This window comes from Uloborus diversus, chromosome 5 (genome assembly GCF_026930045.1).
Source record: "Uloborus diversus isolate 005 chromosome 5, Udiv.v.3.1, whole genome shotgun sequence".
NCBI classification, from domain to species: Eukaryota; Metazoa; Arthropoda; class Arachnida; order Araneae; family Uloboridae; genus Uloborus; species Uloborus diversus.
Genome location: NC_072735.1, coordinates 126,045,711 through 126,180,372, shown reverse-complemented (window position 1 = coordinate 126,180,372; position 134,662 = coordinate 126,045,711). Strand labels below are relative to the sequence as shown.

The 134,662-nt window shown below is 31.9% G+C and overlaps 1 protein-coding gene across 2 annotated transcripts; it reads left to right on the top strand.

Moving 5' to 3' along the window:
• Nucleotides 1-21,271: 21,271 nt before the first annotated feature.
• LOC129221930 (ATP-dependent RNA helicase A-like) lies at nucleotides 21,272-120,522 on the top strand. 2 transcript variants are annotated; one of them, XM_054856311.1, is made up of 28 exons: nucleotides 21,272-21,293; nucleotides 25,830-25,952; nucleotides 29,692-29,835; nucleotides 30,082-30,261; nucleotides 33,032-33,171; nucleotides 53,185-53,231; nucleotides 53,316-53,452; nucleotides 54,721-54,816; nucleotides 55,462-55,623; nucleotides 56,193-56,270; nucleotides 58,952-59,071; nucleotides 59,339-59,410; nucleotides 61,311-61,452; nucleotides 78,379-78,461; nucleotides 78,567-78,723; nucleotides 78,806-78,909; nucleotides 86,881-86,979; nucleotides 89,528-89,737; nucleotides 92,839-92,912; nucleotides 93,001-93,153; nucleotides 93,458-93,618; nucleotides 98,434-98,545; nucleotides 105,047-105,299; nucleotides 107,394-107,492; nucleotides 108,848-109,015; nucleotides 109,113-109,228; nucleotides 110,621-110,842; nucleotides 119,988-120,522. In XM_054856311.1, the coding sequence occupies exons 2-28, from the start codon at nucleotides 25,839-25,841 to the stop codon at nucleotides 120,334-120,336; spliced, it is 3,792 nt and encodes a 1,263-aa protein (XP_054712286.1). In that variant the 5' UTR covers nucleotides 21,272-21,293; nucleotides 25,830-25,838; the 3' UTR covers nucleotides 120,337-120,522. The 2 variants fall into 2 exon arrangements, with proteins under 2 accessions (XP_054712286.1, XP_054712287.1); XM_054856312.1 differs by lacking the exons at nucleotides 21,272-21,293; nucleotides 25,830-25,952; nucleotides 29,692-29,835; nucleotides 30,082-30,261; nucleotides 33,032-33,171 and adding an exon at nucleotides 43,582-43,596.
• The last annotated feature ends 14,140 nt before the right edge of the window (nucleotides 120,523-134,662 follow it).

Below are 134,662 nucleotides of genomic sequence, written 5' to 3'. Positions count from 1 at the left end.
CCCGAGTTATTTCTGAAAAATCATAAGTGAGAGATTATTCAGGATTGTGCGGTTAAATCTCTCCACCATGCCGTCCGATTGTGTGTGTAGTGGTGCTGTCCTAGTTTCTCAATTCCGAAAGTTTAACATAGGCCCTTAAATACAGCACAGATGAAATTCCTCCCTTGATCGGAATGAGTCTGCAAAGGTGTTCCATATCTCGAGATCCAATGTAGGACGAGAGTATCTGCCAGTGGCGGATCCAGCCGATTGTTTTGGGAGGGACCATCCGAAATTTTTGAACAAACTCCCCAGGGCCAAATTTAGCTCCATGATGCCCCTAGGCAAATTTGAAATCTTCCGCCCCCTCCCCCCCCCCCATAAAAGAAGCAAAATATCCTTGACTCAAAAAAACGTAAAAAACTGTTAACCGGATTCAAACTGTCAAACTTATGATGAAATGATGGCGTTTCACATTCTGAGGCGCCCCGACGAAATGATCACAGTGATCTCCCCAAAAAATTTTTATTCGGCAAATACCATGATTGAAAAACTTTTGACTTTCATAAGATGTGTGAAAGTAATCATTATTAAATTACAAGAAAAATTGTCTCTGTGGAAAATGAAAGAATGCTAACATTTTACTTTCAAGAATAACAATTTAATTCAAAAAATGTTTTATAATAGAAAAGTTGCCACCCCTGAAAAGTTTGCCGCCCTAGGCAGCTGCCTACTCTGCCTATTGGGAAATTGGGTCCTGATAACTCCCCAGATATTTTATTAAAATGAAGTTTTAAAAACTCAATTTGCAGGGTATCGAGACATTAGGTGAGGGGGGTGGATTTAGGAATCTCCCTCGAAAATATTTCAAAATTTAAATTTCCGAGTAATTTTTGAAAATTAGGAAACTTAAAACGCATTTTGTCTATTTTTGATGATGTACGTTTTTTGGACGCTGGCCGCAAAATACTTTTTGAAAATAAAGCTTAGAAACCAAAATATTCTGTCATTATACATTGAGAAGTTAGAAGAGGAGGGGTGCTCTTCTAGCTCTTCAGCTGTCCAGTCTAAAAATGCACCTTTAGGTAATGTTTGCTTGCATTAAAGGAAGTGCTTAGAATCCTTCCTTCCTGGAAATATTTTTCCTTTGAGGCTCTAAAAAAATTCGACTTTTAACTATATTTATACATATTTTAGAAAGGGATGGAAGATTCGTGAGCTCCTCTAAAAAACCTCCTTTTAAAGTTTTCTTCATCACGATATAAAATAGGGAGGGAGGGGGTACTATCAAAACTCGTTTGTAATTGAAGTCCCAGAAAAATTCATTGAAGTTGCTTTTAAACAAGTTAAGTGATAAGGGCTGGATAAGCTAGTTTCCGTTGACATTTTTTCCAAATAAAAGACTTAAGATGCAATTTTTTGCTACGCATCAAGGCATTTGTGAAAGGGCATGGGAAAGGGGGGTTCTCCTTCTAGTTTCGGAATTAAAAACATAAAACGAAAATTTAGGCTTTTCTGAGAACTGCAGCATTTAGAGTTCGTCCAAGTTTCTGTAGTTGGAATCAAGAAATAATGTAAAAGATGGAGAAAAATGTTGGTAATAAAAGTTTTCTTTTGAGGATAGGGATATAATTTATCTCCCAATTAAGGCCTATACTCCTTTTTCAGTAAAATACATGTATTAAATTTTGTTATCTTCTCATAATATTTTTTCCCTTAAAAACATTCCTATAATCACAAGGCTTTGGGAGGGGCTATGGCCCCCATGGCCCCCCTCTAGATCCGCCGCTGGTATCTGCTACGGTGGTAGCTTCTTGATCTGGAATTTGATATTCTTAGGACCATTCGGAGAAATAGACAATGGAAACAAGGATGTATTTGGGCCCGTAAGCCAAAATACATCCTTGGTAGAGGACCCAGGACGTCGATCCCGATTCGTTCGAAAGGAGCTCCAACGTTGTGCAGATGTAGCTTCCCTCTGCTTCTTTTCTTCGGTCCTTTCCAGACAGCACAGGAGTCACAAGAATGGCACCACTTCTCCACGTCATCCTTCGCTTTGCTCCAGAAGCCGCGCTCTCGAACTTTATTGAGGGTTTTCAAGACACCAAAATGTCCTCCAGTCGCACTACTATATAGTTCCTTCAGAACATCTGAAATCGTAGATCGGGGAAGTAGTAACTGCCACCTAGATGTTTTGCCGTCGTCAGATTCCCATTTTCGGTACAGTACGCCGTTTCGTAAATGGAGTGAGTTCCATAAAGCCCAGTATCTTTTTATTGCAGGACTGAAGAATGAAACGTCCTGCCAGCTAGGTCGCCCACTGTCACTTTTCATGAACTCCAAAATTGATTTTATGTCTGGGTCTTCAATTTGATCTTTTAGAACTTGATCGTCACTCCATGGATCAGGTTCTGATGATGTTGAAATCACTGTCACCTTATAGGCAGTAGATCTAGTAGTTCCATACTGTTTCTCGCTTCGGGAACAATAGTGGCAGTTCTCAGGACAGGGTCTCCTTGATAAAGCGTCTGCATTACCGTGAGACAACCCTTTTCGGTGTTTGATCTCCATGCCACATTCCTGGAGCCGCTGTATCCACCTGGCTATATGGCCTTCCGGATTTTTGAAGTTCAAAAGCCAAGTCAACGAGGCATGATCTGTCTGAAGCAGAAATTTTCGGCCGTGGAGGTAATGGTGGAAGTGTCCTACAGCTTTAACTATGGCTAGCAACTCCTTTCTGCTGACGCAGTAATTTTGCTCCGACTTTGATAAGCATTTGCTCCAGTAAGCGATGATATGTTCGTTGCCGTCAATTTCTTGAGATAAAAGAGCTCCGATGTCCTCGTGGCTCGCATCAGTATCGGGGATAAAGGATTTTCCTTTCTGAGGATATGAGAGAATAGGTGTTGATGTTAAAGCTTCCTTCAGTCGTAAAAATGCATCTTCGCATTCTTTGAACCATTCAAACTTTTGCTTGCTCTCCGTCAGTTTATACAAAGGTCGTGCAATGTTGGAAAAACCCTTCACAAGCTTCCTATAGTACGTGCAGAGCACCAGGAAACTTCGCAGCTGATGGACGTTTTCAGGACGACTCCAACTCTTGACCGCAGACACCTTTTCTGGATTGGATTGTACGCCCTTAGAGGAGATGATGTGACTAAGGTAGTTCACTTCTCAGCGGAACAAATTACACTTTGACGAGCTTAACTTCAGATTGGCTTCTTTATCTTTTGCAGCACCTTCCTAAGATTAGCCAGATGTTCTTCGAAACTGCGTCCCGCGATGATGATATCGTCTAAATAGACCAGACAGGATTCGTAGGAGAGTCCTCTTAACACTGTCTCCATAAGACGCTCGAACGTAGCTGGTGCATTGCAGAGGCCGAAGGGCATCACTTTAAACTGCCATAAGCCTTGTCCAGTTGTAAACGCTGTCTTCTCTCGGTCATCAGGGTGTATCTCAACCTGCCAGTAGCCGCTCTTCAAGTCCAAAGTCGAAAACCACTTGTGTCCGGAAAGAGTGTCCAAGGTGTCGTCTATCCGTGGAAGAGGGTAACTGTCTTTCTTGGTGATTTCATTCAGCCGTCGGTAATCGACACAAAATCTGGTGGAGCCATCTTTCTTTCGGACCAAGACGATGGGAGAGGCCCAAGGACTGGATGAGGGTTCGATTATATCATTCTCCTTCATCTCTTTCAGGAGGGTCTCAACCTCTTCCTTCTTGGCGAACGGTAGACGTCTTGGATGCTGCTTAATAGGGGGATGTCCTCCAGTGTAGACCTTATGCTATGTTAAATTCGTACAGCCAACATCCTCCGATGTAGATGAAAACAGATGCTTGAAGTCGTCCTCCAACTGTTCCGCAGCAGTTCTTTTATCTTTCGATAATGGCGCACTCCCAATTAACTTCGATGTCAAGGATTCAGAAGACACAGTCTCAGGGGAATTGATTCTTCTAATGATGCAGTTTACTGGAGTACAAGTTGCCAACACTTTACCTTTCCAGATATTCCTTGGCCTTTCACTCACGTTGAGAGACTCTCACAGAAATTACATCCTTAGAAAGGTCCTCAAGCGTAGATGCTACCAGCACTCCTTTTGGGTTATTGCTTTGGTTAGGGTATTCGATGAGGCCAAATCGAAAACTATTGCTTTCTTCAATGGAGCCAGGTATTAATGATTCTGATCTTGAGGGAATCGATAAATCTGTTTGGACTATTATTTGATGAGCGGATTTTACATCACTTTCTGCGTGGAAAACGGCTATGTCTTCTCTCATCGAGTGCAGCTCATTAGTCCTAAAGTCGAGGTTGAAGTCATATTTCTGTAAAAAGTGGTAAGTGGCATTTCCAAACACAATTTCTAAGTTCACTTTACCTGCAATATCGATCTTGTCACCTGTCGCAGTTTGGAGGGTAACGCAGGGCGGCGTCCATAGAATGTTCAGTCCAAATTGACGAGTCACATCTGTTCTAATGATGGTAGCATTGGCTCTAGTGTCAATAATCAGCTCGCAGGGAAACCTGTTTACATATGCGTAAACGAACAGTCGATTACTGCCGCCACCCGACGATGAAATCTGGAAAACTTTAAGATGGGGTTCATTCCAATTTGGCGACCTCCGCCCCGCGAGATTGTCATGGCTTAGTTTTCCGGAACCTGAGAGGGAGAGGTGCTCATTAGGGTGGTCGATTTTGACATTTTTTTGAAATCGAAAACGGCTGTGGTGGGAAAAGTTGTGTATTGGCATCAAATGGTCGCATAAAAATTTTTTTGGAAATCAAAATATATTTAGATCCCCCCCCCCCAACCGCTTAAAGTTTGGCCAAATATGTAAAAATTGACATTTTTTAATTTAAAAAAAAAAATCTTATGTATAATATTTTTAATCGCATGTGGTGGGAAAAGTTGTGTATTGACATCTAATGCTCATATAAATTTTTTTTTTTTTTGGTAATCAAGTAGATTTAGATCCCTCACCAGCCCTTTGAAATTTCACCAAATATGGAAAAATTGACATTTATTTGTTATTTTTTAAATTTCTCATGTTTGATTTTTTTAATCACCCGTAGTGAAAATAATTGCCTAGTAAGATTCTTCACACATAAGTAATAATGATAATAATATTCAAACTCCGCTCAACCGGTGAAATTTGGAATATTTTCATAATTTTTAAAATCTTGACTTTAATGCAAAAATTTTATCCAACACTTTTTTGTTTTTAAATTTAAGCATTTTTTATACTTTATTTTTAGGTGTAAAAGATAAAAGTACCAAAAGTCCATCGTCGCAGTTTTACAGCAGCTCTTCGCTCATTTTCCCGAAGTATTAGGGAAAAATGACAAAGAATTCACCTTAGAGTTTTTTGTAATAAAGAAGTTTTACACCTTATACATTGCTTTGTTCTCAAATTTTGGCATTTATTTTCGGGAAGCCAATGTTGTACGTATAAAGTCATCATAGGGGTGTTGCTCCACAAACAGATAAAGATGCTTCTGTCACCAAACTAACTGCTCTTTCCACCGCTTGTGTATGACATGGTAAACTCACAACTCACTTCCAATAACGTCACCCGTTTCAGCTACTTTCTCAAGTTCCGCATTGGGTATATGTTTGGTGAGTGGAGGATCTGTAGTGACACAATTTTGCCAATTTATCAATTCTGTATAGTCTTTTGCTTGAAAATTTAGAGGTGGAATGACAAAATCACGAATAGTTTCATTAGTAAGAGTTCGTGACTTCAGGATTGTTCTGTAGCCTAATTTCCTTACTGAGGATCGCGTGCCGCATTTACATACATAATTATTTACTTTAGTGCAATCTTATAAAGAAAAGAGAAAAAGAATGTATTATTTTTGGTTACACTTGGTAAACATGATAAAATTCTAATTTCCTATAATTGTTAGTAATAATAAAATTATTCAAAGGGACAGGAATAAAGTAGTATTATTAAACGTTTTTTTCATTTGGTTTATTGTGAATAAATACATTGTGCATTTGCATGAAATAGACTTATGATTAAGAGCTACGATTCATAAAATGAGTAATTTAAAATTGAACGACAAACATTGGACGTTCTTGGGAATTGGTATTTGTTACATTTGGGGGATGTAAAATTAAACCTCTGAACAAAAAAATTAATGTAACCTCAACTGATGAAAGTACTCAATAAACTTCGGTAAAAAAATATTTTTGAAATGAATAAAAAAAGTATTGATGGAATTATTTTCTTCCTATTCATTTACTTTTTACACTTATAGTATTCATTATTAATTAATGTTAGGTGAAAAATAACTATGTACAATAGAATAAAAGTTATTAAACTAGTTTTTTGATAATCATATCTTTAAAAAGTGAAAAGGGTGCTGAAAAAATGTCAGTCAATTAAAAGTGAGCTACGAAAATTTTTAATTAGAAAAAAAAAATCAAATTCGTTTACAACAAATTTAATGATGAACATATCAGTTTAAAATAGGAGTTTCAGTTTTACATCAAATACAAAAAAAAAAAAGCCCTCAAACATTTTAGTCTGCAAGACGCTCATATGTAAAACATTTTCTATGTTAAAATTCTATGAAAATAGTTTTATTGTAATAATGATAAAGGTTATTCGAAATGACTACTTAACATCAGAGTTTGTGATTTTTTAATTTTCTTTTTAAATAAAAAAACTCGGATTTTTTCATTCAGATTTTTTTAAATCTTGAAACATTTGTATATTAGGGTTGGTTGGGGGACGTGGGTCACTGCGGTAAGTGGGGTCAGCCTTCTAAAACTGAAATAGGGATAAACAACTCTTCAAACTCTCTTCAACTCTTTCAAACTCTTTTGTAGAGATCATGTTAAATTTCGTCACAGTAATTGGTTCAGCACATATTTGGGACTCGTGAAATTTTTCTAAGTCATAGCACTTAGTCAAAAAAAAAAAAGATCTGGAAAAAAAAATTTTTGCGAGTTCAAGCAACATTTTTCAAAGAAGTGTTTCCAGGTTAGTTTTTTATTACTTTTATGATAATTAAATTTTTCACCTATAGTATAACTTAAAGTTTCATACAGCAACAAGAATTTTTGAATAAAATATTATTAATAAGTGTTTAAGAGGAGGGGTCCCACTTACCCCGTACATTTTTTGCTATACGTGGTAAGTGGATATTATACCCATCTACTAAGTAAGTGTGTATTATACTTACCCCCCTCACTATGGGGTAGGGGTAGGGGTCCCCTATAATAATGGAAATTTCAAAATAAAGAGAAACTCTGATTAAGTATTTGTATTGGCGAAATACAAGACAACTATGACGACTTAGTATAGGAATTGATAGCTGAGCTAAAAGCTGTTAAAGGCTGGTGATTATGTATTTTGTGAAACGATCGATTTAAGTAGGTCTAATGTTGGAAGTTGATGTTACAAAGTAAAAATAATGTTGAATTTTCAAGAACGAATAGAAATAGTGACACTTTTTTATTGGCATTGTGCAGAAGATGTTGGGAAAATTACTGAAGATGAAACGATAATGGTTCTTTTTTACAAAGACGCAGTCATTTGGAAATCCAATTATTTTTTTAAACTTATGATTTTGGCAAATTTACTCAAATTGATCTTAATCAACTGTATTATGTTCATTAAACACACCTTTATATGAAAAAGTAAAACATATGTCCCTATAGATTTTCAATGAATTTCACAAATAAAATTGCTTTGTTTTTCGTTTTAATATTTTCCGTGATACGGATTTAAAAGAGAGTAAATATCTTATAAATGTCAAAAAAATAATTCACACTAAAAATGTACTGCACCGCATTTTTAGATATGCTTTATTTAAATTTAAAATAAAGGGTGGAACCCACTTTCCCCTTACTCACGCCCGGCTCCTGGGGTAGGCGGCCGCCTAGGGTGGCAGATTTTAGGGGCGGCAAATTTCAAAATATGAAAATCTGTTCCAGCGCCATAAGATTCACGGCTTCAAGGGTAAAAGTACAAATAATTAAGAGTGTGTATCAGTGCTTGGACATGCAAAGCATAGTTCGGAATATAACTAAAAATTCAATTTAGTTTTAGAGGCGGCAAATTGCGTGGTTTAAAAGTCTTTTGAAAATATTAACATCCGTTTCAGTGATATAAGATGCACTATTTTATAAATGAAAAAGACAACTTAATGTGTGTACCACAGCTTGGATATGCAAAACCCATATTATTATTTTATATTATGATTATTATTATTCAATGGGGGTGATTGGGGTGCGGCACTAGTCAATGTCGCCTGGGGCGGCAGAACTACTAGAGTCGGCCCTGCCCTTACTATGGGGTAAGTGGAAGTCCCATCCGATTTTTTAAAAAATATAATCGTTAAGAATATTTAAAGCATTATTTTAGAAAATAATGAAGAACTTTTGTTTATTAATAATATATAAGATAAAAAGAGACAATAAGTTTTAAAAAAATTTCTTCGAAACTTATGCATAAGGTTTCAAAAACGAACTATTCTCAAAAGGAGTCCCACTTACCCCATCAAACCCTACTTTACATTTAAAAACATAATATATTTCCCACACAATAAATGAAACAGCAACTTTTTAGCTATTTTCATTTCATGGCAGTAGCTATGTTTGAATAATAGGTATAAGTAGACCAGTTTTAACACAAATAATGTATGATTCAAAATTAATTTAGCGTTTAAAATTTAAAAAAAGGTTCATAGAATTTTTATTTTGATCTTTTGGTGCAAGTCTAGAGGCATAGTCCATAATAAATTTTTATCATAAAATGTTTGTACATGTAAATTGTGCATAGTAATCTGCAATTTCTCCCCCAGTCTCTTCTCCTCCTTTTTTCAAGCAGTTTTCAAGTATAATTTTCTCTTTTTTAAAACTGAAAACTGTCACACATGATGATAGAAGTTTTACAATGACAATTAGAAAACCTTCAGAACAAATTTAGACTGTCAACCACTAGGTTTCAAATCTAGCTGCTCTGCCCCCCCCCCCCCTTCCCCCAGCTACTACCACCAATCCTTCAACTATATACTTCTAGGAAACAGTGGTACCCCTTTTGCCTATTATTATCTGTTTCATATCTTTTAGAAGAAAAGATCTTAAAATTTGGCAGTTTTCTATCTTTATCAGCTTTTATAGTCGACAAAAGTTCTGAAATAGATTTAATTGGGGTGAATAAGGCAATTGTTAAAACTTGATTATAAACCAGTCTGAACTGATGAACCTTTCAGCTTTACTCTTAAAATTAGCATTAGTTCTCTAAATATTCAATAAATTCTTAAGATTCATAAATGGGTTATAACGTTTAGATAAGATGCGATTTTGTTTGACATTTTGCTTAATCAGGGGTGTCTCTCATCCTAAAGGGAAAGAGCACCCTTCCCCCCCCTAAATGTCATGAAGTGTTTCCCCCACCCCTTATCAAGAGCTCCCCAAAATTGAGAAAAATACTCCTAAAAACAACCCCCATACAAATTTCAATGGATCAGTCCTGCGGCATGATCCTCCCCCCCCCTGGTGGGCACTCCTGGCTTAATGATAAGGTTTCCATCATCATGTACATTTTCAGTGTAAAATAATGTGTTAAACAATTACTTTACTTAATAAGTTTACTTATTTACTTTACTTAAAGTCATAGTGTATAAGAAAAAACGCAATTTTTTATATATACTTTTTTCCGAATTGTAATTTTGGAATAAAAGCAACATTGCAAGAATAATCTATGTAGTTTAGCCAGTTAAAGTTAAGATCGCATAATGCAGTGCAGTTAAATTTAGAGCAATACATTCTAAAAATTCAAATTTAATTAATAAAAATAAAATCAACTGATTTTAATGAATGATTTTTGTTAAAACAATTTCTTGATTCAAATCAACGGGTTTTTTATTTATTTTTTTCTAAATTACTTAATTTAAATCATGATTTTAATCATAACTTAAATCAAGCTGATTTAAATCAACGAACACCATAGACTAATAATAAGAGTAGACCGAGCTATGGCAACCCTTTTGCTGCTCATAAACCAAACCATGTGACTGGTGGATATCCTAGCAACAGCGGGCGTTAATCGTAGCAGACGATCAACGCCAACGCGAAATAAAATAAATAGAATTTATGGAACACGGAAGAATGATCTTTTATGGAGTTCTATTTGTAAATTTGTTATTCAAAGTTTTAAATATTTTGTTAATATAGTGAGTTTTTCGTTTAGATAGTATTGTGCATTTTCTTTAGTCAATTTCAATAACTCTCTAAGCAATAAAAGATGCAAGCGACCAAGAAGAATCAGCAAACGGTAAGATTTTTACCTACAGTTTCAATTTAAGATACCGATTAGTACATTTTTGCGTTAACACCATAGACTAATAATAAGAGTAGACCGAGCTATGGCAACCCTTTTGCTGCTCATAAACCAAACCATGTGACTGGTGGATATCCTAGCAACAGCGGGCGTTGATCGAAGCAGACGATCTCAACGCGAGCGAGAAATAAAATAAATAGAATTGATGGAACGCGGAATATTTATGGAGTCCAATTTGTAAATTTGTTATTCTAAGCTGTAAATATTTTGTTAATATAGTGAGTTTTTCGTTTAGATGGTACTGTGCATTTTCTTTAGTCAATTTTTCAATAACTCTCTTAGCAATTAAAGATGCAAACGCCCAAAAAGAATCGGCAAATGGTAAGATTCTTACATACAATTTCAATTTAAGATACCGATTAGTACATTTTTGCGTTAACGCAAAACGTTTACACCATTCCGTTCACGCCAACGCTGACGTAAGATTTCCAAATGAAATAAAAGTTACTGAAAACTGTGATAAAAAACTAAATACGAATGTCAAAATAATACATAACTAAAAGAAAAACAGTTCAATCTCTGCACCTGGAAAAAAAATTATAATGAAAACACATTACGTCTTAAAATACATGTCGAGTGCCAAACTATAGATAATGTTGCCATCTAGCAACCATGCTGCCAAAGTTTTCGCCAAGCCTTTCCACTAGTCACGTGATGTATCCATGAACCAATTTTTTTCATCAGCAAGTCTGAGAAAGCTCGGTCTACTCTTATTATTAGTCTATGGTTAACACAAAACGTTTACGCCATTTCGTTCACGCCAAGCTGACAGCTCCAAATGAAATAAAAGTTACCGAAAACTGATCAAAAACTATTACTAATGTCAAAATAATGCATAACTAAAAGAAAAACAGTTCAATCTCTGCACCTGGAAGTTTTTTTTAATGAAAATACATTGTCGTAAAATACATGTCGAGTGCCAAACTGTAGATAATGCTGCCATCTAGCAACCATGCTGCCAAAGTCTTCGCCGAGCCCTTCCACTAGTCACATGATACATCTATGAACCAATTTTCTTCATCAGCAAGAATGAGAAAGCTCGGTCTACTCTTATTACTAGTCTATGACGAACACCGATTAACATTAAGTAAGATTATCAAACAGTTAACAATAAGTATTAACAAAATCGAAAGCGTTGTACGGTTCCAAATTATGAACACATTGAGCATTAAAAAGTGATAACAATTAGAATTATAAAAAATGGTGCTCATATTTTAATATTTTGTTGTCAGTCAAGAACTTTTTTTTTTTTAACGTTTTCTTAAATTAGTCAAGTGCAGGCTGGGCAAAGTGACATAGTTCAATTCGTTTGCTTATTCAATCATTTTAAATATTAATTCATTAATTAACTAACAATTGCCTTATTCACCCCAATTGGATTTATTTCAGAACTTTAGTCGACTCTGAGCTGATTAGCATAGAAAATTGTCAAATTTTAAGAATTTATCTTAGAAAAAGTATAAAAATTATAATTCTAGGAAATATAGTAGCACCAATGTTTCCTAGAAGTATAAAGGAATGCTTGGTGGTAGTAGCTGGGGAAGGGGGGGGGGCAGACCAGCTAGAGTTGAAACCTAGTAGTAACGAAATTTGTACGAAAGGATTTCTAATTGTCATTGTAAAACTTCTATTATCATGTGTGACAGTTTTTTTTTTTTTTTTTATAAAAAGAAAAAATTCTGTTTGAAAACTGCGTGAAAAAGGGGAGAGAAGGGAAAAAAATTCTAGATTGCTATGTACAATGTACAAACATTTTATGATAAAAATTTACTATGAACTATGCGTCTGGACTTGCACTAAAAGATCAATAATGATAATTGATATCTACAAATGTTTCAAGACTAAAAAAAAATCTTAATAAAAAAATCCGAATTTTTTGATGTAAAAAAAATTAAAAAATCACAATCCCTGATGTTAAGTAGTCATTTCTAACCTTTATCATTATCACAAACTATTTGCATATAGAATTTCAACATAGAAAATGTGTTTCACATATGAGAGTCTTGCACAGTTAAATATTTGAGTGCTTTTGTCTGTAGTTGATGTAAAACTGAAACTCATATTTTTAACTGATATGTTCATCATTAAATTTGCTGCAAACGAATTTGAATTGTTTTTTTTTTTTCATTCAAAAATTTTCGTTGTTCACTTTTAATTAACAGACATTTTTCAGCACCATTTTCATTTTTTAAAAATATGATTATCAACAAACTAATTTAATAAATTTTATTCTATTGTAAGAAGTTATTTTTCACCTAGCATTAATTCATATGAATGCTAATTGTAAAAAGTAAATGAATAGAATGAAAATAATTCTCTTAATGCTTTTTTTCTTCATTTCTAAAATACTTTTTAGCGAAGTTGACTGAATATTTCATCAGTTGAGGTTACATGAACTTTTTTGTTCATAAGATTAATTTTACATCCTTCAAATGTATCAAATACCAATTCCCAAGAACGTTCAATGTTTGCAATTTTTTCGTCCAATTTTAAATTACTGCTTTCATGAATCGTAGCTATTACATACATTAAGTCTATTTCATGTGAATGCGCAATATACTTACTTATACAGAATAACGCAAATGAAAAAAAAAAAACCTTTAATAATGTTCTACCTTATTCTTGTCTATTCGCAACTCCAACGAACTATAGGGGTCACTGCAGTCACTGTCTAATGGCGGACGAAAAAACTAAAACAAACGCACGCGGTAGCGTAGAAAATGCTAATAAGCCTAGTAATTTTTGTTTGTATGCATTGCTTTTTTGTTTTTTCTTTTTAAATCAATTTTCAAAGTCTTACGGATATTCTGGCCCATGTAAAAAAAAAAATTAGAATTCAAGAAGCATTACTAAACATTCGAAATTAATGCAAATTTCGTAGTTCGTAGTTGTAAGCAGCCATTTCCACGATGTCGATTTCAAAATTTATCAATTCTTGATGAAACTACATTTTTATTGTAGCCATATGAACACTATAAATATTTCATGTAAATAAACCTTTGTTTATCAGTGTTATCTTATGATTTAAGTCTGTCATGCATCATCAATAAAATTCTCACGGATACATGGCGGTAGTTTTCTTTTCAATTGATCTTCCATTATTTCTTTAAATTTATCGAATTCTGTTATCTTTCTGCCATTTTAATCCAAACATGATAAAAAATAAAAATGGTTTACAACTGACATGCAAAATCTCGCCAAGCACGTGTTCTTTGCTCGCACAATACTAAAACTATAACCCTAAAATATAATCGCTCTATTTTGGCGATGAAAATTCTCAGCGTTAAACATTTTTCATTCCGTTCTACGATAATACTGCATACAATCCTTCTTTTGAGCTTAAGATAAAAAATAGAATCATATTCTTACAAATTCAACCAAAACAATAAAAAAATTTACCTTGAATAAAGTTATCCTCTTCCAAAAAAAAAAAAAAATGCTTCGAATAGAAAATGCGAAGTTTGTTAATCCAGAGTTTTTCTTTGTTTAGGATTTTACGTCATTTACGACAGTCAACTCACTTTTTAGAAGGAAATAATATAAAGACTAACATTATTTTGAGGAGCTCGAGAATAATATTAAGGGGAAAAACACTTTCTATTGCTGAAAGCAATCCAAGACACATCGAATGCGTTAATAAATACTCATAACAAACTGCCTATGTTTACTCAACAGACATACGTGGAACGCAATGTTTTAGTTTTTTCGGCAGTTATGTAAATTACCGCAAGGTAGCGTGTTCGAGCGCTGGAGTTCCGAATTTGAATAATTTTACTATTACTAACAATTGCAGGCGATTTGAATTTTATCATGTTGAAATATTACTGAATTTGAAAATTTATTTATTCACCCATTTATACCAAGAGTAGCCAAAAATAATGCATTCTTCTTCTCTTTCCTTTATAAGATTGCACTATTTAATGTAAATAATCATGCATGTATATGAAAAAGTATTTTTTCATTTTTTCCACCCTAAACAAAATTATTAGCTTTTCTAATTATTCGAATATTTATATTTTTGCTAATTATAAAGAATAAATGAATACTAAAAGAAAAGAAAGAAGAAGGACCTCCATTAATAGGGCTTTGTAACCTTATTTTTATAATAATTATTGATCGATATTCATACATTTATCCACTAGATGGCAGCATGAACGATAAGAAAATCATACAGAAAATCGAAAATATTGCACTGCTTTTTTTTAATTATTTCATTAATATTTCTAAGCACGTGTTATCTTGCACGTTCAAACCCGATCTTAACTGGTCCTTAAAACCCAATTTTTTTTAAAAAATAATTAATTATTTCATTACATTTATGTTCTCCCATGTTCTTTCGCACCGAATTTTTATTATTTTGTTACTTTTTGGTTGATTTTAGTGTCCATACTTATTTGTATTTGATGGCTTTACATCGAACGTCAGTTTTTTAGGCTTATAGCATTCATTTACCGATTCTTAAGGCTGCTCTTCAGTTGGGAAGAAAAACGATCTCGCTTGAAAATGGGCCTTTTCTTTAAACGAAAACAGTGTACATCAGTGAAGTGATTGACACTTCAACAACCAATAGAACGAACGGTGACCGATGAAAGTGTGGATCATGTGACCTGTCTGTCACATTTTGCAGGGGGACAGACCGGACGCTCCCCCTGCTGTGCAAGTCAAGGGAGGTATAGCTGTCGGCGAAATGAAACCGCAGCTTTTTACAGACCCTTCCAAGGAAATTCTAGTTCTTTCCCTCTTGAGTCTTGACTACATAGGTAAAAGAAAAATAACTCAATGTAAAAGGCGCGGCATTTTACATTGCCGCGCATTTTGCAATCCTACTTGTGACATTAATTTATTTGTATTCGCACTAAAATTAATTTTGAAACGAAGATTTTTTCCCCCATTAATACGGTTTCAGATCTCATCTAGGAAACATTAACGAATGAATGAATATTTGCAATAAATAAATTCATAAATTCGTTTTATTTTTAGAAAAATGTTCGTTATTGAAAATTGATGATTTCAAAAAAAGGAAGGAAAAAAAAGATAGCCTGCATGACCACACTGAATTTTAACGAAATGAACTCTAAATTCTAACCAAAAAATTTTCTTTAAAAACGGATGATCCTATTTAATATATTAGAAAAATCAAGTGCCGAATAAAAGTGGGGATCAAAAATACCAGTTATCGGTTGGCGAAATTGTTTCGCTTCCGCTGCCTGTTTGCCACTCTCCCCAACCCCATCCGAGTTGTCAGAAAACATTCTTCTTAAAAATGAAACTAGATCCTCTTTGCATAGTTAATACTTGATTGTACAATTAACCAGGGCCGATCCTAGAGTGTCGGCCGCCCGTGTGCATAAACCTAATGTGCCGCCCCTCAAGAGTAACCCCAGCAGCACAGCAGTATCGGCCAATGTCATAACCACGGTGTTTGGTAGATTGGCCAATATCGGGTAAAGTTGGGTCGGCCAGCGTAAAACGGCTAACTTTTTTACAGTATTGGGCAATACTCGTTGCCAGTATTGGCCAATACTGGCAAATCAAAATTCGCTAATGTTGGCCGGTAATTTTTCCCCAGTATTGGCAGATACTCGGAGCGAGTTTTGGCCAATATCGGTTAAAGTTGGGTTGGTCAGCGTCGAGCGGTTGACTTTTTAACAATATTGGGCAATACTTGATGCCAGCATTGGCCAGTACCGGCCGAACTAAATTGGCCAATACCGGGTAGCAATCTCTATTGCAGCATTGGCTGATACTCGAGCCAGTACTGGTCAATGGGGCCAGGTGACACTGGCCGATCATATATGTAGCTATTAGCCAGTGTTGGGCAATACTGCTAAAACAGAATTCAGTCTTTAAAAAAAATCGGCATACAGACTTCCATCCTTCCAGTTTTATGGTTTTGTTTTACCTCTTTTAATTGAAGGATGGAAATCTGTGTGACGATTTTTTTTCAAAAAACGGAATTCGTCTTTACTGAGAAGTGGTACGCCATAGTTATGAAGCTTTGACACTGCACTAGAGGTATAAAGCCCAGAACTGTGCGTTTGTGTTTTATTCCTAGCGCACTGGTCATAGGTCCCTCGACCTTTCCGTCTTAAAACGATATAATTTACGGCTACAATAACTAGACTAGAGGAAAATTGACGGTTTATCATTTATTTTATAATTAGATTACTGACAGTAATATCTTTCATTTTTTATGATTTTTATTGAGCAGCAAATTACTTTTTTTACGCCAAATGTTAAGATTGTGGGAAATTAAGATTCATTATTGTTAAGAATAAGGATCAGATTTAAGCATGATAGTTCTTCCCACTGACAGTACTTCTATCATAAATGTTTTTGTTCCCTCATTCGTTCATATAAATGATATAATCAAAATCCTTATTTTTTTTCTTAAATTAATATTTTGGAACAATTTATATATTTACAAGTTCATTGGGAAATTGTTTTTTATTCAATTTTTTTTAAAATATTATCAGCTAGGTAACATGTAAAAAACATACATATTATTTATAACATAAATATGTTTCATTAAAACATACATATATATTGTGTTTACATATTATCAGCTTTTTTGTCTTCGTTTCGACCATTCAGTGTCCTTTATTTGATACTGTGAGACCGATGATCCCAATCTACAGCTCCAGCAAGTATCTGCCGATTCTGCGGCTGATAGCATTTGTATTCGCAGCATCCCACTTAATTTTTACACTTGCTAAAGAGAGAGAGAAAAAAAGCAGTCACTTAAAATATAATTACACTTTTTTTTAAACTCTGCAATGTGCAAAGCAAACACATAGTAAGGATTACTACTTATAACCAACATGTAAATTGTAAACTACATACAATGGACTCTCGTTTTTTGCAGGGGTTACATTCCACAGAAACGTAAATGAAGACTGTAATGTTAAAATAGGTTATGTTATGTTCCATTGATAAAAAATATGTACTAATTCCAATACAAATACACAATGGATATGAAGAAAATATGAATTAACTTAGGGAATATGAATAAGAGCTGTTTATGATATTCCTTTGGCAGTCATTTTTCTATGCAGGGCTTTTCCTTTGTGGGGCATGAGTACATCCATGGTCACTTGCATCATTTCCATGATGGGATCTTCCTTTATAAACACAAACCAGAAAGATCTACTGTCAAAATATGGCTCAAAATTTAAATGTGGAAGCTTTCGATCGAGTATCATCAATGTTGGTATTGTTGTTGGTTTTGTTCTTATTTGTCACTTCTAAAAGCTTTTTTTCAAGTGAGCTATGAATTGTGTGAGTTTAATAACATTACCTCTGAAAAGAGCTCTAAAAATGTCTCCAGTGGCTCAAGCTCCCTTATTATATAAGGGAGCATGAGCCGCTGGAGACATTTTTAGCATGCCAAATATATATAAGCATGCCAAAATGCAGTTTTCATTTGTTATCTACAATCTTAGAAGTTTGAAATATGAAAATTTTGAAAAACTTTATGCATTTTAATGTTGCATCTGCATAAATCAAAACTCATCCATATATAATGAAATAACGGTGTCAAATCTTAAACTGTGTAATGAAATCCGTGTAAAATGAGGGTATTGCTAATTAATTGGTAGTTAATCTGACATAAGTAGTGGTGCAACAAGAATGGTTTGAAGGTCAAACTCTCCCCAGAGTTCTTAGCTTCAACATATACTGCTAATTCTATTACTGTAGAAACGGTAGAGTTAGCAATTTGCCACCAATTAGATAAAATTAAACACATCAAGACTATAGACCTCCCCTTCCATTCCGGTAAAAATTCTTGCTGCTCCAGTGGAGATGATTAAAGACTATAAAATTATTTCACTGCTGATTATAACAGTAACGAAACATTTTCCAAATCATGTCTTACTCTTTGATAAGACTCTTTACTTTGGCAAATTTATATTTTCAAAAAATTTCTCGCAGATTCCTACATTTTTTTTCTTTCTTTTCGGCTTGGGGGGAGGAAAAGTTCTCAACTTATACCCTTTCCCCAAAGGGTACAAGTTTAAATGGAGATTTTTTTTTACAACAATTATGTGTGATGAAATCATATGATTCCAAAAGTTTTCTTTGATAAATTTAATTTCAGCTACAAAAATGATGCTGTTCACCATCAACTAAAACGTTTACAGATCACATGAAGATTGCTCGTGAACCACTGTGGGCTTTTAGTGGTAGCCCCCATTTACCCTTGCAATTATTAGACACGGTAAAATAACTTATACAAATACATTATCCCTCATATTATTTTAGCAAGTATTTTTAAATTACAAAATGAAAAAAATACGCATAACTTGATTTGCGGATATAAATGATTTTCTTTAAATGGTTGTGTACTTCTGTTGTTGTAAACAGAAAGAGTGAAGACTTATAGGTTCAATATCAAACAAATTTATGTAGTACAAACCTAAGCTAGGTAATTACAGCAGAAAATTTACAGGCAATAGTAATTCAATACAGATTAAATGTATAAGAAAATCACTTTGAAAAATTTTTTATTTTAGATTTAGCTTACCACCATTAAATTTAGATTGAATTAAATAGAAAAAATCTATTTTATCATTAAGTAGTTTATTCTGCATAAATTGTTAATTTTATTTCTTTCAAAAATGATACTACTGTTCAGAGTATGGATTTTTGAGGATCAATACATTTCTTAAATTAAGATCAGATTCCATAAAACTTCTCATTTTTGCTCACAATTCTAATTGTTGTATTTTGCAAGCAAAAAGGAAAAGAAATTCTAGAGGCTATAGATGCTAATTCTTCTATTTTTTAAAAATAATTGTATTATTATTTTATAGAAATATTTTTTTATATTCTAAATAATATTTAGAATATAATAAATAGGGGGGAAGCGTGGGGGGAGGTGTCAGGGGTTCAGGGGAGGATGATTGCTCCAAGAAAATTATCGAATTTGGCGTGTGAAAAATATTTTTAGTTAATCTTTAGTTGTGTTTGGTTGCAAGAACAAAAGAGTCAAGTATATTCAAGGTGCATGGAGAAATTTTCGAAATCGACGTCACATGTCTCAATTTTAGGAACTTTTTCGAGACTTCAGGTGAAAGTAATGTTGCAGTTCTTTCCTAAAATTCTTTCAAAATTGAAATCAATTTGAAGCTATTTTTTAAGACCGTAGCTTAGGAAGGATCGGCGTTCTCCCCCTTTCAATAGTTTTCACTGCAATTCGCAACTCCAACAAACTATAGGGGGCGCTGCAGTCACTGTCTAATGGTGGACGAAAAAACTAAAACAAACGCACGCTGTAACGTATAAATTGCTTCTAAACTTAGGAAATGACAGAAATTTTTGTTCGCATGTATAATTTTTTGTTTTTTATTCATTTGAAAAGATTTTTCAAAGTATCTTGGTTATTCTGACCCATGTAGAAAGAGATTCGAAATCAAAAAGTATTACCAAAGTAAAAAATTAATGCAGAACACACAGTAAGTTGTTCTGAAGCAGCCATTTTCACGATGTTGAATTCAGAATTCATAAATTTTTGGTTTGCTTCGAACAGCATTTTCATTTTGTATCGTTTTTTTCTAAACATTAGTACATATTATGTCCAGTTTCGTGACATTTCCAGCATTTGTTGACATTTTTGTGACATTTCCAGCATTTGTTGACATTTTTGTGACATTTCCAGCATTTGTTGACATTTTTGTGACATTTCCGGCATTTGTTGACATTTTTGTCACATAGTGCACATACGTGACAGACTGTCAAGAGTAACATTTAACATTCTATGACTATATGATTGGATATCAAAAGAAATTATCATGCATTTAATTAATTCGTCATGGAAATGATTTAACTGATATGCGAAATCTTGTCAAGATACATTATTCTTTCACACTATTTTAAAACCATAACCCTATAAACAGATTTTTGGCGAAACTCTTTACACCGATAATGACAGCTTTTGCAGAGCAATAAAGTCAAGTTGGCGCGATATTTTAGCGATTAAAAATTCCAAACTTTTATTTTTTATTGTTCAAATTCTTAACGTTTTTTCTGGATTTTTCTATCCAGCGATAAATATTTTCAAGAAAATTTATTTGCATACTGTCCATTTCAGTTGGATGCTGTAGTAACAAAGGTTATTTAAATGGGATTAAAGGTTATTAATGTGGAATTAGGTTAAGGAAAAGAGTAATTTTTCAGCATGGCTTTAGTGTCCAGTCAATTATGTTATATTTTTGATGTTACGCTGTTGCGAATGACGATTCCAAATGATGAATTACGCAAATAAAAAAAAAATAAACATAACAAAATGTTTGTTTTGCCCAAAATAAACACGTGGAACGCAATGTTTTATTTCCGGCAGTTTTGTAAATATCCGCAAGGCAGCGTGGATTTAGGCTAAATGCATTGTTTTACACTGCCGATTTCTTTAAATTATCGGTTATTTATTTTATATTTCCTCTTGCTCCAAATTACTTGTTTTTAAGGCATTTATTTCATTTTTTTCCTTTCCCATTCTCGCTCCGGATGTACTTTCCCTTCTTTGTACTTTAAATTCTGTCTTGTGTTGTTTGAATGCATTCTGTTCCATATGGAATAAAATATATCATATGTACGAGAGGCAAAATGCTTAGATTGTCGTACTCGTCTTTAAAAAAAATGAATAAATAGAATAAGGGGCCGTGGTAGCCTTTTAGGGACTCTAGGTAGCCTGATCGGTAAGGCATTGGACTCGGGGCCGGAGGGTCTCGGGTTCGATCCTCGCTGGTCGAAGACCCACCGTCGGTATATAAAATAATGGAGGCAAGGCACTTAGTATGCAGTCCTCGACATAAATACAGTTGTAGTCAGTTGTGACTCTGAATACGAATACGAAATAGAATAAAATAAAAAAGGAAAACTACAACATGCACGAAGAAGGAGAAATATTTCCATTTAAATTTGGCAACGCCGGTTTGTAAGTTGAAGTTATTAATTTATTACAGGTGAGTGTGTGAGGTATAATATGTGTATTTTAGCATAGTAAATGGTTAAAAAATTAATCATCGATTGTTTGTTAGTGTTTGTATTGAACATTTTTGTTTCTTTTCATTTTTGTGCTCACAAAAAGATATTGTTTTGTTACACGTACGACATACTTTGTACCGTGTTCCAAGTTTCTAGCAAGATTCTTATTGTTAAGGTTATCTTTGGAGTGTTTCGATGTACAAATTTCCCTGGTTTGAATACATAGCTTGATTTTGTGAATATTTGTTTCGTTCAGTTCAATTTCGCATGAGTGTTCACTGAACAGATTGCTCTGTACTGAACTGTATTATTAAAAATGTAAATTACCAAAAGATTAGCAGCAGTTGAATCAATATGCTTGAATGCCGATTATGTGTACCATTACCTAAATATTCATCAAGTCATTTCCATCTTTCATGCCTGCTCCATATTTAATGGGAAGAGGGGTGGAGGGAAAAAATTACCTTCAAAGTGCTTCTGACATGATAATTGCTGATTCTTATATATTAGATGTAAAATGACCTCTTGAATCCAATTTTGTTATTCCCTGTAAAATGTATTAAACACAAGCCCTTCGCCCCCCCCCCCCCCTCCCTGAAATATTTCGAAATGACAGGTCTGGTGCATAATTCAAAAGCTTGAACTTTTGAAGACTAATGGGGGTATCCCTCCTAATTAGTGATGTAAAATACCTGGGAATTTATTTTTAGGGGTATATACCCGGATATTTATTTCAAAAATTTATATTCAACTAAAATACTTTTCTGTGTGTATTCCACCATGTAGATATATAACCAACCATGTACAAAACAATAAATTTTTGCCAAAAAATTGTATTTTGATAACATATTTAAAGAATTATTGTGTGAAAAAACTTAATCTAATATGACATTCACATTAAATGTGTTAGATATGTCTAATCAATGCTGCTTGCCAAATTTCCGACATAAAAAGCCATTCTACATAAACAGGGGTCGATCCAGCGCCAAATTGGGGCCGCTTTGCGGCCCCATTCACAAAATTCCCCATCGCAAAAGCGGCCCCATTCACAAAATTCCGCGTCGTAAAAGCAGCCCCTTCACAAAAATTTATAAAAAGGCAGCCTTTTCACAATATTTTTTAACCGCAAATAGGTACGCATCTACGCTGGAGCCTCTTCCACCTTCCCCCATCTTATCTTTTTGCTTGCTGCGTGAGGTGTTTTTGCTTGAGAGCGTCAGAGGGGGGAGTGGAGAGGGACACTTGTGATTGGTAGCTTGTTTTCAGGAAAATCCTAAATTTTACTTTGATTACGCAATATATATTTAGTATTAATTTGTGTTGAATTTCAAAATCCAACTCTAAAATAACTTTACTTAAAATAAATTATTTTACATGCTGTTTTTATATTTTTATTTCTTTTGAAGATCTTGATTTCCTTACATCCGCCATGGTAAACGAATTTTTCGCATTTTTGATGTTTACTATACCTTGTTAAGAGGCAAACAAATAAAATTTCTTATATATTTATTAACATCATTAAATTGCAAAGTTTTAAACGAAATACCTACTCTGCAAGAACGTCAAAAGTCAAAAAAATAAACGCTGAATGCTGGTGCAGTATTATTTTGGGTTTTAATTACTTTTAAGTTTTTCAAACACATACATGGAATCTTTAATGAGTATTTCACTTCTGTGTTAAGAAATATGTGATATCTTTGAGTCTGTTCATTTTGTATTTATTAGGAGTTATCATTACGTTCAGCAGCATGTGCAATTTTCATTGCTCTTAAAGTATTTGAGAGGGGCAAACAGGAAATCTGTTGTGAGACTTTCACCTTAAGAAATATGTATATTTGTAAAAAGCAATAAATGTAATGTATGTGTCAAATTACGAATAAAATGTTGAGGGTCTTACTTCTCCCCTCCCCCAGCGCATTTTCTCTTGACAGCTTTCAGGTATTCTTCAAGAACTTGCAATCACCCCTGAAACCTGTCTAGGGCTTTTCTATAACGATACGACAGCTAAAAATGCTTTAATGTAATCTTTTCCAAGAAAAAAATCACGAGAAGGTCTTTTTTACAAAAATAAAGAAAATTCACAAAAATATTTCGCTTTTTCACAAAAATAACGAAATTTCACAAAAATATTTTGCCTTTTCACAAAATGGGGACCCAAAAAATAAAACCTGGATCGACCCCTGATAAAGTAAAAAGCTTAACTGGTTACAAAAAAAGAAGGCAAGCATCAATTTTTTAAGGTCCTACTCTTTTATAACCCAGTAATGTGTCCCTGCATGACATCAAAATGCAACAAAACATTGCTCAATTTATTATTACTCTATTTATTTACCAATATCTTTTGCAGAAATTTCCTTCAAATCTAGTTCAAGTGTTCAGGCATCTTCTTCATCTCATATATATATATATATATATATATATATATATATATACACACACACACACACACACAATATACAGAAACATTTAAAATTCAAAAATAGAAAGAAACAAACCAAAGATGTTCTGAAAAATGAACCTTGCGAACTAAATGGCTGGTCCACCCCTTGATAACGTATCAGTTCTTAGTTCGCTTATTTCATTTTGATATTTTGACTTACTCTTTTTATTGTATTTCAAGCATATGTATTGAGTGTGAGAAAAAAATTGACGTTACAGCTGTATGACAATGTTTTGATTTAAAGAACAAAACTATTTAATACTAAAACTAAATGCAATACAACATAAATTTTAGCATAAAAACACTTGATCAATCCTTTTTCAGTAAAATGCGTTTGAAGATGTTAAATTTTTTTTAAATTAATTCTAAAGGAAAGAAACTGCTGAGGTTTGTTTCAAAAGGATAAAGAACTTCTAATGAGAAAGAAAAGTTAAAAATGGCACTTGCAGCAGGAAGGAATTTTGATACTGTCTCAAATGTTTTTAAAAGTTTGTTTTAAAAAGAAAATCATCACCTTTTGATACCACCTTTTTTTTTTTTTTTTTTTTTGCAAAATGCGCAATTGCTAGGGGCAATTTACCCTGCCTTTGGATAAATACCCCCCCCCCCCCGGAAAAAAATATTTACCGTCTCATCCTACATTACTAATTGCGTGTATTAAAAATAGTTGGAATAAAGTTTCATCATGAAGTACCGGGTAGCAAATGAGCAAGGCAACAGAAAACAATCTTTTAATTTCTTTTTGCCGGTTAATGTGAAAACTGTTTCTATATTTGCCACGTTATCACTTAAATAGCAATAAAACAAATAAATAACATCATATTCTTAATAACTTCTCAGTTTATTCTTGAAAACATCCCTCATGCTTCTTTTTTTTTTTTTTCATTTTGGATATGACTAACCTAGATTGAGATTTTGAAACCCTAAAGTTCATCATTGAATTACATGTACTTCTCCAATTATGACATTGAAAAGAAAGAGTCTTTGGTTCACGATATGTTTCTTTCATAATTTCATCAAGTCTTTCAATAAAAAAATATTATAAACTGTGTAATACATATCTATTGTATCAGTTTTACCAGTTATTTTATATTTAGATTTAAAAAAAAAAACCCACTCACTTTTTACATTTTTTTTGTAATGTACCCAGTTTTTGGGTATTTACCCAGGCCTTGGATAAATACCCAAAAAATATTTACCCTATCGACATCACTACTCCTAATATACACTACATGACCAAAAGTATTGGGACACTTTTAAAAATCCACATTTTAAAGGATTTCTCAAGCGATGAGGGAGCAGTTGCTTTGTAACTTTTGTCACATAAAAGATATGTTCTAGCTGTCACTTTCCGTCGAAAGTTATATCCCTCATGCAGTTAGAGGATCAGCAACAAATTGAGGAAAACGAAAATACTTTTTGATCACCGTTCATTGTAAATAGATGAAAATAAGCTTTAAATTTCAGAAATTAGTTAGCTTACTATGTACAATTATTTTACATACTTTTGAGAAAGTATCACTGATATTCACAAAGATATTCTTAAGCATTTCTTTCAAAAATATTAATTTTATTTGAAGGTTTTTGGATAATAACACACCAAGTTTTCCATCAATGCTTCCCAATATTTTCAGAAAATTTGACAGCATACAAGAGAAGTATAATACTAAAATTTGAAGTTAAAATGTTGAAAATTTGATGAAATATGAATATTTAATTTAAAGCAATCAATTTTTCTTTGTGCATGCTTGAAAGATAGCAACAAAATTTTAGTTCAATATCTTAAAAATTCAGAAAGTTATCAGCAATCTAATGAGTCGAATTTGAATAGTTCTTGAATAGACGACGGCTCGTTGGGGGTCCTTCATAAGTTTGCAACACTTGCTTGCAATCGCTCAGTCAGATCCATGTAAAAAATGGATTATTTGCAAATGATTTTGTTTAACTAAAAGTTTTAAAGTAATTTATATATCCTTTGTTTCTTAAAATTGCCACTTCATTTGCACAGTAATTGTGATATGGTTTTTAGTAAACATTTGGTTTTTAAAATTTAATGTTTTTCTTCTTTTCTCAGCCCATCATAATGGGTGACGTAACTAAATCTTATCTTTATGCATGGTGTGGGAAGAACAAAGTAGTCCCATCATACAATGTGAGAGCTTCTGGATCAAAACAACGTCCCAGATTTTTATGCGAGGTAATTTTATTTTTTGTTTCTTCTGCATTAAAATACTGTATAAATTACTGTATTTGCTTTATGATCTTGAATTTATTAAGTGATATTACACTTATGAACTAAAGAGGAGGTATTATCGTAATATGGAACAAGGCCAAATTAGTGGGAAAATCACAAAATAAGTGTTGTCGTTTTTATCGTTGTAGATTTTTAGAACTTTATGTTAGGAAAAAAATTTTTCTTATTTGGCAGATTTTTTTATATTTTAATGGCTTAAATTAATTATTTGGCTGATCTATGTTTTTTTTTTTTTTTTTTTTTCATTTTAATGAAACTTTTCATCTTTTCTTTTATTAATTAAATTTTAAACTTTAGCAATATTAATTTAAATGTTCCATGTTGTAATTCCTCCAATCTTTTAAACTTAATGCATTTGATTGTTAACATTGACTTAAACATTAAATATACGTCTTGGCCTTAAATATAATTTTTCAATAGAAATAACTCTAAGTAAAAGTATAACTTTCAAAATTTAAAAAATATTACTAATTTAATAGTAATAGAATGACTTTTAGCTAATGAAAGAATCGGTGTAGAATCTAAAAATGACAGCATTCACAATAGAACTAGAGAACTAAAATAGTCATGCTACCTCAGAAAAAGATAATTTTAATATTTTATTATAAATTCATACAAATAGAAAAGTTTCATCCGTACATTTACTTATCTACATTACTTATTTACATCCTTACAAGATAAAGAAGTCTCAATTTGATACGCTGGCTTTGAGCTGATGCAAAATTTTTGCAGCGTATTTCTGAGTTGTGTTTGCAATATCCTTTGCCTAATTTATGAAAATATGATTACATCTGGACATTTTCTCCAGGCTTTCTTTGTCTTAGGACAAGATCGTCACAATCAGACTCAGAATACAGTACAACCTCGATATCTCAAATCTCTCGGGACGGGAAAAAATTTCGACATATCGAGTTTTTGAGTTATCAAGGTTTTAAAAAATTTACACTAGAAACTTTCACAATTACACACATGTATGCTATATGCATTTATATATGTACTATGAGACCACTTTGAAATATGATTAATAAAGCAGTATTCAATATTTTACTATTGAAATTTTATAATTGACGAAAGTGCAAAGGAAGAGATTTTGTAATGAACAACTATTTCATCTTTGTTTTTTACCTACAAATTTAAAAATTCTTATCTTCAACTAGTAGCTCCCCACATTCAAAAACTTTTCAGCAGCCATTTTGTAGGAGTTAAAAAACAGAATGATGAAAATGAGGAACGCGTTTTCCGTTTTCACTTGAAAGCTGACTGGCGAAAAATCAACCCCCTTTCCTCAAAATAGACAACATGTTCGAGAGAAATGCACAAAGATTCTATACTCTGGGGAAAATACATCACACGTTTCATACCAATGCTCTCCTGTTATCTTGCTTCAATCCCCTAATCACAAAGTTTCCAAGAAGAGAGATGAAAACTGGTCCCTGGAACTGGTCTTACTAAAAAAATTGCCAAAGAAAAAAGACAACTGAAACTTGCTTCTGTGCAAAAATTTCGACATATCAAGGGTTTCGAAAAATAAATTTCGAGATAACTATGGAAAATACATAGGGATTTTTATAGAAAATGCAGGGGAAAAATATTTTTTCAAGACATCAAGGGTTTTGAGATAAGGAGGTTCGAGATATCAAGGTTCGACTGTATATAGTTTGCGGAATACAATTTACCTAGTTTCATGCCTCTAAGACTAGCTTACTGAGATATGATATATTAATCAAAATCTTTCTTACTAAAGTCCGTTCATGTACAGTCGAACCTCCATATATCGAAGTAGCAAATTGTCGGGAAAAAATTCGATATATAGAAATTTCGATATATAGAAACAATCTAATTTTATCATAAAAATCTCCTAAAACATTAAAATTAAAGCTAATTTTCGTGCATGAAACCCAATTTCTAATTTGTACGAGCATTGGATTAAACGAAAGTTAATAATTGAAAAATTAACAGAAATTACATTTTTGTGCCTTCATACATCTTCATTCTTGGCAGTTTAACTTGATCCCCAACATTAGGGGGATTTTCGTTTTGACAATGTAATCCTAGAGAAAAGTAAAAAATCAATCTACTTAACTTGAATGATATTTACTGAAGCTAAAAAGACTAGGAATGATAATCAACAGACAAAAAAGAAAACTTGAAACTGATTTTACAGTGTTAATGGTTACAGCTAAAATTTGAAATAAACTCGGGGGAATTTTAGAACTCCAGAACGGAACAACGACTTACCTACATACCCGTGAAACCCAAATTTCTTATGAGTTTCTTAGCAACCTTTAGTAAACATAATTTTCTCCCGTAACCTTCATTTTTCATGAGACAAACAGTCTAAAGTAGGGGAAAAAAACCTATGAATGTCTTGAAAAATTTTTCGATATATAGCAGGGTTGGCAAGTTTGCCGAGGCGGTTAAAACCACTGGTAGAAACCGGTTAAAACCGGCATGGCAAAAACCACTTTCTGCCACTTTGCCGCAGAAACTGGCAAAAACTCACAAAATGAAAAATTAATTCTTGATATACAACAGAAAATGCATGGAAAAAAAATAATTGTTAACCAAAGTACTGTAATTTTATTACAAAATTATCAGAATTCAAAATCAAATCTTACATTGTTTGGACCCTGCTATTGCCTCTTAGAAAAGATGGTTTAAAAAATCTAAATAGGTTCTCAATTTACTACACACAAATGAGAAATTTTAGAATATCCTTAAAACAGAAGAGCTAGCAGACAATGTATCAAGGAGCAAGCAATGTTCGTGAAACTTTTATCTATTGTATAACTGTTACACCTTGTAGTAACTGGGGTTGGGGTAAAAATTTGACTGGAAAAATAAGTTTTGAGAAATGGGGCCAATTTGTTTTGCACAGTGACATTAGGTACAAAATTTGGGCAAGTAAAATTCTGGCACTTTCTTCTTGAAGCACATGACATGATAATTTCAATCACGAACAATTTAGAGGAAGCATTTAAGTGAGCAAATTACAATCAGTAATGCCTGTATGTCACTCCTCTTTCCTAAGCACCCCTATATGATTTTTTATCCTTCGTTAAATTAATCCAAATACTACGAGCCTCTGCAATTGGAAAGTTCCCATTCTGAACTAAATCAAGAGCACTAGCATGGGATTTTATTTTTTTAAATGATGAAATGATGTTTCATTTTTTAGTTTACCTAAACAAATATCATTTGCTAATTACTTGAGTTATTAAAGACATTTTTGCGTTTTTGCCAGTTTCTGCCGGTTTTTACCGGTTATAACCAGTTTCTGCCACTGGCACGGCAGAAAGCCAACCCTGAGAGATTTTTTCGATATATAGAAACAATTTTTCTATGTAATGAACATTGAAATTTGCTGGGATTTCGATATATAGAAAATTTCGATATGTGGAAGTTCGATATATGGAGGCTCGACTGTATGTATATCTTAATCTATTCCGAACACCTGTCTGGCATCTGGTTGTCGCTAGTGAGACATTTCCTCTAATATCTTGAAATTTGGAAGTTTTTCATTGAAAAATTATCCTTTTTCATTTTAAAGTAAGATTAATTTGATGTGTGTATGCTAAATAAAACGTCCAGCTCCAAAACAAGTAATGAAGCTCACAATGGTGAAACATTAACTTTTGCTGTTCTTTGTCAATCTCATGTTTGTATTTTTGTCTTTTTTAAGGTTACTGTGCCAGGCTTTTCTTATGTTGGGGCTGGAAATTCAACCAACAAGAAAGATTCCCAAACAAATGCTGCTCGTGATTTTTTATTATATTTGGTTCGTGAAGGAAAAATCTCACAGTCGGAAGTCCCTGTTGAATTACCGGTACGATTGATTTTTCATTTGACTTTGTTTTAATTGTTTTTGATTTTTTTTATAAAAAAGTTATTTTTATGTTTTTTGTCAAGTATTGCTGTTTTATTTTTTATTTAAATGTTTAGTTGATATAAAAAAAAATGTTGATTCAATCATGTTTTATGAAAAAGATATGAAATATTATTATTGTTTGGTCAAATAAATAAATAAAACGTAAAAAGCTCTTTTTTCATTTCATGATTTTTATCATTTTAGACTGCTGTTCAATCTGCCCAGATGCCTGCTGAGTTACCATCCTCTGGACCAGCTGCTCCTCATATTCAGCTGAATGCCAGCAATCAAAATTATCCAATCAGAGAAAATTATGCTCCTTTTAATGAATCATCCACTCCTGATTATGTGAGGAGAATTGAAGAGCAGAGAAGAACTGAAGAGGTACTTTCCACATTTGCTCCTTTTAGTTTTCATTAATCCTGCAAAAATTATGCATTAATCTTGACATTTTCTTTCACATGTTCCTCTCTTTTTATTAATATGTAAACCTTTATAGCAGAACAACCTAAGTGAACTATTTTATAAAATGTAAGAGTTAAACCCTGACAACATGAAATTTATTTAACACAAAATAAATGCCATTTTTGATCAAATAAAGCAAGAAATGGATGCTAAATCAATTGTTTTAGGCAAAGATGATCTGGAATGCCACTTTAGATGAAAAACAATTTTTTAAAGTGGGAGAAAAATAAAGGACAAAACCCTCACCCTTTTATATTGAATTTCCTTACTAAATTTGGAAAGTTGAAAGGCCTACACTCAGGGTCGGCAAGTTTCTGTCAAAACGGTTAAAACCAGTGGTAGAAACCAGCTTAAAACGGCATGGCAAAAACCACTTTCTGCCACATTTGAGGCAGAAACTGGCAAAACTCTCACAAAATGGTAAACAATTAATTACTGACATACGATAAAAAATGCATGGAAAAATAATTCTTAATCAAAGCACAATTTAATTACAATATTATCACAATTAAAAATCAAATGTTACATTATTTGGACCCTGCAGTTGCCATTTAGAACAGGTATGTTCTAAAATCTAAGCCATTTCTCAATTTAATATGCCCAAAGGAGAAAATTCAGAATATTCTTGCACCAGAAGAGCTAGCAGGCAATGCATCAAGGAAACTTTCATGTATTGTATATTTTTTCAAATTGGTCCACCATGTAGTAACTGGGGGTAGTGGTAAAATTTTACAGGGAAAATTAGTTTCGAGAAATTGGATCCAATTTATTTTGAAAAGTTGTGACATTAGGTACAAAATCTTCGTTAATATTGGCAAGTAAAATGCTGGCACGTTCTTCTTGAAGCACATGATAATTTCAATCATAAGCAATTTATACGAATCATATAAGCAAGCAAATTACAATCTGTAAGGCCTGTTTAATTCTGTATGCAGGGGTAGAAGTAGTCCTATAGTTCCTATATTTTCAAAAAAAGCATCAAAAGTGTCTTGTATTTCCTATATTTTTGCCAATTGTCCTATATTTCCTATATTCCCATAGTTTGTTATAAAGATTTATAGAAAATGACTATTGAAAAGCCTTTAGGTTACTTGATTTGCACTTTATCTCACAAGTTGACAAAAGATAATTCAAGACTGCTTAAAAGCAAGATACATTAGAATCATTTTTTTTAAATGTCTGCCGTTAAATGTCCGTTTAAATTTTGTTGTAAGTGTAGAGTATTTTTGACAAAATTTAAAAATTATTTTGAGAAAAAGTTTCAGTTATCCATATTTTATGAGAAGCTCTCCAAACTTTTGATAAAGCACTTTGTTAATGAATCTTCACTAACAACAAAATGTGGTAAAGATTCAGCCACGATTCAAGCCCCAAGATTCAGCCAGATTTTTTTTTTTTTATTAATATAAAAAAAATCTATTTAAAATATTATTTAAAGTATTTAAATGTAGGTAATTATGTGCAAAAAAAAGATATTAATATAAAAATTTTTGAGGAATGGGGATTTGATGTACTTGGCAAAAGATGAAATGCAGAAAAATGTTAGGCAAAAACTTTTCTAAAATATAAATAATCAATGATTGTAAATAGTGTATTAAATGTAAATAGATTTCAGATTGTTTAAATTTGTTTGAAAATATTTTTTGTATATAAATAAACCTATTTTCTTATTACATTATTCTTTCAGGGACAGGAAACTCATTCTAAGTATCATTTTTATTTGGGTTTTTAAACTGTATGCAGTATGATTCATTGAAATCATTGATAATAAATGGTTCAAAAATAATTAGAAAAAATAAACTATGAATTGTTTATTTTTTAACATCAAAATCATTCATAAAACATGTCCTATATTTGTCCTATGTTTTTTGTGAAAATGTCCTATGTATTACAAGTCGACCGCTTCTACTCCTGTGTATGTCACTCCTCTTTCCTAAGCAACAATATGATTTTCGTCCTTTGTTAGATTAATTCAAATATTACAAGCATATGCGATTGAAAAGTTCCCTTTTCGAACTAAATCAAGCGCACTAACATAGAATTTATTTTTTTTAAATGATTAAATGATGAAATAAAAATGTTTAATATTTTTAGTTTACCATTTAGTACGCTTTTAAGTTTTTGCAAGTTTCTGCTGGTTTTTACCGGTTATAACCAGTTTCTGCCACTGGCAAGGCAAAACTAGTTTCTGCTGGCAGAAAACCAACCCTGCCTACGCTTCAACCTGAACCAGTGTCTACTCTACCCATGCGCTGTCAGTTTCTCTGCATCAAATGCGATGCAGATAGCTTATTCTTCTATTGATAAATTTCGTACGCATAATATAATAAGTTTCCTACTTAAAATTTATAAATGCGTGTGTGTGCTTGCTTTGGTTCCTATATTTTCTGTCACAAAAGCAAAAAATTTTGTTTTCCCAAAGTCTGGTTAGCATGGAAAACAGTCAACACGAAAAACTTTTACGTCCCCATCCAGCTCACGTTAACAAGGTTTGACTGTAGAAAAAATTAAAAGTAATATTAAAACTTAGGTAGGTGAGTTGAAAGCTAGAATAGAAAGTATTGTTTCATTTAGCAACTCACAAATTGTAACTATGTATAAATTCTGAATCAGGACAATTTTCAGTTGTGGGAAAACTTTTTTGTAGTTTTGTTATAATATAATAAAAGTTTATTATTTTTTTTCTAAGGCTGAAGACTTGGATATAAATTCTGGAATTCATGGTAACTGGACATTAGATAATGCAAAATCTAGGCTGCATCAGTTTCTACAAATGAATAAATTAAACCCTGAATATAAATACTCTCAAGTCGGACAAGATCACAATAGGTTTGAATTTTAATTCTTGAAGTTCAAGCAGTAATATACTTTGACCTCTTTTTGCATTATACGTTCCAGAGTTGCATTGTTCTCAGTCTAATCACTTTCAGCTTCAAATTTTTAATTCAAATGAACTGTTTCTCTTAGTACTAGTAAAGTACTAAAAGAAATTATCTGACTACATTTTATGTTCTTGATATCACTAATAATGAAATGTTCTGATAGCAATATTTTTCACAGTTGCATTATGTATCTTCAAACAGTCGAAAGCTAAGAAATATGCTATCAAAATATATCATTTGAGTTAAGACTGCACAAATTTTTATTTTTTGTGCATGTCTTAAAGAGATGGTTTTAAATGTCAGTCTTGCTCTATGGAAAAGTCTTATTTATTTACTTATTTATGTATTCATTTATTTTGAAAATCATAAAGGGAATTGGATGTGGTGAAAAGCAATTTTCACATGAACCTATCATTTAAATTGCATACACGTGTCTCGGGGTGCAAACTTCTAGTGAGATTTATTAGTATAACAATGTATTACGTTTTTATACATTGATTTTAAAGAAAGGGGACCCTTGCACCCTAAGACAAATGTATGCAATTTAATTTTCAATTTTTTTTCCTCACATTTAATTCCTGCACGAAGTTTAATGCTATATTATTAAGAATTGGTAGCAATTGTTTTACTTATGTTAAGACAATTCACATACAGTGAACGTGTTCATGTGGGTAGCAATATAACTGCAACTTTTTCTAGATAAATGTCTTAGTAATTGACAGAAAAAATGTTGATCTATATAAAGGAAAAAAGCATGGTGATATATGAGAAGCTAAAATCCCCTGAATCAACTACAAACACTAGTGTTAAATGAACTATAAACCTTTTGGCAGTTACTTGCAATTGAGGCAAGATGTATCTGAAGTAAAATGACTTGTTTAGCTGCAAGGTAGCATCCCTAAGGCAGAACTACATGCAAGATCCTAGACAGCCCGGTTATCGCATCCAGAAATAAGTGGGCTTTCTGGTATCTTGCATGTAGAATGACTTGTGTTAGGAACAAATAGATTCATCAAAAACACAACCTATATTACAATACTAGCCCTTTTAGGACTGAAGAGCATATGTGTCCCCTAAGTTAAAAATTTATTTTTTTAATCGTCAAATACAAACTAGTAAAATTATACATTTCTTTTGAAAACATTAGAAATGAAACACATCTGCAGTCATACTCAAGGGCGCCCATATAGGGGGGGCAGGGGGGCTCAAGTCCCCCCTTGGAAATGAGAACTTCCTTGCTTTTAATGCTTTTTTCTTTGCAAAAATGTATAAAAATTTCTTTTCCAGCCATTAATGAATAAGTTATTACCAATGTCAAATTTTAATATCTCTAATATGTACTGAAATCACTTTCTATGGGGAAAATATTTTGATCCCCCCCCCCCTTAAAATTTTGCATATGGGCACCCTTGGTCATACTGCCATGCTTCTATGGGAATTGAATGGTTGGTTGTGTTTAGTTGGCTGCCAGGAACACAGTTTTTTAAGCTTGTTTAGCCAATATACTTTATTAAACATCATTTTTTTGGGGGGGGGGGGGAGGTTCTGTTTAGTAAAAAATGATGTTCAAAAATGTCATTCTCAAAACTTAGCGATTTTGAGTTATGCCTTTTTTTGAACTGCCATGGATTAGTAGCATATTTCTGCAAGACCTGCATTTCTACGCTGTTAGAGAGCAAACGCTTTCAAGTATTTTCAAAATGTTCTTTTTAAGAATGTCGCATCTTGCGTTGTGCTTAACCCATTAGACATGAAACATCTGTTGTTCAGTGAAAGATGGTATAATTTTTTTCAAAAACAGGATTGCACGCAAAAAAGAGCATTTTTCATTCTTATTTTTCAATCAAGAATGCACTATTTCCATTTATATCGATTCTATTGGTATTCTGAAGAGAAATATTAGTATTAATAGTGACGTACAGAGTAAAACCCCTGTGAAGTTGATCATCCTTGTAAGTTGACTGCTATTTTCAGATACAGAATTAGCCCTAATCATATAGGTCAATCTTAAAACTTACACTTTTTACACTTCTTTGTGAAACAAAGAAGAAACACCTGATTTTCTTGAAAATTACCTATTCTTAAGAAAAAGTTCCTTTTGTGACTTTAAATATATTTTTACTTTATGCTATCATACTTTTAATGTTTAAAGTCGCTCTCCCAAAAAATCATGTTTTTTGATATATGACGTTGTTGAAAAGAGTGAGCAATGTATATCCCAGCTGAGCACAATATAAATTAATATACCTCTCATCTAATGCAGAAAATAATTCCCAGCTAAAGAATTAATACAGTAGAGTTCATTTTAAGCGGATTTGATTATACGCGGTTTAAGATTTGACACCTTGATTTTGTTTTACGCGAATGAGTTTTGATTTTACATGCAGGCAACATTGCAAAAAGATAACATTTTCCCTCTTTCAAGATCCAAACTCTTGAGATTGCAGATAACATGCATTAATCTGTATTTTCCTAATAAATGAACTTGGGCCGTAGGAGACATTTTTTGCCATTATGTCCAGAGTTCTTTCCAAAAGTTAAGTTATTAAACTCACTCAATTCAGAACTCACTGGAAGAGCTTTTAGCAGTCACAAAGAACAACAAAACCAATGAGGATATTGACATCAATAACACACAAACAAAAGTTTTCACACTGAAAATCCATGAAAATTGATTCCTTGAGCCATTATTTGACAATGGCAAATGATCTATCTGATTTGTTAGTTAAGGAAGATCCCGTCATAGAAGTGATACAAGGGATCATGGATGCGTTCATGCCACACAAAGAACTATAGATAATAATCTTTCATGACTGCCAAAAGACTATCATAATCATTTCTTTTTTATAAACAACTAGGGGGCTCTGCCCCCTGCTCGCTGACGCTTACCAATCCCCAAAGATTGCTTCGCAATCTTATTTGATTCGCAAAGTTTAAAAACTCAATTAAAAAGAAACAGATTAAAAACGCATTATGAGCTCCCTTTGGATCAAAAAGCACCCTTTCCCTGGGTTTCAAAATAACTTGTACCAACATGCAGAACCGTAAGGACTAAGGGGATCCTGAGCATTGCAAAACTGCAGTTTTGTACATTTGAAAAGTTGCTTTTATATCTGTGACCTCTAGTAATATATTTTGCTCTTTAGCTCAAGGCTTGAATTCAGTTGAGCCTCAGATTTTCCGTTAAAATCGAAACCCTTAAAGTTTGAATAAGAAAGAAGAAACATGTGCAAATCTATGCATAACTATGGCAACACCAAATAAAACATCAATAATTTTAATGGAGATGATATTATATTTTTAACAGTTCGTAACTTTTTTCCTTTGGAGATAAGAAATTTAGTTTTTTGACCATAGGTCGAGTTAGATCTGGAGTAAAAATAGCCGCTGTTTCCAGTGGTGTCAAAAAGGAAACTAGGGCAATTCCTTCGCTTTTTACTGATAGATTTAATGAAGAAAGTTGTGCCTAAATTTTAGCTAAGCCTAAAAAAGTTAGATCTAAAAACACAAATAACTCCTGCCGTATTTAAGTTAGTGCATTGAAACGAATTGCTTAGAACACGGAAAATTCTACCCTTTCCAACGATATATAATATTAATATATGCAAGTTATTTTTCACCCCCTTTAATCAGGGTTGGCACCCCGGGTTTTTTTAAAAAGCCCATGGACCCAGGGTTTTTTTTTTTTTTAAACCCAATTAAAGCTGGGTTTTTTTTTTAAAGAAATGTGGGTTTTTTGTCTTTTTAGGGAAACTGTGGAGTACTTGTATCATATTGTAGCGTAAGTATATGTACAAAGCACAAAAATTGTCTTGGGGTAAAAGAAGCTGGAAAATTCAGCGTTTTCTGAAAAAAAGTATAAAATATGATGAAACTTAAGAATTAGTTTCAGATTTTTTAGTTTCCATGATTACCAACAGTTAAGGCAAAGTTACTTCTTGAGTCATAAAATCTTTTGTTCGCTTTTAATTACTACATTTTTTTTTTTTTTTTTTTGCATTTTACTTTCTTGTACTTCATTTTGTTATGCTACTGTAGAACCTCAAGTAGTTTAAATCCTTTTTTACTGAATTCCAGCTTAATCAAGACATTTTTTTGAATTTTATGTTGCCTGTTTTTCTATTTCTGTGTACGGAGTAAGAAATATTAAACGTTTTCGTAAGATAATGAAAATACTGTACATCTTATTCTGTTTTCTGTCTGACCGTTTGTAAAACCTGTTAATTTCTAAAAAAATATACTTTGTTTATTCGAGATTTGTGATGTGTTGGTTTGCAGAAAATAATTCAAATGAAAGCCTTTTAGCTAGAGTAGTTACCTCTGTACAGTCTACAAATATTGAGAAAATCAGACGTGACAGGACTTAGACAAGATAATTTGAGTTATTTATTGACCAGTTATAGAAAAACATTAAATATATTTATTTAAAACCTTTGAAGTACTTTTTTAATGCTGTTAACAGTTAAGAAATTCTATTAAAGTTCAAAATTCATTTTTTATGTCCATTGTCTGTGGTGAAGAACAAGTAAAAAAGAAGTTTAAATTGTGAAAGTATTAAAATTAATTAATTTTAAAAAAAACCTCAGAAAATTTAAAAAAAAAAACCAAAAGTGGGCTAAATAATGGGTTTTTCAAAAAAAAAAAACATTGGGTCCAATCTGGCCAACCCTGCCTTTAATAGGCAATTTTTGCAAAATTTGAGCTTAAAAATTTAATTACAAAGAAACTAATTCAAATTAAAAAAAAATAAAACCCCAGGTGCACACCCCCGGGGCTCAAAGTAATTTTGTACAAAATTTCAAGGCTGTAGGTGCTACGGGGTCTCCCGGGTGCAAGTCCACCACAGACTTCCTTCCAGAATTTCTTTGAAACTTTACTTTTATTTACTATAAAGAGATAAGTCAAATCATGTGATCTTTATGCACGTTGTGCATGTGTATCAGAATAAGTACACATTAAATTTATAATATATATATTTATCTATCACTATAGAATGAAGTTGTTTTCATCTATGGAACCTAACTGCTATTTTAACACTACAATGAAACCTGTGTGTAACGATACTATCTATAATGATAACATGTCGATTACGATATTTTGTTTTGGTCCCAACTGTATCGTTGTCGACAGGTTTTACTGTAATTTTAAGTTTTATTACGCGGCATGTCCATCGAACGTAATCCCCGCATAAAGCGAGGGTCTGCTGTACAATATTCTACCAAATTTTTAACTTTGTTACTTCACTTAGTTATAACATTTAGCCCCACTGAGTTAGATGTTTCATTTAGTTTTTAAATTTGTTTTTTATTGTTACGTTCTACTTCTAATTCAAGCAGAAAGAATTAATTTTTCATATATTAAAACAATAATGTTGACAATTTTTTTAAATTTTGGAACTAAACATAGCAAAGAAAAGTTTTTTGCATGCATGAACTAGTTGATAAAATTAATAATCTGAATATGACTGGAAATTTAAATTTTGATGTGTCCTAACTGCGTTGCATGGCTTTGCACGATCTACTTTAAAAATAAAAATTTTGTCAAATGACCTTTGTTCAACAATCAGGCTTAAATAAAAGAAAAAAAAAAGCATTTGCAAAATTTCCCATCAGAATGATAACATTGTATAAAAATTTGGATATTAGCTCCAAAAAAATAAACATTTGAATGAGAAAACTTCATAAAAAAGCACTCCCTAATAAGGGTTAATAAGGGTTTACAAAAAATGTCAAACAGTTCCCTGAAAATATCTATCTGGATAAGGAAGACAGTTCCAAAGACCCCTTAACATTCAAAATAACATCAACAATTTCTCTTTAAAACCACATCAGAAATGGTAGAATAGGCTTTAAAAAATTTCTTTTTTAAAGAGTTCAATATTCACTAAAAATATCCCCATTTGAATAATGATTTCAGTTCCTTAAAATCTACATCAGTATCAACCATTCTAAAATAACAAAATCTAAAAGTCCTGATTAGATTAAATGCAACAGTAAATGTCTCCCTTAACACAACTTTAATCCTTAATTATCTTCTGCAATGCAAAAAAAAAAAAAAAATTAAAAAAAAATCAAAAGGTGAAATTCTTTAATTCTTCCATTGTGGGAAAAGCCTCAAAGCAAAAGCAAAAACTGTATTTGTTCTCTATCAAGCAAAAAATTGCAACAGATATTTATTCAGCTCTTTCTTTTAAATGATTTTTTCTTGTCAACTCTTTTTCCTCATGCAGACGTTAAAGTTCCAATTTAAAATAGATTTTCCCTTTCTTAAAAATGCTTATAAGTTTTTCCCTGTTTAGGCACTTTTGAGTTTCAAATCCAAATGAAAAAGATTTTCTAAGAGGGTATTTTTCGCAGGCCTTCGAATGAAATTAAAATCAAGATGATGATGGGATTATTTTGGGTATAAAGAGACATTTAATACCACTTTTGGATCTTAAAATTAAAATTTGAATGGTTTGGTTTGGCACTCTTTCATCATTCAAAAACCTCTCTACGATCCTTTCCGAGTGTCCAAGTACATACTTGCAGAATTTGGCTGAGATCCGATTTAAACTGAATTTGTATAGGAAACACATTGACACCCTTATTATATAATCTTAGTTTTATTTATATGGATACATATTTTTTATGCATAAATAGCATGCACTAAATATCACTTGCAAGTTTTACATTCATCAGCATTAGTATAAAACATTTTTGTGCAAAATATCTTGATAAGTGAAAAATTTCTGGGAATATTTTTAGCATGCTTGTGTTATTTGTTATTACATTAAATAAGTTTTATACAAGTTCTGAAAATTGTTGACAAAAATTTATTGTACTTAACCTCTTAACTAGCGCTTGACCAATGGCACTTTTTGACTGATGAGCTGATGCTGTTTATTCAGACCCTGAAGTGTTCCTATTTTTAAAAAAATCTTTTCTTATTATTCATAGTTAATATGTATTTTCCATAATTTTTCCTACTTTCCCTGTCAACCTGGTGCTTTAGATTTTGTGATTATTTTTCTTTTTTCTTTTGCCGCATTGAAGATTTTCACATGTTTCAGTCTTGGAAAAAAATAAGAAATTAATAGATCATGCAATGGCGTCATTGCTGATCCAAAACGTATTTCTTGCTCCATGTTTTGCCAAACCGGCAGTTCCTATGAATTCTCGCCGATTTTCTACTATGTGTCTTGCTCTAAGAAGTACTTGCATGTAATGCTTCAATTGCAGGGTTGGTAAAAAACGTTTTTTTTTTTTTGTTTAAACCAGTTTTTTTGGTTTAAACCGGGTTTTTTTGGTTTAAATACTATTTGCAAGAAAAACAATTAATTTTCGGAAGGTAATTAAGGTTCCATGTAATTAAGTTATTCAATAGTCACATTATACCTAATTTCTTGATTAATTAAAGAGATTAGAACAAAATCTTGTAACTAAATTAAATAATTAAAATAGCTTTCTGCGGGGAAATATTGATTGAAATGTTTGACTTGATTAACATATTAGTATGCATGTATATATAGACCCTTTATGATACAAAATACTGGCTCCATTTTTGATTTCATCAAATGAAAGCCAGATTAGGTCTTTTTTTCTACCAGAATTAGATATTCTTTTTAAAACAATATGAGTAAGTAACTTCTGTAAACTGCACAGGTTAGCTAAGGCAAAGCAAATACCAAAAATCCCAATTCCAATGAACAAAAGGGGGAAAAATAACTAAGAATTATCTGCACCCAATAGCATAAGCAGCATAGGTGTATAGCCAATTAAAATCTTTTGAGCACACAGAATCCAAAGAAAAAAAAAACACCAATGGAGAGTGTAGTTTATATGTGAAGATTTATATATTTCTCAATCAATTTTACGCATACATTTGCATTTTGCTCTGGGAATTTAAAAATTTTTCTTTTAATCTTCCTACATTACCATAAAGGAACTATTATGTATCATAATATGAAGTATACTTTAGTATACTTTGAAGTACTTTTTTTTTTAAATTTGATTCAAAAAATATTATTTGTGTTCACCTGCAGGACAAATCTTAATTTTTAGGTGCAAACAATTAAGTTAGACTGTTGATTACCTTACAAGTCAAAGTTAAAATTCCAGGAAAGTGCAAATAAATGGGCAAAAATGTCACACCCCTGCAACAGGAGTGAGCAATATAATGGATTGCATCTACAATGAAAGATTCAATCCTTAGTAAATCTTAACTAATCATGCAAATTAAGCATAATGATGGAAGTTGACTGAAATCTGCTTTATGGCACATATATGAAATAAAAAATATATTAATATTTTTTTTCGATTAAAGCTTGTAATACATTTTGAAGAACTTTGCAATTTTAGTATTTATCTCTGCAACTTGGCATAAATGGAATTTTACATTTTTCAATATGTGTGGGGAAATCAATGTAAACCTGTAAAATGGATTTTTTTTTTTTTTTTTTTGGGCTTTTTTTTAAAAAAAAAATATTTTTTAAAAAAATCGCATGGTTTAAAAATAAAAAAATAAAAACATGCGGTTTAAACCAAACAACCCTGTTCAATTGTATATGATACTTCTCCAAAAAAAGAATTAAGTTGCAGTAATCAACCAGCCAGCCTTTCTTTCCCTACCCTTCATTCTCTCACCAAGATTTTGCCATCGCAAAGTCATCACAATGTGAGACTTAAGGAGTAGAAAACAAAGCTATTTATGTCTGCTTTTATGTAAATTTTCATTTCTCCTCCTACCAATCTATTCACACCTTAACAAGATTTGAAATGATTAAAGGGGTTGAACATTGGATTTATTAAGGTAACTGACTGAGATCCAGAATATACATACTATTTGAATTTGTATTCCCCAATGCTCTTTGTCCATTGACTTCAGGAGTAGATATTTAAATAAAGTGCAAATGTATTGTAAATTGTTCTGCTTCAATTGAATTTCCCCATCGAAGTTTTTTTTTTTTTTTTGAAGCATTCCAACGTTTAAACCTTACTTCCCCGAAAATTACATACTGTGTTAAAAAAATGCTGGAAAATTTAATTCTTATATACAGTAGTTTTTTCTCATTTTCATCTTTGCTGTATGATTTATGAACCAATTATTATAAATTAGAGCAAAAGTCATTATTTGCTCCCTTCCAACTGAAAAAAAAGTAAGTTTTGTTTTTATATTAAAATATTTCATCAATCAAGTTTACTGTTATTGAAGAGGAAAAGTTGGTGATTTTGTAATCTATTAATTTCAGAAAAAATCCAATCTACCATCATCAGAATTTATAATATCTTATCTTTAAAGCTTTCGAAACTAGCTTACAACATTTTACAATCTTTGCGATAATTATTTCTTAAGATATTATTTTTTTTAATGGAAAGGATTTTTTACTAATTTAGTTTTGGATGAAATAATTAAAATTTGATTTTTTTGCATAAAAACGGATTCTTGTGAAATAGAGGCTTGAAATTCATTGTATATCATTAATAGTCCTTAAGAAAAGTCACTAGATTGCTTTAATAATGGCATGCTCAAAAATGCGTTTGAAAAAGTGATAAATGTCTACCTGAAAATGATATGCTGCAGGAAGCAATCCGTGAACCAGATTCTGAAAGTGAGAGTTAAAATTAAATGAAATCCAATAACGGCTTGAAGAATTAATGTTTTTATCTCTTAGTAGGTAATTAGCCTATCTACTGATTACACTTTATTTCTTTTAATTGTTTGCATTTTTTTTATCAAATGTTTTATTTCCTTTAAAAAAATATTTCTCCTACTTCCTATGCTTTATTATTTTTTTAACTCTTTTTTTTTTCTCTCTAATAATCCTAAACTCAGGGTCTGATTGTTTCGTGACAGAAACGTGCTTTAAGCTGTCAAAACAATTGGTATGATAAAATATTGTGCCATCATTTGGTTCATTTCCTCCTTGCACCATAGATCAAGGGGGGGGGGGGGGAATGACAATATTATCAAATGTGTCATCTATTAGATAGTTTTGGGAGTATTTGACAAATTTCTTTGAAATCGGGGCCTGGTAAGGTTGTAAATATTTGAAAATTCTTTCAAAAAGTGATTTTTTTTAATAAGATGTAAATAATTTTGAAATTTTAAAGTTCGCCCTCAGAAAATGAGTTTGTTAGCCATTTGCAAATAAATCTGATGATGATAGCTAATTTTTGAACAATTGATACCGATGCATTGGTCAAGTCCTAGTTACATTTGTTTAAGTCCTCGGTAACAAAATTTTCTGTTCACATGCCTTGTACTTATTCCATTTTCATTTAGAATGATATAAATGCATTGTGCTGAAGCAGAAAGTGATTAGACAGATATGAATTACTGGTGCTATCTGTAGCATAAGTTTTAAACTCTGGAATGTATTATATTGAAAAAGGTCAGTAAAAGGCAGTTTATCAATGTAGTAATGTGTATTAAGTATGACATGTTTGCTGTATCTTATTGTGCAGTAATTTTGATCAGTTACATTTCATTATCTTGGAATTACTTTTTTTAAAAAGTTGGTTTTTGTCTTTTCTCATGCTATGAATCTATTTATATATATTTTTATTGTTTAAAAATGTTTGGTTTATTTATTTATTTTTTAATTTTCAACATACATTTCACTCAAGAATTTAATTGAATCACTCCATTTACTAATGCCTATTTTATTGTTATATATATATAAACTTTTAATTTTGTACACTGAATATGCTGTGAGAAGATTGTTGTTTAATAGTGTATATTTTTTTGATGTTCTTTCTGACAGCAGTAGGAAGAAATGTTTCACTTTTGAATTTTGTTTCTGAATATATAAAAATGTTATTTCTTGAGAGGTAGGGGAAATCATAGCATAATGTGACCTATTGTGAAATTTAAAATTCTTAGAGTTAAAATTTCTTTTGAAGGAAAGGGCTGTTGTGGAATTCACTTAATTCTGTTAATTAATCCCAAAACAAAGAGTGATTATTAGGGTGTCTCGTTTGAAACTTTTTTTTTTTCAAAAAAAAAAAAAAAATGAATTGATAAAATGATTTTCGAAATTTAATACCTGGCAAAAGTAGCCATTTATATATGGACATTGCACACATAATTTTTTTTTTTTTTTACATTGAATTTCTTGCATGAAAGGTTTTGCCTCAACATTTCAAAATTTTGAATAATAGTACCAAAATATTTATTGATTTTAGTAAGATTGAATTGGTCATATTTTTGAATTGAACAATCATCTTGGGTTTGGCTAGAGGAAATTTCGGTCCATTTACAGACTCTTCACTAAAACCAATCAACCTAAAGGAAATCCTCGGAAAAATCTGATCAACAAACAGGCCCTTTACAAATTTCTGATCAACCAAAACAGACCTTTCACCAACTACTTATTGAAAGAAAAATTGGAAATTAAAATAACATATTTCCGTGTATGATCTCTTTGAATCAAGGCTTCTCTGTTGCAAGCATGACATTTATTGCTTTCTTAGGAATTGTATCCTCATCCTTATACATAAATTAGCAGTATAACCATAGATCTTTAAAAAGGAATAGATAGACCTTTCCTCCTACAGTGCAGCGTATTTCACCCGGAGAAAGTGGGGTCATCATGATTCTTCCGAGAATCACGTGATCAAGGGACATCGTGTCTCCCTCTTCTCGGGCAGCAGCGATATAAAAATATAACAATGCGAAGCGTCGTTAAAAGTCCAGGATTGTCTGAAGATTCTCATTATACTTATGTGAGAAATCTCTATATGTGTGAATCTAAGATTTTCTAGCGAAAGAGGGTTTGATGAATTTTATTAAAAAATAAAGTTATAGTGAGTAACAGAAATATTTCTTTCTGCGAAAGGCAAAAAAAGTCCCCATGAAGAATTGAAATTAAGAATATTTTAAGCAATTTACTTTAATTAGATGCCAAGCATTATATTAAATCACTAAAAACAAGCGATGGAAAATTAGTTATAGTATGTCCGCGAAAAACTGGATTTTTAGGTTTTTCTAATTTCTATGAAAAGTGTGCTGGGAACATATGAAAAGTATATAGGTGCCCGAATTCCAGTTCTAAACTGCGTAATGACTTATAAGCTTACTCAGGATCACCTTGAAACTTTTTTCAATGCAATCAGGTTATGAGGGGGGATTCAACAATAATCGTCAGACAATTTCGAAGTGCGAAAAAATGATTATTCATTCATACGGAAATTAAAATGTCCAGTTCTTCATATTGCCTGATTTTGACAACCTTCAAATGCTAAGATTAAGTTTGAAGCTTAACAAAAATGCTTTGAAAGAAAGCCTTTTCTTACGATTCCTTTGACGACGATTTGGAAAATTCAGAAATCATCTCAATCAACATGACGCAGTTAATTAATGATGTTTCTGGCTCCGCTGGATTTTGTGTCCGGCAAGTGCACTCTGTAATGAACTACGACGGCTGCAACGCAGTCTTAACTACAGCAAATAAAAAAATAGACCTAATAAAATTTAAGAATTTTGGGATACATTCATGTATGATAACTTATTGCAAGATTGCAGAGATTGAAATATGTACATTTGTGAAGAACAACTGAGCGAGAATGTGAAAAAGTTTTGGGAGTAAAACACAAAAATATAATGTTACTGATGAGACCACAAGAGTTATGAGAAAAAGTTCGAATTCCGTTTTTCTAAGTTTGTAATGAACTACGACGGCTGCAACGCAGTCTTAACTACAGCAAATAAAAAAATAGACCTAATAAAATTTAAGAATTTTGGGATACATTCATGTATGATAACTTATTGCAAGATTGCAGAGATTGAAATATGTACATTTGTGAAGAACAACTGAGCGAGAATGTGAAAAAGTTTTGGGAGTAAAACACAAAAATATAATGTTACTGATGAGACCACAAGAGTTATGAGAAAAAGTTCGAATTCCGTTTTTCTAAGTTTAAATAAGCATATGTTGGAAACAGAAGCAGCAGATTTTCTCGTTAAAAAGTTTATAAAATTAATTGTTACTAAATATTTAAGCATTAGAATGTATCGCGCAGTCAATTCAAACAATGAAAATAATTCACAAAGACCAATAAGTAGGAAAGTAACAAAATTAATATTGTTAAGGGACAATAATCACTAGTTTTCTTCACCCTCGAGTTTAAATTGTCGAAATTATCATATTCTGTGGACGAAAAAAAAAGAAGAAAAGAAATTGGGGAGGGGGCGGAAGTCAAATGACTATTCATGTAGTTTACAATTGGAAATGAATTTATTTTCTCAGTACTTAAAAAAAAAAAAAGAAAACACTGAAGTTGCTTTAAAATTAGGAACAAACCAAAGTTATTGGTTTGGCTAATATAGTGTTGGTGCGAAACGCATGCGCTTATTAGAATATTATTTAATTGAGTTGATATTCGATACTATTTACATTTGTATTTCTAATTGGTTTATGGTTTTAGATAGGGTTTTATGTTAAATTGTTGCACTGGCTTCAAAAGTTGTGGGAAAAAGCACGCATTGAAACTATTTATCTGTATTTGAAAAATTTGATTGAAATAAAAGAAAATTTATAAGGTCAATTTTTGTTTAAGATTTTTGAAGACGTCTATTTCTACTCAGTATTTAAAGCACTTGAAAAACTTTAAATAGCTTGTGCGCCTGCTTCAAAAGTTATGACGGGAAAATATCTAATGAACCATTCCATGAAAAAGCTGTCATTTTGTCCAGCATTTCATTAAAAAGTAATAACTTAAAAAGGTAACAAAGAACATTTTTTGCAGAAGTACAACAAATACATTTGCGATATCTTAATGAAAAAAAATTGTTACCTTTTTTAATTATTACTTTTAGTGAAAAATATGTGGTGTTACGTGAAGGACAGAGTGTTCCCTTTTTCTTTAATATTGGGTAAAATGCTTTAATTTAAACCATGCTTAAAGGGGGGTTTAACCCTTAAAGCATTTAACCCATGGGTTAATTTCCCTTAATTGTGCAAATGATCGCGGCGCAAAGTAATTCTCTTCGATAAGGGAAACAGTTTCTTCTGAGGGGTGTCCCTTGATCACGTGATGTCCAACGGTGGATGTTGACGCGCGCTCTGAGGAGAAAAGTGGGGAGAAGGCACATCTATTCTATTTTAAGATCTATGGCAGTACCCGCACGGCAATGCCCATGCTAAAAATTTAAAGGAAGTCCGTTGAATTAAAAAAAAAATCCATGCACCCTTCTCCCACTGATGTGAAATGATTATTTTTCTTTAACTAAAATGCATTAGGACCTTTTCAAAAAAAAAACTATCAAAATTTCTTCGAAATTTTTAAACTGCTCCCCAAAACATTAAATTAGATTTGCTGTTGCTTTAAAACTTAAAATAATCCTCCAACTGTATAGTCATCACTTAACACGCCAAGCAACCATGCTACCATAACCCTGCCCTTAAGCAAGTAAAGCAGGTTTCTTTTTTTTTTTTTTTTTTTTTGTATTTTAAAATGTTTCGCCAAAATGTTAAACATGTAAGAATTTTTTAAAAATCTGCTTACATCGTCGTCATGTTTACTTCGTCTTTTTGAACTTCTATTTTAATGGAACATTCGCATCTATTTATGACTGGATATATTCATTTAGCAAATAATTTTACATGTTGAAGGATCATTTAAAGTCTATTTGGCAAATTACTTTTTGTTTTTCATTTGGTGGACTTTTTTACTTTAAATGGCTTGGTCAGTTATTTGGAAAATTACTTATCATCTATGTTTCAAGTCTTGTTTCTTGTTCAAAAAAAAAAGTACAGTGAAAAAATAATGGATTGTTTTGCCAAATAAGTAGTTTCTACGTAGGTTTAATCAATCATGTTAACAATAAGCTAAATAAAAACAATCGCCCTGATTAATAAGTCTGTCGTCTGGAATAGTTTTGAAAATATTCATTGGAATGGGTCTAATAGCATAAAAACATCCTTTCCAATAAGAGAAATATTCCTCAATATCGCCATTAAAACAAACATATCATTCACCTTTAAAAATAATGCTAACAAAACCAGTAAGAATCGGATTTTTTTAAAGACTACGCGTCCATTAAAATTGTACCTGAAAATCAAAGCTTCAATGGGTACGCGCATTGAGTGAAGTCTTGATGAAAGCACAGACTTGCTGACAAGCAGTTGCAATTAAAAATCACAGTACATCTAGGACAAAAAGAAAATCCACACCTCGTATGAAAAATTTTAACTATAGAAAAGCTATTGTCTGAGAAAAAGAAAAAAAAACTCTGGAATTAAAAAATATATACCTCCCCCCCCCCCTGTTTGATGTCAAATAATCATTTTTTTATAACTAAAGTGCTTGACCACCCTTTGAAAACCTAAATGCAATCCTTTGAAATCTAAAATATTTTGTGAAATAAACAAATAATCTGCAACTACATTGTTAATCGCCAAATTTGCCAAGCAACTTTCAAATTAAAAAGAAAATCAATTAACTTTTGCACAATGAATTTAACAAAAATGACAACAGCGCAATAACCAAATCAAGAATTCATCGGTTCTACTATTTGAACGCAACTGTATACCGAAGATGACATCACTGCAGAAACAAAGATCAAGTTAGGCAAAAACATGAAATTTCAGCTTAATTAGTTAATTATGAAAAAACTAATTAGAAATTTAGAATTCGGGCTTCGAGGTGCAGATCCCCCCGGGGTACATTCAAATTTTGTACCAAGTTTCAGGGCTGTAGGTGCTATGGGGTCTTCTGGCCAGCAGGTGCAAACAATGGAAACATACACCGTTGCTCTTATGTATATAGATATACATATATACAGTTGGCTCTCTGTCAGGGTGGCGACAGATCAGGGAAAAGTCAGGGAACTTTATTAATCAGGGAAAAGTCAGGGAAATATCAGGGAATTTTGAAAAAATAACAAAAAATCGGGGAAAATTGATGTTATGAAAAAAAATTTTTATTTTTGCTTTACAAAATTAAGTATTCTAATTCCCTACGCATTTTCCGCCAATTATCTGTTCAAAGAGAAAGTAAAATTAATGAGGTGCGATTATACACTGCCGTATATTTGTGCATCTTTTTTCCTCAACGTCAAGTATTGAATCTTACTTATTAACCACATGATGAACTTCCTAAGATTGCTTCTGTGTCTGTTAGGTTGTTTATTTTACCTAGCTTGAAATTTCCTTTTACGCTTTCAATGCTATGTAAAATAAACAACCATACAGGCAAAGGGGAAGCCTTCATTAATGACTTAGCTCCTTTGCCTTTATTTCATTGTCTCGAAGTAATTAGTGTATTGCAATCACAATTTCAAGAAGAAATCTTCGGTTTTTGAATTAATACTATAAAAGCTTAAAAGTTATTACTTCTTCGTGTTTTTAATTAAATTGGTAAAATTGAACTTTCAATTAAAAAACTTTGTTTTTTGCCATTCTACTATTTGTTGTCACCGCAGATTATAAAGGTTTTCTTTTCTTCAGACTTAAGTGATTCTTTAATTTTATAACCAAGTTGTATTCTTCTTTTATATATTTTGAAATTAACTAATTGCTTTTTTTTTCCTTCTTGCAGTTCAAAGTTGTTTGTTACAAAAGCAATCTAAAAAAAATTTTTCGTTACATACTGAAATCATTTGAAATAGAGTTAACTTGTGTACTTAAGTAAATATCTTTATTTTTTTATTGTTAAAATGCTGTATTCATTCATTAAAACCTATGTTTTTGATTAGAGAAAAGCTCCCTATGAATGGATGTCAAATGGTTTCATCTGTTTTGCATAAATATGTCAATTAGTTATATATGAATAACTACATTACTTCTATTCTTTCACTATTACTTGTTATTCTTGCAACAATTATTATACTGTTTGAAAACTTAGTTCAAAATAATTTCAATTATTTTTAGTAATATCGTAAATACACATATGTTTTTAAGAGTAATTTTAATAGTTTCTTAAAATTCTTATGCTAAGTGGTTTCTGGAAGCAAAGTATTTTTTTTTTTTAATTTTCTATAATCTGTCCATTGTAGAAAAATTTAATATACAGTGAAATCCCTCTAATGCGGACACTAACGGGACAATTTTTTTTTGTCCGCAATAGAGAGGTGTCCGCAGAACAGGGGTTTAATAATGTTATTTGCATTGGAACTGGGGAATTAAAAATTGTCCGCATAAGAGGGGTGTCCGCCTTTGAGGGGTGTCCGTTAGGAGGGGTTTTACTGTACTGTTTTGTAGGTTTTTTCTCCCAAAAAAAATTGACTTGATATGTTTTTTTTTAACCATTTTATTAAAAAAGTAGCATCTTTTTAAAATATATCTTTAGTTCAACAACTTTACACAACTTAAAACGTTTAAAATACTGCATTTTATACAAACATACAATGGATTTCAAGTAGAGCAAAGAAAGAAAACCATTATCATTGGTAACATAAATCAGGGAAATTTGGTGAACTTAATCAGGGAAAAGTCAGGGAACTTTTTTTCGCATTTCCTGTCGCCACCCTGTCTGTTTAATGACTTTCAAGGGAACCACAAAAAATCATCCTTAAGCAGAAAGCGTCATTAAATAGAATGCTTTTAACACTATAGTGGACCATCTGAGACCGGGGAAAAGCCGTCGTTAAACAGAGAGCCAACTGTATATGTTTTCATTTTAGATGGTAACTCCGCTTTTTTTCTCGAGACTTTTCACAAGCTCGTCGTAATTGCATAATATTTTAAATTTATATATTGAATTATCTTTTTGTTCTGTTTATATAAAATTCACCAAATGTTCAGCTTGCAAACTCACTAATGACTTAATTTTCGCAAAAATTACAGCTCATGAAAATAAGTGCTTTGACCAAAGTTGAAAATTTTACTTGGCTTCTGAAATGAACAAATTTTTAAGCGCTTTAATTGTAGGATACCACTGCATTTGATGAAAGTTTTGTATAAAGTTTACAAAACATGTACTCATTTTGTTTGCAAAAGTACTGTATATACTCATGTATAAGTCGGATGATATTTTTCCAGCTTTTGCCGGAATTCTGGCTTTCTCTGTTGGCTTTTAAAGTCTTTCCTCCTTTTTTTGCCTCTCTCAGGCCTCATAGCGCTCTTATTTTTCTCAAAAATTGGAAAAGATTTCGATTTTTCTTAATTTTTGGTCTCCGTTTTCTTATTTCTATTTTTCCCCTTTGAATGTTTATCCTCCTCGAAATCTGCTAAAAACGTATGTTTTGGAATCGTGCCAACGACGTCAAACACGTTGTGCACTGAAAGTTGCATGCCTCATTTGAGACTTCAATCTTTTTGCATCATGCAAATATTTCAATCATTTTTAATGTTGAATGATTCTTTACTATATGCTACCTTATATTTGTTTATTTTATTCAACATTTCAATAATATTTTTATTTCTTTAATTTATTTAAGAAAAAATGCAAAAGTCAATCAAAAAATGGCTAGGACTTAAAACCGCTATCTCGAGTTTTATTAAAACTTCACATCGTTACTTTTTTTTGTATTTAAGAAAGTGTAAAAAATATTCAGGGTTAGTCTCAAATGGTTTAGGCTTTACAGCCTGTTAAAAAAATGCTTGGAATTTCATGATTAAATGAAGCAGCTGCAAGATGTTGTTTTGATCCCGAAATCGTATTAGGAAGTTTTTACAACCAAATTTTGGGTCCCAATGCAAGGAAAAAGATAACCAATGATTTATATATTTATATATATTTATTTATTTTCAATTCTTACTATAAAAAGTATGTTCTACCAAATTAGGAAATTTTAGATTTTTCACTCGGTTGTAAATTTTTACTTTACGAATGAACATAATTTTAAAATTAATGTTCTCACTCATTCAACACTATAAATTCAACTGTTTTTAATGAAAAATATATATTTTTCTCTCAAAAATATGAAAATTTGTCACTATTATGTGATGCAGCCTAGATTAACTTCCCACTCCCTCAACCCTTTCTTTGTTCAAGGACTCGGGGGTTAGAAAAGTTGCCTCTTTTTAAAAATTGAGATTTATTTAGGAATAAACACTCTTGCAAAAAATGATGCAATGTAGCAAATTGTACAAAATTGTTACTTATAGGTAATTTAATATGTATTATCTTTAAAACTGGTTAATTAGCCATTTTTTGATGAATTTTTTAATATCATGGCTTTCACGTTCCATTTTAATGCATATTTGAATATCACCCTTTTTACGAAATTTTTTTGGATTTCCTCTTTTTTGCTCTCTGACCACTCTCATCCCTGATAAGTCGAGAAATTTATTAGGTTAAGTTAAAGGGTTTAGGTTTAAATTAAAGTTAGGGGGTCGACCTATACGCAAGACAGAATTTTGAAAAAAAGAAAGTCCAATTTTTTCTTAGAAAAAAACACTCAAAATTGTGAACATTTTCCCAATTTTAGTCCATTACTTTTAAACAGATGCTAAAGAAGTAAATACTTGAACATTCTGCTATGATTTTACATGGTCTGACTGTGAAATAAAGTATAAATAGTGGCAAATTTTCCCGATAATCGCAAATTATTGCTCATTTTTCTTAAAATAATATATGACTACAGCATAAAAATTTATTGATATAAAATCAAAATAAAAACAGCAATCAGTAAAAAAAAATCAATAACTGCAAAATTGAACCCTTTTAAGAAAATCGTGATCACAAAAGTGAACCCTTTTGGAATAAAAAAAACGGATGTTTTTTTTTTTTTTCAGAAAAAATTTCATTTTTCTCCTTTTTATAATGTTTAAATTCAAAATTAGCATCAAAATGCTCCTGTTTTTCTCAAAAGTAGAGACTCAACTTATATGCCGGGTTTTTGATTTTTTCCCTATTTTTCTTCTAAAAGTAGAGGGATCGCCTTATATGCGAGTATATACGGTACTTGTGACTGTAATTATTCATTTTCAATCTTTAATTTCATGCTCAGTTACTGTCTGTTAACAATTGTACCGACATATGGCTCCAAAAATTGCATTATAATTTGATTTTGATTTTTTCTCTTTATAAAATAGGAGTTTTCTTTGTGAGATGAGTTTTTTTGTAAGACAGTTGGGTAGAAGTAAGTGCAATATACTATTAATTCCCTGTTTTTTCTTTCTTGGATGTGCTTTAAAGCTACAGCTCGTATTTTAAACATTTACAGATATTTATGCCAAAGAACATGGCTCTAATAAGCAAATGGCTTCCAAATCTTGTGCATTATCTATAGTTCGACAACTATACCATTTGCAAGTAATTGAAGCTTATACAGGAGTAACTAAAAAGAAAGTAACTGATAAGGTATGGCATTTAAATTTTTTTACTAATCTGTCCAATTTCTTGTATGTCATAAAACATTTATTTATTGGGATCAAAATGTCATGAGATAAAAAAATTTAGTAAGAATGTTTGTAACGCTTAATACTTGTAAATACTATAAAAACAGTTCAATGCATTAGTTAATCGTTCAAAATTTGTTCCTTTAATGCAATAAGAGAAAAAAATCAAGGAGCTCTTTCTACACTAAATTGAGTAATAATGGAATTATGGAAATAGCAACTATGAAATAAACGAGGGCATGTCCAAAATTTTTTTTGTGTGGTGGAGGGGGGGGGGAGGTAATATATGGGGTATGTTTGCCACTTTCCATTTTTCCAACTTTCTTAAAAGTGTAAAAAAGTGAAAAAATGTTACTTATATGGCTGTTCATGTCAGTCCAAGTAGTTTAGATTTGAAAAATAATGTAATACATAAAACTAAAAGTACGAACTAAGATTTTATAATAAATGAGCTTTTTTAATTGGTGTGTTAGATTTTGTTAATTTAAACAAATCACTTAAAAACCTTAAATTCTAATTTTTTTAACAGTTAATATTTAAAAAGGGCAAATGAATTTGTAGCTGTTTTATCAAATTATCAATATTAGGATCAGTTACAAAATGTAGTGTGCTATAGCTGGGGCAAACCTAACCTGGCAGGGTTGTAATGCTGCAATTAGGATAGGATCTGTGATGCCTTCTTTAAAATACAGCTCATAAGATCGTTGATATTTTTCTAAATTTTTAAAATATAGAACTGGAATTTTATTATGAGTTGGGGGATCTACTTGGGTTTTAAATTGCTATCTTTCACATATGCACAGTAAGAGATTAATTGCTTTAAAAGTTCCTATTTTATCAAGTTTTCTGTGTTTTATTTTAAATTTTAGTATTAAGTTTTTCTTGTTCTAAATTTTCTGAAAGTTTAGTTCAGGTCGACGCAAAATCCTGTTTGTTATTGGTTAAAAACCTTTTAATAAAATTTGTATTTTGGAAAGAAATGCCAGTATTATGCTGGAGCTGCATCATATTAACAGAATCCACTCATTTAGCAGACTTTCATTTTCTAAACTCAAATTGTTGAGTACTAGATTGTAGAAGCTAGTTTTCAACTATTGAATTCAGCAAAATATGTTTTTGTTTTTTTAAATGGAAGAAAAAAGTTTTGTTTTAATTTTATCTTGAAGCTATTTTTTGAAAATCAGAATTAAATTGTGACATTATTTAAACTTGAAAATTTGTTAATTTCAGCTGGAACCATATGAGGTTGGTGTTGATCCTCAACTAATTGAAGACATTGAAAGTGTTTTGGCTGAGTTAGATATTCATCCAGTTGAAGTACATGAGGTAAATGGAATTATGTTAAGAAATGTTATTAATTCAATTTCTCATTATATGAATAAAAATAAATCTCCAAATGTCTGTCCAGAGTGAAACTACCAAACCAATATTGCTGAAATTTTCAGTTTGCTTTCATGAGTGCTAGGAAGATTCTACCCTGAATGTCGATTTTCCGCTTCTTTCTGGAAAATTCCGCTAAAGAGTCGATGTTAACCAGAAGATTATTTCCAGTGAGCTAATCATGTGACCTCACTACTGGAAAAAAAATCTTTTTTTTTTCTAATTTTTTTTTATCTCTCAAGCTTTTTTCAAACAAATGTCTGTTTTTGGCTGGGAGCAAACACAATCGTCCTCAGATAGTAGTAATAAGACCATCTAATGTAATAATACACAGTGTTTTAATGTAGTAGTGCTCATCATTGATGATGTCATGCGCAGAAGTCCCATTTTTGAATATCTCCTCTGGGAGCAGTTTAACTTTTTTTCATTAAATAATGAATTGGCTTTCGAAAGGATGGTTTTCAGAAATAAGTTTTTCTCAGTGTCCTCTATGCATAAAGAATGCTTTCAAAATTTGAAAAATAACCCCCATTATTGATAATTTCATGTTTGGTATCATGCTTGTTCAAACTAAACAACTTCTGTTTTTAGGGTGCTGATAGTTCTGAGCCTATCTCTTTAACAATTGAGAAAAATGTGGAATTGGATAATGAAACACGTCCACATCATTCTGGTGTTGTTTCTTGGTCTCCACCTCAACCCAATTGGAATCCATGGATTAGCTGCAACATTGATGAAGGACCTTTGGCTGCTGTACGTATTAATCAATATTTGAAGATGTTTTCCACTCATCTCTTTCAGCATAGGAAATAAGTATTTAATTTTGGGGGACTACTGCTTCTGAAATTCTAATTTTGAGGAGCAGTTCTGTAAAATTGAGGAGCGGTTTTACGACATTTGCCGAGTTACATTTTCAACAAGAAAATGCATTTTTTTAAGAGATGTAATTTTCAATTTGCATTTAATAAAAATTTATTTATTTATTTTTTGCATTACAAAACTTTAGATGCAATTTATGGTATTATGTCGGGTTTCATACGATTTGAATCGCAAACTGTGATGCGATGCTGCTTATTTCTTAAGCTGATCTCTTTTGTTCTCCATAATCCAAATTATTAATGTGTTTGGATTGTTACATTTTTTTAAATTATGATTGTAATAAATTGTAATTTTTATCCTGTTTTTAACTTAACTTTTTGCTATAGATTGTTTCTTTTCCCTGTTTTTTTTAAACATTTTGGTAATTAAAACAAGTTTCAAATTCAGTATTGGCTTTAAAAGTTTCAGAAAGTTAAGCATGGATTTTCATTTTTATTTTTTAGCTAACAATGCCTGCCATAAGTGAGAACTTGCTGAATGAATACAATCAAAAACTTGAAAATGATGCATCGCTTCAAAAGGTAAAGATTTTTTAAAATTTATTTGAAATTCATTTCCATTTCTATAGTGTCATTTTGTTACTTAGCAGCGAAAATGCACCAGCGTTTTTTTTTTTAATTGAATGTTTTGCTTAGCGCAAAAAACAGACTTATTTTAGGTATCTAATCTCCCAATTTAAAAAAGTCAAAGATTTTTTTTATGTTCCCTTGAAAGTTGCTAAATGGAGATAAAGCTTCAAGTAGAAGTTGAAGATGATAAACTAGAACTATATATATAGTAACTGAAAATTTCTTTGCATTTTTTTTTCTTTTGAAATGATTGTTTTATTGATAGAATTAGCAACAATATCAGTTTATCAGATTCACAGAGCATATATCAAAGGCATTCTCAGGGATTGGACTTATTCTAATTTTCCCTAAAATGCATAGTTTTGAAGAAATTTTTTTTCTAAAATACTTCTAAAATATTTCAATTTTGTCCTCAGATATTTCACAAATGCTCATTCCACACCAATCTTTATTTTATTTTCCTTGCACAAAATATAGGGAGTCATGGTTTTATAGAAAATTATTCGTACTAAAGTTTGGACAAAATTTCCACTTAACTCACCCTTGAATGTATCTTAAGTAGCTTTTGAACCCGTCTGCATGTGCATGTGTACCTATGAAAGTATTGACACCCAAAATGTACATTTTGACGATCCCCATGTTAATAATCATGAGTATTCACATGACATCAGTTTCACTTAAAATTGTTAAATTATTGGCAAAATGTACTCAAGGGTCTGTCCAGGATTTTTCACAGGGTCCGTTTTTTGTGTAAAATTAAATAATTTTGTGAAAAATGAATAAATTTTGTGAAAAATAATCAATTTTGCAAAAAAAAAGAATTTTTTTGTTAAAACGAAATTTTATAATTTAGAGATGGCACAAACTGCATCAATTAAAGTTGAGTGTTTTCCTCTTCTATGTCAAGAATATCATTCTGGAGTGTTTTTCTGATATTTGGCGGGGGGGGGGGCATCGCTCTCTAAAGTATCAATATTTATCGACCATTCTACATTTTGTTAAATTATACTACAAATATTTCTGTCTAGTATTTAAAATAAATAAATAAAATTCAGAATAGGGTTCAGCATTTAACTTTGTGACCCAAGACACTCTTAAAAAGCACAGAATTTCGTTTAAAACGTATAAATTCCGTGATTTTAACAAAAATAAAAAGTTGTTTTAATTGTTTACCTCTTAACAAAGCGTAATAAACATCAAAAATTCGAAAAATCGGATTCCGATAGCGGATGCAAAGAAATCGCAATTCTCAAAGTGAAGACATCAAAAGTATAAAAACGACTTGTAAAAGAAATATTTTTGATAAAATTATTTTAAAATTGCATTTTAGAGTACTATGAAAACATTTCATTAACATCTGTGGACACAGTTGAAGAAAATAAATAAATAAATAAATAAATGAAATAAAATAAACCATCTATTCAGCATTTTAATTTTTGACTCATAACAGAAAATGGAATTTTGCTTTAAAAACTTGAAATGAGAGTTCTAACAGAAATAAAGAGACTTTTCATTTATTTGCATCCTAATAAAGCGAAGTTAGCTCGAAAAAAGAACAAAATATGACGCTCATATCAGATTTAAAGGATTGCATTTTTCAAAATTTAGACATCTAAAGAAAAAAAAAACGGTAATTAAAAGAATTCATTTAAAGTTAATCATCCTTGTTAGCATCGAAAAATCAAAACCCATATAATTTTCTCCCAAAATAACAATTAAACATCGCACCGCACTGTAAAAACGCAAATACTGACAAGCTAGTAAAATGAGAATATTTTCTAATCAAGTCATTATAAAGGTTCAACACCAGATGCTAAGTGGTGATAATTTTGAAGTTGGTAACCCTATCTGAAGCGATCATATTTTTTCCCCACCCTTACTATCCTTTTGCAGTTCTAAGTTCATTTCGCAGATATATATTATTATCGTTTATTAAATCATGAGCTTAGAAAAGTGCTTACCAATGCATTTTCAGAAAAGTTTACAACAACACCGCTGCTAATTAGCTGTGATAAAACAAACAAACAACCATTATATTTATTTGGCAGCAGCAATTATTTCTCGCTTGCAGGAGCATCGCAAGAGTGCCGATTTTTTTCTTTCAAAATTAGCCGATTTTTTATAAGCTGATCCCTCTAATTTGACTTCAAAAAAGGTTTCAAAAATTATCGGTTTATACACAAAAATATGCAGTTTTGCTTTCAGATTTGCTCTTTCAATTAACAATTTGTGAAAGATCCGATCTTGTTTATCAGAATTTTGTGAAGGGTCCGTTTTGTTTGATCGGGATTTTGTGAAAGGTCCGTTTTGGTTGATCGGATTTTTGTGAAGGGTCCGTTAACGGACCCAAATATCCTCTGGCCAGACCCCTGGTACTAGACACCTCTAGAACTTCCTCTGCCCCTTTTTTTTTTAGAAATTTGTTTTTGTTTGCCTTGTGTGCAAACAAAAACATTGGAGATCTTTGTCTGTGTAAAGATCTCCAATGTAACACAAATGACACTAGATGCCTCTTTTTTGGACTGCCTGTCCAAAAAAGTTTTAGCCAAATCAAGGCTAAAAATTATATTTATTCATTTTTAGTTTCCTAATTGTGTGAAAATACATTTATATCTTTTGCACGTAATTTGTAGATGCTACAGGCAAGAAAAGAATTACCTGTTGACCAATTTAAAGAATCTATTCTGCAAGCTATTCAAGAAAATAGCACAGTCATAATACGTGGAGCAACTGGATGTGGTAAGACAACTCAGGTAAGAGCATGCCAATTTCCTATATTTTTCATCGCAATAATAAGAGAGAAAAGCCTAAACATGAGTTTTTGTTTTGCATTTACTTCAGTTTTATGATATTAATTGTAAACATATTATTTTAATTTAAATATATTGGAGTCATTAAACTATTTAAAATTAATTCCTATTTTTTTTTTTTTTTTTTTTTTTTTTTTTGTCTCCCAAATAATTCTTTGATTGTACATTTTATGTTTGGTATATTTTCATAATACTCTATTTTCTCTTTAGGTACCTCAATACATTTTAGATTATTATCTCTCTAGTGGATGTGGAGCTGATTGTTGCATTACGGTTACTCAAGTAAGTGCACTTTAATTTAAAAGCTTTATTTATCAAAACAAAGTTATTCAAATTTTTACTCTAACTTTTTACTCACCAATGTAATCAGCACTCTATTATCTAATATTGATAATAATTCATAACCTTTCTTTTCCCCTTTATTTCTTCTGATTTAGTAGCATTAGTTTTTTTTTTTTTTTTTTCTGAATAGTCTGTTTTTGAGCAGCAAAAACAGCTTCAATGCAATGACTCCTCATCAAAAAGCTCTTTTGAGAATGACTTTACTCCATATTTTATCCTATCATCTGAGATAGCCTCATTCAAGCAATCTCTTGTGCAATCGATTTCACAATTTGTCAAAAACTCTTTCTTAATATCATTTTAATATCAAATCCGCATTTGTTGTTGACATTTATTACAAAACTATACAGAAAACTATAGTTGGGGCAAACATAACCTGATAGTGTCATAATGCTGTGCATATCCTTCACAATACGGCCAGGTTAACTTTGCCCCAACTAAAGACAAATAATCAACTAACTATTAAGATTTTAAAAATTTCATACATCAAAAATTTGTTACCACTCTCTAAAAGTACACTTCAACAATGATCTTGTCTGCATGCGTTCAACAATTCATAAGTGATGTTTTCCAATTAGTGAATCATTATTCAATGACATGTTTTAACTGAAACCTATTATTGTCCCACTTTCAGAAATAATTCTTTCAGTCCAAATTATACTGCAGTTAATTGAAAAAGCGGTTAAAGGAGCTGTAAAATTGCATTTGTAACTGTTGCAAAATGAATCAGAAAAGGTTCTAGGTCATTTTAGCTTTTCAATTATAGTACTGTATTTTCAAAATTGATAGGGTTGGTATTTTGCAACAAGAAAGGTACTGATTTCTTTATTGATGTGAATTGTAAATGCTATCTCTGTATCAAATTTCATAAAAATGTGCAAAAGGGAGGTCAAGTCAATGTGTTAGTTTCACTTAATGACTGTATCGCAAGTCCCAAAGCATGATAGAAGGAGCACTTACTAAAGATATTCAGCAAAAGAATTCTTCGTAGCATTGTTGTTGAATATCACAAGTTTATTTCCATAAATATTGTCACCTCAGAGCAATAGTTAAATATCTTAGTGTCATTTCTGGGATTAGATATCTTACTGTTGCTCTGGGGCGACGATATATGAAATAGCTTATTTTATTTACAATTAGAATTTTAGATGCAAGGTTTTGCTGTTACTTTTTTCTGTCTTGACCATTGATATATTTTTTTTCAAAGTCAAGGTTTCGCTTCATTTAAAATTTTGTTTACTATATCACTTCCTAGATTGCAACATATAACTTAAATTCTCTCTTCACATTAAAAGGGATTTTTTTTTGCCTTAAAAATGTTTTCATCCACTCTCACAGAGAGAAAAAAAAATATATTTTTTTCATTGTAACATTTTTTGTCACAATATTTTATTTAGAGCATTGAATTTTTTTTCTTTCTGCATACACATATGTGTATATGGGTGTGATAGTCTGAAATAAGACATTTTATTACAAGATATTGGGGAAAAAAGTCAAATGCATTTTCATTTATTCAAAATTTAATAGATTTGCTGCATTTACAAAGCAGAAAACAGTTTAAAATGTCCAACTTCTTTCGTTGGTATTCAAAAACTAAAGGAAATATTTGTTTATTTAAAATTACCTAATTTTCATCAATATCTGATTTTTAATGTATTTAAAGTATTTCTTACTTTTTTTCTAAACATTGTTCATATTATTGTGCAAAACCCATTATTAAAATTCTAAAAAAAGAATATACAAAGTGAATTTTTGAAGCATACCTTTTAAATAGCAATTATTTTTAATATTTTCTTATACGCAATATTATTAAAATTAATAAAAAATAAATTTACTTCAGCCTCGTCGAATCAGTGCAGTTTCAGTTGCTGAAAGAATAGCTGAAGAACGATCTGAAAGCTTGGGTAATACTACTGGTTACAGTGTAAGATTTGAATCATGTTTGCCTCGACCATATGGCTCAATACTTTTTTGCACTGTGGGTAAGTTATGCTATTATTCCTAAAAATTTTAATTTTTCTTTCATTTTACAAATGTAATAACAAAGGATGATGGAAATGAAATATATTTGATCATCTAAGTAATCAAGTCAATTATTTTAAGTAACCTTGATCATGGTATAAATCTTTGATTAATTAGTCTTTAATTTATTAAAGCTATGAAAATATATGCTTAGAGTGTATAATACAAAAATTGGTTTCCAAAGATCCCAAATATGTTTTGTCATGGTTTTAAATATTTAAAATATATGTAATTTCAAATTTTTTATGCAAAAAAGTGGAAGGTCAATTTTTTTTTCTTCTTCAACTTTCTTTTCTCTCTCTTTTTAATCAATTCCACTAGGTTCAATATTTATTTTTTTTCTTAAAATTTCATATTGATTACTATGATTTTTATATACTGTAAAAATCTTTGAAATGTGCAGGTGAGTGTAAGATTGTTTTAAAAACATTTTTTTTTCATAAATTTTGCTTTTTCTTTACTTGATAATGGTGCTGCATATTGGTTTCGCACCATTTGCAGACCTTGTGCATTTAATAGTGCAGACTGGGCTTTTTCTTTGGTAGCCAATGGCTACGTCAAACGTTTTTGGCCCCTGCTAGCAGTTATTAAGTCGAAGATATAAAAAGATTTCTTTGGTAGTTAATTTTGAGTTGCAAAAAGAGTATCTTACAAGTATGCTGAAAAATTTTACATAATTTAAAAAAATTACTGCTAATTAAAATTTTTAATTTAATGTCATTACTATTAAAGAAATCAGAAGGATTAAAGTCAAAAATGATCCAATTGAGTAGATAACTTTTTAGAAAACATTAAATAAGATTTGACTTTCGATGCTACTTTTTAAAATCTTGATGCATTGAGCGATCATCTGTGATTGACACCTTTCAACATAAGTTTTAACTTATATTTATTCAAAAATAAATAACTACCAATGACTTTGTAACAATTACAATCAAGTTGAAAGTAGTATTTGAATTATTAAATAGGATGTAAAAGGATTGAGATTTTAAATACGGCAATCAATTTAATGTGTGTACAAAGTTTAGCATGTTTTCCAAATTATAGGTAGGTTCTTTTTAGTGCTGATAGCTATGAAACTCCATTTAAAGTGCTGGAGATCATTAATAAAATATTAAAATTAATTGCAATTTTCAAAATAAATCAAAGCATTTTAGATTCAAAAACATTAGTACAGTAAAAATAGGGGTCGGACCCAAACATCCAAAAAAAAAAAAAAAGCTAAACCTGGTGCAAATTGTTTATTACCCTCCCAATAAGAACAGGTAAAAAGTCCCACCCCATTGTGCGTCGGGTTTTGGAATGGGGGGCATCTAAAAATTGCTGTTTTGGGTATTTTTCCAGAATTTTTAGAGTAAATTTAAAGTGAGAATATTTTGTTATACTAAATTTAAAAGCATGAAATTAAAGGTGTTTGACCCCCAAGAGGGATGACATAACCCATCAATGATACAGAGTTCCCCCATCCCCGTAAAACGAAGCAGCACCCCCGAACCCCCCTCCATACATTTCATATGGAAACATTATTTTATGCTAAGTTAAAGTTAGAAATCAAGTGTGTCCATCCTCCAAGAGCGATGGTGCACCTCCTCTCAAAGCTACAGCCCCCCCCCCTTCGCAAAATAAAATAAATATTCACCCCCCCCCCCCTTTATTTTAAGTAGAAGTATTATTTCATTCAAATCTAAAATGCATTAAATCAGAACTGTCCACCCCATAAGAACAGTAGCTCACCCCCCAAAACGAAATTATATACTAAAATATTATCCTTCCCCCCCCCCCCACCCCCTCTGATGGTGCACATTTGATTCAATGGCCAGAAAAATTACGCTGAACTGTTTTTTGCTTTCAAATGATTTCTCCTAAGCTTGCAACAAAAAGTCTTTGTTATCAAAGTGTTTTTTGGAATCTAGATTCTCAGCAAAATCGTTATTGATGCAGTTATGTCTAGCACAGTTTGTGCATATAGTTGCACAATACAGTCCACTTTCAGACTTTTCAAACACTCACTATATCCAATGAGCCCCTCAGAGCAAGCACAAGATTTGAGTCGCAGAAAGTCTTCTAGAGCTTGGCTGTTGTAATAAGATGCAGATTATATTTCTGCGGTGCTTTCTTTGCACCCATCCAAAAATGGCACTAGCTTTCCCATACTTACAAGTGACCTATACACTACATTGCTGGAATATTTTCTTGAAGCTTACAGAACCAAAAATATGATCAAGCAGGTTTCTTCCATCTATTACATATGATGCAGTGAGAAGCGAAGGGATGTCAGCGGCAAAATTAAAAATTTGGAGATAACCAGTACAAATGGTTGGTGAACCTCTCCTCTATCTTGGGGCAAGAGATAGTACTAGTAGACCTAGTAGTTGCTTCTATACAGCATGATTTAGAAAAGAAAATCAATGAAAGCCTATCTAGGATGTTATCTTTAAACGCGTTTTATTCAAAACTTGAAAATGTCCGCTTACATCCCTTTGCTTCTCACTGCCTCATATATGACACCAGTTGTTCGTTCTGTGATGGTGGATGAACCTTTTGCTTCAGATAATAGCACTTTAACGATGGAGGATTTCTTTCCTTCTGAAACCAGATTCATCGAATACTGATGGAGGATCAGCGCATAACTCGTACCAGAAGTTTTTAGCAATTTGTTATTTCCATCTTTACTGTTCATACCATTCGGTGTAAAAGATGGTTTGGACTTACGCATCTTTACAGATAATAACTACTCTCGTAACAGAAGCTAAAGAGATAACTGCTTACCTCCTTTACAAAGAAATGCATCAAAATTGTTTGCCTTCAATATCCTTTGATGTTACTACACGAACGTTAAAGGTCTAATCGCAACTCACTTTATCATCAGCGAGCAATACTACTACCAACTTGAGAGGGAAGAAACTTCTGGGGGCTTTAGAAACAGATTGTAATTTCCAAACTGAGAGACAAAAAGGTGTAAATATTTAGCATTCTATTGTTGTATTGCTCATTGCTCTCATCAAGAACTTGTTCTATCGTTGAATCACTACAGGTTCTAGACCACCTGAATTTGTCACTGCGTTAGATCGTTGGATAGCTGATGTTTAGTATGATCAAATTTTTTTTATCGCATAATGTACTCAAAAGTTTCAGATAATGTTGCAAGTATATGTCCGCATCTTTAGCATAATTCACATAACCAGCTGCGGAAAAGAGAGGTAGCTTGGTGTTTGCAAATGAGAATCCCAACCGACTTAGAGGGTGCAGAATTGCCGCATTGCCCGTCTCACTATTGGCAATTTCCGTTTGTCCCCCCCTTACGGTGATGGCAAAAGATTGTAGAAAAGTTGAAGTAAGTTAATCAAGAAGTAGGGAAACTTTGGTCAATTTGGACTTTTTTTATACTGCACAGGAATTTGATTTTCCAGCTCTCTAAACAGGTTAATAACTCCAGTCACAAATAATTGGTTATTGAGCTCGCTTAGATCTTTTAGAATTATCATTCTGATATTACCATATCATTGTGTGACATTTTGTACTTCAGAAAAATTTAAATCAGGGAAATTTTTTCGCGAACTTCACTGCAATAGTTGATTTTAGAATGTAAATTAAGGGTCCCCCCCCCCCGCCCCCCCAAAAAAGCGATGGCGCACCCCCTTGAGTGTGACAGAGTACCCATCCAGAACAAAAACCCTCAAAAAAGAAAGAAATAATCCTTGAAAAAACTGCCTTAAAAATTCCAATGACTCAAAGCTGCTCCATGAACCCCCCCCCCCCCAATCCCCCCTCCGCCTGTCCACCCCTGTTAATTAGAATTTTTTTCTGTGAGAGTTTATTATTTTACTATTATAGAGTGGTTTCTGCGAGGTTTGAGAATTTTTTTTTAAGTAATAGAATTTTTTTTTAAATAGAAGATTATTTCGTCCCCCCCCCCTTTCCCCCAAAACCCGACGCGCAAAGTGCTGGGACTTTTTACCCCTTCTTGCTGGAAGGGTAAGAAGTAATTTGCAACAGGTTTCGCCTTTTTTTTTTTGGATGTTTGGGTTTGGCCATTTTTTGACCTAATTTTACTGTACTACATTGATATAAACTGTAATCATGCAATGCATGATGCATGTGTTCAATTCAGTAAATCTATAACTTTCAATAAATCATTAGTTCATTTATATCCTTGTTTCATTAATGTATGCTTTGAAAAGTAATAGGGATTGAAAAAACAAAAGGTAACTTTCTAAAAAGCTATTTAAAAAGCAAATAGCTTTTTAATTTGTCAATGTGTTCAATCGCCACCAGTTTTAGTGCAGGTTTGACAGAAATTTTGTGCTATACAAACTTTGATTGATGCGGGAATCAATAGATGGGATAAGGGGGCTTAGAAATTCATTGAAATGCTAAAATTTCAATTTGAATACTTTAAAAGTGCAAATAATGTAGCATTTTTGGAACAGAACATGGAAATTCTACCTTGGGATAGGAATGGTTATTTCTGCTTGAAATGGAATTTGGAGTTACAAAGTCAATTAGAACTGAAGTTATAACTTTTTTAGTGCAGAATCTGGAGTCTTAATGCTAGAGTCAATTTTGATTCTTCACGCTCCATTAGCAACTGGGTCATTCCACATCAAATCAACCACAAAAATGGAATTTTAAACCATCGTCTCGGAATTTGATAAAATTTGGTATACATCATCCCTTTATGGTTACAAGCAATCCCCTAATTTTTTTCTTTCAATATCAATTCGTTTTGATTTTATAGCCTTTTGAAATTTGGCGATTTTGCATTTTTTATCATTTTTGAGACACTCAAAACTGAGAAGATGTTATTTATTAAAAAAATTGTTTCTTGGTAACTAATGCTATAATCTTTTTGAAAATTTTTGCACAAAATGTAAAGACTTTGAACATGTTGATACAAAATATCTTAATAGTTTTAGTTTACATAAGAAATTTTTAAAAAATTAGAAAAGTGGAAATTTTAAATTTTTTTTTTGTCAAAAAAAGGTGCTGACATAATTCTGAATTTCAACAAGAGGGTCAGCTTTAGAAATCATAATTTTTTTTAAAAAATGATCATGAATATGTATTCTAACTTATCCAATGAAAAACATTAGGGGACTTTGAGGGATTCTGCCCCCCCCCCCCATTCTGGAAAAAAAGCAGGAAACATCATACCATTTCTTCCATATTCTTAAAAGCAGAATTGTCAGCAATTACGACAAAAATTCAAATTTACAGTGTGTTAAACATTAAACTCAAATGTAAAAAAAAAATCTAAGCTTCTTTTTCATTTGAAATAACTTAAAATATGGGGTAGTTCCACCTCAAATCTACCGTAAAAATGGGATTTTAACACGTACCATCTGAGATTTTGATGAAACTTGGTATACTTCCTTATTTTGTAGTAGAAAGCAACCCCTTAGTTTTTTTCTTTCAATCTCAATGTATTTTGATATTATAGACTTATCAAATTTTTTGATTTTGTATTTTTTGTCATTTTTAAGACATTCAAACTGAACTGTTGTGTAATGGGAAAAAATTGTTTCTTAGCAACTAATAAATTTACCTTTTTCGAAATTTTCATAAAAAATGCTAAGATTTTGAGTATTTTTATTAAAAATATTATAATAATCTTGGTTTATACTAAGAATTTTTAAAAAAATGGAAAAAGAAAATTTTTATTTATTTATTTATTTTATTTATTTATTTTTTTTTTTTTTTTTGGTGAAAAAAGCCATTGTCAAATTTTTAACATCAGGGTCAGTTTTAAAAATCATGTTTGACAATGAAAAATGATCATGAGTATGTGTCCTAACTTCCCCTATGAAAAAAGTTATGGGTCTTTTAGGGATTCTGCCCCCCCCCCCCCTCTTCAGAAAAAAACGAAAGCATCATAGAGAAAAGCTCTTCTATGTCTTTGAAAACAGAGTTCCCAACAATTATTTTTTTAAATATTATTTATAAAGATTGTTTTATATTGAAGTCAGACATATAAATTTTATATTCAAGCTTTTTTTTTAATTTGAAATAGTTAAAAATTGTTTAAAATATAGACATTCTGAAAATAAGATATCATGAAATTTAAAAGTTACAGACAACAATTCATAATTATGCAGTTTCTAGCACTTTCAGGACCCCCCCCCCCCCCCTCCCACCTCCACCCCATTATGTTTGAGAAAAATTGCTACAGTAGAACTGTTTTTCATTTTAGTGTTACTGCTGTACAGCAACAAATTCATCCTTTTCATTTCTTGAAATTACAGTTAACACTCCTTAAAAGTTAATAGCCTGATTGCTTAGTATCATATGTATATATGTTCTAAATAAAGTAAATTACCTTCTCCCCTCCCTTCATAGGAAATGAGGAAATAAATTGCATCTCTCATATTCAATGGATTTTTATATATTTTTTAATGAGAATAAGAAACCCAATTAGTATTTTCAAGGGAAAAAAACTATTTCTCCGGATCCTCCCCCCTCCACTCAACATAACGACATAACTAGCATCTTTTCCTCAACTGCTTTTGAGGATGTACACTAGTGCAATGCAATTAAGTGCAATAAATAGAATAGAAAGAAGAAATTGGTATAAAATGTGCTAATTCAAACTACAATGGAACCTCCATAACTCGACAAACCAAGGAAACATGAAAAAAATTCGACTTAAGTGGATGTCAACTTACTGGGGTTCCAAAATTTTAATTCCTATAGAGTTTCTGTGTGTATTACTTACTTACTTACTGATGCTTAACATTCACATTATGAAAACTAATTCCAGTAAAGGAATTTTCTATTTTCGTTTTCTTTCTTTGAAAAGTATATAATAAAATCAATAATATATTTGTATATATTGTGAAGAATAAATACATAATTGTTGAAAAAAGATAAAAGCTTCTTATTAGTCATGTCTGTTAAAGATAGAAAGTCCTGCTCACACTTGTTTAGAATACAGGTATAATGGTGCCTTCTGTATCTACAGTTTGGTATATTTTATCCTATCCCTTTAGCACTAACAGCAGAGAGTGGTTGCTTACTCCCCTGGATAAAAGATAGGATTCTCCAAAAGAGATTCCCTAAAACTCTGAGAAAAAGTTAATATCAAAGAATGTTGGTTGCAAAAATTGAACTAGAATAGCAATTGGGTGTAGACTGATAGGGGGTTCTCACAAATGTGTGTCAAGTTAGATAGATTTTCAGCCATTGAATTTGGCACTGGACCAACCCTAAGAAAAATGTCCAGTTGCCGGGGCTATCAGTGTGTCCAGTTACTGAAGTTTCACTGTATTTAAACAGGAATATTTAGAGTAGAATGTTTATAAATCATTTGTATAAAATAAAAAGTGGTTTTAAACAACATACCGCCCTTGATAAAACTAATGCAGCAGTTGAAAGAGTAAACAAGGGGGGAAAAAGTGTCTTATAAACAAAAAGCAGTTAACAATCTCATTCATAATATAAACAACTAACTATAAATACAGCTACCATACAGCTTACTGATCAGCTGTCATCTAGTAGCAGCAGGGTTGGCAAAAACCCGGGTTTTTTTAAAAAAGCCCATGGACCCAGGGTTTTTTGGGTTTTTTTAAATAAAACCCAAAAAAATGTGGGTTTTTTTGCCTTTTTTTAGGGAAAATGTGGGGTACTTGTAGTATATTGTAGCGTAAGTATATGGACAAAGCATAAAAATTGTCTTTGGGTAAAAAATCCAGGAAAACTAGTTAAAATTCAGCATTTTTAGTTTTCATTATTACCAACAGTTAAGGCAAAGTCACTTCTCGAGTGATAAAATCTATTGTTTGTTTACTTCATTTAATTACTACATTTTTTTTTTTTTTTTTGCATTTTACTTTATTGTATTTCATTTTGTTATGCAAAATTACTGTAGAACCGAAAGTAGTTTAAATCCCTTTTTACTGGAATTCAGCTTAATTAAGACATTTCTTTGAATTTTATGTGAACTTTTTTTCTATTTCTGTGTACAGAGTAAGAAATATTTTTTTTTCGTAAGATAAGGAAAATACTGTACTCCCTGTTCTGTTTTCTGTCAACAGTTTGAAAAACCTGCTAATTTCTTTAAAATATACCTTGTTTATTCGAGATTTCTGATGTGTTGGTTTGCAGAAAATAATTCACATGAAAGCCCTTTAGCTGGAATAGTTTCCTCTGTACAATCTAAAAATATTGCGAAAATCAGACGTGACAGGACTTAGTCAAGATAATTTGAGTAATTTATTGACCCAGTTAAAGAAAATGGTAAATACATTTATTTAAAATCTTTGAAGTATTTTTTTAATGCCGTTAAGAGTTAAAAAATACTATTAAAGTTCAAAATTCATTTTTTATGTCCATTGTCTGTGGTGAAGAACAAATAAAAAAGATGTTTCAATTGTGAAAGTATTTAAGTTAATTAATTTTTTTAAAAACTTCTCGGAAAATTTAAAAAAACCCAAAAGTGGGCTAAATAATGGGTTTTTTTTAAATGGGTTTTTTCAAAAAAACCCATTGGGTCCAACCCAATTGGGTCCAATTCGGCCAACCCTGAATAGCAGCTGTTCCTTGTTGTGGGCTAGTAAAGCAACCATAAATTTATGGAAGTGACAGGTCAATATATTAAAAAGAAAACAAAACATCTAAGAAAATTACTAGTAAAAAAACCTGTAATTTGTTTAAATGCCAAGTTATTAGAATCCATTTATGATCACAGAAACACTCAGGATAACAAAACACACTTTTGGAGTCAAATGAGATTGTTGCAAAGCCTTAATTGTAAACATTTTGAGCAATGGTAATCATTTTAAACTCATACCCAATAAATTGCTGAGTTAAACCTAAACTTTTCTGGGGTAATCTGTTTAATAAGCAGAAAACAAATCCATGTTTCAGTTTGATATTGCATTAGATAAATGAAACAAGTTAAAAGCTCTGCGAATCAGAAGTGTCTAGATTCGAATTTGTCTTTTAGTCTGTTCTTTGCCCAGTTGCTTAGAGAAATCATTACTGGACAGATATCAAATTTTTACTTGTATTTGGCCTAGATCTGATTACATACAACATAACAATTAGAATGATATACGTTTTTTCTAATCTTCTTAGTAGGAAAACAGACATAAGGCAGAAGGAATTTAAGAACTATGAGCTGGTATTTATAGGATTTGTAATATTTTGTATTAATTGCCTAGTTATAAATTAGAATTAGATGATTTTTTTTTTAATTTCTATGTTGTCTTAAGTTAAACAATAATTTTTAGTTTGCATAAATTGTTGTAGGAGAATTTCGAATTTTGCGATAACCTGTTTTTATTGTTTATTATTAACAGGGGCGGACTGGGAAGGAAATTCAGCCCTGGGATCTTTAACATCGACCTGGGGGGGGGGGGTACTACAGGAAATCGGAAAAACGTGCACTCTTATGCGAGTAAACACCGCAAACAAGCATTGTAATGCTAATTTTGTGGTTTAACAATTACAATTTATAAAATTTTATTAGTTACAGTAGACTCTCGTTTTATGCGGGTTTATTTTACGCGGTTTCGGTTATACGCAGTTTAAGATTTGACACCTACATTTTATTTTACGCAGATGAGTTTCGGTTTTACGCGGAGGTGGCAATGCAAACAGAAAATTTTCCCCTCTCAAAATCCAGCTCATAAAGATTGCAGATTACGCGTAATCAACTGCATTTTGGCGGGCAAATAATCGAGCTTGGACCACTGGAGACATTTTATGCTATTGGTTCCAGAGTTCTTTCCGGATGTAAAGTTATTAAACTCACACAGTTTAGAATTTATTGGAAGAAGAGCTTTTGGGAGTGACAAAGGAGGCCAAAACCAACGAGGATACCGACGTCGGTGACGCACAACCAGAAACGTTCACATTGAAAATTTTGAGCCATTCCTAGACAATAGACATCACTAGATTGAAGTATTTTGTTATCTACGGATCCAAACCCATATTTTAACACTAGTATTAGGTCTCAACTTATGCGGTTTCGATTTACGCTGCATTTCCGTGGAACATTGCGTAAAACGAAGGTCTACTGTATATCATTAGATGTATAATCAATAGAAAATTAATTCTTTTCATGTTATGTCCCTTTAAGATGATTAAACAGGAAGGGGAAAACATATTTTAAGAAAACCAAGGCTTTTCTTCTTTTTTTTCTTTCTTTTTTGAACCATTTTAAAGTATGCTACTAAATTCTAAACAAATGAACAAAATGGTGAAATATTAAATGCATAGGTATCAAAGAGAATAAAATAAGCTTATTTTTTAAATCACATTTACTAGATCCTTTGTTAAGATTTATATGTACTTTGCAAGAATTAATAGCTGTTCAAATAATTGAAAAAAATTTTTGTCCTGTGAGGCTTATTAAATTCTCCTCTGAGATTTCGCCTTTCTTTTCAGTTTATGTGCTATGACATGAACGCAGTTCCAGGGGCGTAACTAATTAATTTTCGAATAGGGGCAAGACCTCTATTCGGCGCTCCCCACCCCATCATGCACGCATTTAGAAACATCTTTTGGGAGGGGCCAAAGCAGAATATTATGAGAAATTTCGAAATTTAAATTTTAAAATATTAAATCCTTATTCACAATGAGTGGTTTTAAATTTATTTTGGGAGGGGGCCAGGTTTTACAGGGCCCCTTCGTCTCCTCCCTTAAATACGCCCTTGCTCCCCATTCTAGTAAGAGAAACTGTGGTGATCATGAGCTTTTATTATGTTGTTGAGAAAAAAAGGTTCGATGCCCACAAGGTAAGATTTGACACCTTTATTTTATTTTACGCGGATGACTTTTGGTTTTACGTGGATGCTTCAATGCAAACAGATAAAATTTCCCCCTCTTTTAAAATAATAACTCCTCAAGATTTCAGATAACATGTAATAAACTGCATTTTGGCATGCTAATAATTGAGTTTGGGCCATGGGAGACATTTTATACGATTGGTTCCAGAAATCTTTCCAGAAGTAAAGTTATTAAACTTACACAGTTCAAAACTCACTGGAAGAAGAGCTTTTAGGAGTGACAAAGGAGGACAGAAACAACGGGAGTACCGACATCAATTACACAGAGCCAAAAACAAAAAAATTCGGTCATTCCTTGACAATAGAGCCAAAAACAAAAAAATTCAGTCATTCCTTGACAAGAGAAATGATTTTTCTGATTCGTTAGTGAAGGAAGATTCTAACATGGAATATTCTGTCATGAAAATGATCATGGATGCATTAATGCTCTGGAAAGAAGCAGAGCATAACGGGACACCCTTCAATATTTTTAGACTTATGGATAGTAATATACTGGAAAAAATTTAGCTTCCTTTTTCAACTCTAAGACGGTGCTCAACCCCCTCCCCCAAACTTCATAAGTTGAGGGGGGAAGGGCAAAAAAATAAATTGAACTGAAAAACAATGCTACATATTATAATATACACTAGTAATATGCGTATATATATTGCAATAAAATAATTATTTCTAAAAAAAAAGCTGGGAAAATTGAATGTTTCGAAACGTGTGGCATTTTCTATGCTACGGCTAATGTTGAATTAAGGGGTCATTGAGCACCCTCTTAAAGTTTGAGTAACTAGCTAAAACTTTTACAGCATAAGTCTATTAGTAACTCTAAAAAAAAGGGAGGTGTCCTTTCCTCTACTGAAAAAAAGTTTTTTTGAACCACACTAAGCCAGCTCCTTTTCATAAACACTAAATTAATTTGTGCTTTCTTTATGCGTGTTGTGCATAGAAATTGATATAAGTACACATTAAACTTATTATACCATTAGTCATCCCTAGAAAGAAGTTTTTTTTTTATCTACGGAACCTAACCCCTATTTTAACACTAATATTAAGTCTTAATCTTAATTTATACGGTTTTGCTTCGCGCGGAATTTCGGAGGAACGTAACCCCGGTGTACAACGAGGGTTTTCTGTAATAAAAAAAAAATTAACGTCAAAGGAATTGTGAAAAAAAGTCTGTGGCGGGCCTGCGTCCAGGAGACCATATTTCCTTGAAATCTGGTACAAAATTACTTCGAGCCCTGAGGGTTTGCACATGGAGTTTTTAATTTTGAATTTCGAATTAGTTTTTTTTATAAATAATATTTTAAGCTAAAATTTCACGTAAATTGCCTATTAAAGTGATGAGATTTCCCCACATCCGTCAACGCTCTATGTCGTCCGAAACAGATTTTTTTTTGCATCAAATGAGAAGCTTGTTACAATTTCTCAGTTAATTAGAACAGCAGGGTTTATATTTTAACGGAAAACCCTTGTCTCATCTCAAGTCCTTAGCTAGAGAGCAAAATATATTACTAGAGACCACGAATTTGAAAGCGACTTTTCAAACTTACAAACTGTTGTTTTGCAGTACTCAGGAGCCCCGCAAGTTAGTACATGTTAGTTTAAAACCCAGAAAGAGGTGCAGCTTGTTCCAAATGGAACTCGTAAAGCATTTTTAATATGATTCTTTCAAATTGACGATTTAAATCTTTGCAAATCAAATTTAAAATTGCAATTTTGCAACTATGTCTCGAAATTTTCCGAATCTTCAGATAAAATTTGCTGAACAATTATTTTTTGGGAGGTCACCTCTCATCGGGCACCCCTAGTTAAATAACATTCTTTTTTGTATTATTTTATTGTAGTATGCATCTGGAAAACACAATAATGCGCTTGATATCAAAACTCGTTATTAAACATTAAAATATGAATAATTGAAAAAAAGGCACATCTTTCCAGATTATTTGCATTTAATTATAAATATGCATCAAAAGTACCAAAACAATATTCAAGTTTGAGAGCTGTGATAGAATGTAAAAAATGTTTTCAATTCTAAGTTCGCACTAAAAAGTATAAAATAAAGTAAGTATATGGTTTCTTAATTGCAGCACTGAAAAATTGCAGTTAACCTTAATATCTTTTGTTTAGGGTTATTCTAAATCAGTCAATAAAATTTAAATTAAAAATTCAGAGAAGAATAAATAGAGGCGGTATAATATAAAAGTTATTCATAAAAAGCTGCGTACCACCTATAGTTTTCTCTCAAATTTGTAATTTAAATTTTATTGGCTGCTTCAGAATTTCCCTAAACAAAAAACTTAAGATCAACTGCAATTTTTTAGTGTTTTAATCAAGAAATCATATGCTTATTTTGTTTCATACTTTTTAGTGTAAATCAAGCTTATAGAAATAGTCTATATTTAAAAAAAATCTATTTTGTTTTAAAGTTTTTACGTTTTGAAATTTATTTGAGGTGTACCTTTTTGAAATTTAAAACACATTTACTAGTTACCTATCCTTTTTTGGAGAGAAAAAAAAACAACTTTATTGACTTTCGTTTTAATATAAATATGTTGCACTTAAAGAGAGAATAGCTTAAAATTTACTATTCATCTTTTTTCAATATTGTTGATTTGTATGCTTGAATTTAAAAATATTTTGAACAAGTATAGCGGAAAAAAAGCGCTTTTAAAAACACCCACAAATATCTAGTTTCTTAAATTCAGCTTTGAAATTAATTTGTTAAATGTATTAATAATTCATTTTTTCATTAATTTTTGGCAACAATTAAAAAGCAGAAGTATGATAACTTTATAATTACTATTATTCATTGCTTTTGACGACGATTAAAAACCGGAAGTAAGTCTCAGGGTTAAACTGAGTAAGCTGAAAAATAGTCTTGAATAATAAAAATAGCTAATTTTTAACATTCATTGACATGGGTGTTTTAAGCATATTATTACATCGTTCGTATTACATCGTTCAAATTATATAAACAATGACTTACCTGCTCTACTAACATCTTTAGCCATGGTGCTAAAAAAGATGAAATTTATGGGAATTCTTTTTCGAAATCTTTGGCTCTTTTTCTAAATACTGCTCTTGTTTTTTTTTTTTTTTTTTACATATCTTAAATTTTATTTTAAACTATACATGATGAGCAAAAAATATCCTGGGAATCAAAAAAGAAAAGGCAAAACTATCAGAAAAAAGTAAGTGGTATGAGCTAAAGTAGAAGATACTCTTTAGAGAATGATTCTGAGGTTCAGCCAACACGCCACCAAATTTCGCGGCAGTTGATGGTGGGAGGGGGGCTTCCACTTCCTGAAACAGGGACTATGGCCAATGGAACAGTGATTTTCCCCTAGGCAGTGGGGAAACAATTTTTCGTCTGTTTCGTCAAACTGAGAGAAACACATCATGTTGACAGCTTTATGGCGTTTAATTGTAGAAAAGGGCTATTTGAGCCTTTCCGCTGTTTTGTATTCCTTCTTCGAGAGGGAGATTCTGAGATAAGATATAACAAGTACTTCTCAGTTTAAAATGAGTATTTTGACAAAAAAGCATCGTAAAAAAAGTAAGCTAGCATGACTTCAGATGAATGGGAAAAAGATTACTTTTGTTGCTTTTTATTCAAGTGAACGTCGAGAAATGTATGTTACGAGACGATAGGATCGCCCCACCCAATTCCAGCCGTTTCTTTATTATTGTTTTCTTTCTTGTCAAGAAGAGCGTCTTCGATTAAACACCGTTATTTTCTTAGCAGGAGTAATCCCCGTAAGGAAGAGAAAGTTTAGCTAGATTGTACAAATGACTATTCATGAAAAGCGGATGTAAAACTGCCCTGAAGCGAACCACTAGGCCACACACAGGTGTGAAAGGCTTTAAATATTGAAACAGACATTTTTCTTACTTTCGACACTAAAAAGGGGCTCTAGTTTTATTAAAATAGCAAGCTGCATTTACTTTGAAGCTTGAAAAATAAAACAAGCGGCTGTGGGTAATTATTGGCCAGCCTTTTCCGTCCAGGAAGGACCAGGAACAAAGCCACCGTAAGCTTAACCACGCCCCGGTGGAAATTACACGCAACCTCCCCCCCCCCCTTCTTCATACACAACCTTTACTGAAGTAGCAGCGTCGTGAAGAGAATGAGAGGAGATCAAAACACTCATTAAATATATCATAAAAACACTATATGTCATACAAACACACACATACATATATGTATGAAAATGTGTTATAAGGGGGCCACGGCCGCCAAAAATCGAGGCGAACCCCCCTTCATAAAACTTGTAAAATTTATACTGCTTGAATTCCAAGCCAGGCCCCTTGTTTCCGCAGGATCGACGAGAGACCATGTTAGCCTAGTTGGACAGGGGACTATAAGGGCACTTGAAAGGGCTCGGATTGAAAATGGAGTGGCATAAGTTTTCTGCTATAGGAGTCCCGGTGATCAGACTGACATTGAGCCGCGCTCGGCGGCCCTGTGGTTCCAAATAGGCTAACGTGGAATCTCGTCGGCCCTGATCCCGGCCCCAATGAAAAGTTTTACGGAACACTACAATGCTCTAAAAACCTTTCCTCGAGCTATCGGTATCCCTTTGGGGCCTTGGCCCGATAATTTCGCTCCTGCATGATCTAAGGCTCTGATCCCTTTTCGGCGGCCCTCGATAGAACCGGCCCTTCTGGCATTTGCCCAAATGCTCACATAGTCAGTCCACCCCTGATTATTAATTTATTTAATTAACTACTTTCAATTCAAAAAAATCTTGAGTATTAAAATGTTTAAATTTGGATTGCACCAATGTATGTCATTATTCAAATTTTCTTTGAGGCTATTAGTAATTAGCTTAGTTTGTAAGATTGTGATCGATTTTTTTTTTCTTTTATCAAAATAAGGGGGGCATTGAGTAATCAAAATAAGGGGGGCATTAATCTTTAGGAGACATTGAGGGGGCAGAATTCCTCAATGTCCCCTAAAGATTTTCATTTTATATGTTAGCACACATGTTACTGATCATTAAAAAAAATATATAAATTATTTTAATTTAGACCCTCATGCCAAAAAATTAAAATTTTGAAAATCATTTTTTATTGGAAAATTTTTAAAATTTTCAGTTTGTTAATTTTTTTAATTGCTGAATAACAATTTATACTTTAGATACATTTTTTTCTAAAATGCTTGAAGTCTTAATGTATAATGTGAAAATTTTCAAAATCTTTTTATCTTTTGTTGTTGAGAAATAATTTTTTTTGCAAACAGCTGCAGTTCATTCTGAGAGAACTGTGAATGACAACTAACGCAAAATCTCAAAACTTTGAAGGGTCATAAAATAAAAAACTATTTTTAATAGAGAAGAAATACTTTAGGAGGTTACTTAGGACTATGAAACATAGAAGTATACAAAGTTTCATTGAAATCTGAGATGGTGGGTGTTGGGGTGTGATTGAACTGACATAATGACCCAGCTATTTCTTTTTCACAAAAAATTATCACTACTTACTGCTTTTACTTTCATCTATTTTCATTTTGCCTATATGTTACGAAACAAACTTTTAATAATTATATTTAGCTAATTTGTTTTGAATATAATGAAACTCACATTCTGACATTTTAATTTGCTTTAAAATCCTTTTTTTTTAATTAGTATGTTTTATTTACCACTACCGTTGTGCATATTTGCTACTGTGTATTTATTTATTGAGGATTACTTTATGTATTGCGGAAAACAACATAATGTTTTAATTTATTAGTTTTCATTTCCTATGTTAGCTGGTGTGAATGAAAAATATGAAACAATAATCTACAATTTAAGCAAAACCATTACTTATAGAAACATAAAATAATCAACTATAAAGCTAACTCAAAAGGAAAAAAAGAAAGTTTCCAAATAACATAGTGTTCCAAAATCTGCCTGCAATCCTTAATTTCAAAAACTCTTTAATTTTTTTTTTTTGAAAAGTAGCTATTTTGTATCTTTTTTTAGATGTAAAGTAGCTTTGCGCTTGCTAGTGAAAAACAAGCAACAATAATTTGGAGAATTTACTGTCATAAGATATTCTAATGCTGTAAATATTCTTTAAAAAAGTAATAATGTTAATATTATGATTTAATATTCTCTTTATTAGGTGTTCTCCTTCGGAAGCTTGAATCTGGATTACGAGGTGTGTCCCATGTTATAGTTGATGAAATTCATGAACGAGATGTTAATGTAATTATTCTTTTCCAAATTACTTCAATATTGTCCTATTCCTATTCAAAGAAAATCTTTTACTTAAAAAACATGTTTTACGTTATGTTTTCTCCTCCACCTTAGACTGATTTCATTTTGGTTGTACTCAGAGATATGGTGCGTGCCTTTCCTCAGATGCGAGTTATACTTATGTCTGCAACAATTGATACTACGATGTTTCAAGAATATTTTGGAAATTGTCCAATCATTGAAGTATCTGGACGAACATTTCCAGTACAAGGTAGCTGTTTTAAACTTGTGCAATTGTAGAAACTTTCTTTTAGTTAATATTTGAAATTTGCTGAATATTTTTAAAATTTCAGAGTACTTTTTGGAAGACTGTATTCAGATGGTAAATTTTATTCCTCCTCCTAATATCAAAAAAAGGAAGCGAGATGAAGAAGTTGTTGAAACCGAGGAACCTGATGTAAGTACTTATTTTTGATTACTTTTAGGGACTAATTTCTAAGCATATATGTTTTACTATTGTGTTTAAAAACAACTGTTTTTGTAAACTTATTGTATTAGATTTTGTACATTTTTATTTTGTTTATTTTAAATTATTTATTGCAAAAGAGGTCATATAGACATTTATTTAGGTACAATCTGTCTTCCCATACAATGCTTCCATTTGAAACTTCCGCATCAAATCCAGATTTTTGTAACAACATGGAGTAAAATAACTTTATTTTCATCAAGTTTTATGTTTTGTTTCATTCTTCACTAATCAAACTACATTTTGTCCTGAAAGTGGATTATCAGTGAATTCAATTTCACTTGGTATTAGATCCATATTATTATGTGATATTATGTTTCTGTATTACAGGGCGTAAAACTGTTCAGTAAAAGTCAGTACAAGTCAGTATTCTTTATCTTAGTATTTGTCAGTTTTTTTCAAAATTTAATCAGTAAAGTCAGTATTTTTTTGCAAATTTGCCTAAGAACTCATTTTAAGAAAAATATCAGCAGTGGTATTTTTACCCGACTGCACGTGTGCGACGCAAAGAGGGTAATGTGTTTATCAGTCTATGTATGTATGTCCGTTTCTATGTGGCGTTCTAGGGGCTAAACGCCTTGACCAATTTCGGTAATTCTTACGTCAATCATGGGCGGATTTATGGGGGGGCGGAGGGGGGCAATGCCCCCCATTCTTGGGAGGACTTTATACATAGTAACTATAAACCTTCCAAAATCTTAAAAGAAAAAAATCATGATTTTTTTCTTTTTTGAATAGTTCAGAAGCGAAAATGAAGAGAATAGTGACTGTCCTTTTCTGGGGGGGGGGGGGGGCGAGAAATCCATACAATATATTACAAGTAGTAAAACGGTCACTGGGATGCTGAAATGTGTTGAAAACGACTACTTTGAACTGAAAGCTATTAGGGCAAGTATATAAGTGAAAATATCGACTGAACGAGCTATGTATTCAGCTGCAATACTTAAAATAATCAAGGATTATTTCAACAAATTAGAAACTAAAACAAAGATTTTAAAAAAGCGAATTTTCCTATAAACTAAACAAGCTATATAACTTAGGACACCCGCTTTGTTGAAGGCCTCCAACTCCAGAAAATTTCATGATTTGTTCCTTATCAAAAAAAAAAAAAAAAAAAAAAAAAAATGGGAAGGACTTGAAAAAATAAATTTCATTTTAAAGTGCTTGAAATTTTTTGGAAAAGTACGGATACAAACCATAAATTTAAACATTTATAACAAATGGGAGGGGATAGACGGTAGAGGGAATAAATGCCGAAATATGTTAAATTCAGTTCCTTGCCTCATCTTGCATCAAAAATGTAAAAATCATGGTTCTCACGTTTTTGTAACATATTGCTTGAGATAAATTTTTGTGATTCACATGTTTCACATCTTGCTGTTTATTTAATCCCAAATGCAGTGCAATATTTTGGAAATTCTTTTGTATTGCTTGCTTCTATCTTACTTCTACTGCATATTGTTAATCTGTTCAGCACAGGGGGAAAAAAAACACCACCTCTATTCCTTTTCGTTTTCTGCACTGCTTGTAATTAAATAATTTTAATTTTTCTCAAGTCCTTGAAACGGATTAGATGAGTCTTTGAAATTCCTAAGCAAATTGTACTTCAACTTAATTTCTTATCAAGTGTATAAATTACGAAATTGTCCAAATGGACAGCATGGTACTCTCCTGTTATCTATTTTCTAAATCTGTACACCATTTTTTTAAAGCATTTTTTACTCTTGATCATTTTTGTATTTAATTCATTGTTGTATTTGTGGGTGGGTTTAAAGGCTTGACCAAAAACTAATTGTGAATTTAAATAGCCCGATGTAAGCAAATAACAAAACATAATCTTATCTTCTCCCTCGCTTTTTCTCTCTGAGGACTGCTGCCACTGATTTGTATTGTGTATTATCGTAATTGGCAAAAGAGTATTTTGCTATTTTTTTTCCAGAGATTTTTGTGCAGATTGAATCTTTGTGCTATTCATGGAATTGCAGAAGGCTTCAAAATGCAGAAATTTATATCTTTTACAAAAATTCCTACGGGGGAGAAATCCCCGGACACCCTAAAATTGGGTGTATTCTATTGGTATATTCTACTTGGTATATCTAATTGGGTATATTCTCTACTGAAAAAGGACACCATTTCCCATCATGAACCATATGTATAAAACATAGTGGGGAAGGGGGGGGCACTTTGGCTTTTTTTTGCCCCACCAAGAGAAAAGTTGTCCGGGTCTACAAAACATACCAAAAAGCTGAAACAGCTTAGGGCCATATTAAGTCTATATTATAAACCCAGTCTTGACTTCAACTAATATTGCTCAAAAAAAAAAAAAATCCTGCCCCCCCAGGAACTCAGTCCTAAATCCGCCTATGACGTCAATCGATTTGTCTTAACGTTGGGAGTGTCACTAAACACATGACAGTAATCAAAAGTCACCATATCAACAACCAGTTGCCATATTTTGTCAGTTTGGGGATCGGCACACATTGGGTGTTGCACACTGTGTCGCACGCTACCAGCGTGTGACAAATGCAGGTAGTTTTCGCTGCCTGATTTTTTTTACTAAGTCTACTAATTGGGGTTTCAATGGCCGAGTGGCCTAAGCGATTGCTTCTCCCACTTGAGGCGGTGGATCAAGACACCCTCACTCCGGATGTACTCTCCTCTTTCTGATGTAAATTTCTTTCATGTGTTCTTTATATGTATTCTGTACTTTAATAAAAATATATTATGCGTAACGAAGGCAAGACACTCGGATTGTAGTCCTCATCAAAATAAACCCGTGCAATCAGCATCAAAAGAAAGTCTACTAATTCGATTTTCATCTCTAACATGTTGCATTTGTTCTTGCTTTGATTCAAGGGGACTGAGTTTTCGCGACGTGTACTTTCTTGACAGGTTTTTTTTAGTTTTGGGAGAAAGATTTGACTGACAAAGTTTCCGATTTCGCGTCATCATGAGTTATACAGGCTGTTTATACAGCTGTGCTGTGGTTGACTTAAGTTTGCCGCAAGTCAAGCACATGTAGCTTTAAGCTGAGTTAGGTCCCTAGAGGGACTAATTATCAGTAGTTTAGACCACCGCAAGTTACTTAATAAACCTCACAATACAAACCAACTCTCTCAATGAAATGACATGATTGCAAAATGTACTGCCTTATGATCATAATAACTAAGTCAATGAAAATTGACTAAAAAGTGTAAAATAAAAAATTATCAAATAAAAACAAAAAATTCGACTGCGTAAAAACCAAAAAAAACTAAAAAGAAAAATGTATAAGCCCAGTAGTTTAGAATGTTATTAAGTACTACTGAATAACTACACCGTTGAAATAGTTTTATAACCATACATAGATAAGACAAATCATAAATTCAAAAGCAGAATAGAAGGCTCAACAGTCGGAGCTCATTCAAATTTTACGGGGTTTCTTGAATCAGAAAGGAATGGGCCCCGACTGTTGATCCTTCTATTCTGCTTTTGAATTTGATTTGCCTTTTCTGTGTATGGTTATAAAACTATTTCACTGGTGTAGTTATTCAGTAGTACTTAATAACATTCTAAACTACTGGGCTTATACATTTTTCTTTTTAGTTTTTTTAATTTTTATGCAATCAGGGTTTTTTGTTTTTATTTAATAATTTTTACTTTCTTCTATATATAATATATAGAAGAAAGTATTGGATTCGTGCAAATTTTCGAATTTCGAATTTTGACGGATTCGAACGTTTTGAGGTGTGCTGAGTCCATTTCGACTATTTTTGGAAAATGTCTGTCTGTCTGTGTGTGTGTATGTGTGTGTGTCACGTCTGTGTGTGACCAGTTTTTTGTGGCCGCTCTACAGCAAAAACTACCGCATGAAATCGAACGAAACTTGGTACACATATGTGCCCCTATATGAACTTGTGCCCATTGGTTTTTGGCGCGAATTCCTCCAAGGGGGGTGGAGCAATGGGACGTTTTTTGAGTTACGCGTGATTGCTATTCCTCAGGAAGTAACTGGCGGAATCAAACAAAATTTGGTCCATATGTTGCCATTAACAGGAACAGGTGCTGATTCAATTTTGGTGTCAATAACTCAAACGGGGGTTGAGCTATAGAACGTTTTTTGTCGTCAATTGTGACTGCTGTATCTCAAGAAATAATGAACGGAATGAAAAAAAAATTTATCGGCAAGTAGCCCTTAGTGGGTATAAGAGCTGATTTTATTTTGGTGTCAACAGCTAAAAAGGGGGTAGCGCAATCGCCCGTTCTTTTTTTTCATTGTGAGTGCCCTATCTCAAGAAATAATGCTAAGTTCTGGTTGAAATTTGGAATATATGTGAATCCATATGTAAACAGGCTTTGGTTCAATTTTGGCACCAATCGCGCCAAGAGGTGCTGATTTATTTTTATTATCATTATTTTTTAGCGAATAAAAATAGTTTAATAATGCAACAATAAGAAAGATAAATCGTAATAGATTGTCGTCTGCGTATTTCTCGTGATTTTAATTGTATGGAAATGAACGGAAATATTATCTCAACGATTTAAAATTTTTAACTGTTGCCATCTTATGTTTGTGAACAAATAAAATATTTGTAATTAATTCAATCAAGGCTTTTAAAATAACTTTCAATTTTCACTCTTTGCTTTGCTTTTGCAATAATTCAGACATCGGGATGGTGGTTAAGTTTTTGCATGTGTAATTTCGTTTTTGTTGGGAATATTGCTTCCTCGTCAAGCATGGGGAGGGATCAGAAAAAAAAAGAAAAATATAGAAGAAAGTTTCGTGATGGCCACAACATACTAGTTTATTACTGTTTTTCTTATAAATTTTTTTAAATGCCAAACAAGTGAGACATTGCCAATACTACAACCTAGTTTTGCCAATCGGGTAAAGTTTGCATTTCTTTATAAGAATAATTTGCTGTTAGCTTCTTTTTAGTCTATTTTCTACAAATATTTTAAAGAAAGAACAAATATATGCTAAGTCTGTTGTAAAATAATTCTTAAAAAGAAATAATTGTCCAATTTTTTACTAAGATAATGAATACTTCAAAATAAAATTTTTGAATGTAAGGTATTGAGATGAAAAATGTGTATCTAATGGTCTGTCTGATAATCTGCTTCCCCCCCCCCTTTTCCCAAATTGAAAAAAAACTTTATCGTTCAAAAATGCTAGAGAGGGTGCATCATTCTCTTTTTTTCCCCAATGGTTCAAAAATAAAACATAAGTACCTATGCAAAAATTGAAAGACAGATATAAATTTTGAACTAATGGGGAGATTTGTTTTAAACTTATTTAAAAATAGTTGACGTGTAAGAAATATTTCTCAAATTTGGCTATTTTAAGGGTATTTTTGAGAAATTGAAAATGTTTTAGCATTTTTATTATTAAGTTTCAAAAAATAGACAAAAAGCTTTATATTCTTTAGTTGAAATGGTTTCTTGTAGCTTTAGCAGCATCGACAAAAGTTGATGATTGGTTGATAGAATAAAAATGGAGAATATTCAAATCATGAAAAAGCTGTAAATGATTTTTTTCTCTTTTCCTTTTTAACAAATGATGATAGATATGTATTTTTTTTTCTGCAATAAATGTTTAAATTGCTATGAAATACATTTTTGTTTTGACGATGATTAAAAAGGATAATCAAAAATTCTAGTTTGGAAAGAAATTAAATTTTTCAGAAAAAAAAAATATTTTAAATTTATCTGATTGCAATAGCTTCTAGTACTTATAAAATAATACATAAATATTATTGTAACAGAAAAAATGCTTTGTTTCATTTATTTATTTTTGTTAATTTTAGGAAACCTCCCTTTCTCCCACTATACTTTGAAGTTCATAGTAGAATAAATATTATGTAACACATCATGTAGTACTTGCCTCTATTAAAATAATCAACTATCACTGCATAAGATCATAGTGTATATTTAATTTTTAAATGTGTACAAAACCGTTAATCATGCAGTACATGGTAAATAAAAGATGATTTCTCAAAAAATGGATTTTTCCCCCCCTATTTTTGTCCAAAATGTAACAAAGAAAGAAGTGGATGGCAGCATTTTTTGTGTACTATTCTCAAAAAAGAGGAAATATACTTTTATGCTTCTTTTAAATGTCTCTTAACTTTTATTGTGTTAATACATTTATCCTGATACAAGGGAATTCAGTTTCCACCCAATACTTCTTATTTGAACATGAGATGTTCTCTGTTTTACTAAAAAGTTGTCAGACTTTCTTTTAAGGCTGTTTCTCTCTTCACTCTTGATTTCTCTTCATCATCTTCTTTTTCAAACATAAATGCTTAAAGCTTTGTGGAACATATAACAATTATTTTCACGCTAACAAATATACTTTTTTTTTAATTAAAACATGAACATCTCTGAATGTGCAATTTATAGATACTTTACCTTTTGTCTCTTGGTCTTGATTTCAGATTTTTTAAAAATAATTTTACAGTGGTTGTAAAAGTAATGTGATTAATGATGAAAAACTTTTCTCAATAATTTAGTAAAATTTTGAATATTTCAACGATCTTTTAAATTAAAATATTTTTCTGGTTGCAGTAAAAATTCACCATTTTCATGAAACTGCCAGGCTGACAAATTCCAGATGCCAGGCTGCCCAAAAAACTAAAAAGATACCCTAGTAACAAGTTTTTTTCAAAAGCCATGTTGCACATTTATTATGCTTAAATTGTTATTTTTATTTGCTGCCTTTAACTTTCATCATAAGTTCTTGCAGTATAAGTGAACTTAGTTTCTGTACTTTAAAAAAAAGAAAAAAAAGTGTTTGCTGATTAGTAATGAAAACAATCTTTTAAATGTGTTCTGTGTATTAATAAAATATTTTTAAACTAAAAACTAACAGGAGTAAATGCACAATTTATAGATTTTTTTTCCTCTTTGTATTTCCTGATGTCATTTTTTTTTAAATTGTGTTTTCCAGTGAGTTTTCAAAGAAAACTATTGTAAATGAAATACTGCTCTTAATCATTTAATATTATTTTGACCAGCTGCAGGATCTTTCAATTTATTTTCCTACTTTCAAAAAAGTTTTATTCATTGTCCAATAAATATACAAATTAAACTCAAATCTTTAGTCAAAAATTGTACCAAATAAGCTTTACACTATGTTGATGCACATTACTATACAGCTAGCATCTATTTCACTAAGTGTAATACTCTTTTTTGTTATGCCAAAGCTTGTTAAGTTTTTATATTTTAGTCAGTAATTGCTCAGTATTTTATACATTTTGGTCAGTAAAGTCAGTATAAAATAGTCAAAAAATAAAATTCAAACATTCTAAAACCTCTAACCTAAAAATGCGCAAAGCAGTAATTAACTAAAGAATATATAAGTGGTGGAATGCCAAGTATGAAAAATTTTCATCATTTGTACTCTCAATTGTTCAACCAAACCAGCCTTGTGGACAAAGATTTTGTTGCTGTTTTTTAAATATTGTGATTCTTAAGAGTTTTTACATTTAATATAAATTTAACATATCTTTATTTTAAAGGATTATAAATTATTTCTTAAAACATAGGAAGAATGTTACTTTTTTCTAGTTCTAGTTTTTAAAAAGGATGACAAAACTACTCTTTCTTGAATGTTCAGTTGTATTTGAAGGGGGGTTTTTTTCACCTACTTTTTTTAAAGACTAGATTTTATCTATCCCTAACCTTCAATTAAGCTATTTACCATTGAAAAAGTAAAAAAAACTTTTAGTTATAAGAATGGTATACATAGAAGTTAGCTCAGTTTAGGAAAATTTTTCCTGTTTAATAGAAAATTGGTTTTTAATGTTTCAGATGTATTTTTGTAATATTGCTCAGCTGTGTTTGAATGTATGACCGACTAAGTTTTTACTTTGTTAACAATATAATCAATTTTAATATTTATTAATTCATTTTCTAATATAGGAAAATATGAACAAAGTAATTGGTAGTGATTATACTGCTGCTACAAAGCTTGCAATGTCATCTCTGAATGAAAAAGAGTTGTCTTTTGAATTGATAGAAGTAAGTTTTGCATTGAACTTTAATAGAATTTTTTAGCATGAAGATGAAGAGTTGTAATCTGTGCCTTATATTAAGCGACAAATGTCAATATGTATAGCATGAAGCAGAGGGGACGTGAATCAGTTGTTTAAATTTACCAGAATGAAAAATGTTAATGGGTTACATTTTTGCACAGAAAGCAGGAGTAGGGCTCATTGTTTTAAGCAATTCAAATCTCAGGCTAACCTAGAAATGAGGAGAAATTACCACTTTGGTAGAGTTGTGGGTACATGGGTCTGCTTACCAGAAGAGGTTGTTATGAGCAAAGAGGTAGATAGCTTTAAGAGGGCGATTGATCTTCATTGGGGACTACTAAACTGTCCCGTGGCAGAAAGCTGGTGACACGGCGACATTGTCGCAAAATGTGAGAGAATTTGTGCAGAAAGATTTTGCACTAGGGGGGGGGGAGTCAGCAATAAAACCATTCTGCAGAACCAAAGGATAGCTAATTCACGGTAAAAAAGTAACTCGAGTACAAATGAAGGAAAAGGCCTGATTTTCTGTGAAAAATAAAATAATTGCCACATTTTACAAGAAAAAAACTTTGGCGAACACACAATCGAGCGATCATCGATGACTGGTAGTCTGCAGCATCAGAGTTTGGGAGATATGGTATGGATAAAACCGGTTCTAACCGGAACTTTTCTCCCACGTGGAGCGATTTTAAAGCAACCCAACCTTGTGTTGATCAAAGAAGGGTGGTTTCACACTGGCTTCACGTTTGTTTGTGTGAAAGACTTGTGCCGACTTATTTTTGAGCTTTTTTTCACCTCTGTTGAAAAATGAATTTAAGCCCTTAAAAATGGCTTATTTGCGGTGTCGTAGGTTGCAGCAACAGAAAACAGATGGAATTCTTGATAAATTGTATGGTATTTTGGGCTGACCAATCGTTATTCAGAAAGGGGTGCTTATATGAATGAAAATATTTTCTCTTTGGAGGAGGTATAGATTTTTCCTAAATGCATATTCTAATTAAATTCTTTTTTCTTTGCATGGAAAGGAAACTTTTGTTTGCTCCAGTACTTGATTTAAATTTTTTTTTTCAAATGAGGGAGAGGGCAAGGTGGGATTTCTTGTTTGCTTTAAATGCATTAATTTTGCTTCAAATTTTGCAATAAATTTTGCTTAAATGTTTTAATAAAATCCGATTTCTTCTGGGGGGGTTGAATTTTTGATTTGTTTTGACTAAAGCATGTCTTTTAATTAAATTTATTTTCCTTCTGGGGGGGGAGGGGGATACTTGTTCATAATATTGTGTATTGCATATATTAATTTTTTTATGGGAGGGTGACTTTTATTTATTCATTTTTTCCCCCAAATCACATGCATGTTTTAGTTTTTTTTTTTTTTTTTTCTAAAGTGTAATGCATATTTTAGTTAAATTCATTTTCCTTTTGGGTGGAGGTGGATATTTCGTTATACAGTGAAGCACTGTTTATACGTTTCTGAAGGGACTGAATGAAAAAAGCGTACAAATGAAAAAACGTCTAGCAGGATGCATTAATATGTATTAAATTCTGCAGGGACCAAATTAAAAAAACGTATAAATGAGAAAAATGTATAAAAGAGAAACGTATAAACGGTGCTTCACTCTAACTGTGTAATGCATATTTTAATTTTGTTTTTTTTTTCGGAAGGAGAAGGAGTGATCCTTATTTATTTTTATATCGCTATTTAAGCAATCACCCCTTGCTATAACATAATTTACATTATCATTACATAAATTAGCATAATAATTTACATTGCTTTTGGTTAGGTTTGATTTTTTTCTCCACTTACCAGTTGCTGTTACCATGGTGTTAATATTTTTAACCAAATAGATTTAGCTCAAGGTCCCTTTTTTTCTCTAGCAAAAACTGAAAATCTGTTGGAAGCCCTAATACTGAGCTTTAATGCTTTTTGTTTTTGTATAAACGAGTTAACTTAAACAAAAAGTTGCGCAAAATTTTTTAATAAATAAATTTTTCACTTCACGGAGCATTCTTGCAGAAAGAAATTAGGTCCAGAAAATTTGTTGCAGAAAGTAAAATAAAATTCTACCACAGAGCTAAACCGACTAGGACCTGCTTAACTGGACCCAGAGCTTGTTGCTGATCGTCACGTGTGTATTTGTATTGTAAATAACCACCTCATTGCCAGAGCTAAGGCAGAATTACTAGCAGTACCAAAACAGATATGATACTGAAAATTTTTTTAATGATCAGATCAGTAGACGACCTGCCCTGTTAGAGGAGTAAATTTTTGAGATATTTTTAAGTGAAATTTGTATAAGTTATATGCAGAATTAATAAATGTATGCAAGTAATATTTTTAGTAATTATTTAGTAGAATATATGTTCTAATAACTTGCTGTATTTTAAGACTTGGCACTGCTTTTTTATTTTTATTTGTTTCATTAATTTACTGTTTTTGTTCACACTTTCCTACAAATCCCCAAAATATCAGAAATTTAAGGCTATATTTAGTTATAATTTTCTTTTTCTTTCTTTTTTTTTTTTTTTTTTTTCAGGCTTTACTTTTGTACATTAAAGGATTAAATGTACCTGGGGCTGTTCTAGTTTTTCTTCCGGGATGGAATTTAATTTTTGCATTGATGCGTCACTTGCAACAACATCCTACATTTGGAACTTCAAGCTATAGTATCTTACCTCTCCATTCCCAAGTTCCAAGAGAAGATCAGCATAGAGTTTTTGAGCCTGTTCCATCAGGAGTCACTAAGGTAATAATGTCTTTGACTTAATCATTATTTGTTACTATTTTCAGAGAGACATTATTAGTATTTAAATTATAAGGTAGGTGTGGGTATTAAGGCCTGTCGGGTAATAAGGCCTAAACAGCGAAAATATAATTTAAAATGGTTGTAGCCGCTCAAAAACGCTATCGTAGATAGTTTACACTCCGAGATGGCGCCTCAAACTGGTCGCAACGCAATGCTCAGTTGTTTTGACCAGCGAGCCCAGATTCATTTTCACGGAACGCTTGTAAGACAGGAATAATAACAAATCGTCAGATTGAAATGTAAGTAATTTTTGTAATATTATAGCATTTATGCATAGTTTTGCGCTACAGTTATCTGTCTTGAATGCTTCTATCGATATTTCATGTCTGAGTGAAATAATATGATCGAATTATTGTACTTTTTTGTATTTTTTTAAATTCGACGTCAGCCGCTAATAAGACCTACGAAAGTTGACCGTAGGCCTTATTATACTCCTTTTTTTTTGTAACTTAGTTTTTCAGCTGTGCATCTTATTTTAGAAACCTTTCTCAACATGGTATGAGTGCTTATTAGTAATTGCGGCTGTTTACGACTTGGTTCACTCTTATTTTAGTGCCTACGTCACAATGCCCCCCCAAACGAGCACTGTGGTCTGATAATGACTTAGTGTCGACTGTCCAAGCAGTAAGAAGAGGTATGCTTAGCTCATATAAAGCAACTGTGAGGTATAATGTTCCTAGGAGAACCATTAGAAACCATCTCCAGACCGGAAGTTAGAAAAAAACACTTGGTAGAAAATCTATTCTCAGTGATGACCAGGAAGCTGATCTTGTCATCAGAATTTTGAGGTTTGCTGAAGTAGGGTTGCCTGTGACACCACGTATTCTCCGACGCTTGGTTTATAAATTTTGTGAGCTGTAACATAAAGCATAATTTTAATAAATTTGCTAAAGTTGCTGGTAAAGATTGGTTTCAAGTATTTATGAAAAAAACACCCGGAAATATCTAGACAAAAAGCTCAATTTATGAACCCGGCCAGAGCTCAAAAGCTTAACAAATTTATCGTATTCACCACCAGCAGACTCTTTTGGCAAAGAAGGGGACTAAAAGAGTGCATTTACAGTCTTCGGAACACGCCGAAAGTGTCACAATAGAAAGATGTGTAAATGCACTTGGTACTGCATACCACCAATGATAATATTTAAAGGCAAACGGTTGAAGGCAGAATTATATGACAACTTGCCACCGGGTTCTTTGGTAGAAAAATCTACAAAGGGTTATATGACTAATGAACTTTTTACAGAATTTCTAAAGCACCTACCTAGATTTAAAAGTGCAGGAAAGTCCCTTTTAATATTTGATGGAGCGGCTTGTCACCTAGACTTAACAATCGTTGAAGTCGCCGATTCTTTCGATATATCATTATACTGTTTACCTTCGAACACCACTCATAAACTCCAACCCCTTGATAAAGCCATCTATCGATCATTTGAACACCACTGGGATGCAGAAGTTTTATCATTTATGGAACAAAACCCAGACAAAAAGCTCACCAAGGCACGGTTTAATGTTATTCTTTCAAATGTCTGGTGTAAATGCATGACACATAGTAACATTACAAGCGGTTTGTATCCATTAAATCCACAGGCTATTTCAGAAACAGCTTTTGCTCTGTCTGTATTAACAGAAATTCCAGCTCCCGAAGCTGACAAATTTCAAGAAAAAAATCGCAACCTCGCACCTCCCTCACGCCAATAACCCCAAGGCCTTCCACATCGACAGCACAAGATGAAATAATTAATAGTACCCCAAACACAAACCTCCTGGAACGACGTACGGCATGGTTTACGGTTCTAGTTCGGACGATGAAGAGGACAATGTACCACTAGCTCAACTAAAAAATAAAAGCATTTCAGGAGCTTATGCGTACTCCAGTGAAAAATACTGAAAAAACATCAATTTTAAGAAGACAATCTATTAATTATCGAGGAATTAAAGTCACCAAAAAACTGTTTGAAGAATACAGAAAAGAGAAAAAAGCAAAAAACGACGTCAACCCTCAAAGAAAGACGATAAAAAAATACCAAAAAAAAAACGATGCTAGTTGGTACTGTCACGCTTGTGAGGAGGATAAAATGATTGACATGAGGCCCTGTTCAAAATGCAACAAGTGGTATCATGAGCAATGCGTCGGTTTGACAGCCGATGACGAAGATATTTTTGAGTGCCCTGACGGCTGTTTTTTTTTTTTTTTTTTTGTTATTTTGAAGATTTTCAGCATGAGTAATGCTTAAGGATATTACAAATGATCTCAATTACCAATGTTAATAGCTTATTTTGATTATTTATGAGTGTTAAAATATTAGGCCTTATTACCCTACCGTAGTATGATAAGGCCTAATTGCAAGGTTTTTTAAAATAATTTTATGTTTGTTTTCGGCAAGAAAGGCCGTTTTTTGTTATTTTTGTGTAGTAATTGAATGGTACTTGAATTAAATTTGCAATTTGCCGATTCGGATCCTTTTCTTTCCATTTCATTCCAAATCTCCCTTAGGTAGGCCTTATTACCCGCGCCTACCTTACTTTAAAATTATTGTTATATTTTGAAATATTTAGCCTTTCTTCATATTCAGCAATTTCTTCAATTAGCCTTTAATATTTGCAAGTCCTCTCTGCATTTTTAAGATAATGGCTCTTAGTGATGTTTTATTTTGTATTTTCTTGTGCATTTTTCTAAAATCATAGAAGACTCCCATAAATGTTTTTATAAAATAACATGTTTTTATTATAATAAACATTTGAATATAATCTATACTTTAAAATTAATGTATTATTAGCAGTAGAATTTGATGTGATTAAGTAGAAAATCTATTTTAAGTTAGTAATTTGAACTTGCCTTTAATGCTTTGTGTGTGTGTGTCTAATATATATATATATATATATATATATATATATATATATATATATATATATATAAGCATTAATTTTCAAAAGTAAGTCTTGAACTTAAAACTCAAATTCTTTAGAAGCACTTTATTATTACGATCTATCAATTTTCTTCATTTTTTGGTTTAACACGCTTTGTTTGCTATTTCTTGCAGATTATTTTAGCCACCAACATTGCTGAAACTAGCATAACCATAAATGATGTGGTTTATGTAATTGATTCTTGCAAGTATGTTTTATTTTTTTAATTATATTTTGTTTACCCTCCTTTTTTTAGGATTAGAGATTTTAAACTAATTTTTAAATGTATTTTTCAGAGTTAAAATGAAATTGTTCACTTCTCACAACAATATGACAAACTATGCAACTGTATGGGCTTCTAAAACAAACCTTGAGCAAAGAAAAGGTAGAGCTGGGCGAGTTAGAGCCGGATTTGCCTTTAGGCTTTGCAGTCGAGCTCGATTTGAAAAGTAAGTTTGAGAGAGTTGTTTTTTTATTTTTATTTTTATTTCAAAGTGACTTGACACTAGCCCGGGCTTTTCATTTAATGTTTTGATTATTTAAAAAGCAGTTCTTAATGAAAAAAGGTAACTCCTAAATAAAATACCTTTTTTTGGTACCAGTTAGGGCAAAATTTTCCACAGTGTATGTAATATAATGGTGTTGTTATTAGTTAGTTGTTGGTCTCTTTTTAAACTTTCAATATGCAAAATTTTATAAATTTGAATTTATTTTTGTAGTACTTCCATTATATTCATAGGATTTTTTTTTTAGATTAGAGAATTACACCATGCCTGAAATTTTCCGTACACCTTTACATGAATTAGCTTTAGCAATAAAATTACTAAGACTTGGTGACATTGGAAAATTTTTGTCTAAAGCTTTAGAGCCACCTCCAATTGATGCCGTTATTGAATCTGAAGTTCTTTTGAGAGGTATTGTTTTTACTTCTACGTATCCCTCACCTCCTCCCACGTAATTATAGAAATAAAATATTCTCACAATCTTTTAAAGCATAGCATAATATTTTTGTAAAGTTATTGGTAAGCAGTAATTGTCCTTTGGTGCTACAATGGACAATTACTGTTTCATAATTGTACACTATAATATTTTATTCTGTGAGTTGATGAGGTTTAAGACCCTACCAAACACTAAATACTGTATTATCAATATTTGTATCTTGCTAGATTTCTCTTTAATTTACACCTTGAAATTGGAAAGATAGTGTGTTGATAGAACTGATAATTTTGTATAAATCTATATTTTCTAATTTTTCATTTCCAATCATTTTTTTTATTTTTAGTGCTAGAATACATGCAAAGAGGTAGAAACTTCTATTGCGTGCATTGGAAAGCCATTTTTAATTAATTTAACTTGCTAGGATTTATTTCTTTTACAAGTTTATTTGGTATACAGAGTTATGAACCATTCTGAAATTAAATTTTTTTTCATGAAATTAAAAAAAAAAGAAAAATCTCAAATTTCAGAGATCAAAGTTGTTCTATATATTTCCTTAAAATATTATACTTTTTGGTATCCCAGGTACTAATTTCCTTATTTTGCAATATTACAACAATCCATTACTGCCATTGGTCGCTATTGTGACTCATGATATATTGTTTTGACCATTTGATATGCAATAGTTCTATGAATGGCATAAATATATCGATGATGTTCATAAGAATGTAGCAGAAAAGCATGATCGGTAAGCATTGTGATTTTATCTTTTTACTAAAAAATGGCTGCTTTTCTACCTCTTTTAAAGCTTGTTCTTACTTTTTCTATGGTGAATCATCCAGGGAAAAGAGGCATCTCCGTAAACAAGAGAATTGTAACAAAAAGATAACCACATGCACTAGGCCTCATTATTGCTCTTAGTAAGAGTTAAAAAAGACTCAGTAAACAACTAAGCAGAAAAAGTAGGCATAAAGATATTCAGAAAAAGATAAATGGTTATGTATGATTTGTTTCTATGTAAATTTTAATTGAAAAAGAGGTTTTTAACTCCAAATTATTATTATTTTAATGGGACAATTTTCAACTCATTTTATTGTGATGATGGAGAATTAAAGGATCAATAAGCTATATGTGTTAATGAGTACAGTAGAAGACCGTTATAACGCACACCTTGGGACCAGAGCTTTTACGTTATACAGGTTATTGCGTTATATAGATTATTTCACAAATTTTGGAACTAGTGTTCAGAATATATCTATATATTAGCACTTCAGAATGAGTTTTATCTGCAATGAGTATTAAAACATCAATATTACAACTGTTATTCACAAATAAATATGTTCCACAATCAAAAGAAAGTGAAATATCTTGCACTTCTGCTAGCTTCATGGTTTGCATAACAGCTGCATTTTTAAGAGCCATCTGGTATTTTCTTTTTACTGTGAGTACTAATTTTCTATTTAAAAGCTTTGAATTAAGATGGCAAGATGAAAAACTTTCAAGGTTTAATTTGCCTAGCACCCTTTATGTTTGCAAAGGAAAACAGATGGATTTTTTAAACTTCAAATCCTATTCTTTACTTCTGAAAAGTCGTGCGGTTTATAGAGAATTGCGTTATATGGATCGGCGTTATAACGGTTTTCTACTGTATTACAAAATGGAAATTATTTTATAATGTATGCAAAATTTAATGATACCTGTTTAATTAGCTGTGCTTCCCCCAGGATTAAAAAAGGGCAGGGTGCTGTTTTTCAAAAAAAAAGGCACTTTTTTGAGAAAAGGGCACTTTTTCGAAACTAAAAGGCATGTTAATTATAGCTTCAAAGCATCAGTGGATATAGTCGTAGGATATTACTGTTATTCCTGGGTTCAAATGTCTTACTGTCGCAACAAAAAAAACTTTGAAACATTTATGAATTACTTCGTAGGACATTTGAATAGTTTATAATCATTTTCAAAGGAGGCGATTGGGACTAAAAATTGGGGAAGAGGGGGGGGTTAAAAAAAGAAAGCAACTAAAAGCCATAGGATTTTTAGCATCTGCAAGAAAAAGGAAAGAAAAAAAAGGAGAGAAAACAGTACAAAATTTTGTTTTGCTAAGGCTGGTTTTGAGAGCATGTGAGTGGTAATTGATGCAAATCTAACAGCTTAACTCACGTTTCTTTTAAGATTTTGATGAATTATGTACATAATCCCCAACGACACACTTTAACATGAATTAGACTTACATTAGTTACCACAAAGTACTTTGAGATGTCACAAACATTTGGTAACAATTTCATTAAGCAAGAATGGCTTGTTTATGTAAAACAATTGATTTACTAATATCTAAACAATGAATATATAAAGTAAAAGTTTCTGCTTGTGGCTAAATAATGTTTTGTAAGCAGATATACATAAGTAAAACAAATTATGATCTGAAAATTTGGACATGCTTTTTTTTTTAAATAATTTCTAGTTTTGATTTCTAAATTGGAAAACAAAGAATGAACTATAAAAGGGGGAGGGGGCGGAAAACTAATTCTTTCAGCTGTTACTAGCTGTAACTTAAGGCTTTTAAATTCAAAAGTAATAATTGCTCTTGGAGTAACCACCACCATAAGGAAACAAAAACCAATAAACAGCACCAGTTTCAAAGCACTTAGTATTTATTTTCAATAATTAAAAGTCATTTGTTTTCATTTTAAATGTCAAAAATCATCCACATTTGACTTTTACATGCTGAATTCTTTTTATTTTTGTCACATTTTTGCGTTTCTTTGATGCCACGTGTCACGCGAAATATTAGCGTTTTGCTGTTAATCTGCAGCAATCTTTTAGCATCTGCTTTCAGTTTTCGATATTTCTTATTATTTTTTGAGTAGTACACAATATGAAGAAAACTGAGCAAAAATACAAACGTATTTTTCAGATAAAAAAATTATCGGTGTGCGTATAAAGCATAATAATAAAACAGAGCATATTATCCGCTAAAACAGCTGTTTCAGCAAATAATCGTGATTTTGATTAATTTAGACTGAAATAAAATTTAAGAAAAAAAAAGATTAAATTCGCAGCCCAGGAAATAAAATGGCGCGGATTTTCGACGTTGGCGGATTTTAGGTCAGTGGATTTGTGACGCTCCATTGCATCTACTTAATTCTAATTCAAAATGGAAAAGCACTATTAAAAATATGAATTTGATTGAAAGATTATAAAATGCAGGGCTAACTTAACGTTTATCTGGCTGGAAGAGAAGTAGAGTTTTCTTAACATACATGTCAATTGGACAAAGAAACACTTCCCTTGTCATGAAGCGATAAGGAGGAAGGATGACAGCCAGTATTCTTCGCTACAGCCCTACATTATTAAATAAAGGGCGATGGGAAGCCTGAGGCAAGGAGCAAGGAAGTGATTCTGGGAATTCAGCAGTGGCTTATCAGTAGTGTTCCCAAAAGTAAAATCCTTGGAAGAACATTGTTAAGTCTCTAGAATGCCCAGTAGGCCACTTTTTATCCCTTGTGGTAACTGATAATGGAAGGTATGCTTTTCTAATAGTCAGCTCAATGGCAATCCTAGTTAAGAGGCGAGGAGGAGGGACGGATGTCCGCTGTTTTCTCTCAGAAGAAAGTCATTGTGGGAAAACAATGGAAAGGGACACTGGCTCCTTCCTTTTTCTAGTAAAAATCTTAAATCCAAAGGATGCCAGTTCATGAACAAAAAGGCAATTAGGGCGCATTTTACCGATAAAACGGCAAGTTGGGCGCGGCGCCCACCCGCCCAATCCTGGGGGAGGGTCTGATATATATATATCTATATATATAAATTTTAAAGTCCTATATTTTGTGAATTGGTCATTTTGATCCCAGATATTTGAATTGTCTTTTCTATTTTGTGCAAGTAAATTCCTATGTTTTGAAAACAGTCCAAGGTAGAACACTTGCTTCGCTGAGAATTCTTAGCAAGTGCTTGAGGTTTCCATTCCTTTGCATCCTTTCAATAATTCAGCTTCTGTAAAAGCAACTCTCATCCTTGTGAAATGTCAAACTGTATGTATACACAATCAACTTTCGGTTTTGTTCATATAAAATCCCTGAAATTTTTAGCTCCCAAAATCACTGATATCTTCATTTTCATGAAAATTACTGGCTCATGAAAATAAATGCTTCTACCATCTTTTGACAGTTGGAAGGAATTTAACCTCTGTTACTTTAAATCATCCTTTCTTGTTTATAGTAGTTAGTTTAAAATTTTCGTGATCAATGTTAATATACAAAAGCCATTTTCTGTGGCTTATTCTTTCTTTTTCTTTTTTGCTGAATTAAGAGGACTCCCTTTGTTTGAGTACAAATACAGTTTATAAAAGTATTATTGTGTGTTGGATGCTCATTAGTGCTTAATGTTTTTTTTTTTTTTTTGTTAATACTGATGCTTTAGAATTTCGAATTTATAGTGTCGTAAAATAGCAGCTATCAATACTGCATCAGAAAATAATAGATCATTAGATAATTTCTAATGTATTGCTTCTATGCAGTATGCAATTTTCCATCCTGCATTCTGAAATACACTTGCATTTGAATTTTTAATTTAAATGTTATAACACCCTCTATAAATAACAAATAGGATCAATAAATGAAGTGGGAAATTTTGTCTGAACAATTTGTTTTAATAGCCCTTGTACCTTTTTACAGATACTAATAAAAATCCTCATTAGAAACCTTTCAAAGCTATTTTAATTTGTTTATTATTTATATTTTTCAAAGTCTCTTCTTTATAATTTTGGAAAAAAATTTCTCTTCTTTTTCAAAAAATAGAAATGGGTGCACTAGATCATTATAGTGAGCTTACACCTCTAGGAAAAATTCTTGCAAGATTACCAGTTGAACCGAGACTCGGAAAAATGCTTGTACTAGCTTGTGTGTTTTCGTAAGTAACCTTGTTCCTTACTATAAATATTATAAAGGTGATCCTCAAAAAACCTGACATTTTCTAATTGCAGTTTTTTTAAAATAAAAATGCTTTACAAAACCTGAAAAATATTATACTTTATGTTAGGAACTTTCTAAGAGAATAGGGAGGAAACTCACTTTTGTGTGCTGTGCTAATCCCCTCAAAAGAGGGGTCAAATTTTCACACACCAAGAGAGTGAGTTTCATCAAAGGTTATCAGAAATTTAACTATAGTAATAAAGAAACTATTGTGGCCTAAATAATATCTATATATATATATATATATGTTTATTTAATGACAAAACAGTCTATGTAAAATTTCCCTTATCAGACACTTCCAAAGAGCATCATCCCCAGTCCCTTTATACAGATTTTTCCATATTATTCCCCTGAATAACTTACCTTAACTTAACCTCTGATAACAACATAATAAGAATGAAAGGCAAATCATGTAAATAAAGTAGTCTAGGAATACAACAAAATGGCGAGATTAAACAGCGTTGTTCTGCTGCAGGTTAAAAATTCCTTTTTTTATCTATAAAAATTGAACTTACTCCTGGGCCAGGAGAGTGCCTTGAAAATCTTGGGACAAATTTTAAAATAATGTACATTATGACTTCAATTTGACGATTGTCACAGAAGTGGAAAAAGTTAATATTAAATCAAGGATATCGTTAAAGCGAGGAGCATAGACATTTAATACAGTCAAATCCAGACCATTGAGTAAAAGAATTCCATTTCACATCTTTAATTAATGCCTAATTTAGTACTACAAATTAAATTTTTTTAAATGTTGTTATAAAATTTGTAAATAATTTTAAGTACATTTGAGAAACTAGGACCAGCCAGGAGAATAACTTTGTAGTTAATCAAAAGAAAAAACTTTCTAGCTCAACAACGTGTGTTATGCTTCTGGGACATGATATTGTTTGGATTTTGGAGAATCAACCATAAGTTGTTCTTGAAGCAAAATCAATTAATTTTATTTTGAAAAACATGTTATGTTGTATAAAATATTTTAATGGGTTAAAAAAAAAGATATAAAAATATTTTTGCTTGAGAGAAAAAGTACGACAAAGTACTGGCATAGCATAACCGTTGTTGTATGGCATAACAATTCAAAGGAAGTTGAAAGTATATATTTTAAGGCATTTCTCATGAACTCAATAATTATTGAAATCTCCAATGTGCTGTTACCATTACAGTTCTTTAATTAGGTAATTTATTACTAGACCCATAATGGTTGCTATCCACAACTCAAGAGAGATTTGAAGGTATGGAACATCTAGAATTATGCATAAAATAAAAATTGTTATTAATTTCCAGCTACTTCACCGCACGGAACAATCTTAGCGCCATATTCCATGCAGTAAATCATTGTAGCTGCAGGGTTCTGTAAAATTACAGAGGTGGTTCTCATCACCAAAAGTAAATACCAACATCTTTTTCAGTTTTGATCACATTTATCAACATGAACATAATTGCATTTTCTGTTATAATATTGATTTTGATAATGTAACTTTTATAAAAATACAAACATTAAGTTACACCTAAAATATAGCATGCTTCTAGTAATGAGCCATTTTATTGAAATGCTATATAGAAGGAGTGATGGGCCTGTGGTTCAAGAAAGTTAAATCCCTCCATTAAATAACTGAGGCTGAATAGCTATGCTTGATCAGACTATTTTTTGAAAAAACACATTATTGCAGAGTTGCCCCATTAAAAATGGTTGGTAGCAGGGCAATAATTCTCTTTGATGACCACTTATTATTCATGGATAATGTTTGGTAAAATATACTTTATCAATATTATATGCAACTTATTACATGAATGATGCATTGTCTAAGTCATTTTACTTAATACTAGCAGTACCAGCACAGTGATGCCTGTGCTAAAAATTTAATGGAAGTCCGTTGAATAAAAAAAATTGCCGCCCCTCCCCCTTTGAAGAGTTTTTCTTTGTATAAAATGCGTACACATTTTCCAAAAAAAAAAACTATTTAAATTTCTTTGGAATTTAAAACTTTTCGTCAAATCATTAAATTAAATTTACAGTTGCTTTAAAACTCTATTTAGCGAGTGAAGCGGTTTTTACTGCAATTTGAAATATTTCGCCAAATAAACAAAAAAAGACATCAAATAATATCGTTCAAATGTAAAAATAATTCCGCAGCTCTATTGTTTATCGCCAAACTTGCCCAGCAACCACGCTATCATAATCCATCCATCTAACGTAAAGCAAAAAAACATCCCGTTGAACATTCAAAAATCATCGTCAGAAAAAAAGAAGAAAATGTCATACATTTAACTCGGATAAAAACAAATTAAAAGTTTCTTTTCTTTCAAAAGAAAACACCAAAACTATGAATTACATTAACGGTTGCCTTAAAACAGTAATCCTAGACTGAACTGCTCAGCGCCTAATGTGCCAAGCGACCACGTTACCGAAACCCAGCCCTTTTGCGATTGAAGCGGATGTTTTTTCTTTGGCAATCTTACTACAGTCGACGCTCATTATAACGACCACACATTATAAAGACCGTCCCATTATAACGACCAGTGGTAAAAGTCCCAACTTTGTTCCTATGAACACTAAGTTAATTTGCCTTCGTTATAACGACCGTTCTGTATCGCCTAATCCAATACAACGACCGAATTCAGCGGACGCTATTTCTAGTGTTCTTCCCAATAAAACAAATTCGTAGCTTGAAATGGCCTTGAATATCGTTTACGGACAATGGCCTTGAATATCGTTTTCAATGTCAAATCCAAATTTGAGAGGGGATCCGGGGGAGATTACCATTTACCGCAGCTAGCACAAAAAAAAAAAAAGAGAGAGAGAGGAAAAATCGAGAAATTTCCAGATTCCTAAGAAAAGGGAGTTGACAGATGTGTTGGTAGTTTGGTGTTTGAATCTAGCGGTTTTTAAGATTTGTGGTTCTCTAGGGACTTTTAAATGCTTCTTAGAAAAGCAAAAAAAAAAAATTATCACCTATATCTGAAACGGAAAATAATGTTTTGCAAAAATCACGTCTGCTAAAAAGGCAAACATCTGTTTCTGGTTTTATCTTCAGAAAATGTAGTGGTAGCAGTAGTAGTAGTAAATTTGTAAGTGTAACATTTTCCTCCCTATATTTCCTACTTAAAATTTCTTTAATGTTCTGTCATAGTATTTTGCACACGATTTTTCTAAAAACTCCTACGATAAAAATAATTTGGCCATTTAACTGGAATGTTTAAAAAAGTACCTTTTTTTAATGGAACGACGGGGCATGAATGATGTGTATATTTTTTTAATTATATCTCTTATAACGACCACTCGTTATAAAGACCTTTTTATCTGGGACGGAGATGGTCGTTATATCGAGCGTCGACTGTACTATTATATATCCGAAAGTTTGGATGTATGGATGTTTGTTACTCTTTCACGCAAAAACTACTGACCGGATTTTTATGAAACTTTACAATAATATAGCTTATGCATCAGAATAACACATAGGGTAGTTTTCGTCCCGTTATGGGGGGCAAAACCCCCTTAGGGGGGCTAACTACTATTATATATGCGAAAGTTTGTCTGGATGTATGGATGTTTGTTACTCTTTCACGCAAAACCTACTGAACGGATTTTGATGAAAGTTTACAATAATATAGCTTATGCATCAGAATAACACATAGGGTAGTTTTCGTCCCATTATGGGGGCAAAACCCCCTTGGGGGGGGGGCAATAAAACACAATTTTTGTATAAATTCTCTAATATTGGGATGAAAAAATACTTGCACATATTTACATTATATGTCCATCGAAAGCTCTGATTTTTCTGCTGAAGATGGCACCTGTTCGAAATTTCTAAGTAGAATAAAAAACTAATTATGAGCTTTTTCGTTCCATGTTCGAAGGCTTTCCTCAACTCAATACAGTATTTAGTGTATCATCTCAACTCCCTGTCGATAGCGACAATTGTTGTATTGTTGACTATCTTTGCTTTTCGTGACTGTTCAAGGCTTATCTCAAGTCAATTCTTGAAGTAAGATTTTTGCACAAGATTGGCAAATAATACATGATTTGGCTGATCATTTTCCACTTAAATGGAACTTTAATGTAATTAATGGTTTTTATTATTATTTATGCTGATTGAACACTTACTCATTATCCAATCAACTAGCAGATGGCCAAAATTTTTGCAGAAAGATTTCCGTAGCTCATGCATTTGGCAGTTTTTTCAACGTTGCTGTTTTTGAAGCCGAAGACTACATCATAATGTTTCTCAGCTTTCACCATGTAAACAAATATCGCCAATCAAAGAATTTTCAAAAAAAAACTTTTTTTTTACTGTGTTAAATAATCCAGCAACTAAATTAGGCAAATCTATAAACAGCACAAAAACTTCCATTAATTTTCCTTTTTGAACAATTTCAAACAATCACCAAATTTTACTACTTATTTTGGAAACATTTCGGATGAAACTATTAAGTGCCATTTTATGGTGACCAAAAGTATCTCAGTATCTGGCGACGATATCTGTAACGAAAATTAATATCATATCGTTTTACGAAGTAAGGAAAGAAGGGGGGAGCATCATCGAAGGTACCCCAAAACGACTCTCGCAAATTCGGTAAAATCGCACCAAGAGCCCACAATGATTGAAATTTCCCAAAATAACTAAAGCAAGTATCAGAGGATTACGAGCGCAGCTCTTTTTTTTAATCACTTCGTACTTCATTAGCCATACAGAGAAGGTTTTAGGCTCCATGTTAAAAAAAAAGTATCAACAGATTAAACTTTTTAAACATGAGAAGATTAATTTCATGTTTTGGAAATTTGTATATGCTTATAGTGCTTTCGTTTCTAAATCAATACTATTTTGTTCTTTATACTTATTGCTATTTTAGTTTTATGGGTAAGGAAGAAACTCGATTTTTAATCACGTCAAAAAGATGTTTTAAATTCTTTCACTTAAAACAGAAAACAAAAGCAAGTAACGATTTTTTCTCGTAATTATTACTTACCCAGGCAACGCTGAGTATTTTTGCTAGTAATAAATGTTTCGCCAAACAAACAAAAAGGTTAAAATCACATTAACAGTAGCTTTCAAATCTTCATATATTAAGAGTTGCTTTGCCCGGTTTACCTTGAGAACAAAAATTGTGTCAAGTGACATATATTCAACAATTAATTAAAAGAATAACTTAATAATTTAAAAAATAACTTAAATAAAAGAAAAAAAAAACACCATGAAAAATTACCCTTCCACACAATGACGACAGATATTAAAATACATTTAAGAAATTAGAATGCGAAAGATGGATTTTGAAAGCGTAACCATGGAAACATGAAATAAAATAAGTTTTAGGAAATGCAAAATAATAAACAATGGATTCAAAAAGCGTAACCATGGAAACGCGAAAATAAAATAATTGACAACCTGAATCAAAATGACATATTTCGAAATTGATTTAAAAACGGTTGTAACTTTTTTTCCTTTGAAGATAGAAGCTAATTTTTACGACCAAAGGTCAAAAGAGATCTGGAGTAAAAAATCTCGTTTTTTCCAATACTATCAAAAAGAAAACTGTGGGACAATTTCTTCACTTTTCACTGATAGATTTAATGAAGAAAGTATTGCCTAAATTTCAGCTAAGCCTAAAAAAAGTTCGAGCTAAAAACGCAAATTACACCCGCCGTAATTAAGTTAGAGCATTGAAATAAATTGTTTAGAACGCAGAAAATTCTGCCCTTTTTAACAATATATAATATTAATATGTGCAAGTAATTTTTCACCCCTTTAATAGCCAATAATAGGCAATTTACATGAAAATTGGGCCTAAATTTGAATAAAAAAAGAACTATTTATCGGATTTTTTCGAATTATAGCCTATGTTACTCAGTAAGGAAGCACCTTTCATATGGTGAAAGAATTTTTCAAATAGGTGCAGTGGTTCTGGAGATTACCTCGAACATATAAACACACAAAAATCCGCCCTCTCTCTTTATAATATTAGTAAAGATTTTTCAAAATAATGCCTATGTTTTTACTTTCAAATGCATATCCCATCGTATATTTGTTGCTATTCTAATAGTTTTTAAAACTAACATTGGTAAGTGTTACCACCATATATATAGTTTTTAAACAAGTTAAAATGTCTTAAATTATTGTTCTGAAATTTACAATGTTGTAACATAAGAAAATGATATGTAAAAAATACTTTTGTTAAAACTGTCCAAACCCTCTTGGCTAAAAAATTTTTTGATGTTGAAAATATTTTATGTCAAATAATATGTCCTGCTTTATCATTTTGTGTTAGCCATTTTTTCATGTTAAAGCGTTTTCGTGTCAAACATATTTCACTGTAATGCAACTGTATTTTTGATTTCCCACCCCTGAACATGTCATATCTTTCTAAAACCATCATGATTGTCTATGTAAACGTACATAGAAATTTTCATGTTTTACTTCCTTTGTTTCTTTTGCAACAGCTGTGGGGATCCACTGTGCACAATGGCAGCTCACAGTAGTACATTTCCTGAGCCCTTTGATACACCATTTCCAAAAAGACTGGCATATGTACATAGAAAATTCTGTGGCAGTAGATACAGTGATCATCTAACTATGTTGAATGCATTTGTGCAGTGGGAGGATGCTCACATGCAAGGAGAAGTTGTTGAGCAATCATTTTGTGAACGCTTTTCATTAAGTCTGCCCACGTTAAGAATAACTCACGATGCACGGGTAAGCACTTAAAAATTTATTTTCGTTCCTAGTTTTCTTTCTAAATATTATTTTAAATAGGCAAGATCTTTTGTTTTCTCATATTAGTGTTCTATTAACAGAAATATGCCAAAATTGAAACAGAAGAAAATAAATAAAATCATATTTTTTTTTTTTTAAGTCTGATTTTAAACTTGGTTCAGATAATTGAAAAGTACATGCTTGTTGATTTTTTTTAAAACTTTAAATGATGGTTTTGAATTAAAAGAAGAATTGCTAATCAACCTTTTTTTTAAATTATTAACAGTGAAATCCCGTTACAACGAATACCAATACAATAAAATATCTATTTCAATGAAATAAATTATACAGTTCTGATTCGATTTCCATTACATTGCAATTATCGTTATGACAAACATAATTTGCTGTCCCTTGATGTTTGTTGCAACAGAATTTCACTGTATTTGAATCAACATCATTTTTCATAGGGAAAAAATAAATGTGAATAAAATATTTTCAGTTGCCAAGTGCCTTATCTCAAAATTAAAATACATTTATTCTCACTGACTATAAATATTTGAGGGTGATAAGCATAATTTTTCTTGTAAAGAAACAAATGTTTTACAGTTGAATTTCACTTAACCACTAATTTCAAAACTTTTTAGTACTGAATTATTTTAACAAAAACTTGGCTTCTAATTCTGATGCTTCTGTGTAGTTTATATAGCGTTCAAAATCAGCCTTATTGACAATAAAAACATCAAATTAAGTAATCATCTTTTCTTGGTAATAATGTTCAAACAATTTCATTGTAGATGAAGTAGATAGAGCTGAATTTCCGACCATCAAAGCATTAACACAATTAAATTAACTAACAATTAGTTTAAACTAACGATTATTTTAAACAGAATTTAAATCTGCGCTATGAGCTACAGCAGCTTTTACATTCTTTGTGCCCAGTGCAATTGAATTTTCTTTTTTGTTTCCCATCTAGTCAGATTCAAGTTTGGCATTTTGTACCTTTTCATAATGAAAATTAAAAACCAGAACTTTCATTATGTGTCCATTTTTCCACCAAGTTTTCAAGTTTTGAGTAAAACACATTTAAAGTTTCAGTCTTAGGCAGGTTTTCACTGGAAAAAAGTTTCTTGATCATGATGTGTAGCAGCACCTACTAAGGCTACTAGTGCTATACCCCAAAACAGAGGAGGGATTCACCTTTCATTTGTACAGATTATCTCCAAATTTTTAATTTTGGCACTTACAACCCTTTGTTTCTCATTGCTTCATATGTAGGTTTTTATTCAGATGATGGAGGGAAGGAAGTTAACAGAAATGAAGCACATGCTCACAATATTGATGTTCATTTGTGTTGATATTTAATGTTTTAAAATTTTATGGAATTTTGTGTCTTAACTCTTTTTAGTCCCCACTACAACCCCGATAGCTCTTACTCTTGATTTCAGCATTCCGGACGTTGTCCATGTTCCTTATTGATTCTTTTTTGTGATTCTAACTCTCTCATTGGTTGTTATTTTATCTTCTGTTCTAGACACATAACTTTATTTAAAGTAGCTCATTGTATTTTCTCTGACCAATATTAATCTCTTGGGACACTTTACTGATTAGGCTTTCTTTCTATCCCCTCATTGACTGATTTTGGATGAAATTTAGAAGTGTTAAACAAGTGCTTAGAAGAAGTTAGATGCTGTTACTATAGATGCACATGCTGTGAGCAGATACATTAACTGCTGTACCAGTATATTTAGTGGAGATAGGTTCATAATCCAGTAATTATTAATTAATAATATCTATCTCTAGCATTGGCAGAATCTGTAGATAACTACAAAAATTCACCTCTTGCTTTCTTGGATAAATAATTGAAAGGAAAAAACGTAATCTCATTGAAAATTTAATCTATCCACTGAATATTGTTTTTATACCTGCAGAGGTTACAAAGTGCATCTGGAAAAATCAGGATTTCTTTTTTTATTATTATTTTCCTACAATTTAAACATAAATTTTGAATTTTTGTGATGCAAAAAATATATAATTTAATTGTAAAAGTGGTGTTTTTAAAATGTGAGTTACTTTAAATGTTTTATGTTATTATAGAACCAGTTGAAGGATTTATTAATCATGGCTGGTTTTCCAGAACCAAGCTTAGCATCTCAGTCATATTACTTTGAAGGTCCCGATTCTAGATTGGATATTGTAAGTGAATAAATCATAATCAGAGTTTTTTTTTCTTTTTCAATAGTTATCCTAGATTAAAGTGCATTTTTTATCTATATATCTTTTTATATTTTATTACTTTTGTAGTTGTTCTAGACTTGGATTTCTGAATAGTAGCCACTGGCTACTGCAGTTGCAAAAAATAGTAGCCACTTTTGGAAGCCTTTTTATTTTAGTATGCACACGCCGCAAAAAGTAAATAACTTATTCCTCATTAGTAATATTAATGACTAAGAGATTGATACTTTACAAAAATAACAGTTTCACTGGATATTTTTTAAATAAAAGGACGTAAGCAATCAACAAAAGGTAATATTTTAAATTTTTGAATATATTACAAATGTTGGTAATTACAACTCAATGAAAGCATATGTGAGAACTCATACAAGCTTTGGTTCATTGATTAGTCAGAAAATATCTGTCGCCTGACACAATTATTTGTCAGGAAATTCAGACTTGCAAAAGGTTGTCAACGCAAAAACGAAACCTGTACCATTAAAAGAAGGAAAAAATCAGTATCAGAGCATATTTAAACATGAGTAGATGTAAAAACGTCAGGAGTAATTGATTTAGTTACTTTAATTCAAATTATTCAGTTTAAAATGAAAAACAAAAAAAAAAAGGTACAAAATCAAAGTAATGCTTGCTTGTCACTTTTCGTGATAGGACTTGATATTTCAGTAGCCATTTTCAATGAAATGATCGCCTGTTGGCATCTGGCGACCGATAATCTAAGAGCTTTATTTTTTGTGAATACAGTAAACTCCAGATTATCCGCGAAATAGGGTGGCGCGGTAACCGCGGATAAGCGAAAATCATGGATAATCCAAATAATAGGTAAAACACAATACTTAGTGTATTCAATAGCCTAAAAATATTAAGCTCCCTATCCCACACATTTAAATTATAACTAAAAACATTGCTACATTGCATTTATTAATATTGAATATGAAAAAGGAATGTATAAAATCTAAAATCGAACAATAACTCAATCATAAGTTTAAAAAAAAAATGAGAAAAGACCCGCAGATAATCTGGATTTTACTGTACACCTCAAATGCTTTTTTGCTGTGTGAATTGAAAGTTTTTTGATTGAGAACTCATGTTAATACTCAAGTTCAGTATTGAAAAATATTTCATGATTATCCAAGCTTTCTTTTATTTCTGATGTAAAGAGGATTGACATTACATGTTTTGCTGTATTTAGAGTATTTAATATGGGTATAAAATAAAAGGTTACAATATCCTCATTTGGTTCTTTATAATTCCTTGTGCACTATAATTGTTCAAAAAAATTTCCGTTTTACTTCATATCTTTTCTTTGGTTTTTATAGGTTGTTGCACTACTTGCAATGGGATTTTATCCCAATGTTTGTTTCCATAGAGAAAAGCGAAAAGTGATCACCACTGAAGGAAAAGCTGCTTTGATCAATAAATCATCAGTGAATTGTACTAATTTGCCTCCAAAATTTCCCTCTCCATTTTTCGTCTTTGGTGAAAAGGTTGCTTTTAGATTGTTTTTTCTTTTTAAATAGCAAATTCATATCAATAGTAAAATATTTTTTTTAACAAATTAATCTTTTTTTTTTTCACTTTTAGATTCGAACAAGGGCTGTGTCATGCAAACAAATGACAATGATTACACCGCTTCATCTTTTGTTGTTTGGCTGCAAGAAAGTGGAATATTCTAATGGCTATGTAACAGTAGACAAATGGTAAATATTATTGTTTTTTTTTTTTTTTTTTTGAAAAAGTGTGATAACATTCATGCTTAAATAGTCAGGGCTACATCAGTTAAGTTTACTCTTTTTTTATTTCTCTTAGCACTATCCCTTAAAAAGAAACATGAATATCTGCTGGAAAGAATTAGCATTAATAATCCTTTGCTGCATTCAGTTATCAAAAGTAGTTTCAGCCAGCGATACAGATAAAAAATTAGACTGCAACATAAACTGATATTAGATTAATAGTAAAACTTAAATCGGCACCAAAAAATGTTTGCTAATACAAGTTCTCACTACTTGTGTATCATATCTCAGAAAATACCAAATCACTATGAGCTACATTTTAAGATTTTTTTTTCTTTAATACTTAAGACTTTCTTCCTCCCCTGACTAAAAAATAGTCTGCAGACTTTCTCTAGAATCTGCAACACATGTCGCAGTGCTGCATTGTTTCTGCTAAAGGGTGCTGCATTGTTAAAGGTATTAAACTATGTCTTTAAGAATTCTAATTTGGGTGTCCATTAACAAACTATACAGTGAAGAACGGTTTATACGTTTCTGAAGGGACTGTGTGAAAAAAGCGTATAAACGAAAAACTTATAATAAGTATATACGTTAATATGGATTAAACTCTGCAGGGACCAAATTAAAAAATGTATAATTGGTAAAAACGTATAATAGAGAAACATATAAACAATGCTTCACTGTAATTCAAAAGTATTTCTTTACTGGATTAAACATTTAACAGGAAGAATGGAAATACAAGGGTAGCCCCACAAAGGTTCCATCCCAGAACTGCCAACTTGTTCTAAAGCCACTTAGTGTACTGATTGTGAGCAATATATTTTTTACTTTTTTAATATGAATGTGATACAAGCTTGGGGGTACTAATTTGGCCTATTTTGAGAGAATCAGCCATATAATCGAGGAGCTGACACTGACAAAAAGAAAAGTTTTACAAGAGAAGAGGAAAAAAGATATTGGGAATGATTTTAAATAACTGCTAAAACCATACTAAAGAATTTGGTGGGTCAATTATAATGTGAGAAAAATTTTGTTTTGACATCAAATGTTTGCGTAACATAAAATTCTTTTTCTAATTGAAACATGTTTTTGAAGTAATACTCATATTTGTTTCACATAAAGAATGTCAAAAGTTTTCAGATAAAAATTGCACTATTTTACAATTTCACAATTTGTCACTTGGCGTTGTACAGGTACTAATATGTAAACATGTAAAATGCCTATGTATTCACTTAATATTTAAAAAAAAGGCACTTTTTTCTTTTAAATGTCTTTTATTAAAGCGGTTGTTTGCTATATAGCTTTTAAAATATGGGTGAAATGACGTTTTTCATCAGTTAAACCTTTAATCTTTTTCAGGATCAATTTTAAAATGCCTCCTAGAGATGCTTCAGTCATTGTAGCGTTACAACCTGTGATTGAGGACTTAATCATTCAAGCTGCTGTTGATCCAGAGTCTGTTGCAGAGCCTATTCCTGTCAATCTAAAGATTATTGAAATTGTAAAAAGATTGTGTGATATAAATGCAGCAAAATATGGAATAGAAAGTTCTGAAGAAAGTCCCATTGTAGATGGGCGAGAGTACGTATTGCAAAGTTTTATTTGTATTTTAACCAGATTTGCCAATTACTACGAAAAAATCGTAGTTTCTACGAAGTACAGCTTTAAACTACGAGGCTTTAAAAGTTACGATTTTCTGTTTTAATTTTTAATCCCAAAAGTGCAAAAAAAAAAACTGCATGAAAACTAAACCGTTAAGGCTCTTCTAAACCTCTCCGTAAAATCTTACTTGGCGAAATTGCAGAATCGGTGGCAACAAAAAGGGTGTATCTGGGAGGGTCTCACTTGATTTTTTTTTTGCACCTCTAATTAGTCTGATTTCATGATGGACAGCGTCAATCACCGAGTACTTCAATGGAACAGTCATAAATTTTTCTGAAAGGGAGCGACCGGGCTCTGACGCGGGTGGGTCGCCCGTGAAAAAAAGAGTGCCGAACGAACCCACAGGGCATGCACGGGGAAAAACTTAACGAGCTTCTTAGAATCTATTCATCCGCTCCGCTCCTTCACTTTCTGCTCTGCAGGACAAATTGTTTCTTGAACAACTTCCTTGCAATTGAAAATAAATTCTTCTTTCCTTTAAACTTGCAGTTAAATTGCAATATAAATATATATATATATATATATATATATATATATTGCAATTGAGAAAAAATATACTATATATATATATATATAGTATATTTTTTCTCAATTCTATATTATTTTATGTATACGCTATACACGGTAGTTTCGCTATACTTTTCAACCTTTATCAAAAGAATATCCAGTCACTTATTGACACACTATTCAACAACCGAAACCACAAAAAGGAGCAATGTTCCCAAATTCTGAAACATTCAACCAACTTTTCTAAAATCCAGTCTGCAACAACTCACTTTTTTCCCAGGACACTGAATATTTTTTGAAACATTTGATATTCCGCTCATTTTATCATATCATATTTTATGCTTTACCTTCTGGGAGAGTGCTTAACTTCCACAAAGCATGTTTGAGGCATTTGGAAAACACAATATCCGCCCCCACCATGTCGGAGTTTTCAATCAATCTTCTTCTCAAAAGGCAAGATTAAAACTCCTTAGAAAGCAGGGATAGAAAAAAGAAAGAAACAAAGAAAAAAAAACAAATAATGACACATCCCAATTTAGTTTTAGAACCGTTGTTCCATAATAATTCTGTTGTACAAAGCCGGAATTTTCAAAGCTGCGAGACAATTTCAATATTTTTGCACAAATAGCGTACAAAGAAGTCATGTAGTGCACAGAATTATTTCTTTTTCGAATCATATCTGATTTTGCATAGACAACTCATACGGAGGGGCAAAGGGGAGATGTTTTAGGCCTTTCCCTTCCCCCCAGAAAGGTATCCGTTTATTTGTTGGTAAAAATTCCCCCCTCCCTCCCCTCACCCTGCTGCTATTGTGTTTGATAGATTAAATATAACTAAAACAGCAATTCATGTTGCGAAAAAAATCCAAGTTAAAGCACCTATATTTTTCTAAAACTATTAAACAAATATTGTTTTAACCTTCCAGGGGGTATCATTCAGAGCAACAACAATACAACAGAGGGAAAACAAAAATTATCACACTTCTATAAAAATATCTTCAAAAAATATTGTCTCGAAAAAACGTGAAACTCTTTTGAAGAAACAAGTTTGTTGATGTTTTTTTAATAGCAATTATTCTCAACTTTTCATGCCTACATATGTTTCTTCTTCTTTTTAATTTTTAAAAATGAGTATTAAAAGTATACTGATATATACCCTAGTTTACTGGAGGTAATTCTTGGTCACCAGGGTAAATCAGAATCAGTATATTTTCGGACATTTTTCTTGTCTATTTTTATGTTAAACATAAAACTGTATTGACTTTGACTGATCCTTTCCTGTGCTAAACTCTCTCTCTCTCTCAAAAGGAAATGTTAATACTTCAAGTGCAGCATTGTATGATATATCATCTCCGGTAGCGGATTTTAGGGGGGGGACAGGTGCCAGGGGGCCCGGGCACCCCATAAAAGGAAAAAATTAATTTAACTATTTTTTTTTAATTGACTCCTCTATATAAAATGAAGAAATGTTTATAGTTATTTAAAAGAGCACAAAAGACACAAATCATATTTGAATAAAAGCATTTTTGCTTGTTAAAGAAGTAATACTGGAGTTGGAGACCAAAGCAGAAAAAGAGTCAGATCAGACTGCAATTTTACTGGTTTCGAACTTAAAGGAACGCAATACCGCCATTCGTCCATTAATTCTTCTTCGATGGAATCGGTAATTAACATTTTTTTTTTAATGTGTGAAAATGTACCTAGAAAAGTCATTTCAAACCAGGAATCTATTTAAGAAATAATTGATTTTTTTTTTCAGCTTATAAAAAATGCAAAATGAAGTAAATCGCTTGACCAAACCATAATATTAATTTAAACGGCGTGTAATGTCTAATTTTTTTTTTTAAGAATAAATCAGCAACTGCTTTAAAATTCGTAAAGATGTAGCTTCTAAATTCTATAAAACCTACATATTACAAAGCTATAAATTTTCTTATTTACATACTATTTTATAGTTAAAATATAAATTCATTTAAAAAACTCAAGTGAGGTATGGGTTTATTTAATGACCTGGTTCTCGTGTCATAATCACTATGAAAATGTTCGTAATAAAATCGCTCATTTTTCCACATCTCGGTGAAATTATATAGCGTTTAGTGTTTAATATTTAATTGGCTTGAAATGTTAAAAAGATATTTTACTCCTACATTCACAGTAGAAGAGCGCATAGTATTTATGTATTTAAAAAATATTAATTCGCCTCAAGGATACTGAAAAAAAAGAAAGAAAAAAAAACACATTTGAAAATAAAGTCATGAAAACTTCCGCTATAAAAAAATTGAAATGGGGAGGGAGAGCTTTTCAATTTCTTGGCTCCCTCCAAATATTATTTCTGTATCCACCCCTGATCACCTCCAATTACTGCTGAAGTATCACGCCCTTTTGCCTTGGCAAATCAAGTCCAGTTTTGAAGATAAACTATGCCAACATGCAATTAGGGCACACATAAAGTGACAAAGTAAGAATTAAATTAATAGCAATCCCTTGAGTATCAAATGAGACAAGAAGACAAAAGATGAAAGAATTTTCAATAAAACAATTGCAAAAACATTTCTGAAACTGTTAAAAGATGGTGCTACAAGGTAATTCATTCTGTACTTGACCATCAGAAATATTTTGATGTGTATGACAATAGCGTGCCATTCTACAATCGGAAAGAAACTTAAATTTTGGACAAGGAGAAAAATAAATTTCTGGAACAAGGTATAGGAAATTTTTGCTTGTCCATAAGAGACTTTTTGAAGTAGTTCGAAAGATGTGCATATTTTACAGCGTAAGTTAGCTCAGGGGTTCTCAAACTGGGTGTCGCGACACCCAGGGGTGTCACGAAGTGTCCATGTTATCAATAATATATGCTAAGTGGGCTTGCCCAATAAGATCATACAGACGAGTAAAGTCATCCTACATTTTTGATGTAGTATAGAAAAAATTCGCTAGATTATGACTTCCTCGTCATCAGAAACATGATAAAGCGTTATCAACATGCAGTTTTTAATAACCAGGCAAACGTGTAGCAAAAGTTATTACTAAAGAGTAGAGATGTATAAAATTTCCAGAAATTTTTAAGTGGAGAAAATTTGATTTTTTTATGAATAAAAATAGGGTTTCTTAATTTTTCTTGGAACATATAAAGGATTAAGCATTAAAAAACATATGCAATCCAGGCATCTTCTTTTTCTGCTTGACAGAAATACGCATAAAGGTAAGTTTCATTATAAAAAAATAGCCTTTGTGTTTTATAACCGAAAGCTTTCTTGGTCAAACATGAGAAATAAGTCAAATCATTGGTTAAACCAATAATGTTGGGTAAGGTGTGTCTACTCATAACAATTAGGTTTTCTGTTTTAGATTGATGTTGGCACTTGAAATAATAATAGCAATCATTGACATTCAAACATGATTCATATTTTCAGTAAATTACCGCGGGTGGTAATTTTCTAAATATACCATGCCTTTTGCCTTCAATCTTCGAGATGAACCGAACTATTGCTTTGGTTACTCGTATAATCTGTGCTAATTCTATGTTAGCTATATGTTTGTTTTGCACTCTTGGCGTCCATAAGAGGTTTTCCATTTCTAGCTCAGTCACTTTCCTATGCTGGGCTCATGAGTACTAGTACTAATAAGCTCGAAACTGCAGTCCTCGGCTGGAAATGACTGAGCTGGCGGTGTATTTCATGATTCATATTGTTTGAAAGAAAAATAAGTATGATTTCCCTCCCTTGCAGTGTAACTTTACTGTCTGAAAATGAAAGCTTTTGAGTTTTGATTTTTTCCAATCCAGTCTAAGTCCAAATCAAAACTAGTATAAAAAAAATGTCTTTTATTGTTCTTGTAGCCTAATCTATGTACTTGTGGAATTCACGAGGAGCAATTTCGTATGATATGGCATTGGAGTATCGAGGTTGGATATGATCGTGTGCTCCATATGCTTCACATATATTCACGAATCGTACGCTTGAGTGACGAACAATAATGATTGATCTTATTTCTTTTCCAAGGAAGTAAACATTGGATTTTTGGTAATGTTTTAGAGGCTATCAAATGTAGTTTAATATGTATTGATATTAAAGACACTTTCAATTTGTTTTAGTTTGATAGTACTTTTTGGCGTTTTCTGTGTGAAGTAATCCTTGCCCAGATTTTTTCTTGTTAGGGCATAGGGCCCATGTTCCTAATGAGGCCAAATCGCTTTTCTTTGCTAAAACTGCTGAAAAACATAGTTAAAACTTGAAATTTACCTTGGTTTTTACTTTTTTCTTAATTTTATGAGCCATGTAATGAATATGTAAAAGGCGGAGCAATTGAATCATGAGCGATACATTAGATTTTGAACTTTAGGGTAGCCTTAAATGGACACTTATTTGAAACTTCGGCATTTATTTTAAAAACTACGGAGGGACTAGGGTGCCGTGAGAAAATTCTAATTCTTCAAAGAGTACTGCAGATCGGAAAAGTATGAGAATTCCCGAGTTAACTGAAATATTAATAAAAAAAAGACCTTGTAGATAGTAACATGATGAAAGTATACAAATATTAAAGAAATTTCTTTCCGGAATAGTGTGCTTAGAGCAAAGAGCAAAAACTAATTGTATTCAACTAGTAAGAGAAACATCAAACTATTTCAATTATAATGAGTTATTTCGACACTTTTTCATTAAAAAAATTTTTTGTGAGCTAATAAATAATAATTCAGAATATTCTGTTACTTTTGACGCGTCTATCATTTTTTAAAAAAAGTGTGATCCATATTTACCCCATGTGTGACCAGTAATTTCCCAAATTCGGGGTAATTCTTGGTCTCTCAATAATTTAAATAAAATAATAATGCAGTTTTAGGTAAAGGAATTATTTGACAAGTTTCTAAATTATTTAAGCTTACTCCATGTAAAATCAAATCATTTTATCTTATATACTTTAGAAAAAAATAAGAGATTATGGTTTTTTGACCCATAATTCTCTACATCCTCGCCTGACCCTACAGCTGAAAACGTAAGTCTGTAAATAAAATATATTTTTAGCATACAAATTATAACCGTTATGAAGTGTTTTGTCTGGGGTGGATGACTTGTGGTGCATAGCAAAATTGACAGACCATATAATGACTTGTTTCAAAAATTTTTGAATTAAAAAAAAAAACGAAAGAAAAGCAAAAAAAGGAAAAGTAAAGTAATGTAAAAAGGAAATCATTCTGGATTAAAACCACCAATTTCATAAATTCATTTAAATCATTGACGCCTTTATGTTTTAACAATTTTATTCTTCTGGTGTAAAGTAGCACTACTTTTATTGAAATAATTTATCTCACATGGCTCAAAGTTACTCTTTCCGTCAGGATAACTTTGAACCAGGTTAAAAATGTCATTAAAATCACATAATTGAGCATGTAATCTTATGTGTTAGCATTTTCAATACTAATTTTAAGAGAGTATTAAAAAATAAATAAATTAATAAAAGTTTATGAAATAACTTCGGAAAATTATCAAATAGAATTCGAAAAAGAAAAAAATAAATAATGTGCGTTTGGTTCGATGTAGTAAAAGAAGTTGTATAAAGTTCAAGATGTTGCCACGACTATGTAGCAAGCCTCAAATGATCGGATTTGCTTTTTTTTTTCATCCAAAGTATATAAAATCTATAATTCTTTTTTTTTCCATTAATTTGTCATTACATGAAAGACTTCGAACTAATAGAAACTTCAAAAAAAAAAAAAAGTTTAAATAAAACGACATTACTTTCCGGTCCCCCAAATCAAAGCTTTCTCTCATCTCAATTCTCATTTTTTATTACGAGTGTTTACATTTTAGTCAGCATTTACGACCTCCAAAAAAGAACTTGTTCGGTAAGAACGGAAACCACAAAACGACAAAGAATGAAGCAGGGGGATGAAGGCTCATTAGAGATCCAGTAATTTATTGCCTATCCTGTCACTTCAGGCGAAGGGGAGAAGAGAGTCCCTCGAAGTGGAACGAAATGGGTGTGGTCTGGTGGAAGGCGTGATTTTGAGTTTTTCATAGTTTTTCGAAAACAGGGCTTTACTAAGTGGAGAATATTAAACGAACAAATTGTCTCAGAAACAAACTTAAAATATATTTTTAAAGAGAAATGTTCTATCTCCATCGCGCCTCTTTCACTTTTTCCAAAATCAATTTTCAAAGGTATGAAAATAGTCGTTTAAAAATTTAAAATGTTAAAAAAAAAAATCAAAATAACCACAGAAAAAATAAAGAAGCACATCTCTAGTTCTGTGTTATAGCCATCGTTTAAAACAAACCGCATGAAAATATTCCAGTAATTTCGCGTTATGCTTGGAATAGGTAGCAGATTTTCCTGTAGAGAAAGCATTAGTGTCTAAAATCAAGATGGACGGTATAGAAGAGCCTTAAGTTCAGAATATCAAACTTCTGAATGTGTGCTGACGGCCTCTGGGCAACAAGCATCGCTGTGTAACGCCAGTTATTGAATCTTCGGCAAAAGTGCGGAAAACTGCCAAAAATTCCGGGAATAATATATTTTTTTCTTCAAATTCTGTATTAATATTTTCTGTATCATATATCAGATTCGTTAAGTATCATTTTATTTTTTGTTGTTTATGCTGTTGACAATTCATTACTGTTTTGGCAGCACCCCCCCCCCCCCCCCCCCCACTGCAAAATGCGGCTGCGATTTTGGATTTTCAAAAGTTGGCAGCTCTGATTTTAACATATGGTCATTCTCCAGAAAACGCAACTTTTGAACACAAATATTTTTCAGTTTTGAAACCTTTTCGTTTTTTTTTTTTTTTCATTCTTACATGAAAGTGTTACCTACTAGAAGTAACGATAAACAATGACCCAGCTAAGTTCCAATTATTTTACTCACAAATAAAAAAAAATAAAAATGCCTTGTTCAGGAACTTAAAAAAAAATTTTTTTTAATGTTTAAAAATTGAGGCCAATTTAATATCAAAGTAGTAGTTATATTAATTCAAATGTGTGTTAAAAATAGTACTTAGTAAATTTGAGAATATACTGGCAATTTATAATTGTAGTAGAATGCCTAAGATTGGTGTATTTAACCTACATCATTTATTTTCACCTCACAAATAATGAAATTGATATGGTCTGTCACGGAGGTAAGGAATTTTCCATTAAGTTAAACCTAATGGATACATTTTTCAGAGAAATGTGTTTTTTCTTCATTGCTACAATCTGCACATATCAAGCATATAAAAACATGTTCTCTTCTTTTTTTACATTAATTCACATCCCTGAAATTTGAGTTCACAGAGGTGAGAAGTCAGAATAACCCCGTTAAATTTTTACAGCAAAATTTCTTTTTTTTTTTTTTTTTTTCGACTAAAATCTCACAACTTCAACTATGGCTGAACCCTTGTATCAGTAGTAGTTGTAGTAGCCCTGGTAGGTGCTGCTGTACAGCATGATTTAGAGGGGCATAAATCAATGAAAGCCTACCTAGGACGTTATCTTTATACGCGTTTTACTCAAAGCTTGAAAATGTCCACTTGCATCCCTTTGCTTCTCACTGCCTGAATTAACCAAATTTCTCGGTAAATAAAAAGGGAAACAAAATTAACGTGTTAAAAAATTATCAGATATGTACAATTTTCATACTAGTGTTTGAAAAGGTTTCATTATTTGTTGTTTAGGGATTTCTTCCGAAATTCAGTTCACTGAAAAATCCATATTTCAGAGAATTTTGTTGCTTTGATGAAAGTTAGGGAGATTTAATTCATTAGAGTTCAGAAAATGGCACCAAAATTAAAAGGCTCCTGAACGAATCAGGAGAGTTGGCAGCTACATTATGGTCTTCACTCTGTTCGTACATTTTGCACGTTAATTTAGTATCACAACCAGCTTTATCCATTTTTAAAAACTTGACAGGAGTGAACCAAAAAAAAAAATCATTGTTCATTTAAATTTCTATAAGAGACTTAAATTTCCTTTGTGGGTTTATTATTATTATTTTTTTTAATGTTGTTATACTAATTGCGAATTAAAAAAAAAGCAATTAAGCTGTTTTTAAAGTTTTTTTTTTTCATTTTCCTTTTAAATTCCAATTAAATTGATGTGGTATCTTTTTTATGTCACGTATTAGCCAGAAAAATCCAAAATGTCAATTAAGGAATTTATGATAATATCATTGATGTTACCTGCGACTTTTCAGTGACCATTCATAAGGTTTTTTAAACTCCCACTTAACAAGCATTGTATTAGTCAGCGATTTGAAAGAGCCTTTCCTCACTTGTCTATTTCTTAGCTGAAAGAACATGTGTTTGAGCCAAGAAGCGCAGCTATTCCATAGTGAAAATTAGAAAGGAACTTAACTTTCTGGATTACTAGCAATTTTAAGTTTATGAGCAATGACGTAAAAAATTTAAATGCAAATTATTTCATTTTTTTTTCTTTTTTCACTTAGATTCCGTTGTATTATTTACCAGTTAATCATTCTATGTAATTATTTATTCGTTTAATGTTGAGTTCTAATGTGCCTTAATAATTTTCAGAAGTAGATATTTCCATCCATTAAATTACACATAATTTTTCTTTACTTTATAGACCACCAAGGAAATTGCCTCGTCTAAGCGGTGGCGGATTACCTAGAGGCTATAGTGCAAGTGGCCGTTTCACTTCCAGCAGTGGTTATGGAAGTCGTGGTGGAGGATTCCGTGGAAGAGGAGGTGGATATGGACAGAATTCTGGTGGCTATGGAACTAGAGGAGGTTATGGTGGGGGAGGACATTACGGAAGAGGAGGTTATGGAAATGATGGCTTTAACAGAGGCCACGGAGGTTATGGAAACAGAGGTGGCGGTGGAGGATATAACAGAGGAGGTTTTGGAAACAGAGGAGGATATAATCCTGGAGGTGGATTTGGAAATGGAGGATACCAAGGCGGACAGTGGTGAACTAAATAATTCATGCAATTTTTGCATAACTTCAATATGCATCTCTCCATCAAATTTTAAAGCATAAAGCACATATTATGTTTCAACTTAGATTTTGTTTTTATTGTAAAGTGGACACGTTATAGTTTTACTAACTCATATGTTACATTGTATATCTGATGGAATAAAAATGACTTTTTTTTATTATTCAGCTTTTTCTTTAACAAGTTGAGTGACTAAACTGCTTACAAGCAAGTTCTGCTGGACTGCAATGCTCAGAAGCTAGTGTAATTTAATAACACAAAGTAGTTTTAAAACGTTTATGAAGTAAAAATGTTTGAGTTTCTATTCCAAATAACACAAATAATGAAAACAATAAATAAAAATGTTTTAAAATACAGTGAAATATTGATGCAACAAACTCCAAGGGGCTGATAAAAATCTAATCGATTAGATGTGCAACATTTACCATTACTGAAGATCTAAAACATATTTACACACATTATTTATTCTGAAAAAACAAAGAGGAAAATTGAACCCTCATGTTTATTCATTGGTCTTCTTCACAAAAAGTGTCATTTTCTTTTGCATGGGAGATTTATTTTCAGAGGACATAAAAGATACTAATTTACAGGTTTGTTTGGTTTAAACCAGGGTTTGTTGATTTAAATCAGCTTGATTTAAATCAAGTGACCTAAAAAAAATATCATTGATTTAAATCAATTGATTTGAATTAAGTGAGTTTTTTAACAAAATCATAAATTAAAATCAGTTGATTTTACTTTTATAAATAAATTTTGCATTTTTAGAATGTATTGCTCTAAATTTAACTACACTGCATTATACTATCTTAACTTCAACAGGCAAAACTACATAAATCCCTCTTTCTGTGTGTGTCACAGATTTTCACTCTATTGCTTTTACTCCAAAATTACAGTTTAGTACAAAATAAAAATTTGGAGTTGTTCTTATACACCATGACTAATAGCGTTCAGAAAAGTAATTGTTCAACATATTATTTTATTCTAAAATCATACATGATAATGGAAACCTTATCTTTAAGCGAAGCATAAAACAAAATCACATCTTATCTAAGAATTATAAAGTATTTATTAATCTTACAATATTATTGAATAGTTAGAGAACTTATCTTAATTTTAAAAGTATTATGAATGGATTCATCTATTGTATGAAATATATTATGTTTATAAATGTAAAGTAATTAATATCTACAAATTTTTCAACATTTTAAAAAAATCTGATTAAATTAAAAAAATCCGATTTAAATTTAAAAAAATCAGACTTTTTTGATTCAAAAAAAATCAGGAACCTTGGTTTAAACCAAATGGTGTCTTTTTTTTAACCATGTGGTTTTTTCTAAAAATGGTTTCTTTTAAAATCTTCATTTTCCCTCAAATGTTTTCATAAATTTTACATATTATTGCAAAGAATAAAATCTAATTGATGCAAAGTAACTGGCAATGCTTTATAGATAAATTACAGATTTCATAAATTTAGAAACTTGAATTTTTTAAGGTAATGCAAGTTTGTTAAATTGTTTTTCTTGTGTTTTCTTTTTTAAAATCAATGCAGCTTTGCTATTAGGTTCATCTTTATACAAGGCAAACCTACTACGTTCTTCTAAAATTACATGGAGATAAAATCCAAGTAGCTCTTTTTTTTATTAATTCAATTATCATTATTTTTCAGTCTTTTGTGTTTCAAAATAGTCCAAAAAGCATATTTCAACTAAAATTTCATTTACAATCTAATTTGCTTGATTACTTAAAATTTATTGAGATAGATTATGTACCATTGAAATGATGCATAGTGTATATAAATTTTAACGCTAGAATATTTAAATCACAAGAGAAAAAAAATAGCTTATGTCCAAGAACACTTAGAGTAAGCATAAAATTGCACTTATACCTGCAGACTTTTAGAATCCCCGATAGACAATGCAGTCAGAGCAAGAAAAGAAAATATTTAAAGTTATGAAAACAGAAAATATATATGTAACTCAGTGCTCTTATAAAAAAAATGAATGAATACCAAATTTTCACCTTTCAAAGAACTTTTTTAGTCCCCCAAAATGGTGCAAGAATTAATAAACATTAGTAAAATATCTCAAAAGAGTATTTTCTAACTACGGCTTTTAACTTTTTTCTTGGATAAAAAAATTGTATTCCTAAATGCATTAAACCAGAAGAAGTGTCTAAAATCGAAAACATAATGATTTTTTAAAACCTACTGGTCCCGTTTCTATAATTGTTGTCACTGATACATTAGGTAAATAAATTACATGTTTTATAACTTTAAAAAAAATCTTTAAACAAAATATGAGTTGATCTTTCGATTTTTAAAGTTCTGTAATGTACATCTAACTTTTGATTCATTTGTAGATACTACAAAAATTTTTCCATGTTTAAGAATGTGTGATTTTAATTTTACTTTTATTTTTTCATTTGTTGTAGATAGCTATGACGAAATTAAATATAAGAATTTGTTCTTGGTTTATTGTAATTAATACTGTCGGAACAATCACAGTAAATTCTTTCTTTGATTATTTATACCAAGGCGCATTTTTGTACTGTATTTTTTTTATAAGGGCTAAAGATTTTTAAACAATATTCTCCTATGAGAAAACTCTATGTATGAGGAAATGAAATTACAAGATTTTACTCTTAATTAGTTATGAAGAAATATGATAGGAATATGAACATTAAACATTCCTTAACAATTAATTGATAAAATCTTTATGATTTTCCTGAAATAAAATTGTTTTTCTTACAAAAAGAAATAAAACCATATAAACCCGGTTTAAACCAAAAAAAAAAAAAAACTGATTTAAACGAAAAAAAAAGTTTTTTTTTTACCGACCCTGCTAATTTATTAATATTACTTCACTGACCACAAGAAAAGTTGAACTCTTGCGAATTCACAGGGTGCCCATGTTTGGTGCCCAGAAACAGACTGTGCATGGTTAGACGCTGGCTTTTGGTGTCTCAGATCAACTTATGTTTCAGCTTGAGCGGATTTCCACCTTGCATGGCTCTGCGTTGAAAAATTAGTTTGGTGAAAATGAAATTAGTTTTAACGAAGAATTTTCATACATTATCTTAATGGGTTTTAAAATAGGCCGAATGTTTTGTTTGTTTAACAGATATTTGGTTGTATTGGTATTCATTGTAACGGGATTTCACTGTATTATAATAGTGCTATTTAAGATTTTAAAATTTAACAGATGCACTTGTGAACGGTCGACTTACTACAGTCGGACCTGCTCATCTCAAAAACCTCTCTGTTGAAATTTTTAATTTCCCTGCATTTATCACAAATTCAATGTTTTTTCCCATTATATCTCGAATGAATTTCCCCTAAAATCTCTGGAATTTCAACTACTGTTTTTGTTTTTTTTTTTTTAATTCCCAGCTATCTTTATCAATAGTAGAGTTTGGAGATGAAAAGCATTTTTTAAATATTAGTCATGTCATGTAAAGGGTCTTTCAATTGGTTTCGGTGGAGGCCCGGTAGCAGAAACTGTGAGACGCACGTCGCAGATTTTTCAGAGGCCTGCAGATAATTTTACCAAAAAAAAGAAAAAATTAATAAACAAAAGAAAAAAAAAGAAATATAACTTGGCAAAAAGATCGATCGGAGTTCGTTTTTTCACCCGAAAAGCGATGAATGCTTCAGCATTTCAGCTAGAAACATAGTCGCCATATTTGGTCATTCATAAGATCGAAGTAGATAAGATGCTTAAGAGCCAATGTCTGTAAGAACAGGCAGTTTACGGCATTTGTGATTGTTGACATTTTTAATTTTCTTTATTTTTAGATAAGTTGTTCCTTATCATGAATGTAATGTTTGTGCAAAATATGAGCTTTGTCTGCCTTACCGTTTTTGGGAAATTAAATTTTTAAATTTAGGGGGCGTGGCACATTTTTGCGTGCTTTTTAAATTTGCAGATTTTAAAGTTCTTGTTGCTTTAAGCGCCCCCATAATGACATGGATTTTTAAATTCTATACTATTATATGGTCTTCTTAGATACTATTACAGCTGTCAAATCGGTGTCACTACGAGGGCGACGGCCACAAACTCCGTTTAAAAATGACCGAAAATGAATTTTTTTACTACATTCAATGCCAATTTTCTCAAAGCGCCTTCATGATGACACCAACGTTTTTACATAAATTCATAGCTACACTTGCATACATCAAAAATATGTAATAAAATTGGTGTTACTATAAGGGCGCCAAAAGATATTGGAACTTTTATGTGATAAATTTCACAAAAATGCAAATGTTTAAAATCTAACTACTACTCTCGCCCTCATAGCAGAGATCTGAAACTAATTAAGTTTGATAACCAACATGTTCGTCTAACATATGAAATAAAAAAATCGGTGTCACTCCTATTACTTTCGGAAATATAATCATTCGAAATTAGCATTTTATGGAGTTATTTAAAAAAAGACTTTTCTAATTCGAATAGCTTTTTGCACGTTTCGTTTTAAACTTTAATATAAAATTACAGTAGTGACACCTAAAATAATATGTTTCTAATGCTTTTTATAAAAAAAAAAAGCTTTATAAAAAGCATTAGAAACACGTTGAATCGATATAGGTACAGATGGACGTATTGTGTAATGTGCATTATGGCTAAAATAATCGTACTAATATTCATATTTTTCCACCATACTAATTTTTTATCTGTTATTTATATTAAAAATATAACTATTTATAACATAATGTCTTAAATAGTAACGAACATAATGTATTATATAGCGAACATTCAGAATCTGAAACATAATTTGAGGGTGACGTAGACTAAAACAAAGAAAACATAAAAAATCAAATCACCCAGTTTCAGAAAGACGGTCATCTCTTATTGATATCTGGTAATTTTTTAGCACTAAAGCTTGGGAAAACATGATATCCCGGACCAGAAGTTGACCATATGCTAATCTGAATACAACTAGCCCCCTCATAGCAGAGATCTGAAACTAATTAAGTTTGATAACCAACACGTTTGTCTAACATTTGAACTAATAAAACTAGTGTCACTCCTACTACTTTTGGAAATATAATTGTTCGAAGTTAGTATGTTGTGGTGCATTTTTTTTAATTATTATTTTTAATTTATTTTATTTGTTTATTTATGTATTTTGGTAATTTAATCTTATCACACCCAGATAGTGTTTTGACCATATTTATTTTTAATTTATTACAAAGAAGCAACGTTTAACATAAACAGCTTTGGGCAGTAACAGCGTCTTTATCTTGAATAGAAAATGCTCGTTTTGATATAGGTACAGGTGGATCTATTGTGCTCATACCAATACTCGCCTTTTTTCCCGTCAAATAAATTTATTTATTCCAATCCTTCTTGCCATGCATTTGACCTTTACTTGCAAATGGTCAACTTCTACTATTTCTCCGGGATACCATGTTTTCCTAAGCTTTAGTGCTACAAAATTACCAGATATCAAATAGAAATGAACGTCTTTCTGAAACTCGGTGATTTGATTTTTTGTTTTCTTTGTTTTAGTCTACGTCATCCTCAAATTATGTTTCAGATTCTGAATGCTCGCTATATAATACATTATGTTCATCACTATTTAAGACATTATGTTATAAATAGTTGAATTTTTAATATAAATAACAGATAAAAAATAGTATGGTTGGAAAAATATGAATATTAGTACGACTATTTTAGCCATAATGCACATTACACAATACTTCCATCTGTACCTACACTCAAGAGCCAAAACATTATGACCACCCCTAACTTTTTCAAAGAATTCGTCTGGATGACGTGGAGACTACATGATGAAGTGGGGTTGGTATATAACTAAGGCTGGAGAAGGTCATGCTTCATACGAGCACTTTCTTTTGCGAATTATGGGAAAGGATAACGATCTCGGCGAATTTGATCGAGGGCAGATTGTGATGGCCCGAAGACTCGAAACGAGTATCACAGAAACTGCAAGACTGGTAGGTTGTTCATGACCCCCCGTTGTTAGTACTTATGCGAAGTGGAAAAAAGACGGTGAAACTAACAGTAGGCGTAAAAGTGTTGGATGGCCACGCGTCCTCAAAGATAAGGGACGTCGGAAGCTAGGCCGCTTGGTAAAGCAAAATCGGAGGCAGACAGTTGATCAACTATGACAGCTTCAATGCAATGCAGTTGCGAGTGAAAGTGTTTCCAAACACAGTTCAGCGGACGTCCTACTCGTGTGCTTCTATTGACCAATCGTCATCGCCAACTACGCCTACAGTGGGATCAAGAACACCGAGAGTGGTCCTCGGATGACTGGAAGAGAGTTGTCCGGTCTGACGAATCACAATTTCTGGTTCATGACAGGAATGGTTTTGTCAGGGTTCGCCGTCTTACACGCGAACAGTTACTCCCGTCTTGTACCGTTGGTCATAAACAGGCTGATGGTGGCATAATTATGGTCTGGGGGACTTTTTCTGGCAGGTTCTGGTACCTTTAGTTGTGGTAGAACATACCGTGAAGGCTGTGGATTGTTTGAACATCGTGGCAGGAGGTGCTCCCGTACATGGCGTCGGTCTTCACTACTGGAAATGGCATCTTCCTACGTGATAATGCCATATGTCACAGGGCTATAATTGCGTTGGAGTGGACCCAGCAACATGAAGAAGTATTCCAATTAATGCCTTGGCCACAAAATTCACCGGAGTTAAATCCTATCGAGTACGTTCGGACTTCACGGAAAGGCAGCTCAGAGCTGAAACATTCCCATGTCAAGAAATCTCAACTTAGCCTGACCGCTGCATTAACATTGGGTACCATCTATTTCCAGACGTCTACCAAGAGCTTATGGTATTCATGCCAAGGCGAGTCGCAGCTGTTTTGCAGGCCAAAGGTGGCACAACGGGTTATTGACGGGGTGGTCATAAAATGTTTTGGCTCATCAGTGTATTAGTGTATATCGATTTACTGTGTTTCTAATGCTTTTTATAAAACTTTATTTATAAAAAGCATTAGAAACATATTATTTTATGTGTCACTACTGTAATTTTATATTAAAGTTTAAAACAAACCGTGCAAAAAGCCATTGGAATTAGAAAAGTCTTTTTTTTTAAATAATTCCATAACACACTAATTTCGAATGATTATATTTCCGAAAGTAATAGGAGTGACACCGATTTTTTTATTTCATATGTTAGATGAACATGTTGGTTATCAAACGTAATTAGTTTCAGATCTCTGCTATGAGGGCGAGAGTAGTAGTTAGACTTTAAACATTTGCATTTTTGTGAAATTTATCGCATGAAAGTTCCAATATCTTTTGGCGCCCTTATAGTGACACCAATTTTATTACATATTTTTGATGCATGCAAGTGCAGCTAGGAATTTATGTAAAAACGTTGGCGTCATCATGAAGGCGCTTTGAAAAAATTGGCATTGAATGTAGTAAAAAAATTCATTTTTGGTCATTTTTAAACGGAGTTTGTGGCCGTCGCCCTCGTAGTGACATCGATTTGACAGCTGTAATAGTATCTAAGACCATATAATAGTATAGAATTTAAAAATCCATGTCATTATGGAGGCGCTTAAAGCAACAAGAACTTTAAAATCTGCAAATTTGAAAAACACGCAAAAATGTGCCACGCCCCCTTAACTTAAAAATTTAATTCCCCAAAAACGGTAAGGCAGACAAAGCTCATATTTTGCACAAACATTACATTCATGATAAGGAACAACGTATGTGAAAATAAAGAAAATTAAAAATGTCAACAATCACAATCTGCCTGATCCTTACAGACAATGGCTCTTAAGTGCCTACATTTTCCAAAACAAAGGAGAATTGGATGTTTCATTTAACTGCAAGCTAATAAAAATGACTTAAACTGTGGAGCAAATCTTTTTTTTTTTTTTTTTGGATTTTTTAAAATAGTTTTCTTGAGAAATGAAAAATTTTATATTTAAAATTTCACTTTATCCTCATTGCTTTGGACGCAAAAGCGCTAAAACTTTTCAACTTAAGTGTAGTCTCATGAGGATTTTTATTTTTAAATTGTTTTTTAGCAAAAAATTCAGAAATTAAGATCTTAATTTTTGGCGTAGTCGCCATGTTTGGTCATTCCCAAGATGTTGGTACGCAAGGCTCTTTAAGTGCCTACGTATTCATAAACGGAATGGGATGTTTATTGCAATTCATACTGTTGAAAATTGTGCCATTTTTTTTGGATAATTCTTAATTATTGTCTTGAAAAATGCAAAACTTTATCTTTGAAATATTATCCTATGTTCATTGTTTTAGAGGCTAATGTGTTAAAAACTGACTATTTCAAGGATTTTGAATCTCTCTCTATTACTACATTACAAATTTAGAAAAATCTATTTTTAATCATTGAATTTTTCGCGTAGACGCCTTATTTGGTCATTCGCAAGATGGAAATAGACGAGACTATTACTTGCCTAAGTTCCCTAAAAAAGAATAGGGGATCAAGTTTTGATCAGTTTACTTCAATACAAACTATTGAAGGTTACAAAATATACAATAAATCATGTTTTTTTTTAAAATTATTTTCATGAAAAATGAATTATCTGTACAATTGTATTTGATCTTCATTGCTTTGGAAGTTCTGCTATAAACTAAAACATTCATCTAAAATGCAGTTTCCTGCCAACTTCTCATTCACTAATTTATTTATTTATTCATTTTTAAAAAAAAAATCAAAAGCCTATTTTAACTTGAATTTTCCACATTTAAATAAATATGAACTGAATAATTGTTTTTCATAGTGTGCAGAGTTCTATTTATTTTGATGAAAGTAGTGACCCCTCCCCCCACCCTTTTTATACTTTTAAACTTGGCGACGGTGGGGACCACTAAGTTTTTCAGGTCTAGTGGCCACTGGCCAGTTGGAACAAATCTGAATCTTGACCTTTCAAGGGACTTGTGTATTTTAGGAAAACTTAAAATAAAAGTAAAAATAATGCTGCAGATTATTTTGAATTGCCCAAAATAGTGTCGCAGACTGGCTAAAAAGTTTCTCCTACTGGGGGTGGAGGCGGCCTTGTTATTTTGGTGACACCTGTCTAATCTGTTGTTGATTATTCAGTCACTGATGGCAAGTTACGCGATTGAGTATCTCTTCCGAATGACCGTTCACAAGTTTTTGATTCTCAAAATGAGAGTTCGTTTGTGCTAACATCACACCCACATTTATGGCAGTTGCATAGGCACTTCCTTCCCTACTGCATGTGGGGCAATGTTCAACCGGTGGCCATAAATTCATAGAGAGTTACTGTTTGGTTCACACCTTTTTGAAAACATTGAGACTGTTAGCAGTGAACTCTACAGAAACAATGAAAACCAATTTCTTTTAGTCCGAACTGAATGATATAGGCAACAACCATATTTGGTTCCAGCAGACTGTTGCTATACGCGCATTAACATTTGAAAAGTCACTTTCAATTTCGTGGGTCTCTAGACTTTTAGGCAGAAAAAAAGCAATTGGAGGAGAGGTTAGAAGGCGTGAGTCGAGGTCCTTTTCCAGTCGAAGCAGATAATTTTCGATATCTTTGATTTGAACAATAATTTCTTCAAAATATAGCTTTGCTCAGGGGCAGACTGGGTCGTTCCAAAGAGCTCACAGGTTAAAGGGCGGAAAAAAAAAAAAAAAAAAAAAGTCGCACAGGTTCAAGGGCGCAATAAAACAAAAAGATACGAAATCGTACACGTGCAAGGGGGAATAAAAAAAAGAAAAGAAAACCCCACAGAGTCGCACTGACTCGAGGGGAGGGGGACCTGGAGTTGCACAGGATCGAGGGTGAAAAAAACACGAAGTCGCACGGGTTTGAGGGCGAAAAGAAACCAAGGCTACGTCGGTCCACTGGCCGATATTAGGCTAGTTCGCCACAGGCTTTGCCAAAGTAAAAAATTTATTAGAGGTAAGTCACACACAGGAAAATTAGTAAACACCATGATCTAGAAAATGTTTAGTTATAAAACTTGTAACTGAAACTATTTTTCTCTTGATTCTTTAAATTACGTCAGTATGTGTTTTGCAATTAATTCATATTTATTTATTTATGATAGCCAATCATCGGGGGCGCCCAAAGTTAAAATTTTTGAGAGGGAAGGATTTGTCAATTTACTGAATAAAACTTCAAATCTTACCGAATGACAAAATACGAGCATGCACATCACGTACCAACATCTAACGATAAGAGAAATGAGATATCCTTATATAAAAATAACAAATTAATAGAATCTTGTCTCCAAATTTTCCGCACTGTCAGACATTTTTTGTCAAATAAGGAAAGTTTGGGGATGTCACATTGACCTCCCGTGACCACTTATCAGGGCACCTCTGCCAGTCATATCACCAATTTTGCTAAACATATTTGCCATAGACTGCTTAAACTTTCTACACACACATGAATTGTATGCAAGTTACAATTATAATAATAAATTATACACAATTTTATATATTTTTGTTAAAAATTATATAGGTTATCAGGGTTTGGGGTTTTTAAATTTAATTTTATTCAAAATTTCATCATAAAAATCACAACAAAGTAGATAAATAAACATGGGATGCCCCGAAATATGTTTTGAATAGAAGAAAAATTAAAGAGAGAATGAGTGATTTAGAACCATTGTAAGGAAGACCACCAGCAACTCTAAATCTTCCTAAGGTAAAAAATGAATGAAGAACAAAAGTGTATCAAGAAATTCAAGAGCATAATATTTAAATTTAAATAAAAAGGAAAAACTTACATAAGATACCACTGCTAAATATCAACTCAGCCCATAGCGTCACTAGTTTTTTCAAGGGGACAAAAATTTGAAAATTCCTTTATGGAAAAACAAAAACAGTTATTAAATGTTTTTGGAAAAGTAAAAGTGGAGCAGGATGTTTTGCAACATATTTAAAAAAAATATTACAGGCAAAGCAAAATAGGAAGCGGCAGGCGTTTTCTGAGCCTAACCCCATCTTTTTACGTTACCAAAGGTATCCTAAAATTGTATTTCTACAACTTTAATTTCAGAGAACTTCAGAGGAAATTCCATGAATCCACTTGCATTATCATCTTCAAAGATTATTTAAACTTGTTTTTTAAATGAAACACGAATTTCAAAAAGTTTCCGAGTGAAACTCAATGATTCAATTGCGTATTTAAGACTGAAACATCGTAAAATTTGTGAGGAGAGTTCCAAACACTATTTCTCTCCCTAACATCATCGAAGATGGCAAACAATTTTGCTTTTAAGCCTCAACTTCTAAATATTTGCAGGAGCGTCCCCCCCCCTCCCAACATTTTGAAGATGATGTAAAATTTCAAAAATTTTCCAGAGGAGAGTCCCCAAACCCCATCCTGTCACCCAGCAATATCAGATGTGTTAGAGGTTGTACAGCATATTTAGTTTTCATTTCAATTTTTTTTTTCAGAGGAAAGATATCTAATGCTTCACTTTCACATGATCGTCTAAAATTTCGTTTTCAGGACCTTAAGTCTGAAAATTTTCCTGGGGAGTGACACTGATTTCAGATCTCCTCCCAAATCATTCAAAATCATATAAATATTTGATTTTAGGACCTCAATTTTGAAATTTTTTCCCAAGAGCGCCTCCCGATTTCAGCTCTTTTACAGCATTATTAAAATCATCCAAAAGTTTTTTTGTTATGACTTCAATTTCGAAACACCTGCTGAAGGGAGTTACCGAACCCTATCCCGTCTCGTAATGTCATCAGAGATGGTCTCCAATTGCGTATTTAAGTCTTCAACATTGAAACCATTCTGGGGAAGAACGGCTAAACCCCATCCATTTCCCGGACGTCATAAAAATGTCCTACAATTTTTTAATCTCCAGTTTTGAAAAGTTTTCTCACTAGAGTCACCAATCACCCGCACATAAAAAAAAAAAAAGAAAAAAGGTCGGTTAGAGTTGCACTTTCAAACCTCAATTAAAAAAAAAAAAAATCCAGGAGAGCTGTTTCGACTATCACCGTTACACAGCATCATCAGTAAAGATCGTCGAAAATTTCATTTTCAATAAATTCTGACGGGAGAGGGGGTGAGAGTCCCAGCACGCATCCCTTTTTCTAACAACATCAAAGAAAACATATTAGTACATATGTAGGACTTCCAGTGGCGCACACAGGAATGTTGCAAGGGGAGGGTCCAAAATCGAAAGCCTCATTCTCATAAGATACCCCAATACGCCGTCAAACATATTGACTTGATTTTATCGTTTCTCGAGAACGAAAAACAGTTTAAAATAAACTATTGAATAAATAATTAGCATTAATTAATGAACTATCTTCTTTATTATATTATCTTTACTAATAATAAAGCTGAAAGTCTCTCGGTCTGGAGGATACTAACTAGGTCTGGATCTCTGTGACGCGCTTAGTGCCTAGACCGTTCGGCTGATTTTCATGAAATTTGGCACAAAGTTAGTTTGTAGCATGAAAGTGTGCACCTCGAAGCGATTTTTCAAAAATTCGTTTTTCTTCTTTTTCTATTCCAATTTTAAGATCATTTTCCCGAGCAAAATTATCATAACATGGACGAGTAAATTACCAAGTTATCAAAACGTGGACCCGTAACATGGGCAAGCCAATTGGCGAGAAATTCACCTTACATTATTTGTAAATATACAGGCGAACCAAAAGACTTTTTAAATTTTACTACGGACAAAGCCGTGAGGGTACCACTAGTACTAATAATAAAGCTGAAAGTCTCTCTGTCTGGATATCCGGAGGATGTCTGGATCTCTGTGACGCGCACAGCTCCTCGACTGTTCGGCCGATTTTCACGAAGTTTGGCACAAAGTTAGTTTGTAGCATGGGGTGTGCACCTCGAAGCGATTTTTCGAAAATTCTGTGTGGTTCTTTTTCCATTCCAATTTTAAAAACAAAATTACCATAAGATGGACGAGTAAATTACGAAATTATCATAATGTGGAACCGTAACATGGGCACAAGCCATTTGGCGAGATACAAAATTATCATAACGTGGAACCATAACATGAGTACAAGACAATTGGCGAGAAAATTCACCATACATTATTTGTAAATATACAGGCAAACCAAAAGACCTTTTAATTTTTCTATTACGGGCAAAGCCGTGCGTGTACCACTAGTACTTAAATACCAGAAAGCAAAATAATATACGCATTAACTTTTCTCATAATTAAAAAAATGGATTCAGCAAAGCAAATTCATCGTTGCAGAAGCACCATATAATTAAAGAAGTTCATAAAATGTCACTTGACGCGGTCTGTTATTACAAAACTGGAAACATAGTTATTCTAGTGTATTCATTTATAATCACCATTCTGCTTGTTATAGGCAATTTGTTAAAGGAAAAGTGCCCAATATTTTTAAAAATCTTTTAGTATGAGGATTTTATTTTTTTACTTATTAGAACTGAAATTATCGTTTCCTTTTGTTTGAAATTATTTTAGGCACAAAATACATAGAATCATAAACAATCGAGAAAAAAAGCAAGACCTAACCTATCTTATTTTGTCAGTCAAAGGGAGCACAAAATCTTCACTTGTTACTGAATGCTGGGGGGGGGGGGGGGCGATTTCGATAGAGTTTCACTACGTGAAGTGGAGCGTAATTTCCAAGTTTGGCCTGGAGTGTAAATATATGTTAATCCGACCCTGATCTTTAGCTAAGGTCTTGAATTGAGACTAGGATTTTCTTTCAAATAAAAACCTTTGTATATGCTGTTCTAATTAATTGAGAAAGTTGGAACAAGCTTTACTTGATGCAGAAAAAAAAATCTCTTTCGAACGACATAGAATATTATGGGGTATGGGAAATCTTTCATCCCTTTAATAGGCAATTTACGTGAAGTTTTAGCTTAAAAAATTAATTGTAAAAGAAACTAATTTAAAATAAAGCCTAGTTTCAAGTTTTTGAGGCTCGAAGTAATTTTGTACCAAATTTCACGGCAGAAACTGCTATGGAGTCTCCTGTATGCAGGCCCGCCAGACTTCCTTTCAAAATTTCTTTTTTTTTCAAGTTAGTTTTTTGACACAGAGAAAACTGCAAGTTAAAGGGTTTCCGCAATATTGTTTTCCAGTATATGCACACTTACTTAAGAATTATTGGTGGGCTTTACGTTTTCATCGAGGCCGAAATACTAACTTTGAATATACCCGTTTTCCCAGTGATTTGTATACTTAACAAATCATGTTTGTAGCGTTATTTCAGATCAATAAGCATTTATAAATTAATAATGCAATATTAAAATTCCTTGAATTTCATTTTTGTTTTCTCAAAAAAAAAAAAAAAATTCTGAGGCTGTAGTGTCCAAGAATTTTACCAATTACTCTTAATTTTA

Excerpts from the sequence above, each read along its gene's own strand:
- LOC129221930 (XM_054856311.1), top strand. The coding sequence starts at position 25,839 with ATGGGTGACGTAACTAAATCTTATCTTTATGCATGGTGTGGGAAGAAC. Across the intron at positions 30,262-33,031 it reads AGCAGAGAAGAACTGAAGAG|GCTGAAGACTTGGATATAAA; the intron begins GTACTTTCCACA and ends TTTTTTTCTAAG. Across the intron at positions 61,453-78,378 it reads AATACTTTTTTGCACTGTGG|GTGTTCTCCTTCGGAAGCTT; the intron begins GTAAGTTATGCT and ends TCTCTTTATTAG.